At 30.9% G+C, this 141,511-nt stretch overlaps 18 protein-coding genes across 22 annotated transcripts; 11 read left to right on the plus strand and 7 right to left on the minus strand.

Moving 5' to 3' along the window:
* Positions 1-3,305: 3,305 nt before the first annotated feature.
* Positions 3,306-10,555, plus strand: LOC137830542 (ACT domain-containing protein ACR12). The gene is made up of 10 exons (XM_068637959.2): positions 3,306-3,687; positions 5,057-5,111; positions 6,219-6,341; positions 6,873-6,967; positions 8,203-8,287; positions 8,480-8,539; positions 9,650-9,705; positions 9,809-9,914; positions 9,992-10,060; positions 10,194-10,555. The coding sequence occupies exons 1-10, from the start codon at positions 3,497-3,499 to the stop codon at positions 10,254-10,256; spliced, it is 903 nt and encodes a 300-aa protein (XP_068494060.2). The 5' UTR covers positions 3,306-3,496; the 3' UTR covers positions 10,257-10,555.
* A 541-nt stretch (positions 10,556-11,096) lies between these two features.
* LOC137830540 (uncharacterized) lies at positions 11,097-12,687 on the minus strand. The gene has a single exon (XM_068637958.2). It carries the CDS (start codon positions 12,161-12,163, stop codon positions 11,246-11,248), a length of 918 nt encoding a protein of 305 aa, XP_068494059.2. The 5' UTR covers positions 12,164-12,687; the 3' UTR covers positions 11,097-11,245.
* A 4,113-nt stretch (positions 12,688-16,800) lies between these two features.
* Positions 16,801-34,341, minus strand: TTN1 (ARM repeat superfamily protein). Of its 2 annotated transcripts, none has more exons than XM_068634247.2 (17): positions 33,987-34,341; positions 33,353-33,900; positions 32,896-32,998; positions 31,042-31,218; positions 30,220-30,405; positions 29,027-29,143; positions 28,745-28,849; positions 27,791-27,961; positions 27,483-27,698; positions 26,708-26,906; positions 25,837-26,042; positions 25,495-25,719; positions 24,843-25,415; positions 24,493-24,762; positions 23,125-23,169; positions 17,591-17,776; positions 16,801-17,267 (listed from the first exon to the last, which is right to left on the minus strand). In XM_068634247.2, the coding sequence occupies exons 1-17, from the start codon at positions 34,167-34,169 to the stop codon at positions 16,977-16,979; spliced, it is 3,801 nt and encodes a 1,266-aa protein (XP_068490348.2). In that variant the 5' UTR covers positions 34,170-34,341; the 3' UTR covers positions 16,801-16,976. The 2 variants fall into 2 exon arrangements, with proteins under 2 accessions (XP_068490348.2, XP_090160989.1); XM_090304863.1 differs by having other exon boundaries at positions 30,207-30,405; positions 33,987-34,306.
* Positions 34,342-37,614: 3,273 nt separating this feature from the next.
* Positions 37,615-40,886, plus strand: LOC137828356 (uncharacterized). Its single transcript, XM_068634887.2, has 2 exons — positions 37,615-38,321; positions 40,353-40,886. The coding sequence occupies exons 1-2, from the start codon at positions 37,775-37,777 to the stop codon at positions 40,529-40,531; spliced, it is 726 nt and encodes a 241-aa protein (XP_068490988.1). The 5' UTR covers positions 37,615-37,774; the 3' UTR covers positions 40,532-40,886.
* A 2,085-nt stretch (positions 40,887-42,971) lies between these two features.
* On the plus strand, positions 42,972-43,325 carry LOC137827951 (uncharacterized). The gene has a single exon (XM_068634332.2). It carries the CDS (start codon positions 42,972-42,974, stop codon positions 43,323-43,325), a length of 354 nt encoding a protein of 117 aa, XP_068490433.2.
* A 2,436-nt stretch (positions 43,326-45,761) lies between these two features.
* Positions 45,762-47,820, plus strand: LOC137830543 (ferredoxin, root R-B1). Its single transcript, XM_068637961.2, has 2 exons — positions 45,762-45,804; positions 47,191-47,820. The coding sequence occupies exon 2, from the start codon at positions 47,199-47,201 to the stop codon at positions 47,661-47,663; it is 465 nt and encodes a 154-aa protein (XP_068494062.1). The 5' UTR covers positions 45,762-45,804; positions 47,191-47,198; the 3' UTR covers positions 47,664-47,820.
* A 2,125-nt stretch (positions 47,821-49,945) lies between these two features.
* Positions 49,946-51,334, plus strand: LOC137828972 (replication protein A 14 kDa subunit B). Its single transcript, XM_068635759.2, has 3 exons — positions 49,946-50,077; positions 50,406-50,664; positions 50,945-51,334. The coding sequence occupies exons 2-3, from the start codon at positions 50,409-50,411 to the stop codon at positions 51,007-51,009; spliced, it is 321 nt and encodes a 106-aa protein (XP_068491860.2). The 5' UTR covers positions 49,946-50,077; positions 50,406-50,408; the 3' UTR covers positions 51,010-51,334.
* A 3,201-nt stretch (positions 51,335-54,535) lies between these two features.
* On the plus strand, positions 54,536-56,240 carry LOC137830544 (uncharacterized). The gene is made up of 2 exons (XM_068637962.2): positions 54,536-54,770; positions 55,799-56,240. The coding sequence occupies exons 1-2, from the start codon at positions 54,677-54,679 to the stop codon at positions 56,068-56,070; spliced, it is 366 nt and encodes a 121-aa protein (XP_068494063.1). The 5' UTR covers positions 54,536-54,676; the 3' UTR covers positions 56,071-56,240.
* A 932-nt stretch (positions 56,241-57,172) lies between these two features.
* LOC137830545 (Polynucleotidyl transferase, ribonuclease H-like superfamily protein) lies at positions 57,173-60,519 on the minus strand. The gene is made up of 8 exons (XM_068637964.2): positions 60,291-60,519; positions 60,141-60,212; positions 59,872-59,995; positions 59,697-59,784; positions 59,183-59,320; positions 59,021-59,108; positions 58,805-58,925; positions 57,173-57,573 (listed from the first exon to the last, which is right to left on the minus strand). The coding sequence occupies exons 1-8, from the start codon at positions 60,370-60,372 to the stop codon at positions 57,387-57,389; spliced, it is 900 nt and encodes a 299-aa protein (XP_068494065.2). The 5' UTR covers positions 60,373-60,519; the 3' UTR covers positions 57,173-57,386.
* A 2,919-nt stretch (positions 60,520-63,438) lies between these two features.
* On the plus strand, positions 63,439-64,829 carry LOC137827952 (B3 domain-containing transcription factor VRN1). Its single transcript, XM_090305432.1, has 4 exons — positions 63,439-63,522; positions 63,728-64,233; positions 64,329-64,470; positions 64,558-64,829. Exons 1-4 carry the CDS (start codon positions 63,439-63,441, stop codon positions 64,798-64,800), a joined length of 975 nt encoding a protein of 324 aa, XP_090161558.1. The 3' UTR covers positions 64,801-64,829.
* A 2,905-nt stretch (positions 64,830-67,734) lies between these two features.
* LOC137828686 (hemerythrin HHE cation-binding domain protein) lies at positions 67,735-70,206 on the minus strand. The gene is made up of 3 exons (XM_068635363.2): positions 69,167-70,206; positions 68,800-68,954; positions 67,735-68,349 (listed from the first exon to the last, which is right to left on the minus strand). The coding sequence occupies exons 1-3, from the start codon at positions 69,738-69,740 to the stop codon at positions 68,095-68,097; spliced, it is 984 nt and encodes a 327-aa protein (XP_068491464.2). The 5' UTR covers positions 69,741-70,206; the 3' UTR covers positions 67,735-68,094.
* Positions 70,207-73,684: 3,478 nt separating this feature from the next.
* On the plus strand, positions 73,685-77,249 carry LOC137830546 (uncharacterized). Of its 2 annotated transcripts, XR_016523120.1 has the most exons (6): positions 73,689-73,804; positions 73,936-73,990; positions 74,547-74,586; positions 75,476-75,610; positions 76,015-76,951; positions 77,044-77,249. XR_016523120.1 is itself a non-coding variant. In XM_068637965.2 (5 exons), the coding sequence occupies exons 2-5, from the start codon at positions 73,988-73,990 to the stop codon at positions 76,890-76,892; spliced, it is 1,056 nt and encodes a 351-aa protein (XP_068494066.2). In that variant the 5' UTR covers positions 73,685-73,804; positions 73,936-73,987; the 3' UTR covers positions 76,893-77,249. The 2 variants fall into 2 exon arrangements, 1 of the variants encoding a protein (XP_068494066.2); XM_068637965.2 differs by having other exon boundaries at positions 73,685-73,804; positions 76,015-77,249.
* A 2,433-nt stretch (positions 77,250-79,682) lies between these two features.
* LOC137830253 (coatomer subunit delta) lies at positions 79,683-85,780 on the plus strand. The gene is made up of 12 exons (XM_068637454.2): positions 79,683-79,890; positions 80,022-80,076; positions 80,643-80,682; positions 81,573-81,796; positions 82,215-82,457; positions 82,546-82,720; positions 82,901-83,205; positions 84,224-84,422; positions 84,507-84,660; positions 84,966-85,028; positions 85,129-85,225; positions 85,364-85,780. Exons 2-12 carry the CDS (start codon positions 80,074-80,076, stop codon positions 85,451-85,453), a joined length of 1,593 nt encoding a protein of 530 aa, XP_068493555.2. The 5' UTR covers positions 79,683-79,890; positions 80,022-80,073; the 3' UTR covers positions 85,454-85,780.
* Positions 85,781-88,371: 2,591 nt separating this feature from the next.
* On the minus strand, positions 88,372-92,401 carry VAMP727 (vesicle-associated membrane protein 727). 2 transcript variants are annotated; one of them, XM_068634068.2, is made up of 6 exons: positions 92,227-92,401; positions 91,535-91,778; positions 91,250-91,448; positions 91,051-91,171; positions 88,888-88,950; positions 88,372-88,741 (listed from the first exon to the last, which is right to left on the minus strand). In XM_068634068.2, the coding sequence occupies exons 2-6, from the start codon at positions 91,722-91,724 to the stop codon at positions 88,598-88,600; spliced, it is 717 nt and encodes a 238-aa protein (XP_068490169.1). In that variant the 5' UTR covers positions 91,725-91,778; positions 92,227-92,401; the 3' UTR covers positions 88,372-88,597. The 2 variants fall into 2 exon arrangements, with proteins under 2 accessions (XP_068490169.1, XP_068490168.1); XM_068634067.2 differs by having other exon boundaries at positions 91,051-91,448; positions 92,227-92,397.
* A 1,679-nt stretch (positions 92,402-94,080) lies between these two features.
* Positions 94,081-95,504, minus strand: LOC137827760 (omega-6 fatty acid desaturase, endoplasmic reticulum isozyme 1). Its single transcript, XM_068634066.2, has one exon. The coding sequence runs from the start codon at positions 95,348-95,350 to the stop codon at positions 94,217-94,219; it is 1,134 nt and encodes a 377-aa protein (XP_068490167.2). The 5' UTR covers positions 95,351-95,504; the 3' UTR covers positions 94,081-94,216.
* Positions 95,505-97,750: 2,246 nt separating this feature from the next.
* LOC137827762 (F1F0-ATPase inhibitor protein) lies at positions 97,751-99,668 on the plus strand. The gene is made up of 3 exons (XM_068634069.2): positions 97,751-97,986; positions 98,059-98,160; positions 99,419-99,668. Exons 1-3 carry the CDS (start codon positions 97,843-97,845, stop codon positions 99,434-99,436), a joined length of 264 nt encoding a protein of 87 aa, XP_068490170.2. The 5' UTR covers positions 97,751-97,842; the 3' UTR covers positions 99,437-99,668.
* Positions 99,669-101,534: 1,866 nt separating this feature from the next.
* Positions 101,535-103,513, minus strand: LOC137827764 (Duplicated homeodomain-like superfamily protein). The gene is made up of 2 exons (XM_068634070.2): positions 102,887-103,513; positions 101,535-102,142 (listed from the first exon to the last, which is right to left on the minus strand). Exons 1-2 carry the CDS (start codon positions 103,273-103,275, stop codon positions 101,809-101,811), a joined length of 723 nt encoding a protein of 240 aa, XP_068490171.2. The 5' UTR covers positions 103,276-103,513; the 3' UTR covers positions 101,535-101,808.
* Positions 103,514-132,754: 29,241 nt separating this feature from the next.
* LOC137828292 (cationic amino acid transporter 7, chloroplastic) lies at positions 132,755-137,912 on the plus strand. 2 transcript variants are annotated; one of them, XM_068634790.2, is made up of 5 exons: positions 132,755-133,271; positions 133,449-133,668; positions 133,791-134,139; positions 134,525-134,759; positions 137,054-137,912. In XM_068634790.2, the coding sequence occupies exons 1-5, from the start codon at positions 132,896-132,898 to the stop codon at positions 137,623-137,625; spliced, it is 1,752 nt and encodes a 583-aa protein (XP_068490891.2). In that variant the 5' UTR covers positions 132,755-132,895; the 3' UTR covers positions 137,626-137,912. The 2 variants fall into 2 exon arrangements, with proteins under 2 accessions (XP_068490891.2, XP_090161353.1); XM_090305227.1 differs by having other exon boundaries at positions 132,771-133,271; positions 136,617-137,912.
* Positions 137,913-141,511: the final 3,599 nt, after the last annotated feature.

Consider the following 141,511-nt stretch of genomic DNA (forward strand, 5'->3'; position numbering starts at 1 on the left):
TTTAGCAGTCAAATTAAAAATATTACATCGTAATCCGTCTAACGCAATGATTGACTACTTAACGTCAGCGAGATGATAGTATAAAAGTGGTGAAATGACCATAAATTGTCTCCCAACGAATCCAATAGCGAGTTCAATGAAGAGAATTCAAAATCCACACGCAAACAATAATAACAATAAAAGGAAGGGAGTTGTGATTGTTAAGCACGAAAATATAAAAGAGATTAAAACAACAACAAAAAGGGGTTGATTCTCAAGTTCTTCCATCGTTGAATTCTTCACAGGTTATCTAAATATTAGTCATTTCTCAATCCTCAAACAGAGTTAGACTAGATTGAATATGCGTCATTTTGATTCAATTGAAGCATCTCTTCTCTCTTAAATCATGTGCGTAATAAATTAATTAGAATAACAGGAACTAACAAATAAACCAAATTTTAAGATATGGTTGACTTTCAATCATGCATTCCAGTACAACCTCTCACAAAAAAACAGTTTTTCAAGATATTAAAATATTAAAACAACTGTTATAGATAATTGAAAAAATGAAACTTTTATTGATTAAAACCTCGTAACTCAAAAAGAAATCACAAGAGGAATCAACCAAAAAATTTAGCATTCCTTGCGAAGACAAAAATACAAAGATAAAAAATGCAGAAAAATAAATAAAGGAAACAACTTTGCACTCAGAGAAATTGGTGTCTTTTGTGTATTTCATTGACTCTCCTTGACCAGGACATAAACAAGCCATCATATTCACATTCCATGGTCGAAGCACCACTTTTGGTGGAAAATATCCAACTCCTACTTAGGTGGAAAAAATGTCTCATGCTTTGTGTAAAATTTTCTCAAATATTTCTTTTTGTTTTAATTTAAAAAATCAAATTGGACTTTTGCATATTTGACTCATTTTCTTCGTATTGTTTACTTTTGTAACGCAAAATTAACAAAAATAATAGTTAATATGGTCTAAATAAACTCAACTATATGAATCTTAATTAAATTAATGAATTTATTCATTATTACATTTCAATAATCTATGAGTAAAAATATTAAGTACGAATAAAATTATATTTATCAGTAAACAAATAAGTAGGTAAGATGTAAGATGTGACTACAACTTTGTGCATAGATAAAAATCGATCAAAACATTCACATTCCAATGACTAACATAGTTGATTTGTTAAACTAACATGAGACATTTTTAATGATTGTTGATAGATGTGATATTGTAACAATTTGTTCTACTAACACTATAAATTGTTTAGTGGTTGACTAACAATTAAGGAATACAAAGGTAGTTAAGGATAAAAACTTGGAAAACCACTTATGTTATAATTCAAATTACTTCACCAATGATTTGCAATTTTTTTTAAATATTTCAATTGCACAATTTTAGGCATATCTAACTTTTCTATTATACCGATAAAAACAATTATAAAAATAACAAAATATAATATTCATTATATTTTATTTATTTTTATCTTACTTCCTTAAATCTTATTACTTAATTTATTTTGATTTATTTTTTTCCAGTTTTTTCTATCTTTTAATTTTTTAATTATTGTTTCTGCCATTTTTTTTTTATTTCTGTTTCTGTTTTTGTTTTTTTTTTTTTACTTTTGTTAGTTTTTATTTTTTATTTTTCTGTTTCTATTGTTTTTCCATTGCTATTTTTAATTTCTATATTTTTCTCTGCTTAATTTGTTTTCACTACCTATTTTTTTAAACATTAAATGTAACATTTGTATTATTTAATTATTTAATTATTTAATGCTTAAAAAGTAGATAGAGAAAAAAATGCATAGAAATTAAAAACAGAACTAAAAAAATAGAAACAGAAAAATAAAAAGTAAAAACAACAAAAATAAAAATAAAAAACAAAAACAAAAACAAAAACAAAAATAGATAAAATGACAAAAACGATAAATAAAAACAGAAAAAATAGAAACGAAAAAAAACTGAAATTAAATATAAGACAAATTAAAATAAAATTAAGATATAAGAAAAAAAATAATATTAAATACAATGGACATTAGATTTTTTTTTTATCACTATAATAAAAAAATAGATATGCAGGAAATTACGCAAATGAAATATAAAAAAAATATCAGATTAGAAACAAGTACATTTGTAAGTAAAAAAAAGAAGAAACTTTGTTAGTAAAAAATAAGAAAAAAAAAATCTTTATTAGTAAAAGATAAAAAAAATAGAAAATTATTAAGTTAAATCTCAGATAGGAAAGAGCCTAAACACTACATTCAATAGATTTTTCCGACAACAACGTAAAATTTTGATATGCATATTGTTTGACATTCAAATCAAAGTTTGTTTTTTATGTAGTCAGAGTATAAAAAAAATCTTATAATAACGATGAAAGATAGTATAAAAGGTCTATTACCCAAAGTCATCTCAACAAACTCAAGTGTGAATCTAATGAAAATTAGCTCTCAAACTATTTCCAACACAATTGGATTAGTAATAAGAGTAAAAGTAAAAAAATGATTTATGTTTGTTTAGCAAAATAATATAAAAGAGATTAAAAGCATTAAAGAATGCGAGGTGACCCCGAATTTTCTTCACCAATGAATTCCTCATATTTTGTGTAAAATTGTCTCAAATATTTGCTTCTGTTTTAATTAAAAAAAAGTTGATTGAACTTTTGGGTATTGAGCCCATTTGCAAAGATAAAATTTTTTTACTCTAAAAACACAAAATAATAATTAAGACCCAAATAAACCAAATTATATGAATCTTAATTAAAATAATGAATTTATTTATCACTACATTCCAATAATCTATAATTACAAATATTAATTATGAATAAAATTATGTTCATTAGTAACCATATAAATGAGATATATAAATGAGATATAAGATGTGACTACCATTTTAAAAATATATAAATAACGACCACAACATTTACATTTTAATAACTAACCTAGTTAATTTCTTGCATAAGATAAGACATTGATTAATGATAATTGATGGATTTGATTTTGTAACAGATTATTGTACTCACACTATACATTGTTTAGTGGTGGTTGACTAACAAATTAAGGAATATAAAGATAATTAACAAATAAGAATAAAAACTTGGACAATCACATATGATATAATTCAAATTGCTCCAACAATGACCTGCAATTTTTTTTTATATTTCATTTGCATAATTTTATGCATATCTAATTTTTATTATTATTACAAAAAAATTAAAAAATAATAAAATCTAATATTCATCATATAATTTTTTTTATCTTACTCTATTTTATTTTTTTATATACTCATATTTTAATAATTTTCTTATTACAGAGTTTAGGATTAGGAAAGAAGAAGTAGAGTTGGATCCGACGTGGCTATCTAATTCGTCGCTCTCAAAGAGATCGTCAGCAGCTACCAACTACACGCATCAATCAGACAAATCGAAGCAACCGAATGGCCAAAGCACAGAGTTTACTATTTTGATCGCATTAGTATATAATAACGTAACTGTCCTATGCACGCACCTCTCACCAACTCAACTTCCACTCTCTTCAATCGTCACATCGCAATGGCTTTCACCAATCTTTTCCTCGCTCCTTCATTCGCCCTACACGGTGGTAGGGTTTCTGATCCGCGCTCCATTCCGCTCCTCTCTCCTCCCTCCGACGTCGTCTTCCTCTCCTCAACCTCCTTCTCCAGGGACAGGTGAGAATTCCTCTTCGCCGCACTTACTTTTCCTGTTTTTTTCTATGGTAGTTTTTGGAATCGGAGTGTTTGTTGATGTCAATTATTACGGTGTTATACTCCTCTGCGATTCGAGTTTTGTGTGGATAGATAGAGACGGAAGTTATTGAATGAGAGAATGAGAATGAGAATGTGATGTTCCGTAGGGATGGGGTGAAATCGGAAGTGTGATACTGATTTTCTTGAAGGAATTGAGTAGGAACTAGAGATCGGATATTGATAGTTGACTTTTGCTTTTCAAATTTTGGTTGTATTTCTCTATTCATAAAATTTAGTCAATGCTCGGAGGAATAAAATTTGAGGAGAAAGTGGATTCTAGTGGGACCATTATTTAGTTGTGAGCTTATATTGTTTTTGGGTTCAGTGCCTGTGTCTAGATATTTTGGTTAGACCTACTCTTGTTGTGTGTAGATTCAGTGGGAGTGATTCAGGGAGCAAATGTACGGGTTTATCTAAAGTGTTTGACCAAGAGTCAAAGTTGGATGACTTTGTCAGTTCTTTATCTTTCCCTTTGATCATTGATCTAATATTTTTTTGTCCCGATGTTTTGGAAGAATTTGTACGTCAACTTCTTTCACTCAATTTGTCAATGCCCCTTTTCAAAATCAAATTCCGCTTTCAGTTCATGGTAAATGCTAAATAGTAAGAGTTTGGTAGTTCCAAATCAGTTAACTCAATGCATTGTTGTGGTTGATGCTATATCCCTTATTCATTTCACTTGTTTACACTGAAAAATTGGTGGTATTATTTGAGTAAGTCAAAACTATAAATTCTTTTCTTATATGGAGGGGGAGGCAGTGGCCTTGGTACCTCAAGCATTTACAGCTGGGCATGTATGAAACATATATAATTGTGACAATGCCTATGTTAATTCAGTGGTATGATACTTCTAAACCTTAAATCCATGTATTAATCAATCCATACAGGGATCTTTCTCATATTTAAGGACTTCTCTTTTAGTACCAATGTTTAGTTAGGAATGACCCATTTCACTCCTGTTTTGGAAACCCTTATTCTTGAATCTTCCGTTCCTCATTATAGTAAACTTTGCTTATTCAAATTTTGTTATTGTTTTTTACTTATTATGCATCCCTTGGTACCTTGGAATCCTGGTCCTTTAATCTGTAGCTTCTTGATCCCATATATGGTTTTAAGACCACGATATGTTTGATGGTGCTATTTTGTTAAGTTAATGTAGGTTGGTTTGGTCACTTTTATTGATAGGGTTTGCATTCTAGTCTGTGACCCTAATGGAAATTTAATATTCTTAGTAGTCACCAGGATGTATCTATATCACTTGTCTCTAACTACTGGTTGGCATGTTTTGCAGGAACTTTATATTTACTTCTGCATATAATGTGAATGCTGTTGGTTCCGCTTCACTGGTCAGTGTTGTGTTTCTTGCCCCCATGTCATTCACATTTACCATTTTTTTTTCAGTTGAAAAATATGATTAGTAAACATTAATTTATTATGTGTGATTTAGAATCTTTGTTATTATTCATAAATTGTATAATTTTGATGGACAAGGAACTGAATTGCAACAAATAAATAAAAGCAAGGGACTTAATTAGGAGAGAAAAAATAGTTTCGGACTAAATAGGGATTTTGTGTCATAACATTTTAGTGCATAGTGTTTTCTATTTCCTTCCTGATCTTAGAAAGATACTTTTCTTGGTATCATTTTTGCCTCTTTTTTCCATTTTATACGAAATATTTTTCTTTACTAGCAGTCAAATAGAGCTGTCAAATATATGCTGAGGAACCATGGCTAAAGTCCTATCATTTCCTTTCCTTCCCACTTGCACCTTCTGATATTTTCCTTTGTAGCGAAAACTTTTTAACTTTTTGAAATTTGAATATGATACTTTCAAACAAAAAAATAAAATAAAAAAATCATAGGTTTTTTTAGATGGTTTTGAGCAGTGAACTATATCTGATGAGGATCTTTACTTGAATCCCCGAGGATCTGCATCTAGATGATGCAGATAACCTATCTTAATGTCCAGGAGGTATAAATATAAAATTTAGCATGGTTTGAAGGGCTGCTGTAGTCTTCCCATTATCAATCCTTCAATCAGTTGACCTGTTTTGGATGTAATCTTGTGATGATCATGTTTATCTCAAACTTTTTATGTTATTGAGAATGTTATATGCAGGTCTCAAGCAGTTTTTTTTTTCTTTGTGGGAAATTTCTCTCAAATGTGAATTTCTACTGGACTAGATGTCTGTTGCACTACAGTTCAGCTTATACTTTACATTCAAAACTCCTGTGTATTTCACAAGTTAATCTTGTATTATATTCACCTAGTCTTGGGCGTGTTTGTGCTGGTCTAATATAGTCACTGCTATCATTGATAGATATATTTGCCAAGAGTCTAAGCTTTTGTTAACAATTCATTACATATGCCACGAGCCCTCTGGTTTTGTATGCTATGCTTATTCGGACATATATTTGTGATATATTTTATTGGTTAATTCATACTGTGCAGAAATCCAGTGACAATCCCGACCGTGTTCCTATGCCAATAGTTCTAATAGATCAAGACTCGGATTCTGAAGCAACAATTGTGCAGCTTAGCTTTGGGGATCGCCTTGGTGCTCTTCTTGACACGGTGATTTGGCTACTGGAAATTAAATTATGCAATTTAAATTTTTTCAATCAAGTTGAATCTCTACGATGGGCTATCCTTAAATTGTGATTTTGTTGTTTAAGTGATGCTGTCACTATTTGATGGTTAGATAAGTTTTATTATGCATAGGCAGGTCGCACGTTTTGCTTTGTTTTTATTTATATTTCTTTATTACATATGTTCATGTCATTACTCCCTTAGTAAACAAGCCTCATTGGTTCATTTCAAGCTGGTTTTATAAAATTTGCCTGAAAACTAGCGAGCAGTATAGTTTAGTTTTTGAAGAAAGAAAAGGATCTGGAACCATCACGAATTTTAGAAGGCTTACAATCAATAATTTGTTTGAGATTATGTTGGAAAGCAGAACATTTTAGGGTTTCAGATCACTTTTTTTTGTCACAAAAGGGCATCGTTTATATAGAACTTTATTAGAAGTTTTAGCTCATTTTCTCTCTAAACATCATTTTATATTTGTTGTCATTAATTGATCTTTATTTGTTCACATCAAGGCAGATGAAAGCATTAAAAGATCTGGGACTGGATGTTTCAAAAGGAACCGTCTCCACAGAGGGATTAGTGAAGCAAACAAAATTTTTCATTACACAATCGTAGGTCTTCCTTGTCTTTTTCTTCCAGTTTCTTTACAGTGTTTTCTTTTTGTTGAGTAACAAATTCAGCGGTAAATGAACAACATGAGTGAATTTGCTCATAAACTGATAATTATTCCTTTTCTTTGATAAATTAAGACATCATTCTGTCTTTTTCATCTTTAACTGAAATTTCTGTTATCTGTTAGTCATTGTCGTATTCTCTCTAAGGAGGCGAGTCTGGACTGAGGAGAATCATACTTTAACTCAATGGATCGCCCCATGCTCTTGGATGTTAGATAGGTTGAAAGGTGATTTATTTTCTTTAGGTGGTATTGGAAACCTTCCTTAGTTTTAGGCTCACCTTTTTAGTCTTCCTTAGTTGTGTTGTGGCCTCTTTTAGGGCTTCCTAATTGCAGTCTTAGTTATGGCTCAGAATTGAGAAGCTTATATGGGGTTTTCTTTTGTATAGGGTTGTTACTTAGGAAATTTGTTGTAGATCTTAACAGGAAATGAAGTTTATCTCTTCGAAATTTGGTTTCCATAATGGGTTTTTGGCTTTTCCCTCCATGGCCTTTTCTTTACTGCATCAAGTTATCCAAATTAAGTGTGGTTTGCATTCTGATGGGAGGGTGTCAATTCTATGGTTAATGTTTTGTGTGCTAGCCCATTGAAATTTATATCTCAAGGTTATGCTTCTTCGGGATGTCTTCATTATTTGGGTTTCGGTGATGGTTTAAAGTTTGGGAGAGTCCTCCTTGAAGCATTTCCCAGACTTTTTTTAACTGTCTAGCTTGAGCTATGCTCGTGTAATTTGGTTTCGTTCTGCTACGTTCTGTAATTTTCGCTTATTTAGAAATGAGCATGTTAGGGAATTTCTGAATTACAGTCTTCAGTGTTGCTAAATTCAATCAATCTTTCTCGAGACTCCTGATGAGAAAATTTGTTCTCTTGAATACTTGAGGTGTAAGTTGCTCTTATTCTCCCACCATCAATGACTTATAAAAAGTGTGTTTTTTATTAACCTGACTGTCAAATTATAACCATATGTTACTGAGATTATTCATATCAGATCTTGCAAACATTGAACAACAATAGAAAGGTAATCAAATTATTCTTATTTCTAAAGTATGTTGCATTAATCAATGTATGAAAATAAATATAAATCCACTGATTATTGATTGTCTATTTTGTTATTAATGCTTTCATTGAAGCTTTTTATTATTTACAGACTTATTTGATGTTCATATTCTCAGAAATACTGGGCGCAAAGTTGAAGATCCCGATATGTTAGAGAGAATTCGACTTACCATCATTAACAATCTGTTAAAATTTCATCCTGTAAGTTTGTCTGATAGATTCTTGCCTGTAGATTTTTTTTTATATGATTACTTTTACATACAAAAAGCTTCGTTGTAATCAACAATTTCTTACAAACACAACTTTTCCTAGTTACTTTTTCCCAATATACATTTTAGTTTGTTCTTAATTTTTAGTTTTTCTTTACTCACAAATATTATATAATTTTTGTAGGAGTCAAGTGAACTACTAGCGATGGGTGAAGTATTTGGCATAAAGTCTCCGAAGAAGAAGGTGAATAGTACTCTTCAAGTTTTTGTTTCTTGAATAAAATAAACATTGCTTATTTAATCAAGACCTCTGCTTTGTTGTTGTTATTATTATATTTTTTTTACTTTTTTTGAGGAAGGATGCAAATATTTATTAACCATTTCCTAATTTATTTGATAGTCCAAAGTTTTGTGTGCCTGGGCGAATGTCAAGGCCTAAAAAAAAACTGACATCATATATGATTGATTCATGCATCCATGTTGGCATTTAATTTCCCAGTAGATGGCTTTGCCAATCTTATGCTAATACTTCTATAAATAAATAGAATGTTGTTGTCGCTTTATTTTCAGGTGGTGGATACTTCTTTTTTCACTCTTTCTTTTTTTATTATTCAATGGTTTTAATTAAAACTTTTGGGAGCTACCTCCTGATTTTGACATGCTAGAGATCAAACATCATTATTCTGAATGCAGACCAATTATACTCATTCCTGTATTTTGTGTATCTCTTTCTATTTGAAAATTTGAGAGTGCCTGCACTGGAAAACCATTTAGGTTTCTCTTCTGAAATCTTGTCAAAGAGATTACGTGATGACCTTTTTTTAGACTTCTTGAGATTATTAATATTAAATGATAAAGATTCATTCTTCACTTTTCAGATTCCATTTTCACTATGGCTTTCTTTATATAATTTTCCATGTCTAATTATTGCCTGCATTATTGCTGGCCGCGACTAAGTGGGGCTGCTTAATTGATGTACTGGAAAGTTCAAGTTATACATGCCACACTTCTGGTGCATATTATCATGCTGTATGTAGATTGGATTACCAAAAGACGCTTGGTTCTTTTTATATAGAATAAGGGTTTTGTTTGCATTTGATGGGATTATAATAGCTTTTATTACTCAGGTCTTCATTAATAACTTGAAGGAAAATATTAAATGTTTGTAATTTTTTATTAGTTTCTATTCTCATTGCCTAACAAGTGTCCTTGCTACATATTCACAAAACCCTAAGAAAGGTCGGTTATACCAGATTCTGATGGTGGCAAGTAAACAATTCAGTGAAATGATTTATGGGTCCGATGCATGGTCTCAGTCTTGCTAATTTCAACTTTCTTTTTCTGTTTTATGCAGTCTAATGAGGATATCAAAACTCATATACAAGTTAAGGAAGATGGGCCCAAGAGGAGGTTTGCATCTTACAACGTGTGAAATAATATTAGCATAATAAACAACCAAATATGAAATAGGTGCCTGGGGTCATCTAATTCTTTTTAATTAAATATTTATCAGCTTGCTGTGTATAGAGACGGCAGATAAGCCTGGATTGCTTGTTGAAATCATCAGAGTCATCGCAGATGTGAACATTGATGTTGAATCGGCTGAGATTGATACAGAAGTATCTTCCTCTTTGTCTCTGTCGCCTTCTGTTTGCCCCATTTACCCTTAAGTAACTTTACCCCCCTTTTCTCTCAGGGTTTGGTTGCTAAGGATAAATTTCATGTCAGTTACGGTGGGGCTGCATTGAACAGTTCGATGTCTCAGGTAACCCTTTGTGTTAAAAGTAGTGAAAACACAATTTAAAATCTTGATGCCTTTTCTTTTATCCAACACCATGTCATTCCCCAGAATTTAATTGCATAAGAACAAACTCATTTTTGTGATTTTGAATGAGCAGGTTTTGGTGAACTGTCTTCGTTACTACCTGCGGACGCCAGACACAGATATTGATAGTTACTGAAGGAACCACCTTTACCTGTAAAACAAGCCACTGTAACTGTTCTTATACTAAATTAGCCGTGAGCTCGTGATCACGTGAGAGAGTCATGTGGCAGTTTTACTGCTACCACATCATGGAACGGGTACGTGTTGCTGTTGTTGCCTATGGAACCAATGAATGAATACCTGTAACTATAATTATGGAACGAATACATGTTCTGTTGCCTATGGTTTGGGATCTATGGATACCTGGAACTTACTCATCATCCGTTAAATCAGACATGAAAGCTAAAAAAAAAACGGAACATGAATTTTGCCTCATTTGTTTGTTGCTTTCTACGATTCTTATAATTTTATTTTTGTAGTAAAACACAAACATAGCATTAGCAGAATTGGAGAATTTAGGGTCTCTTTGAATACTATTTTCAAAAAGAGTAAATAGCACTTGCAAAAAGGAAATACATAAAAAATCATCGTTAAACACCATCTTGTAACCATCCCTCGCTCAACATTTTGTCATTTAAAGAACACGTCATTGCAAATGATAAAAGAGACTAACTTCACAAAATCCTACGAACCTAGAACGAGACCAGGTTCTGTTATCGTATGTTTTGTTTAGCCAAGACTTGTGTGCTTTCACTGATCACTGTCTTATAGTTGAGATATTGTCTTCTTTCGTTTTTATAGGCTGACATGTTGTGCTAATCGTGCTTTTGTGTATAGAGTTTTCCTAATTAACTTTTAAGTATACTCGGAATAACCGTAATGTCGCGAATAATTTGTCGCATAGTAGAGTTTAATTTAAGTAATATATTTGTACTAGAGTTTAATTTCTTATCCTATCCGACAAAGCATTGGAAACTATTAAGTACGAAAACAATGATGTTTAAGTTGACTAAAATCCTAAACACAAATAATAAATTATAACAGTAAAATTAATTTTTTAAAATAATTATGTTGAAAATGGACCACTTACACCAACACTGTCTTTGGTTTCACAAAGTGCTCAATTTAAACCTGCTCTTGCTTGCTTTTCTTTGGAGATTGGGATTCAACGTCGTCGATAGCGCCCTTAGGTTTCACAAATCCATCTTCTTCACGGTAGTGTTCCTCCTTTATCAGTGAAACATACTCCACCTTTTCACCATATATTCTAACAATGACCCAGTAGAAAGACATTGCGAAAACGGTGATTCCAATCAACAAGAAGCTGAATTGAAGGTTCACCAAGGAGATAGCACGATGAAGAGACTCATCGTCACTGCATCTCACCAAATATTCACCAGATTCTTCAAGGTGCATGAAGCAACCTTTGGCTTGAAATCCTGGTGTCCAGAGCAAGAACCCCATGATCATAAGCCACACGCCTTGGAAGAAAATGCTCACAGAGCGTACAAAGCAGACCAAGAAGCTTCTGGGCCTGCCAATTCCCATGAGGGTTGTAGCCAAAGAAATAAGGATCAAAAGTTGCAACAAGAGGTGGTATTGGCCTTCTGGTCCCATGTGATCTCTGGAGTGAAGGTGGATAAGAAGAAATTGTTGTGTAAAGGCTATGGCTGCCAGCAAATGAGTAAGCTCATTTTGAGCTTTGCTGCATTTTCTATCAAGAACTATGGCAAAGATGGCATAGACCAAGAAAGACATGGCCATGGAGGAGTGTTCAAAGTTGTGGAGATGGGTGGAGGGAATGGTTCCATCAGGGTCAAATGGTTGGTGATGAATGGGAGCAATGAAGAGCTCCATGGCAATGAAGATGGTGCAGCTTGCCATGACGAAGTGGAGCTCCAAGTATCTGGATATTGTGGTGGGAAACCATAGGGTTGATGTGTAGGACTTGGAACTGAGGGCATGGAGCTTGACGTGGTTGAAGAAGTGCCATAAACCAATTACAGAGAAGCCAAACCCCAAAAGTTGATGCCCCTCTAACATAGTGCCTCTCAGGCCAACACAAGAAAGAAAGGTAATAATTTACTAGTTAAACTCAACACCAAAAAAAGACAACAAAATTCCAACACAGTAAAGAAACACTAACACAACTGTTTTATGTTCCAAAGGGCTCACCAAATGAGAGGATCTTTTATAGAGCTGTTATTTTGGAGTGGATGATGAAGTTAGCTATGATGAGTATGTGAAGGCCAGGAAGTTCCTTTCACAAGGGAAAAAAGTTGGTGCACTTGCTGCGTCTGTCATAAGGCAAAGCTTTTGGAATTTTACGCCAAGAAAGAAGAGGCTGAAACAACCCAAGTTGGTTTGTTAAGCTGCTTTTCCATTAAGGAAATTTCACACTAACAGCCACATGCTGTTACAATTAATAGAATTGTACCACTCTCCAACTATAGACAAAACGTAACTCCAATCTATTGCCTGTTAGAGATGCCAATATCGATTTATGATTCAAACGGTAAAATACAGGTTCAATTTTTATTTTAATAAATTATTGAAAAATAATGCTTTGATAACCTTGAGAGTTGTATATGAGGTCCAGACACTGGCGTATCCGTGTCGGACACACGTATCGATGTCGATACTCGTATGACACTAGTAGGATACTTATTGGTAAAGTGTTCAATTCAAAAAATATTTGTTGGATTTTTGAAAATTCTAACACGGTTCTAACACAATTTTAAAATGTATAAATACAATAATTTTTATTATGATTATAAAAATAAGGAACAAATTCTTTTGAATCAGTCATGAAATATATATTTCTACTCCCAAAAGAATCTGAAACATACTTTTGCACATAAATATTTATTTTCAATTTATATAATTCAAAATTATATAATATATAGATCCGTGTCCCCGTATCCTACATTTTAGAGTTATATGTATCTCTGTGTATGTACCTGTGTCGTGTCAGTGTCCGTATTCGTATGTGTTACATATCTAGAGGTGATGAATTTATATATAAATATATATAATAAAATGCAAATTTATAATTAAATATTATAAAAAATATTAAAATAATAGTATTGGGTTGTAACGTGATTGTATAAAAAATTGGATTGTCAATGTATCATTATCCTAAATTATTATCTTTTACATTGAAATTTAATTAATATAATTTTTATAATAGTTACTGCATTAAAGATTTCTAGTTGATTTTGGAGGGAAGATATATTTACAAAAACTCAACAAAATATATCTTGTTAAATAACTTCTTTCGGAGTTTATATTGTTTTATTGAAACTTTCCAACAAATCCATCAATTCATTAAATAACATTTAACGACTTCTTTACGACACTGTTACATAGATTTATTATGACACTATTTGCGTAAATGTTTAGTTTATCTTATATCTTATATATGTGGTTATTATGATAAATATCACATGATTTTGTAGTTAAATCACTACAAATTTACATTTTTTAACAAGAAGATATTCTCTTTTCGAAAAATTAAGCTCGTTTATATGTGACGATGATTATATTTTCACAAATTTGGAGTTTAACACAGAAAATGAGTTCATGTCAGCATGAACAACTTGTCTTAACCAGGTAGAAAATTGGTGAGGAAATGCTTAAAAATTAATTTTAATTAGATTGAAAAAGATTTATTACTTGAATAAGGCTAAACGTTTCACATTGAATTATTATATATTTGTACAATCTTACGTGTAAGAATCTTTAGAAACGAAGTGGCAACATTCATATTTGTATCATTGAGCTTTATTACAATACAACTTAATACTTTTTTTTTCTTCTTTCACCTTAATATATGTGCAGTAGAAGATTCTCTGCATTTTCTTTTAAGATAGAAATTGAAACGTTTTGTAAGAGTGAAGCACTTTGAGAAATTTCTTAGAAGTTTCGCAAGTTTGTAGTAGAGTATGCCCATTTGACTCTTATCTTCACAATTTTCTTAAATGTGGGCAAGAATATAATATCAAATTAGGCAAAAACTCTTTTTATATAACTTATTTTAGAGATTTACTGCTGTACATTTTATCTATAAAAAGTGGTGAAAAAAATAACACAAGTTGTATAATGATGTAAAAAATACCATATATCACATCAATGTTATAAATGTCTCTTGTTGACCATAAAATATACATGATCATATTGATTTATGTCACAACCTATAAAAATATCATTTCATCAACTCAAGATAAACAAGAATAAAATATAAATTTGAGTCTCACGCTCAATAAAAAAAAATGAACATTACATAAAAAAAAAATCTACAAAATCATTGTTTTAAAGTTTTATATTAAAAATAGGATTATAATTCTTTATATGAATTAACACATGACTCACTAGTTTCTATTAGATAAAATATTACCAACATTATACATTAATTTCTATTAGATAAAATATTAGGCAATAAAAGATATATATTCGTATTAGCAAAAGTAATTAATGAGTTAAGGGTTGGACGTGAATATAGAATTCATTCATCATGGTTTTGCCAAATTTTCTCAATGCTTGGAAAATGAACAAAATAGATGAGAAGGTAAGGTACTTCATTCTTGTTGCTGTAGATTTTTTTTTATCAGAAAAAAAAAAAAATCAACAACTTCTCACATTTTTCCTTACAGCTGGTTAACAAGCCTACAAGACTAAAAGAAATACAACAAACTAACACCACAAACCCAATCTATTTAAACAGAACAACCTGAAAGTTCCTAATTACTAATTACTTAATAAAAAAACATATCAACCATAGGATTAAGACACCAATCAGAATAAAAAAATCAAACTGAAACAATTTAGAAGTAACCAAGAACACAAATTTAATTACACCAAAGAGAAAAGTTCAGAAAGATCAATCACTCTGCATTTAAAAATGTAGTTGTTATGTTTTCAAATTTCACCAACAATTGCAACCATTATTGATGAATGAAATTTTCTTCCTTAGATAGGAAAAGAAACAAACGTGACATTAACTCTTATTTTTATGGTGTTAGAACTCAATTGTGTGAAATATTACCACAGTAATTCCTAATATATTTTAAAAACAATTAATTAAGGTCACATGGTGGTGCGCGTGAGTTTTTGTTTCCAAGTTTCCATCTCTATAATTGGGACGCAGGAAAAATGAACATGTTTTGGGTCCTAAATTTCGAGTCCTGAACAGTACATAGACTTCCCTACGAAATCGAAAGTGGGGAAGAGAATGGACAATAGTCTAACAACGTCTTTGAAAGGAGTGAAGAGGGGGAATCTTCGTCTGGCTCTGCCAAACTCATAAAAGTTTGAAGAAAAAGGATTATTTCGATTGTGCATTTATGCTACTTTGCGTATTGGATGCGTGCAGTGCTATGTCCTTTACACAGAATCCACATGTAACTATAATTGCGTATTATAGTTGCACCAATGCTTCTTGCTCGCTTGCTTATACACATGATTTCACTCGAACAAATGCACATCACAAGGGACAAGCTACATTCTATGGTTCAAATCAATAGAAAACAAAGGAAACACAACTCTAGAATACAGACATATAATTATATAATTATAAAACACAAGCTCAGTTTATACCATACCAAGCCTCTTCCAATTCCTTACGTACCAAATGTAATCAATTCCTGACATTCACTAATTGCATCATTACTACCTTAACCATCACAAATCACATCCAAACTACACAACCACTGAAAACGAGACTAAACACCACAACATCACCGGAAAAATAGTAGGACTTCCACCTAAACCCTAAACCTGTTTTACCTCTCATTTGCATAAGAAATCATGCAAGCCACATTTTATTTGAGGAATGTTAACAAAACACTTAACAATACATACTATTGGTCACAATTATTCAAAACTCTGGTTTAATTGATTTCAGTTAATGTTAAAGAATATATGTAAAAAATGTATTGCTTTTCTCGATTTTTTAAGATGAATTTTTCAATTTTTGTACTAGTTTGGGATTCGCATTCGCCCCAGCATTCGCAACCCTATAACTATTTTCAACTTTCCTCTACATAGCTTTTGCTAGTGGAAAACGTGAAAGACTTTCAAACCCTCATTCAACGAGGGATGAAACCGCCAGTGCCTGGAATGTGAGTGAATTCGGGACTCAGTGAAACACACCAGGACTCTCCTTTATATATGCTGTTTAATTAGCATTGTTACAAAGTGCTTTTCCAACGTTAATGTCAAGGGATGGACAAGTCAGCATCTAAGTCTAACTTGAATGACGCAAGCAAATTTCAGTACGGAGAGAATTGATTACAATACCTGCAAAATAAATTAGGACCAAAATTGCACAATTGAAGTGTAAGAACATACATTTTTTTTATAAATTTTTTCATGATAGACATCATTATAGGCTAAGCTAGGCTAACACCTTAAGTAACCACAATCATTCGACATCACATGAAAAAATATGAGGGGAAAGACAACGTTGCGCATGATTAAAGGAGATTAAGAGTACAAGTTAGAAATTTCCAGAACAGCTCAGAGCCATGATTACTAATTAGTCATTATCACAATACGGACGGAATGATCAACTACACGTTAGTAATGGTCAATTAGGCACGATAACTCTGAAAGTATGAATCGTGTGGGATCTACAATTAGTAGACAAAAGACAGACATAAAAACAACTCAGAAACCCAATCTTAACCTTTAATTTCTTTCCTCTTCAGCTCCATTGCTTAATAGTTAATTTACTAAATGCATAACGCCATTGAGGACACGAGTGTGACTGAAAATTAACCAATGCACATGAAAATTTCATATCACCTATTCCAAGTTACATTATACAACAGCAAACCTGGTATGGGATCAACAAGAATTAAAACCCGGATGACTCAACTAATGAGGAATATGATGCATTTTCGTCCAAGTTTGTAGGCTTCTTACTGCCGGTTTTCTTTGATGTTCCATCACTATTACTGCCAAGAGGTCCCACCTCCAGACCAAAAATCTCGTACAATTTTAATCTTTGGTGTTTAGCTAAATCCACATCGCCATCCCAGCAAGTCTCAGAAATAATTTCAAGAGCTATATCAATCTCATCTTCAGCCACAAGATTCCCATTTTCCAAGAGGACAAGGTACAGCTGTTCAGCTGAAGCTTTTCGAATCTGATTAACATCCACAAAGAAATAAAGTAAAATATGAGAAGCCACAAAGCAAGCAACATAAGTAACGTGACCCGCTTATTCAAAGCTTAAAAAGAAGTAATTACTCTTTCATCTTTCATGAAAAACACAAACACTTTATTTTAAAAAAAGAAACCCATCATAACTTTTAAATATATGTAGTTAATTTTTTTTATATAAAACAAGCACAAACAAACAATCTCTTAATTGTGAAAAAAAAACTATCTGCTTTGCATGGGATTGCAGTTAGGCGAAAACAATATGCCAAGTCGTGAATCTCATACTAGTGAATATCAGGGAATCACCTTAGGGTAACGATGACCAAGAAAATCAAGAAGTTGAGAAAAGGCCTTCATATTGATCGGTTCCTGAACTGAAGCTATATAACCAAGTATGGCAATACCAGCATACAACTTAGAGAAGTCCTTTGATCCCTTCAATTCAATTGACAGACAATCCAAAACAGCAGCACAAAAAGTTGCAGAGTGAGCCTGAAAATGCAAATTATTTATCAACATGTTCTCAGCAAGCATATGAAAAATAAGTACCAATAAATGGAAATTATAAAAACAAAAAACATCCCATATCTCATTTTCATAAATTAAAAATATGCACTATGATCAGTTTTCACTCTATTGTAATCGGATTATTTTCTTATCTTATTCTGTGCAATTCTTAATCCCATTTTAGCTCACATGATTCTGTGTTATTAAATTATTTTGCCACGTAATTCTCTCAGTTGTTTAAGCACTGCTACCTATAATATATCATACTTGTTTGTTAGAAATATAAGAAATATCTAATTATATTTTCTTAGAATATTTTAGAGTATCTTAGATTATCTCTTTAAGATTTCTTCTTTTATATTTGATTTATTTCCTTATTCAATTAGAATCTTTATAAATAGGAATATCTGATTAGAATCAGACTTATTAGAATATAGTTTACAAGCATATCATATTATGTATTTATTGTCATCAGCTTATATGAAATGGACTTTGTTGTGCAGTCCATATACACAGTTTTCAGCATCTCTTTTTCTCCCTTTCAACAATGCCATAACTCTCTACATAAAAAAATTACAATTATCCAATCAATGTCCAAGTTACTAAAATTTTAGATATTTTCCTGTCATGATAAAGAAAAGAGCATCAACTTTTGTAAAGCTTGCCACCACTATATACGAAAGTATAACCATCATATTATTTCACAAACAACAATGGAGGATGCACAGATAACCTTAATATGTGGTGGCTGAGTTATGTATTTTTTTTTAGAGGCATTGTTTCCCGACATTTCAACATTATGCCAACTGTTAGATATAATTAGATATTATTTGATATTATGAGATATTATAGATATTGTTAGATATCTCATATTTATGTAATGGGCTTAGCCCATATGTTTCTTTTTCCTATATAAACATAACCCTATGTGTTCAATATACACAAGGGATTTACCCTATTCTTTCTTTTCCTTTAATATGGTATCAGAGCATAAGGTTAGAGTTTAGGGTTTAGGGTTCAATTTTTATTGGTGAATCCACTATTCACTAGAATTTTTCAGCCACCACCCCCACTGTCTCGCCGTACCCGCCTCCGGACCTTCGCCGGACCTTCACCGGAACTTCGTCGGAGCCGCCGCCGGAATCGCTGTCGGAGCCTTCATCTTTGTTGCTCCCGCCAATTAACCGGTGACTGGATTTGTCCTTATCTTTTATGGCTTCTTCCGCTTCCGCTGCCACTATGGCTTCTTCTTCAGTCATTATGCCAGATTCATCTATTTATACTAATTACGTCAATGTTCATCTTTCCATTGACAAATTGGATGGAACCAATTATGACACTTGGGCATCAGATATTAAATTATGGCTTAAGAGTCAAGGTTATGTTGATCATCTTACTCATCCTACTCTTGCTGAAAATGAGGTTGTTCGTTGGTCGAAAATTGATGCTCAATTATGCATTGTTATCAAATCGACCATTCACTCATCTTTAAAACAAATTTTTCGTACCTATGAAACATGTTCAGAAGTTTGGGAACAAGCAAAATTATTATACACCAATGATACTCAACGTCTTTATGGTGTGTGTCAAAATCTTCTCACAATTGTTGCTCCCAAACGTCTTGATGGTACAATGGCAGAATATCTAGGTAAACTTCATGCTCTTCTTCATGATTTTAATGAGTTATTACCTCCTGCCTCTACTCCTTCTCAAGAACTAGAACAAAGATCCAAGTTCTTCATGTTATTGGGTTTACATGGTCTTCCTGATGATTATTCTCACGTTCGTGATCAAATTTTGGGATCTCCTATTGTGCCCAATTTTACTTCCACTTGTTCTACCCTTTTGCGCGTGCCAGGTAAACACACCGCTGATATAACGTCTCATGTTGATGACTCTTCTGCTTTAGTATCTCAGCATAATGATCGTACTCGCCCTCACAAGCCGGGCAAAGGGTGTCACAAGTGTGACCATTGTGGCAAACTTGGCCACAAAATTGACAGATGTTATGCCTTACATGGTCGTCCTCCTAGATCTGTTGCGGTTGCTCAAATTGCCCCTGTGCAACCTTCTACCATGGACCATACTTCAATTGATACCCCAAGCCAGCCTGCTATTTTCAATGAATTTCTTAAATGGTATGAGGATCGTCAGAACCCTAGTTCCACGGCTTCTGTTGCACATTCAGGTACATCTTTTGTTGGCCTCACTCACTCCACTTCCCATGGCCCTTGGGTTCTAGATTCAGGTGCCACTGATCACATTACCGGTAATAAATCTTTTTTCTCTTCCCTATCTACTACGGGTTATTTACCTTCAGTTACCATGGCCAATGGATATAGGGTACCATCACATGGTGTTGGTACTATTAATCTTTTTTCATCTTTATCTATTGATAATGTTCTTTATGTCCCTGGGTCTCCATTTAACTTATTATCCATTAGTCGTCTCACTCGTTCCCTTGACTGTGTTATTTCTTTTACCAAAGATTCTGTTACTTTACAGGACCGGAGTTCGGGACGGATGATTGGCATCGGATGTGAGTCTCATGGACTTTATCAACTACAGATCTCTGCACATGTTGGCACAATTATGGATTCTCCATCTCTCATTCATGCTCGGTTGGGTCATCCTAGTCTTGCCAAGATGCAACAGCTTGTTCCAAGTTTGTCTAATGTGTCTACTTTATCGTGTGAGTCGTGTCAGTTAGGGAAACACATTCGTAGTTCTTTTCCTCGTAGTGTCTCACAACGTGCTTCATCTCCTTTTGCCTTAGTTCACTCTGACATTTGGGGACCAAGTCGTATTAAGTCTAATTTAGGATTTCAGTATTTTGTTACTTTTATTGATGATTATTCAAGATGTACTTGGGTATTTTTAATGAAAAACCGTTCTGAGTTGTTTTCTATATTTCAAATATTTTACAATGAAATTAAAAATCAATTTGGAATTTCCATCCGAATTTTGCGCAGAATATTCCTCTTGTGCCTAGTGCACCTAACAATTCACCACCGCCGCCAACTCTTCAGGTGTATAGTCGTCGTCAATCGTCTCATCGTCCATCAGCAGACTCTATTCTGGTGCCAACACCTCATCCCCCTCCGGCTCCTATAGTTGAACCTCCGACTGTTGAACCTGATCTTCCTATTGCTATCCGTAAAGGTATACGTTCTACTCGTAATCCCTCTCCACATTATACTGCTTTGAGGTATATCTCAACCCTTTTATACCTGCCTTTCGTCTATTTCTTCTGTATCCATTCCAAAATCTGTAGGTGATGCCTTAGCCCATCCTGGTTGGCGCCAGGCCATGCTTGATGAAATTAATGCGCTTCAGAATAATGGAACTTGGGAACTTGTTCCTTTACCATCTAGGAAATTTGTTGTTGGTTGCAGGTGGATTTTTGCTATCAAAGTTGGTCCTGATGGTACTATTGATCGTCTCAAAGCTCGTCTTGTGGCTAAGGGTTATACCCAAATTTTTGGTTTAGACTATGGTGATACTTTTTCTCCAGTAGCAAAGATGGCCTCTGTTCGCTTATTCATAGCTATGGCTGCTCTTCAACAATGGCCTCTTTATCAACTGGATGTTAAAAATGCTTTTCTTAATGGGGATTTGCAGGAAGAAATTTATATGGAGCAACCTCCCGGTTTTGTTGCTCAGGGGGAGTCTTCTGGATTGGTATGTCGTCTTCGCAAATCCTTATATGGCCTCAAGCAGTCTCCTAGGGCTTGGTTTGGAAAATTTAGCAATGTTGTTCAACAATTTGGTATGACTCGCAGTGAAGGCGATCATTCAGCTTTTTATCGTCACTCGAGTGCTGGGTGTATCTATCTTGTAGTATATGTTGATGACATTGTTCTTACAGGCAGTGATCACCATGGCATCTCACAAGTCAAACAACACCTTTGTCAACACTTTCAGACCAAAGATCTTGGCAAACTCAGATATTTCTTGGGGATTGAGGTAGCACAATCCAATACTGGTATTGTTATCTCTCAAAGAAAATACGCATTAGATATTTTGGAGGAAATTGGGTTGATGAATTCGAAATCTGTTGATACTCCCATGGATCCCAACGTCAAGCTTCTACCCAATCAGGGGGAGCCTCTTTCAGATCCTGAGAAGTACAGGAGATTACTTGGAAGATTGAACTATCCCACTGTTACTCGTCCTGATATTTCCTTTGCAGTCAGTGTGGTGAGTCAATTTCTTAATTCTCCATGTGAAGATCATTGGAATGCAGTCATTCGTATAGTGAAGTACATTAAAGGCTCTCCTGGAAAAGGTTTGTTATATGGTCATAATAACCATACTAAAGTCGTTTGTTATTCAGATGCTGATTGGGCAGGATCTCCATCTGATAGAAGGTCAACTTCTGGTTATTGTGTCTCCATTGGTGATAACTTGATCTCTTGGAAGAGCAAGAAACAAAGTGTTGTGGCAAGATCTAGTGCAGAAGCAGAATATAGAGCTATGGCCTCGGCTACTTGTGAGCTTATTTGGCTTAAACAGTTACTTAAAGAATTGCAATTTGGAGAGGTTACTCAAATGACACTGATATGTGATAATCAGGCTGCTCTTCATATTAGCTCAAATCCAGTTTTTCATGAAAGGACAAAACATATTGAGATTGATTGTCATTTCATTCGAGAAAAGATTATATCAGGAGATATCAAGACTGAGTTTGTTAATTCAAATAATCAATTAGCAGATATTTTTACTAAACCCTTACGAGGACCTAGGATTGATTACATTTGTAACAAGCTGGGTACATATGATCTATATGCACCAGCTTGAGAGGGAGTGTTAGATATTATTAGATATAATTAGATATTATTTGATATTATGAGATATTATAGATATTGTTAGATATCTCATATTTATGTAATGGGCTTAGCCCATATGTTTCTTTTTCCTATATAAACATAACCCTATGTGTTCAATATACACAAGGGATTTACCCTATTCTTTCTTTTCCTTTAATACCAACCAAATTGGTTTTAGTGCACAAACAACCAACAAGTTTTACACATGTTAAATAAGAAAGTGATTGAGAGGTTAAATGAACAAATGAAGTAGCTATTTTGGGTGCATGATGAAGATTTAATGCATCTTAGAGATTTTGCAGAAAGTTACCTTCTCATATTAGCCATTATTCTTTTTTTTTTATAATTTTTTTCATTGTTTCAAACAAATATAAAGGATGACCACATAACCCACATATAAATATAAAGGAATACTTTATCAACAAACCAATCCAGAAATATATATAAAAGGAGTATTAGAGAACCTACTCACAAGAAATATGAAGAACAGAAAGGCAGACTAACCTCCATATTAAAGAATATTTTTTTGCTGAACAGGATCTCAATGGTCTGGAGTGCAGAATAAGTTCATCAGTATATTAGAGATCCATGGATAAACAGTGCAAATTGATTTTGTATAAATAAATTTGCATTTGATAACAGAGGAGGTAAACATGAGTATTATATATGAAACAAAAAGAAAATATCTGAACTTTTTTATGAAATAATTTTAGAATTCCGTTTAGGTAGGGTGCTAACTAGGATTCTCTATGCTGAAACATATAAATGGCTAGGAATTCTAATTGCTAAGAACAAAGATCCTTACAACCCATGGATCAGCCTTACCGAAGTGAATATAGTGAATTGTTGGGCCATTACGGGTAATCTTTATGCTATATCCTAGGGTACACCAAACCGTTCTTTTTCAGGAAGTCATTTGTGAAGTCTGAAATCTCTTGGTTTTGAGTGCAGTCAACAGTGTGCTTCACTAGTGTGTGAACATTGTACTGAGTTAGTTTTCTGTTTCCTCTGTTAGGTTATTTTTTTTCAGAATTAGTGATAAACAGTTTCTACTAGCAAAAACTAATACCCAGATAAGGAAAAGAAATACTGAATATGCTTCTTTATTGCCGAAAGAAAGTCAAGAATCATCCTAGAACCAAAGCATATGAATTTACTCCTAAAGAAACTTTCTCCCTTTTAAACTGGAATATGACCAGTAAACTGAAAATTAAAAAAAAAAAAACTCTCCATTTACACAGAAAAGGGTCTATTTATAGGAATTGCAATAAACCAGGTTACAGAAAAAATAAAAGAACTGACTAACAACCTGTTACAACTTTGACCCTTTCCTTTTCCTAAAATAAACCTACAGACCCTTTCCACCTATATATTTTTGCTTGCAGTCAGTCCTAACAACTTCTGTCCAGCCAGCTGACATGTGCCAACTGGCTGTAACTGTTTATTTTTCTCGTCGGGCAAACAGTTAGTTCAGTTCAGCCAGTTGGCTATGACTGTTTCTGTTCATTGTAGAGGAAGCTAATTAAAATGAAGATACAGAAACATTCCTTCCCTTCCAGGTTTTCTCTCTCCCACACCCTCTTCTATATATTTCTATGTGGAATTGATACTTAACTATCAGACTCCTTCTGTAAGAATAAAAGAAGCCATGTTCAACATAGAATTGACTGCTAGTCTTGCAATGCTATTATGCCTGTGGTTTCAACTTAGTCACATAATGGGCTGTTGATATTGGCTAGGAGACAGCACTTTGTTCACATTCAGAAATTTTGTTTTCTCCAAGAGAAAAAGTTATATAAATAGAATAAAATTGCTTGAAAATTCAATTTCACAAAGCAAGAATAATTAAGTATTGTTTAAGAAATTTAGTACCTTTAAAGTGGGTACAATAACTCTGTCACTTTTCTTGTATTGTTGGAGAACCCACAGGATGTCAACAGATAGCATGTAAACCCTAGATGTTCTTGTATTTGGATCTTCAGATCCAACCCCTTCTAGATACTCTAACAGGGCCAAGAGTGATGCCCTCTTCAAAGAATCTTGCAACCCACCAATAGATATAATCAAACCTGATAGCACATCTCTGCTATAACAACCAAATTGAAGTAACTGTATGAAGCGCGGGTAAGAATAGGAAGGAACCTGCAACAAAACAGCAGTCTTTCAACACAAAAATACTATGTAACCAACCTTGAACTGATGAAAGATCTACTTAAACTTACAGGCCACTGTGCATCTGCCTCCTTGGGAATGATTTCTTCTAACTTTTCTCGGAAAGGTATATAGGGAATATATATCATCTGGTTGTACAAAATTCTGTAGAGAACATTTGCTGCTGCTTCTCTCAGCTTATCCATCTTCTCCACAGCTTGCTTACAAATAGCTCCAACTAAATTGGTAGCAAGATTTTCATCAAATAAAGAAAGTTCTTGCTTGCTCTTAAGCATGCCAGCAGTCAAAGGTGCAGTAGCTTCAATTTCATTTGCAACTGATCTTTCAGACAAACAAATCGACTTGTCTATCTTGCAGAGCATGTATGTACATTTTTCCAAGCCATCTAATGCAGCCTCACGAACCCAAGAGCCTACATCACCTCTATTATCAACAGAATAATCATCAAGAGCTTTAAATAAACTGGTCATCACCTCATTCTTTATCAGTCTAAATAGGGAAAAATCATCCTCGACAAAAGAGGTAGCAGTATCTTCTCTTCCATCAATTAATGTTTTACACACTAATGTGAGCCCTTTGACAGCATTTACTCGTGCTTCAGCATCTCTGTCTTCAGGGTTTTGCTGCACATGGTAAAACATTGTTTAACACAATCATTGAACCTAAGATAGTATAATATATAGCATTTGCAAAATGAAGCACCTCAATTTTACAGGAGCCACAAAGCTTCAAAAGCACATTTCTCCATTGACTGGCTAATAATTTATATGGCAAAACCCCTAATGCCAAAGCAGATCCTCTCCTTACAGCTACATTTGGATCAGTTAACATACTGAGGTACTTTGCTGTCACATCATTTGTACCTTTATTATCTGAAGCATGCACGTATGAACAGATGTAGTGTTTCAGACCTTTAACAGCTGCATTCTGAACATCAAATGCTGATATTACTCGCCAAAATATAATGCCCAACTAGCATAAGCTGACAATATTAAACAAAAGTTAAAATGGTAGCACAAATTGCTTGTATCCAAGGGATAGAACCTGTATCTGAGAATTAGGATGTCTCAAATTCTCGTTGAGAGTATCAAGTAGGCTTCTCTTTGTCTTCTCTGATAACACTACTTTAGATATGGAGATGCACTCAATAAATCGAGAAACAGCAGCACGCATTATCTCTCCTCCCTTTCCACGATAAAGACGTGCTTTCTCAATAGCAGGAACAACACCAGAAAGACTTTTCTGTTTATCTGACAATGACAATTCAAAAAATGTGACAGTTGGCATCATAAATATTTTGAAACTAATCACCTTCATTAAAAGAAAGGTTTAACCATATGACCAATAGTTGGCAATAAAAACTTATCCAAATCTTACTATATATCTATCCTCACCCACAACCCACATATCTAATCCCTCAGTCAAAGACTTTTATACTCAAATAGTTCTGGCTATTTTGTTTGAAATAATTGATCCTTCAATCTCATACAAGAAAAAAGAGAAAATAAAATTACTCAAGTCGTTTGAGTAATAAATTGTGTGATTTGGTAGTCATATAATAACTTAAAAGTCAGATGGAAAATCGGCACATTTACAAATGAGAATATAAAGAGAGAAAAGAGGAAGAGTGTCTGATATTTTAGTCGTTATCTGAATAGTTAAGTCTCTAAAGACTAAGGCTTCAAGTGTTTATCTAATTTGAAAATCATCCCTTCAATTTCTAAAAGCAAGTTTAAATTGTGGACCAAACATATGAATGTGTATAGCCAAAAATATATTAACATAAGGAAGATAACAATTCAATAACAACAGCCCCCATTACTATTTTGGTTCTCTGGCTTTGATAGAAGAAAACTCTTTTACTTCCATTACTAACAGGCAGTAACAAAATCAAAAGTCACAAGAAAGTATCAACCTGAGGGAAGAGCAAAATTGTTTTGGTGTAAAGCTAAAACAAGTTCTCCTGTTGCCAACGTAGCACCATGGCGCATGCATAAATCTGATGAAAGAGTACAAGGAATTAACTTTTCCAAGACAGTGCTTGCAAAATACTGAGGATCATATTTTACAAGAAATGAAAGGGCCTCTGCAGCAAGTTCTCGCAAGCTTTTATCCTGAAGGTGTAATTTCCAAATAACTTCTCTCAAAATAAATTAAGTAACAGGAAGCAACAAATAAATTGTTGGTAAATGCCAAAATATGACAAATTTATGCCAATAAATATACAGAGACAAGGAATAAGAAATAAGAAATTAAATATAATTGAAATTTAAGGCTAGACCGTCCTCTTAACTCTTAGTCATACCAATGGAATAGCAAATATGTGCATAAGGCATGACTCCTTTTCATCCTTTGAATTTTTTTTAAAATAAGTTTAAGGAAAAATAAAACTACAAGAAAAATCCTAATGTATACTGCTGAATAGAAAAAAATTCGTCAAACATCATAATATTGACCAAAAAACATACATACAATGAAAATACCTATGTCATATCTCTTCTATTAGCGATTTCCCTAACAAAATTTTATTCGATTCAGCATCCAGAAATCAAGCTAGAGTGATATATGGCCTTCAATTAGAAAGTAAACCAAAAATCCATATTGCAATTGCAATTGCAATTAGGGTCAACACAGGAGCAGAAGAATTAGCAGCTAAGGGAGTGAGAGAGAAACATGTGATCAGAACATACCCAGTGACAAATTTTTCTGTCCAGCAGGTCATCCACAAATGGAAAAAGATATCCTTCATACTGAGCAATGGAAACAGCAACATGAAGATAAGAATTTACTCGTGAAGAAAGTGAAAAATAGTCAGCAGTATTCACTATGTCAATTCCGTGTGGATAATTCCCTTGTCTTCCAACATTCTCTTGAAAAGCAGCTGCCGCCGCTCTTCTGCAGTTAACCTAAGTATCACAGGTTAGTTAGCCATTCTTTTCACATGATATGAATATTCTAAAACAAATGTCAAGAGAAGGGCGTAAAAGGATATAAGGACCTCACGGTCGTAGCATGCCACTGTTAGGAGGTGTGGGGCAAACTCTTCTAAGATGTGCCTCATATCTGTATGATAATATGCACGTCCAAACGCCCAACATACATATGCAGCAGCATCACGTACATGAGAACCAACACTGTGTGGACCTCTACGAACATCATAATGTAGTGCCTAATAAACAAGACTTATACTTAATACCACTGCTATATAGTAATGTATCTCTCAAATAAGGGCTCAAACTTGAGTTTTTATTCAGAAATAAAACTAAAATGAAAAGTTTGGAACAGAGGCAAGAAAATTGTATTGCTAAGGAAGGATGCCTTAAGCTTCATAGGCATTATATAATATAAAATAAGACTAATGAACATTTAAGTAAGGGAACAATTGCCTTTTTTTATTTCCAAGGTCAAGTCCTTTTTTATCTTCTCCCTTTCCTCTACAGCCTATCCCTCATTTTTCTCAATCATAAACATCTGTTGAACACGTGCCTATAAAAGTTGGTTCAATTATACAGTTTATTTCCTATTTAGGGATTTCTTTAAGCTGTTTATGTTCTAAATGTTACATTGTTATGGCTCTGTTTTTTAATTTCAAGTAATGTTGTTATGCTCATAAAATAAGGGATTGTAATCTGATGTGGATTATGTTCTTTGTTTAGAGCCTTTTAATAAAATATTTGTTACTACCCCACTCTATGTTACTCATTTTTTTCTCTGCTTTTATAAATAAAATACTACAACATCAGAAACCCACTCTTTAAGCTGCAGATATGATAAAATATCCTCTAATGTACTACAGGATGACAAGGTTATCTGTAAGGTTCTCTGTTCTAGTTTCATGTTTAGGTAGCACATGAATAAAGTACTTCAAAGTTCATACAGCTAAACAGTTGTAAACAGCCAAGATAGTTTGTAGTCACAAATCTATGCATACAATCTATCCATTATTAACCACCTTCACAATAACAGGAACAACTTTTGGAAGACTAGCAGGTAAGAGCAAGCCTCTACGAGCAAGTTCAGCTAAAGCTAAGCAACCTCCATGCCATGAACCATCACCCTGAAACAAGTGTTACATGTGAGCTATAAGTTATAACACTGGTACCAGACAACTAAATAGTTAACACAGTAAACCTCTCATACAGTAACTACATATATGTAAACCTAGGTCAATGAAAATTTAACTAGTAAATTCCAGTTCTAAAGAAGATAAACAAACATAAGCTTAGTATCACACCTCGCCGGGTGAAAACAGCTCCAAAACAGACAATAAAACCTCTTGAGAAAGAGATGATGTCAGATGTGAACTTATGCGCCCAATACCTTTTGCTGAAGACCAGCGGACAACAGTATCCTACAATCCAATGCCAACATAATGTGTTCAGTGAATGATGAAAGCACTTGGAGAGAGAATAGGATGAAGAAAACATGATCAGCATAATTAGTTAGCACTTTGTGAATTCTTGTGATGCTTAAACAAGAGTATATATTGCTAATGGCATTTCCTTTTTATCACTAAAATTGACAATTCACTTATTTTCACTTTACTTGCTGATATTTTCAACATGAAGGGAAAAAAGGCATGACACGTACACCAGTTAAGTATAGTCCACATCAATTTTCAGACAGAAGTCCTTAAATGAAATAAGCTAAAAGCTTAAGCTGTTATGCAATATATCAATTGTGGTTGCTACAGTCTCCAATTCTAGTACTATGTCATGTGAAAGCTATGGACGAAGTACATGCTCAGAACTATTTGTAATTGTAAAGTGTTATTGATAGAGCTCTAGTACTATATAAAAGAACCAGTCATCCTAAGAGATTATACAGTTGAGCAACGGCCCTAGAATTATTTTGATAGAGCAATGCTGTTTACTCTACAACTAATATTATAGTATACAACGCCAATCACACTACATGTTTCAGGATCTATGGAAACCAGTATAAATACAGTAGCCAGCAGTGATACAAAGCACTACAATTCAGCAAAAATCCAGGAGCAGTGTTTTAAGTCATTTGAATAGACTCTCTATTTTCATAACTCAAACACAGACAACTGACTAATATCAAATAATGTTAGAGCTCTTTCATATTCAACAGCATTCATCCAATCTATTTGTAAGATCAGTGACATCATAAAATATGTATAATATTACAATAATTACACATCTCATACAAATTCATATAAGACATCAACAATCTTGGTTTTAGCAATTTTTGAAATAAAAATTTCATGATTAATGAATAATGACAGATACACAACATCAACCGAGTTATTACAACTTTCAGTACCTTCAATGGTTTTTTAACACAGACCACTTACAAAGATGTTAATTCAACCATTTCATTTCAGATGCAGCAGCAGCATACATTTAGACAAAATTTCATATTTTTCATTCACTATAAGAAAATCTCACCCTTTTGACATACCATATCCCTCAAACCAGATAACAACATCTCAATAATCTCTTCAACATTCTCTGGAACATCCATATCCTCATCTTCCCCCCTGTCTGACATTTCATTTGAGTTGGAATCATTTTCGTTCACACCCAAATTAGACTGATCAATTTTATTTGATGTATTCAAAGAAACATTTAGTTTGGCAACTCTTCCCTGCATGATAGGCATATAGTCATTAGGTACAAAAAAAATGGTGACAAACATTTGCTTATGATGTCCAGCTAAAAGTAGCCATAACACCCAGATATTTGTAACCCAATACTGATGGAAAAAGTACGAATGTATGTCACTGATACAGTCAGCATAAATGAAAGGGCCAAACAACTTAATTAATGCTAAGTTTCAATTTAACTCTTAGCAATTAGCACAACAACTCAGTTGACTTGGGTCTGTAACATAATAAAAATTATTTCATGCAAAGCAGCCAAATTTTCTGGCGGACAAATTATCTAGTGTGATACCGTAGCCAAAGTGCCTAAGGGACCATTGACTTCAACTCTTCATATTTCCATTATCAATAAGGGCTCTAATTTCATCCTCCAGTTCTGTTTTGAGTTCTACATTCTTGACTGGCATGGTGAGCATTTGTTGTTTTGTCAGCATAGCATGCATGTCTGAATGATGCATATAGCCATAATTTATTAATTACCGTGGCTTTGTATTCCACCAGTTAAAAGCAAAAATAAACAAATATGGAGAACATACTCACAACAAGTGAACAAAAACAAAGGTGTCATCAAACATTTAAGAAACGAGATCCTAAAAAACTTGGATCAGAGAAAAGCTAACCATATATCGCCATGAGGGCAAACGATGAGGAAGAGCAATAAGCCCAATTCGTTGGGTTAACTTCATCAGATACTTGCGGAGCAAAGGACTTCGAGCTGCATCTGAAGACTTGTACAACATTGAAGTGTCATTCCAAACAACAGGACTCACATCAAGCAAGAGATTCCGACTACCTGCCTACTCACAGATTTATATAATAAAAGTTAGAAACATTAAAGGTAACATAGGCACATGACAGCTTTGATTAAAAGTTATACACAAAGCTAGACATGCTACCTAGTCGTCAAGCAAACTGGTCCACCTAATCAAATTTAAATTATGGTAGTTGCCTTTGTTCTTGGTTTTTGTTAAACTCTAGGAAAAAAGAGAAACATTAAACTGTGTGCTTCTATAACAGCACAGGTGCTTTGTTTATATTAAGAAAAAGAATCTATACAATACAATAAATAGAGAAGATTTGATATCCTCTATTAACAAAATTAAGATATGGGAATAAATAAAAATATTCATAATAATACATATATAATCTAGATATTCCTGATTACATATAATCAGTTCATTATTTCTATGATTATAACAATTTTGAAGGAAACATCCCATTTGCATGAAGAGCTATAATAAATCATTAATATTTTGCTGGAATTGTCAGGTTTATCTGTTTTAGGTGATGAAGGAGAAAATAAAGACACGGAATAATAGAATATTAAGTTGATATTGTATTATAACCAACCCAGTAGCCTAAGTTTTAAGCTTGTTCCACCGGAGTTGGCTGGAAAACAACTTAGAGAAGTGCTAGAGAAGATGAAGAGACTACAATTGTTAGAGATACATCAACTTGACAGCTGGAATGACCACAAACAAGACAGAATTTTCTTGGTAATCAAGCATACCACAGTAAGATCCAAACTCCTCCAATTGAACTGATCTGGACAGACAAGAACTTTTATCTTACCAGGATTGTAGCTGAGTGACAGGACAGCTAATGTTTTTCTCAAACCCAAAAAACAAGAGTTTCAATTCAATACCAACTTGAAAACTTACCTGTGAATTTTTTTCATTTATACTTACACCATCACATTATTACATCCCAATATTTTAGGGAATCGAAAAACTACTTATGGAAAACATCCAGTATTTCCTCACCTACTTTTGATATGTACAGGCAATCAAATTAGAATTTCTAGTGAAATACAGACATCTCGACACTCCCTCTCAAGTTGGTACATATATATTATATGCATCAGGCTTGCTACATATGTATATTATCCCACAGAAGAATACCATAGTTGGTCATTAGAATTCACAAACATACTGATTTCTTTGGCAAGAAATTTTTAACAGATGAACTATCAATCTCTATAACATAATACACCCCTGGAAAGACCAGGATAGAGGCAATGTTGTGCATGGCCACTTGATTATGACAAACCGGATTCATAACATAGACCCTATTTTGTAAACTCACAATCAGTATGGTTTCGATGCTTTGCTGAAACTATGCAATCTAAGCAAAAAACAAAAAAATATAATAGATACTCAAAATCAAAGAATATTGAATTGATCCAACTGAAGATGAGATACAAATACTAACTAACTCAACAGTCCTGGTTATACTAATACTCAACAGTCCTATTAAATAAGTGAACATATCATGTGTAAGAATAAGATAAGCTTCCAAAAAGATAAGATCTCTAAATATAAAGCAACACAATTAACCACAACATAACATAAACTATCCTAGCGTATTATGCACCATTCTCCCCCTCAAATAATTTGTAGAAATCCTTACACAAATTATAGATGAAAACATTTTCATTTGAGGGTCTAAACAAAAGAAGACATAAAAAAACAAACCTTGAAAATAGCAGCCAGTGCTTCAACGACACCAAGTAACTGAAAATGATGGAGTAGATCTTCAGTTACAGAGGACATGACCGTGTGTGTCCACTCAACAAAGCTGAAGCAATTAAAAAAGTCAGTTTACACAGATGATGATTAGTAAAACAAAAGGTTATATACAACACAAATGTGAGCATGCACACAAGCCCAAAGATATCTGAAGTGATAACAGGTAATGCCGTGAGCTAACCAAACTCAAATCTAGACACTTTCAAGAGATCAAACAAAACCATTCATTATATTTGTAAACACAATCCACAAAACAAGGAGTCAAGTGATGACTTGAGATCAACTTTTGACTGACACGAAAATCATCTTCACACAAACAACACGAGACAACACAAATATATTAGGCAACCGCAGAGAAAGCTTAACTAACACTAAACAATCTACAAAACATACTGAAATAAACCTCGTAAAGGCTTTCGGCATATCAGGACGAGTAAGCAGCCTCGAGAGGACTAGCCCAGCCATAGTTCGCATAGGGCCAGCAGTTGAAAGGTAATCCTTACAAAACCCTAAAATTCTCAACACAAGAGGACTGAGCTCAAACTCAGCTAAACTCTCATCACTGGCAATACTGGTGTCAACAGTGGAAATGTCAAAAGGAACCAACACGAGTATATAAAGCCACAACAGCGTCACGCATTTCGCTTCCATTTCCCCCGTGCTTTCCTGCCTCAACGACGTCACCGAATTCGTGTGGTGACACTTCTCCAGCAGAGACACGGCGAGTTCGAGATCGGAAACTTGATGCGGAAAGAATTTAATCACAGATTTGTAGCCGCAAACCGTGACTAACGAATACACAATTATGCATGTAGGTTTGATTATTTCGAGAATTTCATCGGAAGCTGTTCCGAGTTCAATTGTTCTCGAACGAATAATGTTCATCAGAGGTGAAACTATCGTTTCGAGGTAGGGTTCCAGAAGTTGACCTTGCTCCTGGTACTTGTCCAACTGCATATAAGAAGAGATCATTATTCTTCAACAACAAAAAATAGATAAACGGATGAAGATAATCGGTAGTGAAGAAATGAGAGTACAATGGATCTGATTCTGTGGACGGAGGAAGTGTCGGAGACGCGAGCATTGGAAACGATGTCGTTGAGGAGCGATTTGACGATGCTCCATTCTTGGAGGAAGTACTTTTGGAGCACACTCTCCTTGGAATCCAACTCGTCCTCTTCTTGATTCATCGTCACCGCCGTCTCTTGAATCGCTTCCATCACCTTTGAGGTGGCTGAAGTTTTGGCGGGATCTTCAGTGCAAACAGAAGCAGCACTATTCGTCGGAGTGTTGAGTTCGAGTTCGATTTGAATCGAAGAAGGTGATCATGGGCCGGGTCTGGACTCTTCACCGCCGTATCGTTTCCTTCCAAATTTTTATATTTTTAAATATGTTTCTAATTTTTTTATTATTTGTATTTATATTTTTAAAGATGAGAGAATTGGAACAAAATCATAAAAAAAAATTGATAGTAAAGAAATAGTTTTTCATAAACTAATAGAAAAAAGTGTGTAAAAAAAACTATTATTAGTATAATCGTTATTAGTGAGGACAGGCGTGAAAGTGTAAGTGTATATGTGTTTTTTTATTTTTATAATTATCATATTTACTTTTATTTTATTTTTAAATAAAAAACCAAATAATAAGAAAGAATAATAATTAAATTAAATAATCAGAAAATATAAAATTATAATTCTTAAAAGAGGTAAACATATAAAATGTTATATGTATAATACACCAAAATTAGTTATAAGGATACTCATAAACATATAGAGTTATAAATGTAAGAGAAAGTTTACCTCTACCTTAATAATGTAGAAGTTTACAAATATTTTACATTTTGTAATAAACTTGAATTTAATTAACAAATGGTTTTTGGTATATTTTACCGAAGATTTATCGAATTAAGTTCTTAAAATGTTCCTTTTAACTTCATTTGTGAAAATTAAAACACTTTTTTCGTTAATATAGAATAAGTACATTTTTTGTTAAAAAAGTATTGTGCTTGATAATATTGTTTTCAATAATATATTTGGTTGACATTAATAATTTTAGAAAATAAAAAATTATTATCTAAAAATAAAAAGTTGAGGAGGTGATGTAAAAATATATTCATGAGGACTATAAAAGGTACCTTTACTTTTACACAAATAAAGGATTTTGAGTTTTTTTATTATAAAAATAAGAATGGGATGGGATACATGAGATTCGGACACGTCTTTTAAATTGTATATCTGTATTTGACACATGTATTTATAGGATACTTACCGGTAAAGTATCAAATTTAAAAAATATTTGTTAAAATTATGAGAATTTTAGCATGTTCTGATAGAAAAATACATTAATATTTTAAAAACTAAGATTTATTGTATAAAGTTTTATTATGATTATAAAAACAATGAATAAATCATTTTAAAAACATATTTCTGTTAAAAAAAACTAAAACATACTTGTGCACATAAATCTTTATTGTCAATTTACATAATTCACAATTATATAATATATATAGATTTGTGTATCAGTGTCTTACATTTTAAAGATTGTACGTATCTTCATATCCGTATCTATATCGTATCAGTATTTATACTACATATGTCAATATTTCATATTCCTAAAAGATTAATATAATTATATTTTTGTAACATGTTTTCACATTAATATTTTTTAATATAATTATTCTTGTCCAAACTTTTATTGTCTTGATCAAAGATATATCTTATTGTTGTAAAGATGTAGTTATTGTTTAGACTAAATGTTCAAAAGTGTAAACAAATAACTATCTTAATAAAAAAATTATGAAATTGTATTTATAATTTTTCATTTGTTTGAATCTTAATCCCTTCGTTAATAACAAGATAATAAAAGTAAAATGATTGGAGGGATACCAATGTCACATATCCTCTTTTTAATATTGTTAATTTAGTGCATTGCTTTTTATGTTATGGCACATGAAATATATATTTCAAAATTATTTAAAAAATTGGAAGTTCTCTCTTTCGTGGATAGAAAATAAAATTTTGTTTGGTTATAGGTTAAAAAGTGAATTTTAAGTCTAACTAAATATCATACAAACTGGATTATAAGGTGAAAAATATGAAGTTTACACCTACTTGTAAAGAATAAAATATTCTTTAAAATTTATGGGATCTTCAACCCTCATTCACGTCAAGGCTACCAACTCATGCATGAAAATATATAGTATTCTGATAACCATCTAAGATATGGATTTCTCACGGCAAAATATTGCAAATAAAAACATAGCAAAAAATTGCAAATAAAAAAATAAAGGAATTTGAATGAAATTAACACATTCCCAACAAATATGACACAAGCCTTAATGGCTTCCTCCAATTTATTTACCATGTATGAAAAAGGATTTTTAAAAGACATCGAGCAACAAATTATTAGACATGGATAAATAAATAGGTTTTTTTAAGAAAGTGGATTAAGTTTTTTTGGTCAAAATAAGACTGTTTTTTAAAAAAATGTGGATATTAAAAAATCATGTTAATATGTTATAACTTTATCTTAAAGAAGTTGTGCGTAAAATTTCTAACACATGAAAATAAAATCCTGTCAAATAATACGATTTTAATTTTTTTTTATATTTATAATTTTTCAAAAAAAAATCCTTACCAGAAAAAGCAAAAATTTGTAAATTTTCTATCTCGCATCATTTACACTTTTATTTTCCTATTTACCACATTTTTTTTATTTTCCTATCTAACACCAATTAAAAAATAAATAAATAAATAATAAATTATTATTTTTTTGATGATTTTAATTTTAAATACATTAAAAAATAAATATTTTTAATGTTTAAAATAGTTAGAAATATAATTAATGATTAAAGAAATGAGTTTTTTTTTAAAAAAATATATATTAAATGAATGATGTTTTCTATTTATTCATTAGTTATTTTTCTAAATATTTTAAATATTAAAAATATTTATTTTTTAATTCATTCAAAATTAAAATTATCATTTTTTAATTTATTATTTATTTATTTATTTTTGAAATTGTGCTAGATAGGGAAATAAAAAATAAAAGAGTGTTGGATAAGGAAATAAAAACAAAAGAGTGTTAAATAGAAAAATAAAAACAAAAAGATACTAGATTAGATGGGAAAATAAAAGTGTAAATGATGCTAGATGGGAATTTATCCGTAAAAATAACCTATTTCTTAAAAATTTCAAACAAATATTGTGAGAGGAAGTCCTTTAATTTTTAGTTGGTATTTTTTTTTTCATCCCAACAAATTATTTTCTGAAAAAAACTATTTTATTTCTTTTAAAAATGACTTCAAAGATATTTTATTAATTTTAGATTTACTATTTCAGAATTAAAAAATGTATAAATTTTTTTTCATCCTATTATTTTTGAAAAAAGACTATTTTTTTTAAAAATGACTTCTAATATATTATATTAATTTTAGATTTATTATTTTGGAATTCAAAAAAGTATTTTGAAACTATTTTTTTATCTTCTAAAAAAACACTTTTTACTTACAAAATACTTCATATTCAAAATTCATGCATAAATAAACACATAAAATGTGAAGATAACTGAGAGATATGAATTCATTTTGTTTCGTAATTCCCTCTTCATGCCACTGATCCGAAGCAGCGTCAATTTTGAAGCAACCACCCATGCGAGCGTGTAAAGACACCACATTCTCAAAAGGACTTTCACCAAACACCTTGTGAGCACAGTTCTAGGGTTCACTCTTTCTTCCTCTCCACCAACAATACCTCAAACCACTCTATCATTTCAATTCACCGATTCTCGTTCCTCGTTAATCCGAATCCAAAATCGCAAGAAGAACATGGGTGTGGGAATATCATTCCTCGTTGCGCTGAAAGCAACAACGTTCTTCCTAATATTCCTGTTCCTGAAGAACCTCGCTTTCACTCTCTTCGCTCTCCCTTTCCTCTACGCTTCGCTCATCTCGTTCCTGGTCTCGATCGCCTCTCACCCTTCAATCGACCTTCCCATGCTTCTTGGAAAAACCACCGACGGAACCTTCCCTCTTTTTTCACTCATAATTTTCAGCCCTTACATCTACTTCGTTCGCGTTTTCTCTGTGCTCCGGAGGCTTCGAAGCGGAGAACCTCCCTACACGCAGGTTCACGACTCTCTCTACGTCGGAGGCTGGCCATCCTCGCCTCGCATGCTGCCACCTGGCGACCCTGCTATTGTTGATTGCACGTGCGAGTTCCCGCGTGTCAAGGACTTCACTGCGGGGTTGCCCTACCGCTGCATTCCCACGTGGGACACGAGGTCGCCTCAACCTGCTGATATTGAATCCGCTGTTAAGTGGGCCTCTCGGCAGAGAGACCTCAACAGACCCATTTTCATTCACTGTGCCTATGGTTAGTGAGCTTTATCAGCTTCTTCAAGTTATATTCATGGTGGATATGAATGCTCTTTAGTATTGCTTTTCTGTTTCTTCTATGTAATCTGCAATGAGAAATGTGCTGTTTTTGTGTAGATAAATTTATTGATAAGTGGTCTTAAGGTAATTGTATTCATTTAGTGTTGTAGTGTAAATCAATTTTTACAGTAAGCAGAAGAGCACTTGTCAAAGTTGTGGGGGGAAAAATTGTGGGAGGGGAGAAAACAATGAGGAGATGTTCTAATAATAGATTTTTAGCTCACCATGTTGTTGGACTTGTCCATTTCAACACAATATAAAAAATACTGTGAGAAAATAATCATACATTACAAGTTTATGGATTCATAAAAACAACTCATTTTTCCGGGATTTTTTTTTTACAAATATACAACTGAAATTGCTAACAAATTTGTTATCCCGAAACGGCTGAAATCTCTATAAGTAATCTTTGTCAAACATGTTCTTTTATGTTAAAATTTAAAACATGTGAGCCACTTTTTCATGTGGTCGACCTTGACTCTTTGTAATGTAACCATTTTAAGTAATCGATTGGTGTTTCCCTTGTATTAGTGTTGCTTCCTTGTCTTTCTTGTGATATATGTCCTGTAAACAGTTTATGCAAATTGCAACACTAAGACCCTGTTTGGATAACAAACTTTTCATTAAGAACTTATGTTCTTACCGGAAATTGAATGCCTTTGGACTGAGTTCTTTGTGGAAAATGTTCTCCAATCTTTAAGTCTGAGTCAAGGTGTTGATCGTAATGAAGATTGAACATAACACCAAATGGAGATCTACTTGTGAAAGATGCTTTGATGTTCAGGTCAGAAAGTGAATATAAGAGAATAAGTAAAAATAAGTATAAGATTGAGATTAAGTTGAAGTTGAAGTCTCCTTGTTGTTGACGTACAAATACGAGATTTGAGAAGTTTATCCAAACAAGATTTGACAGACATTCATAAATCAATTTTGTATTTGTAACTCAATGGTCAATTATATGATAAATGATAATTTATTCTGTTATCTGTTTGTTTTAATTGCTGTTGTCCAAACAAGGGACTTGACTTCAGTAGACTTTTGAAAAAACCCAACGATGAAGGTCATTTGCAATATTCTCTGTCCTCTGAATGGCTTATTGGAATTTAGAAAAGGAAAAGATAGAAGAAGCGTTGGACAAACAGTTAAAAAATGGGACTAATGTAACCAATCAAAGGAAAAACAACTTTCCAATTATGTAAGGTTATAGATATTTGAACCACAGCATCCCGAAAGGAAACATTATAGAACCAGGAGAGGAAAGAATCTGATTACAATAATAATGCATGTTTCCGGTGTTGTATTCTATTTTCATCAATTCTAACTACAAAAGGTTTGACATCGCCAATGGAGTGGCATTCTGCCTCCTTCATGAAGAATAATTTTGGCTTCGTATTGTTCTGGTAGTTTATCTGTCTATGATTGCCAGTGAAGATTGATAAATGCAATTCTTTGGCTCAACAAGAAGAGAGCTGTTAGTTTTGATGTTGAACAAAGTTTTCCAATCACTACGCATAATTATGCGATTGTAGTGTTCTGCATTGGAGTATTAAACTAGGAATAGAATTGACCCAAAGGGGATGTACATTGTTTTAACTAGTGGATTTGGTTCACCTATTTTGAATAGGGGAAATGAAAACTAGGAATAGAATGAAATGTGTCATTCGAAGGCTGAAAAACAAATTCTCACTAAGCTATGAAAAAATATTAAAAGATAAACTGGTTGCTTTGCCGCTCATTATTAGTAGCATTAACATATTCTTTGATGTGTCGCACCCGTCCTTTTAACTGCGTGTTTGTCACTTTGTGGTTGTTCTTCATTATTCCTATCACTACATGAGCTGCAAATATGAAGATATTATTTTTAATTAGGAATATTATTACAGCTGCTATTTTGTCAACGAGGTAGATTACATGAAATTATCAATGTTACCTTTATACTCATTTTAGTTTTTTGTTTTTTGGTGTAAAGGCCATGGAAGAAGTGTAGCAGTTATGTGTGCACTGTTAGTAGCACTAGGCATCACAGAGGATTGGAAGAATGCCGAGAAGCTGATCAAGCAAAAACGACCTTACATCCGGATGAATGCTCTCCATCGCAAGGCCCTTGAAGAATGGTCCAGACACAGATTGTCTGCGCCGAAGAAGTAGATTTTAGACATACATGAGCGTGGGTTCCTCGAGTTAATCTAATTCTTTTGGTCATTTCATGGTGTGATTGTTTTCCATACAGTTTGCAAACGGAGGACTACAGAAACATAGATTATCCTCGTGTCTTTACTTTCTTAGCTTTCTTGTTTTCATGTGAGCCCAAAATCTAATATTTGGTTGCCAATTGTTCTGTAGTCAGCTTCTTCTGCTTTGATCATGTTGAAGCTGATGGGAATAGTGGGATTACATACCATGAGAAGCTGTAACATCAATAGACATCATTTCATTGTGTAATGTCCAAGAACGATGATTCCTAGTGTAGTTTGTTGGTAAATACAAGTCATATTTTATGTCAGTTGTTTTTAGTCTGGAACTATATCAAAATGAAACATTAGTTTGGAAGTGATGCTAGAGTTGGAACAAGAAAGAACAAAATAGAACAAGACGAACCATTTTGTTACCCAACGCATAGAAGTTCAACTTGCTCGTTGCATAAGGAATAGTATTGTTTTCCATGAGTTTTCTATGACACAACATGCAGGAATTTATTATACAACACTTCCAGTCCAATTTTTAATTTTAAATGAAAAACATTGTAGGGTTTCTGATTAAACATGTTCCAAGCAATATTTGATAAGGGTATTTTTTTCCTACATCCCAACAAATTTCTCCCTGCACCCTATCATTTAAAAAAAAACTGTTTTACTTACCAATTACTCTTTTCAAGATTTTCATGAAACATATTTTTCAGAACACATTTTATGAATACTAGAATTATTATTTTGGAAGTAAAAAAAATGTGTTTTGGAATAAAAGTCAAAAAATGTAATATTCTGTAATGATTTTTGTCTTCTGAATTTCTTATTCTAGAAATACCTTTTATGGAATATTCTTTATTTCAGAATCATCTAAAAATATCAAGGATAATTTAGATATTTCAAATAATGTAAGGTGTAGGAAGAAAAATATAGGATGCAGAAGAAATACCATATTGATAAAAGAGGTCTAGTTAATGATCTAGATGATTCTAAAGATGCTTCAAATTTTGTCAACAAAAGATATTTTTAACTTAGGTTGAAAATATATATTGATTCAGACCAACTAAAAGATGTTTTTGATTGAGATTAAGCCGATGATGTTTTAATTAAGATCTGTGTTTTAATTGAGCTCAAGTTTGAAAATACTTCAGTTGAAGCTGATTTGAAGAACACTTAGTTATAGTTGAGCTAAACATACTTTGACCAAAGTTAAGGTGGAATTTTCTTACTAGGTCTAATACATATTGACATTAAACACACAAAACTTTCAAAAAGTAAATATTTAGATTTTTTGTTTGTTTTTATTTTCCCTAATTTTTTTTCCAATATTTTGTAGTTTTTTCTTTCAAACCTAACAAGCACAACAATGTAAAACAAATATACTATTTTCTAATAAAATGATTTTTTTTTAAACATAAGAAAAAATATTTTAAATTTATTATTGCATAAACTTATAATTGTAACCATTTTAGTTTACGTTTTACTTCTAAGAAAACTAAATTTGAGCTAATTTTTATATTAAATGATATACTCCCATATCCCTTTTATATGAATCTTTAGAAAAGTTTGTTCTGGTTATTTTTACAAAAATTATCCACAATTTTAATAGTGTTATTTTTCAAAAATATTCTTCATTAGTGAATATTTTTGTCAATGAACACAGGGATGCAGTAAAGTGATTTTTTTGACTCTTTTGTCAAATAGGGATAAATTTATATTACTTAAAACGCATTAATTAATTAGATTAATAGAGTTAAGAAAATAACTTTGAGAAGTTTAAAAACAATAATTGATTTAGCAAAATTCATTGAATTCCATTAAGTGATTAAACAGATCTACATTAATTAGTAGTAAACTCATTGATTTTCATTAAATGATTAAGGAGATCACGTAGCAGGTGAGATTAACTGATACTTTAGTTTTTAAAATATTGTTATTAGATAAAAAAAAAGAAAATGATATAACACTATCTCTAGCGTTGTATACAATTTTTGATGCGATTGATTTAAAAATAAACGTATATAATAAATGGTAAGTTTGGAATTAAATGATATAAAAAAATAGTAAAATAATAGTATTGAAAGTTGTAATTTAGTTGTATAAAAAATTGTGAGTTGTCAACGTATCATTAACCATAAAAAAAATGATAGTTTGACAACTCTTCGAGTTGTATACAACCCTTTATGTGATGAGTTTACAAATAAATATATATAATAAATGATAAGTAAGTTTGAAATTAAATGATATGAAAAAGTAGTAAAACAATAGTATTACAAATTGTAACGTAGTTGTATAAAAAATATCAGTTGTAAACCCTAAACCTATCATTACCCATAAAAAGAATTGGTTTGGACAAATTCATGAAAGTGAAAACAAGGTAACAACAACATAATCAAGAGAAGATGGGAGAGAAGAAAGTGTTTGGTGTTGTGGTGCTTGTCATGGCTTATGGTTTGGCACTAACAACATTCATCACAGCACAAGTTCCAAGCACATGCAATGGCTATGAACCTTTACTTGTTCAATGTGTGCCTTATCTGGTTATTGATTCATCAAATCCTCCAACTGCACATTGCTGTGAAGGAGCAAGAGTGGCTTTTCAGAGAGCCAACAATTATGAAGCTATAACAAATCTTTGTAGCTGTCTTGTGAATGTTGCACCATATTTATACTTTGGTCTTGATAATTTGGCTAATGTTGCAGCAGCCTGCAACATTCAACTTTCCTTTTCAATGCAACACTGTATATATGGCTAGACTCAAAGTATAAATTCACAATTTTAATATGGTTTTGTGTATTGAGTTCTTAATTTTGAAGGTGGTTGTATCTATAAATGGGTATTCTTCTTTAAGACTTTAAAAAAAATAGGTTTTATAAATAGATAAATATATTCTAAGTTAGGTTATTGGAAAAGAATTTATCATTTATTTCAATAAATATGAATTATGATGAATTATCCTTTATTTGTATTAGAAAGTGAATGTGTGAGAATTTAAATGGACTTAAGAAGAAAATGTGTGTATAAAGTGAGGTTGTTTGGATGAATATATGTAAAGTGAATTTATGGTGAAAGTTTATTGAAATTGGTAAGTTATGTGATGATTGTAAGAAGATATTTTATTTTTTATATGTTTAAGATATAAGTTTAAGAATTTACTCCTATTTTTAAAAATATTTGAAAAATAAAATATAAGGTATTTTTGTGTAAATTTCAGTTATATTATTTTTGGATTGAATAATTATTTTTTTTAAAATACAAGTTTTTTAACATGAAAGAGGTGATATAAATATTTTTTATTACAATATAAACTTTAATATTAGAAATTGTAAGAATATTTTAAAAATAATTTGGAAGACAGTAAAAATAAATATTAAAGAGAGTTAAGTTCTTTAAAGACATAATTTTCATTTTAACAAAATCAAGCTAAAAATGTAATATATATATATATATATAAATTTAAGACAAAAATATAAAAATACAAAATTCTTATTTTTTAAGATAATATTTAAAATTATATAATTTTAAATAATTAAATTACTTTTATAAATTTATAAGATATTATTTTTTTTAAATTATTTCTCCAAAAAATATATTTTATGATAATAAATAAATATTAACATGTTTTACTTTTAGTACAACAATATTATAAAAAAATTAATTCAAAGTCACACTCAATTATGTGAATCAATAATATAGTTTAAACAAAACTAATAGAAATTAAAAAAATTATAATGAGACTATAGAAGGTTAATCCATTATACATAACAAAGCCACACTCAATTATGTGAATCAATAATATAGTTTAAACAAAACTAATAGAAATTAAAAAAATTATAATGAGACTATAGAAGGTTAATCCATTATACACAACGTAATAAAGTCATCATAATCAATCTCAATATATTAAAAAATTTCATCTAATTATAAATTTCACAACAAATAGTTCATAATAGTTCATAATTGATTATGTTCAGCATTCTAAAAACTCTTTAGTTAATTATGATCGTCACACCAAACATATTTTAGTCAAACATATTTTAGTCAAGTGTCTTTCTTACAATAAAAAATATCAATAAAATAAGAGTAACATAATAATATCTTAATATTGTATGTGGATATTATCTCTTTTTTGTTGTTGTTTACAAGAGCGCATCCAGACACGTTAGATGCGTTAATGTTTCTCGATTTAGAGATTCACTATTTTTGTTGTTGTTTACAAGAGCGAATTCAGATACGTCAGACGCGTTAAGGTTTATCGATTTAGGGATTCATTTTTTTTTTTCGTTATTTACAGGAGCGGATCCAGACACGTCAGACGCGTTAATGTTTCTCGATTTAGGGGATTCACTTTTTTTTTCCATGTTGTTTACAGGAGCGGATCCAGACACGTTAATGTTTCTCGTTGTTTACAGGAACAGATCTAGACACGTCAGATACGTTAATGTTTATCGATTTAGAGATGATTATCTCTTTTTTCGTTGTTTACCAAAGCGATTCAAACACTCCAGAGACGCTAATCCTGAGAAATAAATAAACCACTTACACAATTTTACACTCTTTTTTTTTTTTTCTGGGACTATGTCCCAGAAGTCACACCCATCTAAGTGTGACATGCATAGCTAATTGTTCAATTCAACATAGCATTCAGGTTGGAGCCAGGCATTTCCTTAACCTAAACCCATAGAGAGAGTTCTCCTTTTCTGGTATGCATCCTAAACCTTTAACATATAATACTGTTTCAAAACTTTGAAATTCAATAGAGTTTACTTGGTTTATTTATTTACAAGATTTTTTTAGTGCTATTAAAAGGTGTAGTCTTTTTCTTTGCGGCTTCACATTTGTATCTATTCTGACCCCAATTTCAAAGTTATGTGCATGATTGTGACCTAAAAATTATTGGGGCTTCGTTTGATTAATTTTAAGCTGTTAACCATTGTAATTAGGAGACTAATCTTCCATTAAAAGCTTAATCTGACCTAAAAAACATGACCCCACAGGACAATTCAATGAACTTAGGTATTTTGCAAAGGTCACATGAAACATAGGCACAAGTGGTCTTAACTTCCTGCGCCGACTTCATCTCTGACCCACTGAGCGTTCAAAGGGTCACTTTCCCATATCAACCCCAAGCTACCTTTTTTATTTTCATTCCATTGTCCTTATATAAACTCTCTTTCGTACCCTTATTTTCGTTCTCACTTCTACAAAGTCACCCTCGTTGTCATCTCTTGGCCGTAAGTTTCTCTCCCCACTTTTTTGGCTTCTTTTTGCAGTCTCTTTCTTGATTTTGGATTTGGGTTTAACTTGTTGTGTATATAGATTGCATGTTCTTGCTTTTCTATGTTGTGTTTGTGTGTGATGAGGTTTTTGTTTTACTGGGTGGTCTTTTCTTTTCTGTTTGATACACGGATCTTTAGATGTTTTCAATTTTTTTGATCTGCACCCTCTTTCTTATATCCGTGGATATTTTTAATTCTTTGTCAAATTTTCAATATCTGTTGCTGGGAGGAAGAGGGGTTGAGATGGGGATCAGTATGATGATAGAAAGAGAAAACCTTTGCTATGGAAACAAAAAAAGGTGAGTTTTTTGGATGATGTTCACTCTGAGTTTATGATTATTTCATCGTTTTTCTATTTCACCAACAATCCCTAGTATTTTGGGATGCATGCAGCTGATTTGTTTTTCATAATTTAGGCTAACTATGTTTACATGTTTTCAACTTGTCTGCTATAATCCTTGATCTGGGTTCGTTATTGAGAAGCAATTTCCGGCAATATGAGTTACCCTGTATCCTAGAGTGGAGCAAAAGCAAATACAGTTTATTGAACGTTTGAAAAATCTAATACCTACCAATTTTTAGTGCATGATATCCAATCTTGTCATCTTTTCCTGGAAAAAAATCCCAGCTACAAAAGGATATCAGTTATATTTTATATGTGAACTTGAGTAATCAAGGTTGGTACTTGAGTGTGTTGAGTCGTTTTAATGGCAAGTTCTTGAGTTTTTCACTATTTTATAAGCATTCTGATGGCGTTTGGATGTGCTGTGTTTCATTTCTGGGTAAATTGTTTGCTGCTCGTGCTTATACAGATTACTTTAATTTGAAAATAGTTGTTCTATTTAACTTCTAAAACAGTTTTTGTTTACTTTACACATTGCCTTTAGTGGTTTAACACCTTCTCAACTTATCCTCTGAAGTCATCTTTTTAATCACCGAACAGGCCATTAAAAGCAAAAACTGAAGTTGAATTGAAAGAGTGAAAATGCCTTCATAGTTAACAAATAAATTAACTTTTTTAAATTAAAGTTGAGGAGGGTAGGTATTGCAAAGAAGATTTGAGTAGTTAATTGAAAAGGGCCAAAGTATGGAGGGGTTTTTTGTACTTTATCCTTGATTCATTTGCCATTGTTGTTCTAATGTTCAATATATGTTTGAAACGTGTTTCATATATGACTGTTGTGTTGTGCTGCTTAATGAATAATTTTTCAGAATGAGTGACCTTGTTTCACACTGTTGTGTTCTTGTTCTTGTTCCTGTTCAGTTCTATTCTATTCCCACTTATAGTGATTTTCTATGTGGTTAATCATACAAAAACAATTTACCTGTGTTTGGATTCAGGTATAAACATGGCAACTGTGAACATCTCCACCATGAGACTTCCCAGAGCTTCCTTGTCTGGATCTGTGCCAGCAAGGAGATCTTGTGCTCTTTTCAAGAGTCCATCATCTTTCAGTTCTGTGAAGAATGTGTCTAAAGTGTTTGGACTGAAATCATCACCCTTTAGAGTGTCAGCAATGGCAGTGTATAAAGTGAAACTGATTGGACCAGATGGTGAAGAGAATGAATTTGAAGCCCCTGATGACAGTTACATTCTGGATTCAGCTGAAAATGCTGGAGTGGAGCTACCATACTCATGCAGAGCTGGAGCATGCTCCACTTGTGCAGGACAACTGGTTACAGGTGCTGTGGATCAGTCAGATCAATCTTTTCTTGAAGAACAGCAAATGGAGAAGGGTTACCTTCTCACATGTGTCTCATACCCAACATCAGATTGTGTGATTCACACCCACAAGGAGGAAGATCTCTGCTAAGTGATGATGATGTGGTGTCTTTTGTTTATCTCTTAATAAGGCTTATGATCGGTAGATATATATTGTGAAACTCATTTGGTGTTTGTTCAACATTTTTAATGCTTCTAAATTTATGTGGAACTTGTTTAGCCAATAATAAGAACTTGTTTTTAAAGAACTACCTTAACTTAAGTGAATGTTGGGTCCTTTTTAAAATGTCTTAGTTTTTTGTGTTCTGATATGAATGATTATATAACATATAAAAATAGGGTACATATAAAAATACATTTTGAATCTCTTGGAATATAAAAATACATTTTGGATCTCTTGGAATATAAAAATACATTTTGGATCTCTTAAAATATGTTTTCTCAAACGAATCTTTTATGAAACGAATTTTTTATATTGTGGATTTTTTTTTATCTAGAATTGAGATTTTGATTTTTTTTTCTGAATTTTTATTTTTAAAACACAATTTTTTTAATTTATAGGAATGTATTGTTTTCAATTTTAGATTTTCATTTCCAGAATAATTTTGGAAATTTAAAACTACATAGGATAGGATGTGAGTTTAAGGTTTATGGTTTATATGAATTATTTCATTTGTATATTTTTGTGGTTTTTAAGCTATTTAAACCTTTTCCTTTTTCAAAAATGTCTCTTTTTTTTCAATTTCACTGTGAAGTCAGAAGCACGAATTTTGATTATTTTTTTAATAAACACGAGTTCCAATTTTTTTTACATAGAAATCATGCGTGGAAGCACAACTTCCAATTTTTATTTTTTTTCCTTTTTTAGCACTTATTTATTAGTTATTGGCATTCATTAAATACTTATATTTTGTTAATTTTATCTACGGATTTTGCTCATATATATCCTCGATCGTAAACTTACTTTTGGGTGAGTGATATTTTTATCTTTTATAATTATATAATTTGATTTTCTAGATTTGTTAGTGTTTGTTACTAATTCAAATGCTATTTTTTTTTCTTTTGAAAATGTCCCAAATTAAGCATATATTCTACCAAAGTATGTATAATTTTATGTGGATTATTTTTTTTATTTTTACAAGAATTAAAACATAAACCCAAAAATCAGACTACCCACATTTTAAATGCACACAAGTGAATAAAAAAATCATAATTTGTGTTTGATAAAATATTCTTAAACCAGTTTTGCTAGAAACTAGACGAAAAAGTACTCAAAATAAACTCTGAAATTAAACAAAAATGTTTTGAGATGAATATCAAACTCAGAAGTCTACTCGAACTTCGAAAATTCGGAAGTAATTCAAATGAAGCAACGTAATTTCAAAAATTTAATTGTGTCAATTAAAAAAGAATTTTCAAAATGTAATTAATGATTATGAAGCAAGATTCAACATACTTTCCAACTATATATAATTTATAATTTTAAAATTTTATTTTGGACGTCTTTTTTATGTTTAGAAGTTGAGTGAACATGGAGTTTTTCACAAATTCTTAGAGTACTCTCATATATTTTTCTTATATTTATATATATTTTTTTAAGTATGGTAGGGTGTGATGTATTTTTTTTTTTCATTTTTAAGTAATAAACATTGGTGGTTAAAGTAAGTTTTGTGGTATTTTGATGGGTGGGGGTTATTGTGTTTTTGTTTGATTTTTTTTACAACGAATATTCTCATCAATCCTCTCACGTAGTTTAGATAATGGAATTGTTATCTCAAACATGCTGCGATTGGAAGAGAAGCAAGAGATACAAATGTAACTAGAATTATTTAAAAATGTGAGATTATGTTTCACGTAAGATTATTAATTTTTTTTAAAAAGATTAAAACTCATTTTTCATTAAAGTAGAGAAAGAATTTAACAAAGTTTATTTATAAGATGTTAATTTTTATGTTGTACTCGTCTAAACGACATTGAGGTGGATTTTTTTTTATATATTTAAAGATTTTAAAATTAAGTATTTTGTTAATTAATATTTTAAAGAAATTTTCTCAAATTAGTACTCCTAGACAACATTAAGGTGGATTTTTTTATTTATTTTAAAGATATTTAAATTAAGTTTTTCGTTAATTAATATTTTAAAGAATTTTTCCCAAACAAAATTTGTCTCGAAGAATAATAAGTTCTCAATTAATAATTCTTACTCTATTAAAGCATCTTAAAAGAGGCACTAACAATTTATTTATTACTCAAGAAAAATGAAAAAAAAAGGAAGATTGGAGCAACAAGAAAAATAAGAAAGAAAGAAATATAAACATAAATAAATAAATAAATAAAAAAGAAAGTGCATTGAGGTATTAGTTTCCCGCCAAACGAAAAAGCAATCGTTTAAGGTTCCCGCTCTATTCCTTATTACGCGCACTCTTCCTTTCAAATTGCATTTCTCACTCTCTCTCTCTCAAACCACGAACACAGAAGCAAAGGGTTTCTTCCAATTATTCAAAGGTTCACTCTTCCGTCAATTTTGTTCTTTTGAGTTTTTTTATATTTAGAAGTTTATTCACTAATTTGCCTTAACTTTAGGGTTTGGGTGATCCATTCTATGCAACACCCATGTTCATTTTTTGTGCACTCAACATGTTTGTGAAAATTCCTTTTCAACAGTTAACACTTTCAACGCTTGCTGTGATGTGATTATTTGTGCTGGGTCGAAAATTGAGAGTAGTTTATTTTTTTCAGATTATTTAATCATTATTACCCTGCAAGAGAATAAAACATTTGTTTAAGCTTCACCTCACCTGCAAAGCTTGATTTCCCCCCCTTTTTGTTTCAGGCCATGGACACGTCAAATCCTGCTGTATTTGTAAATGCTCAGTTGATTCCCAACTTTATAGGGAAGAGAATAAGAACAGTGGTTCAGGTGAATCAATGTGGTGGTGGGATTGCCACAGCAAAATCCACTGATGATTCTCAATTAACAATAAAAGGGTTGCCACAAGTCCCCATTATGAATTTTATTGAGGTCATTGGTATTGCGGAAAGTAGCAACTCTATTGATGCCGAAATATGGACTGACTTTGGCAACACATTTGGTACGAAACATTACAATTTAGAACTTTTCTCACTTATTGTCAATTGATATATTCGTTTTTATCTTCTCAAAATAGGAAACGAGAGTCACTTGAAGTAAATGTTTCTCCAAACATGTTTTTTGTGCAAATTTAAAACCCAAATTAGATTTATTTGGCGATTGCTCTCTTCCTCTACCATTGGCTCTATACATACTAAAATCAGAAACTGTTTAGCATTTCTATTTTTCTAATGTTCTGTCCCTACTCATTTGTGTTGGTTTTGATATGGCACTCTCTGTAGATACCAACTCTTTTAATCAGTTGTGCCAACTAGCAAATGGTGAATTCAAAGGCCTCTTTCTCTAGGGAGATCAGAGAATGCTGACTCAGCAACTGGATGACGGTTGAAGATTTTGTTTTTCATGCTAAAGCATCCGTTTACATGTATATCTAGGAATTATGTTTGAGTTTATGGAATCCCCAGAATGGCCGAGTACACATACTCTCTTCAAACTGTTACATGTTTTTAAATCTTCTTTAACTTATGTCTCGTGTTATATGTCTAGTTTTGCTTACGTCTGCAACTGTCTCCAGTGTCTTCAATTACACTCCAATGAAAAAGGTATTTGTTTCATTTAGACTATTTTACTCTTCACCTAACTAAAATATATTGGATATCTTACCTTGTTCACACATGTCCATTGTTATATTTTTTGAATACTGTGTAGATTTACTCTATTCTATAGATTATTTACTTTGTTTGTTGAGCACCTCTATAGCTTATTAGCAATAGTTTTGGTCTCTACTTTAATAATTCAAGATCACTCTCTTTGAATTTTCAAAGCTCAAAATTTTAGACCTCAACTCACAGCACTTCAAAATTTATGATAAAATAGAATTAGAGTATTGTTCATAGTTGGTGCTTTTATTGGATGCATTCTTCTAAGTGCATCATAAACTTCCTTTTCTGAATAAAAAGGCTTTCCAATCACTTGGTGTGTTTTAGAGTTAGTCTTTCATGAGCAAATGTAGCTACTTGAATGCTAGAAGGATATGAAAATGTCGAAATATCCTAATAGTTAGTAACTTGTTATCACATGGTCAATGTCTTCTGCAGTTTTATCCCCAATATTTGGTATTTTTATCTCCATGATTCAGCTAAGTGGTTCGAGATCTTTGTCTTCAGCATATCTCTTCTTTTACCAGCCAAGCATCTAGCTTTCTTGACACCTCACATGAGTTTTACATCTATCAAGGAATAAGAAGTGATTCAAACCATTTCATAGTTTCTTTGTATTGAGAATACTGAAAGTATCATCTTCCCCTTTCATCAAGATAAGTTCCCACACACTTTTCTGATAAGAATAAAAGTATCAGGAAGGATAAAAGTAAAAGAAATTATGAGACTTCGTATATAAAAAGGTATATTATATACTTATGCCATTACCTCATTATATAAAGAGATACTCTATTTGTTTTTTTTTCATCTTTTAATTAGATAATTTTATTCTTTAATAAATAAAAATAATTTATTTATTTAATAAAATAAATAGTTGAATATTTTAATTTCAAAATAATTAAATAATTTTTAAAAAGTAACAACTACATAATTCTTTTGATACTATTTTTACAAAATTATATGTACATATAATTATTAATTTGTATTATTATTATTTATTTCTTAATTAATTGGTCATAAAAAATAATAAATTATAAAAATTGTGAATTTTCCGCTTTAGAACTTGCATTTCTTACATTTTTTTATTAGATTCGTAGTTTTCTGATTTGTCATGGTTGGCGTATATTCATCACCCAAGTGTTTTTTAAAATGATTTCTTTAACTTTAGCAAGATTTGAAAAATTAAAAAGGCAAAGACTTTGATTCATTTAGTCTTCGAATAATAGAGTTTGAAAAATTGTGTTTATAAAATTATTTATACTTGTTTCTATAATTTTGTCATGATTGTAGATAATGTAATATTTTTTACCTTTTTTTCAAATATTTAATTGATTAGAAAAAGAATAATTTGACACATCTAAAAATTACTCCCATATATAATAACCAACTTCAATAATATATATTAACATTTTAAATTAAACATAAATAAATATTTTTATCTTTTAATAGTATGAAATGAATGTATTTTATGTTTGGATGCTGACACAATGACCCAGTGACTTTCTTTTCACCTGTTTGGCCTTAATGCTATTCTCACAAAAGGACTTTCAAGGAATCTTCCTTTCCAAACATTCCTCAGCTTTCTCTCTAACCTTTTTTTTGTCACTTCACGTAATTCAAATGGAATACAAAATTATTTAACTGTAATTAAATTAATATTAGTTAACTAATCATTCTTTTGGCTTAAAAAAGGAGAGTACTATTGATTTATCACTGGTTATTTAAATTTTGTGCAAATTTACTATTGGATCCAAACAATCCTTATATAAAACCGTTCCTTATATGGTACTTTTTAAAGATTGCATAACTCATTTTAAATTTTTATGAATGTATCACTGAGAAAAAAATTCTTAAAATTCTTAAATCCCATGTAATAGGATTAAAGAGGGTTATAATCAACAGTGATGTTATTGAAAGAAACTAAAAAAGGTATTGAAAATAAGTGGTAGTGAAATAGTGAAGTTTGTAGATCTACCAAATCAGTGTTTTTGTCTTATTCTTCTTAATTCAAAAACTATGTCCAACATGAATGCGACATTGCTGGAGATTTCATACCATTACAGCTAAAAGCAACTCAGATTAACACACATTTCACGTGAAAACATGTAACAAATTATTATTAATTGGATTTAGAGTGTTATATACATGTGTGTGTGTTTGTGACTTTCATCATAGCAATTTTTTTTATTCAACTTTATAAAATTTAGATTATCTCTTCTCTAATAATTCAACCTCTCATTGTTTATCATTTCATCAAATGATCTGAGCCTTAGTCATACACATGGTTTTTAAAACCCCATTGACAAAAAAAAAACACTTCCTCTCTCTTATTATATTTACTTCCTTTTAAATCTCATCTATTTTTTAAAATTGATCACACTTTTTTACTACATACTTGAAGATAAGTTTTTTGTGTGTAAAATATCATTTTAATTTTATAATAATATCTAGGTTAGAGATGATGTGATTACAATTGCTAAATTCTTATGTTATTGAATTGTGTTAGTAAATAGTGGGGTATAGACTATGAAGTTCAGACCCTCCTCTTAAATGTTGTGTCGGTGACACCGACACTCGTATGACACCGGTAAGATACGTATCTGTGAAGATTCTAATTCAAAAAGTATTTGTTAGATTTTTGACAATTCTAGTACGGTTCTAACACAATTTTAAAAAGGAAAAACACAAAATTGTTATTATGATTATAAAAATAAGAAACAAATCTTTGTGAACCAGTCATGAAAAACATCTTTCTACTCCAAAAAATAATCTGAAACATATTTGTGCACATAAATCTTTATTGTCAATTTATATAATTCATAATTATATAATATATAGATCCGTGTTCTCGTGATCTATATTTTAGAGATTTTACGTGTCCGTGTCATATCAGTATTAGTGTCTATGTATAAAGATAAAATACTAATTAATGGACTTTTTGTTTTTATAAAGCAAAAAATAGTAATTTTAATTTGATAAGAGCAAGTATGAAGAAGAAAAAAAATGTGTTATGAGCTTGGGTGTGACACGTAACGATGGTGGTTGAAATTTGTAATCAGTGTTGAGATGAGAGAGTGATTTGATGAGAGATTCGTGATTTAACATTTGGATTTTGGACCACAAACTCTACTTTACTTTCTTATATAAATTAAAAGGTTCACAGTGAAGCCACTTTCTTCAAAAGATAAGGCCAAACTTTGCTTTGTAATATATTCTTAATTCTTAATTCTCAAAATCATTCATTTTAACCTGCAACCACCTCCTCATCCTGCACAATCACTCTCACCCACAAACCATTTTTCATTTTCATATAAAAAAGAATCATCTTTGGTAGGTTTCTTGCTAAACCTACAAATGGGTTTCAGAGGATTAGGATTTTCTCTTCTCATCTTCTTCTGCCTCATTGCTCTTACTCCAGCATATTCCCTTCACAACACCTTCTCTTCAGGTACTGTCATCTCTTTTAAGCAACTGTGCATACACTCAAATTTATATACAGCATTTTATGTTTTCACTCATGTCCAATCAAAACTGAAGTTTTAGTTCCATAAAATTCACATTGATTATCAGAGTGAAAACTTTGATTTCATTGAAAAATAGTAAAAATAACACTTATTGTTGTGTCTAAGTGCTTTTTTTGTATATTTTTTCTTCACTTCAGAAACAGATATGAATTCATATATTAGTGTATTTCAGTTAGTAGCTATGCCATGGTGTTCATCTTACAAAGAGTAGGATATTAATTATATCAAGATTGTGGAAAAGGAGCTTAATAATAATATGATGAGGTTCACATTCATTTAATAGAATTATTAGTATTACTATTATTACAGGGTAATCATGCTGAGTTTTCTAATTGTCGAACTTCTGATGATTTAGTATAGTGATAGTTTGATTCTATTACAGTCCTTCTTCCCTAAACCGTACCATCTTCTTTTCTTTCTGTGAATAGACTATTACCTTTTCAGTGGTCCTTGTCTCCCACTATCAGAAATCTCAGATGCTATAATAACCTTTTGCTGAAAGTCCATTGCAGGACAAAGAATATGAATTTCAGTACAGGTCGGTTAGAAAAGAAAAATATACTTTTGAAAGATGTCTCCGTCTTTCATTGTTAGTGGACTTTTGGAGGTATCCAATACCAAATTAAGAACTCACTTTGGATTACTTGTCTGCTTACAAATCTTTAACTAGTATGAGGAAGTGAATGGATTTATTACCCTTATTTTCTTACAGCAGCCTGAGTGAGATTTCTATGTGAAGGGGTCCCAAGGTTACAATTTAAGAGGAGTCTCCAAACCTATATAGGGCTCCACTTTGCAGTCAATAATTTAACAAAAATGTGAATATCAGTCATTATATAGCACTAACATTTACCAGTGGAATGTGTGTGCATGTCTTTGTAATAATAGACCACGTCATTTTCTTCTGCAATTCTCATTTGGGAAGGGTTTATAATCCTTTTTTCTTACATAGAAATTATGCAGAAGAGTAAGTTGGAACGTAAGGTACTATATGGACGTAAGATAGAAGGAGGTGCTGGTCACTCACACGGAAATGGAAATTCAGGATCACCTGAAACACGAGGAGGAGGTGCAGCAGTTATACCTGTTTATACAGCAGGTGCTGCAAACAGAAATAACCAACATCATGGTGCTGCAAGCTGCAACCTTAACAAAATCGGATTTTCCAATATGCTTATGATAGTCCTGATCTATCCTCTCATACTGTCATTTTTGTTGATATAGAAAGCTCAAAAATGGTTCATTGTATATTTTGTAACAACTGTTACAGGTTCTTTCAAGGAATAGTGTTTGATGATCTAGTGATGTATTTTCTTTAGTTTGAATCTGTGACGCAATGTATGCTAAAGTGTATCTGTTTCTTATGAACAAAACTTTATTCTGATTGCAAGAAATATATTCAGTGCGCAAAATATCTAACAAAGCACTTACAAAGACCATAGACTTTTGAGAATCTGTACCAAAAAGAAAGGTTTACAGATTCAGTGTGGGTGGACAGGACCAGGTTGACTCAATTATATGCCTATATGAAATTGCAGGTCTAAACTTTATTAATAGTATAGGTAAAGGAAAATGTACAGAATATTAACTTCCCTTAAATGTCCCTCCACTTGAAAAGAATGGTACATGGCTAAATACAAATTCTCTTTCAAATGTAAGAGTTTCTATCCTAACTATATATTTTTGCCATTTACTATATTCTTTTATCAGAGTGAAACAAAAGACAAACCAATAGAACAAGTGGGTTGATTTTAAAGAAAAGGCTGCAACTGAAAGCAAAGTCTTACTTTGCTCCTAGCACATTAAAAATATATTACCATTTTCTGGAATCTAAGAGTATATAAAAGTTGTTTACAAGAGCTTCTTATCATAGAAGCTAATGTCAATTTCAGAAATTTGAATGTATTTTTTAAAATTGAACAAAGTTCCTTGTATAAAAAACAATTTTCTTCCATTTGAAAAACTGATGTTTGTAAAACTCACATTAAAATATTACTTATATTATTAAGAACTCATGCAAAGAGTTTTCATTGAAAATGTTCAAAACAAATAGTGTTTGCATGTTGAGTGTAAGCATTTTAAACTAAACACAATCTATTGTTTGCTATCTTGCTTTGCACAAAGGGGAACACAGGCGATTTTAGTAATGATCATCCAAATAAAAGGTGTATTCAATCAAAATCACTACTGCCAATTCCTTGAAGAAACTCTAGATTTTAAAGTAGAGGGCCAGATACCCATGTAGGCCTGTTGGGGAGAAATGGTATCCCCACAGGAATTTTGCCAGGGGAGCTTAATAGAGGACATTTTGAGTCATATCAATAGAAATAAATGTTTAATACGACGGTTGCAATTTCAAATCAATAGATAAGTATACTAATTTAAATTTATATACTACCCAAGACAGATCTTGTTAGAGTGAAGTATCATCCAAGAAAGTCTATATACAGACAATGTTAACCAAAGATGAAATTGGAATGTTCACATGGCTAGAAATGACTGGAATAACGCAAAGAGGGGACAGTGTTTAAGCATCAGTTTTAGAAATTAGTGAGGTGCTCAAGTTTACGAGCCTGAAAAAACCTACAGCGTCCTTTACCACTTGATTCTACTTCTTCACTTCTCCTCTTGGATGTGGAGAAAAAACCCACATTGCTTAATTTCAATTGTCGCTTGCCATTACTATTACTTCCACCACCGCCATCTTCATCCAAATTGTCAGACTCCCTGTAAACAATTACAAGTGTTAATGAAGACTGATAAGCATAAATAATTTGGAACATAAAAACAGAAAAGGGAAAGATGTTTTCGCCCATATCCAGGGTGGGTGGCCGTGCAATTGAATCAAATTTCATCCAAATCATAGGTATGAATTATGATGCGAGGCAATAAATCATTCTTTTCAAAGGATTAAGCTATCAAATTTCAAAAGGGGAAGCCAAAGGGGTTGTGTTTCGACAGAGTTTACCAAAGGCCAGGAGTTATGAGTCTTCCTATCCACTTCGTAATTAAATTAAAGCAAAAGGTATAAAGGACTTGTGCACTCTTTATGCTTCAAGCTCAAAATTCACGTGAAACATTAAACAACAGCTAACACCTTAGGCTTTTAGGAGATTGCTAATACTGGTAGCAAGTAAACCTTGAAGCCTTTAAAACAAAAAATAGTACTCTATTGGAAGATAAGATACGAAAGAAATTTAAAGTAAATGATAGTCAGAACAGGTTTTAGTTTGTAAGTTGAACCCAACATCTGAGTTAGGTAAGTATGGTTGATACAAATAGCACCTAGCAGTATGTTAGCATTATTCCTGAATGATCCAGTGTAGTCAGGTAGGCTAAGTTCAAGAACGCAAATGGAAGGTGTCACAGTATATGAAAAATTCTTATCATATCATACTTCACTCATTCCGAATCATCTCTTAAAATTGGTTACCATATTTCCTTATCTAATGATTTGTTTCCTGTATAGTAAGGATTAGTGCTCTAAGGCATAAACTAATAATTCGTCTCGATTAGCAGCACTCATTATGAATCAACCTCTGTATGAAAAAATCTTAGTCACTGAAGGGCGTATAATGACTAAATTTAAGTTTTTATGGGACTAAAACAAAAGAAACACAGTAAAAATAGGGGTCAAAGATATTACAGAGACTATAACTTCTTTTTTTCATGCAGGAACTAATTGTTGAGTGTCACTTATAGTGACCAAATGACTAATTTGACCATAGTCTTAAGTGTCACATTGCAATTCATATACATCACACCATACCAAGGTAGTACCAATTTAAAAAGTATTTAGTCTCTTTTATCACCTCTTCCTTCCTCTAAACCTAGAACCCCATAATTCATGTCAAAAATTGATATGGTGAATGCATTAACATATATTAATCAGAAGAGGCTAGGGAATCGTGTGCTCTAAAGTTAAAGATTTCCCCAAGGCTTAAGAAAGGAAGTTTACCATAACACTTGTGCTACATCTTTAAAATAAGAGTTGCAGGTTCCCCAACTAAATCTAACCAATGTTGGAAATCCAAAGATATGATGTTTGTGATCCTCTAGCCAATCCTTGGTTTTGGGGTCTATACAAATGAAAACACAAGAGATTTATTGTAAGTACAATGTTAATCGGAATGATAGATACTGCAACATGTGATAGAATACACAGCTTTCTCACCTCCAGGATATCCAGAGCCAAAGTTCCTCTGCATGTTTTCAGCAGTCTCATCAAGTACCCATTCTCTTAAAGCACGGTCCCTTGTGACCTGAAAGATTGGATTAAGGTTATAAGTAGGCTATGGAACTTCAACCCTGGAAATTTTATAAAGGAAACCGATACCTTTGCAACTATGCTTGCACCACTAACAACGGGGTAAAGGCTATCAGCCTTCTTTGCAACCACAAATTTGATGGATGGAAAATTTTTAGACAGCTTCATTTCATACTTCCCTGGATCTCCAACTGTATCTATATACACCTGTAATAAAACAAATTGTGTGTTTCTCGCATCAGTAATTAAATTACCATATTCTTAATATCAACCCTATACACTTAAAAATAACATGTTTTAACAGACTCTCTTTCGGTAATTCCATCACATAAGAAAAGAAACTAACATCCGGTGCCAATTGAAAGTGAAAGTCATGAATAAGAGCGTGTTTGAAAGAACATTCAGTCGAAGATAACCAACATCTTTCTCAATATATCAACATACTAGCTCGTCAGCATTTTGCACTGAAAAACAGCAATCCGAAAAACACAGAAAAGAGGTGGCATGGGCACCAGCCTTATTGAACCTCAAATCATTTGAGCAATAGATGAATCAGCTAAAATAAAATGGGGAAGGTTTTAACCTCAGTTAGAAGCACTCCCATTTTTAGTACCCTATCAACGAGACCCATGGCAGAGTCATGTGAAATCTCATTCAAGTTTATCTTATTCCTGTCAAAATCACAACAACAAAGACTAGTCAGTAAATAGAAGAAAAAAAAAACATGAAATAGGAATGAATAAGCTCAATCGATTTACTTCTTAAGCATTTTAGCGGATAGTTCCCGTGGGTCAATGACATCTACAGCCCATCCAATAGACTCATTGGTCTTTAAAGTTTCAAACAACTCTTCCCTCTTCTCTTCCTTCAGTGTCTTAGAATCTGCACCAACAGAATTGCAATGGTGAAACCTCCAATTTCAATGGATTGAACTACTAAGTGGAAGTACTAACAAATCTTAAAAAAATCCTTCCAATAATATATGATATATAGAACAAAATAATAACAATTTGGCATGGTGTGGTACCTGCAAAACTCAATGTGGCTAGGGTTTTCATATAGGAGTGAGCACAGTATAAGCAACCATAAACCATGGGTCCTGAAACGAATTCCAAAATATGTTAAAAGAAAGAGAAAAACATTTGGAGAATGGAAAAATGAAAAAGGGAATGCGAACCTAAAACAGGGCCTCTTCCAGCCTCGTCGATTCCCATGGCGCAAGGCTTGGATGCCCATTGCGGAAGAATTTTGGATCCCATTTTTTCCTTTGTCTACAGTGAAGTGAAAATTGAAAGAAAGCAGAAAAAAAAAAGCTTTTGAGAAAGGGTGAATTGTGAAGAAACCTTTGATTTTTTGTTTCCCGCCACAACAAGCAATTAGGGTTTCCCTTTTTGGTTTTACCACCCTTTTCATCCATATACTCATTAGTTAATAACTATTTTCTTATTATCTAATTATTTTTTTTTTTAAATAAAGTAAGAATATTTTGCTTGAATTCCATTTTCATAGCTAAAAAAATTGACATTTCAAGTATCAATTTAATAACTTTTAGTGCATTATTGAATACTAAACTTGTTAAATTTATATTAAACGACTCTGTTAAGATTTTTTATTTTGTGTTTAAATAGTGAAGTATTAAATTTTTTTTTATGAGCTTACTTTGTGTGACATATACAAGTCTTAATCATTTTATGGTACATGTCAAACTCATAAATGCTCACTTTTATAATTATCGAGAATTTACATTGATTCATAAGGAGATCTAGCAATATTCTGTCAACATCAATATTTTTAAAAATGTGTTGAAAGTTGTTTCACACTGACAATTTTTTTAAGAAGGCGAGATGTCAGTATTGTAGAGTCAATCAGATGTATTAGGCTATGTGCTTTGCACAAAAGGTGAAAGAAAGTTGTCTGTCTGAATCTGTGAATCTCGTGTTCCAAAAGTGTTGTCATAAAAGTCACACACATTTAATGCTCAATCAATAATATTTTATGTGTTTTTTGGCAACTTCAAAGCATACTCACATGAAACATATAAGAAGCAATAACACAACAAAACCATTAGTTTGACACATAATAGCTGTAAATGTTTTTGCAACCATTCTTTACTTTCCATCCATGTATAAAGAACATTTTTATGAACAAAAAAAAGACTGATGAAACTCTTGCAATAAGAAAAACAAAGCTCTTATTCATAAACAATCTTTAGTCTTGTAGTTATAAGAAAGAACATTGTTAGTGTTTGTAGTTATCTACGTAAGAGTACACACTTTTTGTATGGGTGTAGTAAGACATAATCTTTATTTCTAGATGATCTCTAATAATAATCATCATCATCATAAAATGATTACTAAGTTGATTTGGTCTAGTGGCTATAGTTTCTTCCATGTATTCATTGGTTGGTTCATTTTCTTCATGTATCAAAATGATAATATTAAATTTAATAAATATAATAATACTAAATAATAATATTATTAATTACTGATGAATTTAACAGATTTATGTATGTCGATAAATACCAAATCTTGGCATTACCAACGAATTTTAACTGTCAATAAAATCAATTTTTGTCTGTAGTGAAATTTTTAGATTACTCTCCCCTTCAAATTTAGTTAATAGTGGTTAGTTTATAAAGAATACTCAATTTTAGTCAAGAGTGAATATCGCTCAATTAATACTTTGTCTTAGCCAAAAGTGATATATAGTTGTTCAAGAGTACTTGATCTTAGTCAATAATGGTTACATTTCAAACAATACACATCATTTTAGCCATAAGTAGTTGCTTCCAAATAATACACATCATTTTAATTGATTAATGTCTAAATAATACTTACTTGTATTTTTCACAACATTACCATATTTAATAAAATTTGATCGTATTATTTAAGGACTAGACTTAATCTGGATTATCAATAAACTAATATAAAATTTATTATTAGTCTCAAGTAGATAATTTTGAGAAAACAATATTTGACAAAATATTTTGATATTGTATCTATCATGTAAACCCTAAACTTCATATATTATAACTATTATCAGAAGTTTTGTAAAAAATATTGAAAAAATGTTAAAAGTTGAAGATTGTCCAATTCTTTTTAAATTAGAATTTGGTTTATTTTGAAATAATAGTTACATTTAAACCTTATAAATCGATCAAATCTACTTTATTTACCCTCATCAACATAAAAAAAATAAAAAATAAGTACTTACCAGCTACAAACAATGATTTAAAATTTAAAATAAGGGTTACAGGCTTAAATATTATGAGATCTAAGTATTTGAATGAACAAAAAGTATTGTGTTGAGTGTGCAAGATAGTTCAATTGGCAATTGTGACCTATAACACTTTTTGTCAATAGAATTTTAATGTTTTCTTCATAGAATTTCAATTTCCACTCATAATAATTGAATTACTTTCTAAGTTATTTATCTAAACACCTTATACTTCAATCTAACCACTCTTTTGAATTATCCATCTAAACATACCAATGTAAGTATTCTCAACATTTTGCTACTAAATAAACTATAATAATAAAATAACCAATTAAGCAAAATTTTAAAAAATATGTATAATTTAAAGCTACAAAAAAACTTAATATGACAGTAATATACATACATATTCCTTCTCACCTGAGAAACCCTGTTGATTTTAAAATTTAGAATGATAAAAAATGATATTAAATTTAAAATATCATATTTTTTGTAATCAGACAACTAAAAACTATTATTTTAAAATTTTAACCTGACAAAAATAAGAAATGAAATTATTTTTTCATATTTATTCATGACCTTCCTACTACACTTTCTGTCATGAGATTCCTTCAAAGGATTTTAATTTCAGAAGTTGATATAGTTACAGTGATGGATAGTAAACTGTCACCAAAAAATCAAGTTTTTAACTCTCATTTGAAAGTCTTCCAAAATCATTTTTTTTACATATTAATAGTAGTATTTGAGTAAGAGAATTCTTAATTTGAATGTTCTGTAAATGTCTGTACCATCATTAAAACTTTATAGATGAACTTTATAGGTAAAACAGACTACTACTTTGACTAGAGTATTCCATAAGCTAATAATAAATGATAATTGCGGGTTTCAAAGTGCACCAATGAACATGAGTGGATGAGTTAAAGCTATGATAGTGTTGAAGGCCTAAACATCAAACTACAAACTACAACTTGTTCCCTTCCAAGAATCCTTGTCTTGAGAATTGTACACACTTCACCTCATTTGATTGGATCACAGCATGCAAGGATTTTACTTGCAATATATATTGGAGTTATGTATTGTAAAATTTGCATATAGATTTTCATCTTCAGATCATGGCTTCTCATATTGGTCAAGGAAGTGCAACCATACCAATCCACTTTTTCAAGATTATTCTTGAAACTAATGTTGAAAGGATAGTAAGTATTGTTACTAGTATCTGATGTATCTGCATGAGATGTTTCATATTGTTTTCTTTTTCTTGTTTAATTTGGAATAGATCACACTTTCATAACATGCAATGTAGGATTGATTAGAACAGAAAAAAAGGTTAGATTATTTGTTTGCATGTTTATGATAGACACATGAACATTGTATAGGATACTGATAATTGTTTGTTTGCAGAAACTACCCAACAAGTTCACAAATAGATATGGGGGTTCTTTGCCAAATCCAGTGTCTCTTAGGGCTTCAGACTTCAAGGAATGGGTGGTGTATTGGACAGAAAATAATGGTGAGGTTTGGTTTGAAAAGGGTTGGAAAGAGTTTGCTGAAAACTATTCCTTAAGTTATGGATATTTTGTGGTGTTCAAGTACAGTGGAACCTCCCAAATTGATGTACTCATACTTGATAAAAGTGCCCTAGAGTTAGATTGTTTGTCTTCTGCTAATGCATCAGTTAACCCCGTGAATGCAACCGAGAAGGAGCAAAATGCAAGACCAGTGGCATCATCAATGGTTTCTTCTCATCAAGTGTTTGAAGAAACTCTGATGTGTAATATGGAAAGGGACTCCACTGTACAACCAGTGCATGCTGATAAGGGTGTTCCTTCTGATAAAGGGATGCATGTTCAACCATTAATCAAGTCACAAAGTATGTTATTCACCAAAATATCTCTAGTGCACCTAAAATATTTGACAAAATGAATATACTTTAACATGGTCAAATTCAAGAGGGGTCTAAAATTTCAAAAGGGTTGTGACTTATTCTATTTCTGCATTTCACAGGTGTGAATCCAACTCAGAGTGGAAAATGTTTGAATCTGCCGAGAACACTAAAAGCTCGAAAAATAAGCGAAAGATTTAAATCAAAACATCCCTATTTCACTCTTGTGATAGAGCCTTCTAACTTAGAAGAAAATGCTTCGGTAAATCTTAATATGAAGTCATTGTTTGACCAGTTTATTATAGGTATTATGAGTTTCTTTCTCACTGTTGTTTGTTGCTTTACACAGAAATATGTGCCCAAGTTTTTGGATAACATGAACTGCGAGAAGAATGTGGTGTTGCAGATGGCTAATAGGTCCTCGTATGCTTGGTATGTGAAGTTACTCAGTGGTGGTGACAGATATGATAGGTTCTGTTCTGGTTGGTCTATCTTTGCAAAAGAGAGTAAATTGGAAGTTGGTGACATTTGTATCTTTGAGTTGGTTGAACCTGCAGGTCCACTGCTTCGAGTTCATGTTTTCAGAAGCTAGTTATGTTCATGTTTTCAAAAGCTATAGCTATGTCCATTTGCTTACTTTATGTTCTTGTAGCTGTGGTTTTCCTTTCATTTCTGAATATCTATCATTTCAATAATCATGTAATGTTTTTTAGAATCATTAATGAAAATTTATGTCAGTTCTCTTACTTGATTAATATCTGAATTTGTTAAAGTACTCCAAATGCATACACCACTGCAAGTATTCAGTGATGCAGAAGATAAAGTTCTTCCTCTTTAGTGGATGAATGAAGATGTGTTTTTCCAATATTTGCTGTGATGTTACATGCATATGTTTCACTATCAGTTTGTTTATATTGATGAACACACTGTCTTCTGAATAGATCAATTATATTAATTATGTGTATTCTGCAAATAGTATTAAAATCAATCAATTATATTAATTATGTGTATTCTGCAAATAGTATTAAAATCAATCAATTATATTAATAGATAAATATATTTATGTTCTGAGTTTTGCATTCATTTTTTTGTCTGACAAAACGCCATCCAATTTTTTTTATTTTATTCTTAATTCCAGAAAATAGTTATAGTTATTAAAGTTATTACAATAAATATATATATTCGATTAAACTAATAAACTAATCAATAGATTTTATATAAACTTTAATTTATTTAATCTTTGTAATAATTTGTTAAATATTTTATAATTACAACAGTCTATAATGAAAACTATCGATACAGTAAGTCATAAACATGAGCATGTTCTTTTGTTAATGCTTTTATTGTTTGTACGCATGTAAGATATTTTTTTGTATTATTTGTACAAATTTATTTTTAGTCTATTTTATTATCTCTTAAATTGGTTGTTTTTTAATGAATTTTTTTTAGTGTATGTTGTTAAATTTGTATCACCTCTTTGTTTATTTTGTTTTTACACATGTACTTTTAAAGTATTGTTAGCAATTTTCTCCTGTAAGAATCATGGGACATGCCAAGTATACTGTAATTTATACCAATAGATGCATAGTTTTGTTTAATATAATGAATAAATAATCTAGAGTTTTTGACTATGATGGGTTATTTTTTTTTGTTTTTTACTAAAATAGTGTCCGTTTAAAAAAAATTACAAATTTAGGCAAGTCGTGTCAATTCGGCACGACTTCATATGTACAAATCGTTCCAGTTTGACATGACTTTGCCACGTTGGCACGACTTCTGCCACGTCATATTTTTTTTATTTTTTTTTATAAAAATTTTATTGTTTATATATTGGGTAGTAAGTTATGTAATGTTAAAAATTAATTTCATACATAACTTTTCAAGAGTGTTAGTTTTAAGGAACAAAAAATTGGATAATCGTGTATAGATCATGTCCGATGTCATTAAATATCAAAATATAACAAAAATTGCCTACATGAGACATTAAATATCAAAATATACTTTTTGGCTAGTGGGAAACCATGTCCGGCGGTAATGTCCTCAGGAGTTAATGGCTCAAAGTTTGAATAAGCTGATTATCCAATTTTTTGTTCGTTAAAACTAACACTTTTAAAAAATTATGTATCAAATTAATTTTTAACATTACATAACTTACTACCCAATATATAAATAATAAAATTTTAAAATATATATATATATGACGTGACAAAAGTTGTGTCAACTTGACACGACTTCAGTATGACATGACAGAAATTGTGCCAAGTTGACACGACTTCAGTATGACAGGACAGAAGTCGTGTCAAGTTGACACGACTTCAGTATGACAGGACAGAAGTCGTGTCAAGTTGACACGACTTCCGTATGACATGACAGAGTCCTGTCTAATTGGGACAATTTGTGCATATGAAGTTGTGTCGAATTAGCACGACTTGCCTAAATTTGTATTTTTTTTAAACGAATTCCATTTTGATAAAAAGTAAAAAAAATAACCCCATCATGTCAAAATCCCAATAATCTAAATCCCAATAATCTAAGCTGTTATATAAAATAGATATTAATTATAATGTGATAGGTGCATCCTACCCATGATCATTTTCTAATAAAAATGCGCATCTGTCTTATTTTTGTCAAAAAATCCTCCTAGTTTTTCTTCTGTCTCCATTCTTGTCCTTTTCCTTTTATATATATCATGACACAAAGATTAAGATGACATACAATTTCATTTATGCACCATTTTCCCACTTTCTGGTTTTAACCCAAAAATGGATGATGAAACCTTGAAACAGAAGTAAGAAAATCAAATGAGACAGGTTACACTGAGAGAGCATTTTAAAATTACACAATTACTTTATGATAAGTCCATTATTAGGGCAAAGGTAACAATCAAATTTAAAGTTGAAGCGGTGGTTAGTGGTTGAATGGTTCTGGTGATAGTGAAACTTCTCCCCTGGTGATGGTGTGTGACTGTAATGAAGATGAGTGCAGTGAAGGTAACAATAATGAGATGTATGGCATATTATTAATGATATAATGGCAGTGAGGTGGTTAAGATAGGAAGAGTAGATTGTAGACAATGATAACAATAACAGAAAATTTTTGATGATGGTGTGGTGGTGATGGAATTTGGCTATGTTACTGGTTTAAATAGGTAGCCAAATGACCATGGTTAGTTATGATGTTATGGCTGACTAAATTATGTAAAACATTTATAGATAATAATGAATTTATTCTTCTAGCTACAGATTTGATAGATCTATTTTCAAATGATTAGTATCTCTGTCCCTGTTCAACTAACAAGGCATTCAAGTTTTTACCTTAGTTATTTGAATTTGTAAGGTTTTGAACAATGGATCCAGAAAAAAGAGAAAATTTTATGTAGTAATAAGGAAGCTAGCTTTGAATCTGATGCTTTAGCCAGAGGGAAGGGATATTTGGAAGAGATACCATGTGAGCTATCAGCTAATGGACAAACATGAACTTGGCTAAATAATTTGAACAAAATGTGAAGTTACCAATCAAAACAATCTGGCAAACTTAACTTACTTTTGAATATATTTGGATGTACATTATTTAGGAACGTGTTCATGACAACCTTATCCAAACTATCATGAGGAAAAGGAAAAGAAAAAAGCAAAAGAAAACACCCTGCTTTTCCAAATGCTGTCCTTCTTTCTGTTTCCTTAACCGAAAGGGCAGGCTGACATGTTCAAGCAGAATGTCACAGGTCACAAAAGCCGAACCATGAAACCCCACACATATGCTGGGTACTTGTTTCCTTTAGAAGAAGAATTGGCTAAAAAAAAGCAATTTTACATCTATGGACAAAGCAAGCCTGACAGTTCATCCATGTGTGCACAAAGATTGAACCCATTAACAAGATCTATCATCACTTAACTATCATCTTGAGCATAGATTCCATTTTTTCTTTGTCCCTACACTTGCTGATCAAGTCCAGATACTTCATAGCATCACAAGAAGGGAGACCTTCAAGAAGAAGCTTCAATAACCGACCGTGTGTTCCCTGCATCACATCAAAACACTGCTCTAGTGCACTCACTTCCTGTTCTTTACTCAACTCCAAAGCCTCCATAAGTGGAAGTAATTCCACCTCCTCTTCCGCAAAATGTTGTTTGCATTGCCCCTAAAATATTATCAACAATATCACACCCCCAATAAACACACACACAGATATCAAATTGACATTGGTAAAAAGAACTAGAGAAAATGCAAATCAAATACAATTGCCAAAGTCTTTTCTTGCTAAGTATGGATCAAGCCACAGATAGTGTGTTTGGTTCCATAATCCAGATTTGGTTGTTCAGATCTACTAAGAAGCTAATAGCGTGCTTTTGTAAAGACATTTTGCCCCTAAAAAACACATTCACAGTGTGTAAAGCACAGATTCTAAAACCAATGGTGTTCACTTGTAACCTAAAAAAATCACATCTGAGATCCGTTTCCAAACACACACTAATAGTTACAGTTTCCACATCCCAGATCAGATTTCTTATTTCTCAACAGATTTTCAACCATGCCAGAAGTCAAATAGAATTTATAAAATCCAAATATAGAACATAGGAACAGAACATACCAGCAATGACTTCAACCGAGTAAAAAGGCTGTACAAAGCCTCTTGGTGATCAGGGCTTCCGGAGTCCAAAACCCCAACAGATTTTATGACTTCTTTTATGCCATTCATGAGAGGTAGGTCCCTGGCATGTTCCTCTTTTGCAGCTTTAGCAAGCCCTGCATTTTTTTTTTGAGAAACAATTACCAAATAACACAGATATTCGTTCCTTCATCCATTCACAACATTGCTTCAAAGGCAAGTAAAATTTCACATGGGCTTTATGACCAAACCATATACAGCAAAGTATGTGACAAGAATCTCATAAAACCATAACAACAACAACAACAAAAATATTTTAAAAAAACATGAAAATTTTGTTGGTAGCTACCTCGATCGGCGTGATCAAAAATAGGGAACAAGACGGTTTCTTCCATCTGCGCGTGCTCCATCATGATCTCAAGCAGCTCCGAGTAGCTCCTGGCGAATTTCCTAATCTCCATCCTGGGAGTCCCCATGGAAGGATCAACGGTCTTCCTTCCGCCACGTGTCGTCAAATCCTCCGCCCACCTCACCATCCGCTCCACGTGCCACAGCATACTCGTGTGCTGCACCCGCGTCAAGCTCGCCAGCAACGGCGCCGTTTCGACCTCCCTCCCGTTCCCGCCCCTCACCGAGGGCCCCGGGAACCGCGCGTCGATGAAACGCAGCAGCGTCTCGCGCGACCCCGACACCACCTCCGATCCCACCTGCAGCGTCACCGCCCCCTCCGGTTCGCCCCCTCCCACGCGCTCCGTCTCCACGAAGTCCAACGAAACCGCCCTGTGCAGCAGCGCGAACCGAATGTACGCCGCGAGAATGCTCTTCGGCGAGCCGTGCAGCCGGACGGTGGGATACACTCGCGCCCCGTCGCGTGGCACTATCTCGGCCGTTAATTTCTCCGACTTCACGCAACAGTTCCCCATAAAAAAATAGTTGGGTTTGGGATTGGAATGGATTAAGATAACAATGGCAGTGAAAGTGTTTGTTCTTACTTATTATGAACAAAATTGAATTGAGATGTGTGACGCTCAAACGAACTGAAAACGACAGCGTATTTGAGATTCCATTGCTAAGCTATTGTTGCTGTGAAGTGGTGAAGCCATGAATGGATTTTATGCTTGGTTTTGAAGAAACAGAGAAAGCAAAATCCTTTCACTTTCTCTGCACTCAAATTTATATGAACACAAAAACATGTATGAAAAAAGTGTGGGAGAGTGGAAGCATCATGTTCAGCACGTGCCAAGGTTTTTGGGCTTAGTTGATCCTTCACATTTACGTGATCTTCTGACCTACTGCGTCTCTCTGTTATAATAAACATTACATGAAAACACAAACACAAAATTCAATGCAAACACTGTTGGTCAACACCAAATTTACCATTCATTCATTACGAATGAGACTCGTCACATTCTTATCTGATATACGTATTTGACACTGACATTCTTAAAATATTTGTAAAATATAAGAATAACGTATCTGATTCGTGTATTGGATACTGACATCCTTAAAATATTTATAGAATATAATAATAACGTGCCAAATTTAAAAAATATGTATTGAATTTCTTGATAATTCTAAGACAGTTCTAAATAATTTAAAAAATATATATTTTAATTTTTAAAAAAGTTAAATTTATTACACAAAGTTTTGTTATGATTATAAACAAAATAAACAAATTCTTTTAAATCAGTGTCATAAAAAATAATTTTTTATTTAAAAAATTAAAACATATTTATTTGTATAAATTTTTATATATAATTTATATTATATAATATATAGATTTATGTCTGCATGTTCTACATTTTAGAAATTATATGTATATATGTGTTTTACACTTTATAAATTATATGTATTTCTGTATCGGTGTTCGTATTGTATTATTGTTCGTGTTTATGCTGGTTCAATATTTTTTTTTATTTTTTTTTTCTCTTTATTATATAAAAAAAATACTTTTAATTTTTATCATATAATTTATTTATAACTCCATAATTTTATAATAATTAAAATAGAAAATTTAATTTTAAAAATATGCAGAACAAGACGTGCGTTTTTTTTTTAAAAAAAGAGATAAAAGAAAAAGTTATTTAATATTTTGTTTCCTCGATTTGATCGGCAACACTGTCTTTTGCAATGCTCGCCGTCGTGACTACATTTAATGAGTCAAGTTCAACCGCCATTTTTTTTTCTTTGCTTATTAAAGAACAATTTTTTTTATAATTTTTTATATAAAGTACAGAAAAATATTCTATAATTAGCTAAAAGAATGTACTTGGATTGACTTAATGGTTAAGAGATTTGGATTAAAAGATAAATATTTTTATTTTTTTCATTCTTTTATTAACCGCCACATAAATGCAAACGAAAACTATAGATATTCTGAAAGTAGTAGATCAGAAGCAGAGTTGATAATTGAATGGCTGAATACTTTATGTTATTAATTATACATTAAAAATTATAATAAAGTATTTTTTAATGTGATTATTACACTCGTTGAATTTTTTTTTAAATATAGTTAGAGATAAGATATGAACATAAAGTTGATTTATGAGAGATAGAATGGGTCAACTAGCCGTTGCTGAATGTGAAACAGAACATGTGGAAGTAGCCATGTGAATATGTAAGTTTCGTAGGTGAGGGGTGGATAATAATGTTCTTGTGGTGGACCATGTTTTGGTTAGAAATGTACCAACAACATCATTCTTCACTCTCTAATTCAATCAAAACTTTAGCCTTTACTCCTAATAGTTATTACAAATGTTGTTTCCTTAGTCCTGCAATATTTGGAACAAGTTGTGATCAAGTTGTGGTGGGAAATTCAATCAACTATTTCTAACTTGTTTGTTGCACTAAATTTCATGGAAAAAGTTGTGTGAAAAAGTAAATTGTTGGCTCCTTGTCCTAAAAGGATCCATATAAAGAAAATAGTATTGGTAGTAAATGAGACTTTAAAACATGAACATAGTTGATTTTTCGATCATTGTGAATAAGGTTTATCCATGATGTATTGTATAAGACTTACAGAATAGAATAAAAAAATTTTGAAAAAATTTTAGGGTCATAATTAGTAAACTACTTTTAAAAGAGTAACTAGTAAGTTACTTTTAAAGGAGTAAGAACCCAACAAACCAAAAAATGTTATAATTTAAAAGAGAAGAACAAAGAAGAAGAAAGAAAAAGAGGAAGATGAAGAAAAAAATAAGAGAGGAAGTGTGAGTGTGAGATGTGATGTTGGAGCATTCTCGTGTCTCTTATTTATAAGCAATGAGAGAAGCTCAAAAACTCACTAAAAACGAGAGGGAGAATGTTGTTCTGGTGGTTCCGGCGGTTCGTAACTGATGCCAAAGATGTGCCGAAAAGGTGGGAGACCATGTGAAGAGAGGAAGACATGCGAAGATTGTGAAAGACCCAATCTTGAGAAAGATGTGAACTCTGTACAATTTTGTGGATTTTTCGAAAAGCTGTTGCATTTTCGCAACCTCTTCCAGAGTCTCTCGTCCGAGAATCTCTGGTAACATCTTTCACAACCTCCAATTATTTTTATTTTTTTTTGCAATGGAAACATCTTAAGTTTCAACTTTTGCGATATAGGTATACTCGTTTGATTTACAACCGTATTCTTATTGAAGTTTTCTAGTCTTTGCAACAAAATCATCAAATTACATTAACCATTGCAAATCTTCCTACACCCAATTTTTTTTAACCTGCATCGTACATAGTTTTAAATTTTTAGAAATGAAAATCTAAAATTGGAAATAATATATTATGGAAAAGTAGATCGGAAGGGAATTATTGTGTTTCAGAAATAAAAATCCAGAAAAAAATCAAAATTCCATTTTAGATAAAAAAATCCACAATACAATAAATTTGTTTTTGGAAAAAAACTCCAGAAACATATTTTGGAAAAGGGAGTCATGTATTATGAAATGTATCCCATTTTATTTAAGGGCATTTTCATCTTTTTATACTGAAATTGGGTGCAGTTATGGTGCAGAAAGTAATTGCCTTAACCTATTGATGAAGATCTACTTGTGAGGAAAATTGACAATACTGATTCTGTTTTTTCTAATAATGAAACAACCCATTGTTCTTGGGCTTTTTCTTCCTGAACCAACATGATTACTAGTGCACCCCTATACTAAAAGCAAAAGAATTAAAGTATCCTCTTCCATACACCACTTCCATTCTTCATTGTCATTGCACTCTTTTTGAAAGGAAAAAAAGAAAGATAAAATGGTTGGTTTTATCTATTTTATAAAAAAAAATGTTATGAAAAACTTGTTATGCAAATCCTATTCAAAACACATCTCATATATTCCACAAAGTTTGGTTTAAAATGTTTGTTCTTAAATTATACACAAACTATATAATTTCAAAGTTTAAACTCTCTCAGTATTAATATATTATAATTTTAAGTTTTCATTATAAATACCAGTGAAAACAGTTGTATTAGGCTTATGTAAGTCCACATTTCTATTTTAAAAAAATATAAAAAATAAAAAATTCTGGAAATTCTTATTATATTTAAAAGTTTCAATTTTTTATTTAAAAAAATAAAATAAAATTTGGGTATAGAAGTTTTACAGTTATATTTAAATTGAGTTAGATAGTTACTTTAAAAAAATATTGCTTTATGTAAGTAAAAATAAATTTTTATCTAGCTATAGATAAAATATAATTTGTATTACACAATGTCATAAATAAAATTACATAATAGAAGAATTGGAGAATTTATCTAGCTATAGATAAAATATAATTTATATATTTAAATAAATGATTTAATTATAGTATATATTTATATAATTTTAGTCAAATAAAATAAGTATGTATTTTTTTTTAGTTTATTTGGGTTTGAAAAAAATAAAATACAAGATAAACCCTAAACCCTAAATTTTTATGATCAGTGAAACCATTTCTCCATGGTTGATCAGTGAAACCTCTCTCTTTCTGATATCAAATCTGCGACTCTCCAATCTCAAATTGTATTTTGGTAAATTCTCTCTCAGTCCCCATTTTCACTATTCTCTTCCCTCTTCAGATTCCCCTTTCAATTATACCTCATTGAATACCTCACCTCTGGATCTGATGCCTTCTAACACTCTGTTTAATTTTTGTTGGTAGATTCAATTCGACAGAAGAAACACTTTCCCGCTTAAAAAATTAAGCGGAAAAGATGGTAACACTCTTTACACTCCTCTGGATTATACTCGGGGACTTACTTGTTTCTGTTAAACTATTTCACACTGATTATTTTGTTTTTGTTTTCCTTTAGTTTCTTCATTCTACTTGTTTTTTTTTTACCTTTTAGCTATGTACATTGGTGGTATGATTCTCCCGCTAGAAATGTTATTTTCGTAATGTGTTTGTAGTTTTATCCCGTGATCTCTATACAGGCCGAATGGACTTAGTAATACAGGAACTTAGTGATTATTTTTTATCTGCGTTAGAATGAAAATCTTATGAAATGTTTTAACCTCCATGGTATAATTTCTGGTAATCGTGGATCTTCTGGTGTGGCTTATGCTGCATGTTTTGTTTTTGTCTATGTTGAATGTAGCTAGTAACTATGAATGTTTAATGTAATATTCTTGATTGTAAGATCAATTTACTCTCCAAATGCCAGTTGGGATGGGTTTGGACAGGGTTTACTTGGGAATGGGTTGTGCATATTCTTTCAATTTTTTTACTTCCCCTCTGCACCATTAATTTCTTTCGTTTTATCTGTCTAACAGGTTGTCCGTGCTGCATTCATTGTGAGCAAATCTGGCAACGGTTAGTTCTCTGCTCTCCTCTTCACCTGATTTGTTAATCCCTGGTTGATGGTATTGTTTTCGTTGATGTAGTCTGGCTTGGTTCCAATGTTTAGTAGTTGTACTTTTTGTACCCCACTAAATGAAAATTTCACCAAAGTGAAGAAAAACACATTAGATATACTGCCAATTCAAGGTGCATCTTTTTAAAAAATAGGTCATAGTTTGAGTATGGTCGGAATTTGAATTTTTAACACCCATAAGCTGTAACTAGGTTACTTATTCTGTGCCATTAGAAAAAAAAAAAAGGTCTGGGTGTGTCTTGGTGAGCATATGTAAAATTGATTTTAAAGTGCACTGAGTGGGTTTGGATTAGCGCATTTGTAAAATTGATTTTGAATGAAAATGAATTTTTAAAATTGATTTCGGCTCAATTATATTTTCAAATAAATTTGTGCCAAAATTATAAATTTTTCAACCTAAAGTAAAAGGTACTTTTTATCACTTTTAGCCAAATTAAGATTTTGAGGCAAAAACAATCTTACCATACAATAGCAAGCATACACATTTTTTTCCAAAATCACATTTCGGGTTGGAGGCAAAACCAATTCTGACACAGTATTCTGTATGATTAAATTGGGAAGCATGGCCTAAATCTTTCTTTTTATGTTTTTATCTGTATACTGTATAGTCTATTGTCTCATCATACTTGAAGCGGCATACTTATGAAATCCTTTAGTTCAATCTGTTAGTTGTATACGATTCGCTGTAATACTTAATAAATAGGATTATTTCTTTAGTTTGAAAAGAAAAACTTAATCTAGAATTGATGTTGAACTTGGTGGTGCCTAAATAATTATGTATTAGACATCATTGTTCTCATGCAGTCAGGACTTTTGCTTTGTATGCAGTGCTAATTTCTAGACAGTTTGTGGACATGGCTCGCATAAGAATTGAGGGTCTTCTAGCAGCATTTCCCAAGTTGGTTGGGACTGGAAAACAACACACATGTGTTGAGACTGAGAATCTATCTTTTTCACAGCATGGTGATTTTCTGATGCCTATATTTAAAGGGGTTTATCTTTAGTTAATTTTAGTTCTGATTTTCTTTTACTTGGTTAGAAATGTTGGTGCAGTAGTGACTGGTTACTTTGTTTATTTAGATCTTCTTGACATGTAGCGTTTGGATGCCTATAGATAAAGGGGTTTATCTTTAGTTAATTTTATAACTGATTTTCTTTTATTTGGTTAGAAATATTGGTGGAGTAGTGACTGGTTACTTTGTTTATTTAGATCTTCTTGACATGTAGCCTTTGGGGCTTATAATCGAATACTTATTTTAAATGGTTGAAAATAACTATTTTCATTTAATTTTGCATGTAGAGGTTTAATTTTTTTTCCAGTTCATCCCCCAACAGTATTTATAAGGAATTTTCTCTTGTAACCGCAGGACATGTTAGAGGATTTTCAAGTTCAAATTTTGATTGGAAGAGGATTCAAACTAGCCAGAATGTGAATGCAGAGGAGAATGCTCGTCCAGACTCTATGCAGCAGAATTTAGAAAACAGACAATCCAGAATCTGGAATAATGTGAACCATAATGTGAATGCAGATGCCAATGCTGATCCAAATTTTATGCAGAATAGAGGGAACATAAATCCCAGAATGTGGAATAATCTGGGCCAGAATGTGAATGCAGATGCCAACGCTCATCCAAATTTTATGCAGAATAGAGAGAACATAGATCCCAGAATGTGGACTAATGTGGGCCAGAACGTGAAAGCAAATGGTAAACCTCCTGGGTATTTTGTGCAAGATATAGAGATGGTAAACCTCAAAAGCAAGGATGAAGTTGTGACTGACTTGAATTCTAGGCCTATGGACTTTGTAAGAGGAACTATAGGTGAAGATAATTTTATTAAAGGTGCTCGTTCAGATGTTCAGTATGAACAGGATGCCGATCATGTTCATATAAAGATGTTACGGAATAATACCTTTGTGACTGTAACAGATTCTAAAGGAAATGTAAAACTCAGTGGCTCTGCTGGTTCATTGAAAGACCTGAAATCAGGGCAAAAGCTTTCTAGGTATGCCGCCGAAGCAACTGCGGAAGTTGTGGGCCGGAGGTCTAGGGGTTTGGGATTGAAATCTGTTGTCATGAAAGTGAATGGATTTACTCATTTCAGGAGAAAAAGGCAAGCGATACTGAGCTGGAAGGAGGGCTTTACTGCTGATTCTCGACGGGGTAGAAATCCAATTGTATTCATTGAAGATACCACAAGAAAACCCCATAATGGCTGCAGACTACCAAAGAAACGACGTATTTAGGTGTTTGTTATTGAGGTGGTTGGAGAAAGCATTATTTTACTTCGATTTAGACAATCTAGGTGGTGTTTCGGGCACATGATGATACTTTTCTTTAGCACATTTCATAATGATTCTTGTCGTTACTTCTAACTTTGCTTCCTCTTGTTTACAGCTTGTACAATTTTGAAGATTCAATAACCAGAACTTTCTGTAATAGGATTTACTAAATAGTCAGCCATTATTAGTATTCTGGCATTTTAAAAATGTTTCTCTCTCTCTAAGGGATCATGGATCTGTAGCATGGTTGGAGATTTGTATTTCATACTATTGATTTGACAGTTGAAGAGCTATAAATTGGGGAACATGATTCTTCTTGGATCTGCAGTCTTGTAGAAGGCAAGATTTGCAGAGTGGCACGCATTCCCCTTAAACCTTCAAACTTTAATTGTTGTCTGTTGATAAATGAATTGGCTGATTTATCAACGGTACTTTACATGATGTTAACTAAAAATTAGTTAGATTCTCAATTAGTTGAAAGTGAATTAATTAGTCTCATTGTTAGATCCTCTTATAAGCTCATTGATAAAAGTTTTCTAGGTATGATACTCTATAAATAAATGCTGTCCTTAGATCTCATGGAGTATATGTTTTGGATAAATACAATATCTTTTAAGCCTATATTATAGGTGTATGACCATCTCAGAAATTACTTTCTCATGTTGTACACTGTCACTCGCAGATGAAGATAAAAAAGACACCGACACTCGCAGCCAACTTCAAGAAAACTATTACAAAGGAACCACATTCACAGCATAAACCACGAAGTCTGATCCATAAAAGTACTTCCTTCAAAAGTTTAATGTAATTCTCCAATGAAAACAATCCATGATCATCATAATTTTACTTTTTCAAAAGAAGAGGCCCAACATTATCACCAGTGGTGTTGTGCTTCTCATGGCTTCCATCACAGAGGAAAAGTCCCTCATCTCCAACATCTGCACCAAAACAATCAGTAAGATGAAGATTTTTGGGATGTAAACACGATACATGTAACTTTCAAAGTTCAAACCACATGAAGCCCGAACTTAACACAAAACCTTTCATCAAACAAGTCTTTTTACCTTGTAAATGTGACTTGAAATTCTTTCTCCTAAATGTAAGAATGGTTGGTAATAGGAGTTTGATATTTTATAATTTGATAGATCAAATTTCACAAAATGAAATCACGAGTTTAGCAAACAACCCTTTCTTAAGCTGCGTTCTCAAATGCTGTCATATTTTCTTCCATTAGATTTGACAAGATTGACGTTTATGAAGTTCGTCTCGTGAGGAACTATTAAATTAAATGCAATAGTAGTGAACATTGACCAATCTATCTAAACAATATTATAGATATTGAAAACATTTAATTGGTTGTGATTACTATGTTAGCAAACCACACCTTTTCTTACCATCCAAAAAGATAATAGACCAATTTCCAGAAAAATAAAAATGCATTTATTCGGCAAATACAAATACCCTTGGATATGGTTTATTCAGCAGTTGGAGAATCCATATCCTGCTTTGTGTCATTCATAGTCGAACTCAGTGTTGTGAAGCTCTACACTTGTTGCTTAAAAGAAGCTACATGAATATCAAGTGAATGATTTTGTTTTTCTTTTCATGGTTACGAAGTTCGGATACGGCTAAAAAGGCGTCATCAGTGTTTCCGATACACCACGGACACGTGGCGAAAGCATGTCCGACGCGATGTCAGACGCTTTTTATTGGACCAGAAACGACTATCTTTCTGGATACGTCAGAGGAGACACGCTTCCCTCCTTGGACACGTCAAAAAAGCCAGAAAAAAAGACACGGTTTTGTGTTTTAAAGATTTCTTATCTTCCACACTAAATCTCTCATAAAGTCTCAAACAAAATATTAAAATTACTAAAAAGTAAAAGTTAAAAATTATGTTTTTCTTAGATTATTTTTTCTATAACAAAATATATTACTACATTTTAATTTATATATAGTCGTGTTCCGTATTTTATAATTTTTAGTTTAATCGTATCTTCGTGTCAGTGTCGTATCCGTATCTGGCTTCTTAGGGTTCAATGCAAGTAGCATACATTTCATATCATATCAGGGTATGATCAATATCTCTTCTGGTACCAAATCACAAGATAATGTTCAACAGAACATCATTTTAATAATGTTATTACCATTCGCATGTTACATTTTGAGTTTTTGTCGAAACGAATGAAAGTGGAAACATCCCATTTTACATTTTTCATGCTAGAGCAAAGTTTTAAACAACAAATCATAGAATTTATAAAAGAACTACAGTCATACTGCATCACACACTACTTTCATCATCATCATAATAATAATGACATATGAATAGATGTTTTCTACTGATTCGATTTTTTTTCAAATAAAAAAAAAGTTACCAAATATAATTTTTAAATTCTTATTATATTTAAAAGTTTCAATTTTTTAATTTAAAATAAAATAAAATTAGGGTGTAGAAGTTTTACAGTTATATTTAATTTGAGGAGTTAGACAGTTTCTTTTAAAAAAATTATTACTTTAAGTAAGTAAAAAATAAAGTTTTATCATTGGAGACAGTACAAACAAAGAATGTGTACATAAATCCGAGAAATTTGTATTATACATTGTCATAAATAATTAAGTAAAAAATAAAATTATACAATTAAGGACATAATAGAAGAATCTGGAGAATTTATGCAGTTATAGATGAAATATAATATATTTAAATAAATGATTTAATTATAGTATATATTTGTATATTTTTTATTCCAATAAAATAAGTATGCATTTTTCTAGTGTGGTTGGGCTTGAAAAAAAAAAATACAAGATGAAACGCACCGTTTAGCGTTTTCATTAGATTGAAACTGGTTTTGTCTTCCATTGCAATCTTTCTTCTCATCAGTGAAGCTATTTCTCCTTGGTTCTTCGTCTTCGCTCTCTCCTTCTGAGATCAGATCTGCGCTCTCCGATCTCAGATCGCGTTTTGGTAAATTCTCTCTCAGTCTCCATTTTCACTATTCTCTTTCCTCTTCAGATTCCGCATTCAATTATACCTCATTGAATACTTCACCTCTGGATCTGATGCCTTCTAACACTCTGTTTAATTTTTGTTGGTAGATTCAATTCGACAGAAGAAAAACTTACCCGCTTCAAAAATTAAGCGGAAAAGATGGTAACACTCCTTACACTCCTCTGGATTGATAATCGAGGACTTACTTGTTTCTGTTCAACTATTTCACACTGATTATTTTGTTTCTGTTACTTCATTCTGCTTGTCGTTTTTTTACCTGTTAGCTATGTTGATGTTGGTGTGGTATGGTTCTCCCCTTATTTTCATAATGTGTTTGTAGTTTTATCCCGTGATCTTGAATTACAGGCCGAATGGACTTAGTAATACAGGAACTTAGTGATACGTTTTGATCTGCGTTAGAATGAAAATCTTATGAAATGTTTTAACCTCCATGGTACAATTTCTGGTAATCTTGGATCTTCTGGCGTGGCTTATGCTGCATGTTTTGTTTTTGTCTATGTTGAATATAGCTAGTAACGGTGAATGTTTAATGTAATATTCTTGATTGTAAGATCAATTTACTCTCCAAATGCCAGTTGGGATGGGTTTGGACAGGGTTTACTTGGGGATGGGTTTGGACAGGGTTTACTTGGGAATGGGTTGTGCTTATTCTTTCAATTTTTTGACTTCCCCTCTGCACCATTAAATTTTTTTTACCTGTCTAACAGGTTGTCCTTGCTGCATCCATTGTTAGCAAATCTGGCAAAGGTTAGTTCTCTGCTGCCCTCTTCACCTGATTTGTTCCGTCGTGGTTGATGGTATTGTTTTGGTTGATATAGTCTGGCTTGATTTTCATGTTTAGTCGCTGTATTTTTTGTACCCCACTAAATGAAATTTCACCGAAGTTATGAAAAACACATTAGACATACTGTCAATTCAAGGTGCATCTTTTTAAAAAATAGCTCATAGTTAGAGTATGAACGGAATTTGAATTTTAAACACCCAGAAGCTGTAACTATGTTATTTATTCTGCACCATTAAAAAAATAAATAAGAAGGTCTGTGTTTGTGGTGGTGAGCATATGTAAAATTGATTGTGAAGTACACTGAGTGGGTTTGGATGAGCGCATCTGTAAAACTGATTTCGGCTCAATTATATTTTCATATAAATTTGTGCCAAAATTGTAAATTTTTCAATCTAAAGTAAAAGGTACTTTTTATCACTTCTAGCCAAATTAAGATTTTGAGGCAAAAACAATCTTACCTTACAATAGCAAGCATACTCATTTTTTTTTCCAAAATCACATTTCTGGTAGGAGGCAAAACCAATTCTGACACAGTATTTTGTATGATTAAATTGGGAAACATGGCCCGAATCTTTTTTCTATGTTTTTATCTGTATAGTGTATAGTCTAGTGTCTCATCACACTTGAAGCGGCATATTTATGAAATCCTTTAATTCAATATGTTAGTTGTGTACGATTCTATGTAATACTTAATAAATTGTCATTACTTGATTTTTTTAAAATTCAGTATTATTTTTTTTATTTTGAAAAGAAAAACTTAATCTAGAATTGATGTTGAACTTGGTGGTGCCTAAATAATTATGTATCAGACATCATTGTTCTCATACATTCAGGACTTTTGCTCTGTTTGCAGTGCTAGTTTCTAGACAATTTGTGGACATGACTCGCATAAGAATTGAGGGTCTTCTAGCAGCATTTCCCAAGTTGGTTGGGACTGGAAAACAACACACATATGTTGAGACTGAGAATGTGCGCTATGTTTACCAGCCAATAGAAGCACTGTACCTGCTTCTTGTAACAAACAAAAACAGCAACATACTGGAAGATTTGGAAACTCTGAGACTTCTCTCAAAACTTGTATCCTCTTTCTGATGCTTGAAGTTTGACATCTTATGTTATTATGTAAATTTGATTTCAATTGCTTGTCTTTTGTTATCTGGGTTGTGGCATTATTGCTTTTCTCTCTAGTATGACTTCTGGGCCTGAATATAGAAATTGTTCTGTCATCTGTGCCTTGTTTACTAATTTTCCTGTCATATTGGTTTTCTCACGAAGTATTAATGGTGCAGTCTTTCAGTTTAAACGCTTCTCTTACGTTAAACATAGCATTTAGTATTTTGATTTCTATAGGAAGACTAGGAAGGGTTTAAGATTGATCTAATGGTTGGTAGTGTAGTGGGAGGTTATTTTGGATTTATTGGTCTATTTACAGTCATTGGGCAAATCTTTTGTCAAGTATCAATGTTACAGTGAGTTCATTCCTAAATACTTTTAGGTACCTGAATATTCTTACTCCCTTGATGAAGAGGGTATTTGCAAACATGCCTTTGAGTTGATTTTTGCATTTGATGAAGTCATCTCCCTTGGGCACAAGGAAAATGTGACTGTTGCACAAGTTAAGCAATACTGTGAGATGGAGAGTCATGAAGAGAAGCTACACAAGTTGGTTTTGCAGAGCAAGATTAATGAAACTAAGGATGTTATGAAGCGAAAAGCTAGTGAGATTGATAAAAGCAAGGTATGATTGAAGGATGTATGTTTTATGATGATGTTTATATTTAAAGCCTGGGATTGCATATCATTTATTCAAGTCATGTGTTCTGCAGATTGAAAAGAACAGAGGTGATAAAGGAGGATTTGGTCCATTGCAGTCTATGGGCTCTGGAAGAATTGAAAATAGCTTTAGTGATTTGAGTATATCTAGCAGTGGAACTGGTTTTGGAAGCGGCTCTGGTTTTGGATTGGCTTCTGATGTTGATTCCTTTTCAACCAAGCCTAAAGGTTGGATTTCATAGGTTTTCTTGAATCCTTTTAGAATGCTTTTTATGTAATGACTTAAAAGGGTGTTGAAGCATGCTGTATCCTGGTTGTGGTTTACTCTAATATATATATATCCAGAATTAACATTTGTTAAATGTGAGTAGCCTTTTCATTTATCTACTCCATTGACCTCTTGCTTAGGTCGTCCAACTTCAGCAGCCACTGCTCCACCAAAAGGTCTTGGAATGAAGCTTGGTAAATCTCAGAGGACAAATCAGTTTTTGGAATCATTGAAAGCAGAAGGTGAGGTCATTCTTGAAGATGTTCAACCAAAACTCTCCCAGTCTCGTGCTGCTGCCCCACCACCTACTGATCCCATCACTTTGAGTGTTGAGGAGAAACTAAATGTGACATTGAAACGAGATGGTGGTGTCAGTAATTTTGATGTTCAAGGCACATTGTCTCTCCAAATTCTTAACCAAGAGGATGGACATATTCAAGTACAGGTATCACTTTCTCATTGTCTCTAACTTAATGTGTGTCCACTAGGCTTCTGGTTTTTAAAATCCAAATATTTTTTTTAATTGATTATTTATTGTCATGAAATATATGACAAATGTTTTGCTAAATCTATCAGTATTACGGTAAAGAAGTTCACATGAAATATTTTTTTCCTACAAGGAAAAGAATAAAAGCCTTTCCTGGTAGGTGAGATCAGTTATATGGATCAAATAACTCTATTGTGTCATGTCAAAAACCATTTCCTTAGATTTATGAAACAGATTTTTTTCCTCTGACTAATATATTTTGTTTTTTATTGTTTTCTTTACTTTGTCTACATACACTCTTCACAGTTTGCATCCTTTATAAGAGTAGTATAGTAGTAGACAATTACTTAATTTTCAAAAGAATAATGTTTCAAAAAAGCCCGTGTTTAAGCCTCGTTCAATCCTCAAATAAGTTAACCAGAAGTTTAGCATGACATTTTATTTGAGACATAGATATAAGTAGCTTTAAGTGTACCTTGTCATTCAAATAATATAGCAGTGGCAATTCAGTTAGGCAGAAAGATGAAATTGAAAGGAAGATAGTGATGGTTACAATGCCTTTAGTGTGATGATAGTGTTGTTTCCTTGGTTTGTTCATGAAGTATTCTGGTGCTTTTGGTATGTAGTGTATATGAAAGGGTTTCCTGAAAAAATCAATTTGTTTAGCATGAATTTATAGTTTCGGTCATCAATGAATAAGAAAAAACTAAAGAGGTATTTGTATGTTTGAAATACAATTGTCAGCCTATATTCGAATGATTAATGATTTATTTTATGTTCAGTTTTATTTGTTTCTTTGCAACCTACTGTTTTCGAAATTTCTGCACAGTAATTAATGTTGATCCTGACCCGAGCATCCTTCATCTGTAGTGCTCCTAGATATTTTTCTTGCTTAAGACTGGTTTTGAATGCTGAAATAGGCCCAGGAGGTCGATTAAAATTATTAATACTTGTATATTGTGCCTTACTTTTGCAGGTCCAAACTGGTGACAATCAAGCTGTCTCTTTCAAGACACACCCTAACATGAATAAAGAATTATTTGCCAATGATTCTATACTAGGCCTAAAGGATCCCAACAGACCTTTCCCCACCGGTCAAGCTAGTGATGCTGGAGGTGTTGGTCTTTTAAAGTGGAGAATGCAAAGTACTGATGAGTCAATGGTGCCACTGACAAGTGAGTTTATAACTATAATTGATATGCTCTACTACTTTGTATTGATGTAGTAATAACTTAGTCTGCTATTTGTGTCTATTGCAGTCAACTGTTGGCCTTCCTCTTCTGGAAATGAAACTTATGTCAGCATTGAATATGAGGCTTCATCAATGTTTGATCTACGGAATGTTGTGATCTCTGTACCTCTTCCAGCTCTTCGTGAAGCCCCATCTGTTAGGCAGATTGACGGGGAATGGAGGTACGGATTTATTTTTCCTTCCTCTCAAATAAGCGTTAGGGACTGCCATATTTAGTGGTTTGGGTTGAATTTTGAAGTAAATAAGCTTATGGTTTTAATTAGAATCTATTGCACATGCTAATGGTGGTTTGCAGTCTAGAAACTTGTAAGTACTGAATCTAATGACCAGATTTGCGTCGATTAGTAAGCTCTATGATTTTTCTAGATCATGAATTTTTTATTATAATACTTAGTATTTTATTTTTGGTTCTAAATAATTTAATTTCAGGTTATGATCTTGATTTGTTATAAAACTGGTTTTGTAGGTATGATTCCAGGAATTCCATTTTGGAGTGGTCTGTCCTTCTAATTGATAATTCCAACCGCAGGTGTGCTATATCTTGAGTATTTTTTTATAGCTAATTTATTATTTTTCTCTCTCTTTTTAATTTCTGGTTACTTTTGTTGTCTGACTAATTTATTTGGCAGTGGGTCCATGGAGTTTGTTGTTCCACTAGCAGATTCATCAGCTTTCTTTCCTATTTCAGTCCGATTTTTGGCAACTGATACCTTCAGTGACCTCAAGGTTTGTTTATATTTTTACGTCAGCTGTGGCTGTACAGTGGTGCTATTTGAAAAGAAGTTTCAAAATGATCTAGTTGAAACTGACATTTATTGACCCGAATAGTGCTTAAACTTACCCTTTTTTTACTGCTCGTTGCAGGTTACCAACATCATACCATTAAAGGGTGGTAATCCCCCCAAGTTTGCTCAGAGAACACAATTGATAACCGATAACTACCAAGTTGTGTGATTGACTTTCCTCTTGAATTTGAGCTCCTACAACAGTTTTGCTTTTACAGCGAAGTTATTTTATGAATAGGCTTTTCTTCCCCAAGATGTACTCGCCTCCCAATTCATGAATTTGTACTTACTAGTTTTACTTCGCAAAGTATGATATATCATAATTAAATACTTGAGTGTGTGTATCTGTAGCATGTATTTTTTATGTGGAAGGATGCATTTCCAATCTTTTTTCTGTGTGATAGACGAGTCTTGTATTTCTCTGAGACATGCGTATGGAATGCACTATTCTATTAGATGGGAGTAAACCAATTAGATAGGGAGATTTAACTTCTAATTTGAATCTGTTCTGTTTTTAATTAGGAACTTATGCTGCTACAATCATCTCGTTACCATCTGTCCTCCCCTCTGTTCTGTAATGTTGGGATTTCTCGTCTTTGGTTATGTAATGTTGCAGTCTTTTATGAGTTTCTTGCTCATATGACAAAAACATTCCCCAAACCTACTCACTACCATATTTTGTCTTTGTCTAATTGTTATGTTTTTATAGACGTACAACCTTTGAAGGACATCCTAATATTTTACGAAACCAAACCCAAGCAATTTCATGAAGCCACCATGGCCGAGAAGAAAGTCCTGTCATAGAGAGTTACAATTTTAACTATAGCTAGGGGATATTATAACTCACGATGACAGGTCTCAAACATGTTGGAAGACAAATCAAATTTCAAATTTCATTTTTTTGATGTTCCTTACGTTTAAATATAGCTTTTTATTTTGGTAAAATGTTTTATTTTTTAATATTAGGATGCAAAGGAATATGAGAGTGTTTTCTTTGAGGGGTTAGCCAACTCCAATATAAGTTATTGATATTTAAGACTGACTGCAAATGACTAGTGAATAAGGTGTATAATGGATCATCAAATCAATATTTACCAATCCTCATTATAATATTCAATATCTTAGCAGATCAGAAAATAAGCAACTCATGTTTTTGTCTAGAGAGTATCTAGAGTTTTTTTCCATTGTATTCCTTATTGCATTACAAATATTATTGAAATGGAAAAGTACTTATGCTCTTTTATCAAAGAAAACAAATTGTGTAAAGGACCCAAATGAGAAGGATGTTCATAAATGGATCCAATCCAAGAAAAGAAAATCAACCAAAAAAACAATAAAAATGAAATAAATCGAAACTTGAACAGACAAACATTTAGAAAAAAACATTTTTTATTGAACGTTTCTTAAATTTATTTTCTATTTAGGCCATTTGGGTATTGATATTTATCAATTTTTTAATGTTAAGAATAGTTTTTATATGAAATTTATATTTATTAAATTTTAATATTTAAGAGTTTTTATATTAAATTTCATTAAATAGTTTCACTTTATAGAGTAGGTTTAATATTAAAATTTACATTTATTAATTTATTTTAATGTTGATAAAAAATTAATATTAAATATTAAATTTAATTGATACTGAGAGTAATTTTAATTCCATTAAATTCCTGTGGTATTCACGAAAGTTTTAACATTATTGTGATATTTATTTAATATTTATAATAGTTTTAGTAGCAAATAGCATATTATTAAATTCATTTAATATTTAGAATGTTTTAAATTCATTTAATATTTATGATAGTTTTGATATTAAATTTGGTATTTCTTAATGTATTGCAACACTCAGGATAGTTATAATATTATATTTTTTATTAATTATGTTCATCTAATAGTTATAGTAGAGTTAATATTACTTTTTATTTTTCAAATTCATTTAATATTTAGAGTACTTTTATTTTATCTCTAAACTATTAAAATTTTATATAAAAAATTTAGAGTACGTTGGCCCATCAAATAGCAAACTGATAGAATTACAGTTAATCAATTTACTAATATCAATTAAATTTTGAGTATAGTTAATAGTATTATTAACTACATCGCTAGTATTTTTCTTAACAGTCTCAATTTTCAAAGCCATTCTAAATTTACTTTCTGCGCATGCCATATCCTAATATCTTATAATATATAGTTCTTTATGATCAACTTTCAATCCTTCAAAACATAAAAGATGAACTTAAAAAAAATAATTCGACAGGAACATTGTCCCTCTCGCTTCTTCATTCTGCACCCCAATCATTTGATGTGCACTCTCATGGGTCAGTGAAATGGCCAAAATATTCCCAGGTGAATTTATATATAACCCTACTTTTCATTTCTCTTCCATTTTTCTTCTTCCATAGTGGCTTGTGCACCCCCTTCGCTGTTGTGCTTGTGTGTGAGAGTCCTTGTTGGACCACCATTGTCCTTCTAAGAATATGTTCTTTTTGTTCTTTTTTAGTGTCTCTAACTCTAAGTTCCATCATCAGCTCCAATTGGCTGGTGTACTTGTTCTGATCTTCTTCTTGAACATGCATGCCATTGCTCATCATTTTGTACATGGTTACCACTCTTTCGTAAGGCCTTCAACCCACAATGAATGTAAAAAATGTTCTTATAAGACTGAATAAACCTAGTAAATATTGTCACTCTTCACGATCTTTGAGTCTTTGCTCTTCGATCTCGAAAAAAATAATTGCAATTATATTTTGGTGCTCAAATCAGCAAAGGGAAGTAATAATGTTTTAGTTCTCAATAAGTTATTACCTTTTATCTTAGGACACACATCTTCTTACGAACGATTTAACTTAGACCCAAGTAAGACTGAAATGTCCTTAATCATAGCTTTGGAGTTGCTTTATACATGATTAACGTTAATGTAATAATAAATTGATAATCCTAAATTTTTACTGATTAGCTACACGTGAATCTAGGATATAATTGCAGCCATTGCTAATGCGAGAAAGGTCTGTGGCGAATGGTAATGGAAGTTGTGGAAGCATGCAATGGCATAACCCAATTTGAATTTAAAGAAATAAATAGAGAGGGAAGAGAGGGAAAGTGGGAATAGTCTTATATTGTTGCAATGATATACACAACCAATCCATAGATGACATCTAAAGTATGAGCCTGATTCAAGATAACTAGCAGTTCTCCTCACAAGCTTAATTACAGTCTATGACAGTAACCATAAGTTCCAGTGCCAAATTTCATGTACACGTAGTAAATCATTTTGTGCATCCTTGCCTTATACAGACTTCAACTTCTTGTGGCTCCATCAACATTTAAATCCCCCACAAGCAATAACCCACAGAATTATGATTAAGGTAAGGATTCCTCCTCCCACCATCAGCTTAAATTGGAGATTCTGCAGCCACATCTTCCTTCTCAGCTGCCTGCCCTGCCTCTGGAAGCTGTCAGCCTAAATTTGAATGGAAAATAGAATAGCATCAGTATGATTGTTTCAGAATTCAGGCTAGTTGATTCAAACATTGTTTCTTTTAGATAAACAAAGTATTTATTGAAAAAGGAGATATGCAAATCCTTGATTTGGACAATAATACATACCTGGAACTGCAAGTTTTCTGTTTTGTCCACCAGCAGCTCAATCTTCTCTCCACGATCCAAAACCTTCAAGACGGAAAATACAAATGTTTTAGAAGTGCTTAATATTTTGAGAGAAAAGTGGCTTTTGAAAAGAGTTGAAATGTTTAAGCAGGCTCTTGTTCTAGTTTTGGTTTACCAGTTCCATGACAGTTTTAATGTGATGAAAATCTTCTTTCCTCCCTAAATTCCGTGTGGGTCAAATTCTATAGTAGCATACTTTTTTAAATATTAATCCACCAAAGCTACTAAGGGCGTCAACATCCTTTTTGTTGGTCTAACTGTTACAATGCTGAACTTGTGCTTTTATGCACATACATCTTATGAGTAACCAAAAGGGTATTATTGAGTTAAAGCCTTTGAAGAACCTAATAATATGCTATAGATCAAATCAAGCAACCTCATGAAGCTACCATCGCATAAAATGGACATTTTCACTTAATATTGAATCCAGAACCTCTTCTTGTTAAATAACTATAGAAGGTTCAGTCAGAGAGACAAAGGTGCAGTTCTAAATACAGCTAGAGGACCTTATAACCCACAATTGCAGGTATATACACAGTGAAATGTCTCTCTCCCCTCAATATAATGGTTCTATGTGATAGGAGAGTATCTTTTAGTATTCCTAAAAACATAAAATCGAAATAAATGAAAACATTTCTTGTATGAGCCATGTCATTTTACTAGCCAGATGAGTACAATCTCTTATGAAACTAATATTTTTTATTATCATGACTAAAAACCTTCCAAAATTCTTGGCTCAATAAACAGAAGCTGCCAGTCTTCTATGCATGCAAGTGCAAAAGACTCAACAGACAGTCTTCATATACTCACCCTCAGGTGGCTCAATCCCCTCAGTGGCCTAAAGCCAAAATTCAAAAGTATGCATCTTTTCGTTATTGAACAGCAATGCTATTTTTTACTCCTTTTTAACTCTCTTTTAAGGCTATTGCAGAAAGATTAAGAAACATAACTAATATCCTTATCCTAACATGCCTTTCATCTATTCTATTAACAAGAAAAATAAATAGCTAATATTTGGATGATAAGAAAATAAAAGAGTTTGTAAAGTTAAAAAGTATTTTATTTCAACTTGTAGAGAACATCATCCACTGAGTAATTCTTCAATAGACACAAACCTAACATTTGATCTTTTGAACACAACCAAACAACATATTACACATAAAAAAAGATGACAATAGGAAAAATTAACAAAAACAATAAAAAAGCAGCACAATCCCATGCAGTGGGTACATTATCTGCCCTTCTCTGTTTTTAAATTGTCCTTTCCCTTCTTGAGCAGAGTAAAAATTCAATTGGTGTTCCACAAAGAAAAAATGGAAAAAAAGAGTCCAGTTTAATGAATTATGAGAACAACAGACATTTAACTTCAATTCGAGCTCTCATGGATCCCATATTGTGGGCAATTTTGCTAAGAAAAAAAGGACCTTGAATGCCATGGTTACTACAAGAGCACAAAAATCTTCAATCGACTTGTCCATAGAATATAATTTCACTTTTCAGAAATGGGAACGGGAGATAACAAGCTCACTACCCAGCCTTTTTATTTTTCTACATTTTTGTATTGTAACTTCTATTGTTTGTGTCCAAAGACTCATAGGAAAAATCGCATACACTAAGATAGTCATTTTTTTTATCGGCACTAAGATAGTCATGTGTTTCTCGAGCAATGGTAAATGTCTCTTTATTAACATTTTGTGCATTTTATGTAAAGTGTTTATCCACCCCTAAATTCATGTTAGTGTATGTAGGCAGTATCATATCTTACATTTGAAAGAGTTATCCGTATGTCCATATCTGTGTCATATCTGTGTCATGTCTATGTCATGTCGTAGCAATACATATACGTACTATACGGGCTCCAAATTTTTATGAGTCCCACGAGGAAATCATATTGATAAATTCACTAGTTTGAAACAGCATTGCAATACTAATGTAATGTTATCATCCCTTATTTACAAGTCCTTCCACCCTTCCCCAAAATTAAGGAAAATCGCACAAACAATAACATCATATCCAGAGATAAACTAGTTAGCATTTGTGCAAGGATTCAGAGCTAAGAAACATTTGATAGTAGCCACTTTAGGCTTGGTTCAATACACGTACCTTCTCAATATTGTCCATCATTATCCCCTTAACCTCAGTTATTTGAGCCTTCAACTTTGATAGTTTACTTATTTCTTCTGGATGATTCAAGCAATACTGCATATGCTCCTTGAGTGCTGGTCTACACAACCAGATCGCAAATTTAAAACCACAACAAACAGAAGAAAACAAAAATTTAAAAGGATCAGTTACAACGAACCCAAATTCTCTATCAAGATTATACGCTATGCTAAATCTGTCCTCAAACAAATCGTCGTCCTCGTCATCGTCAGCAAGTGGATGGGTACTACCATTGTTAATGCTTGCTCCATAGCGCTTCATAAAGTCATCCTTCACCCGTTCAAGAAATACGAAAGGAACACTCCTTCCAACCGACTCATCAGCAACAACAAGGAAAACTGCAAAGGGAAACAAAATTCTGACATTGGCATATGTATTAAAAGTCAAATCAGTAGAGCAGGCAATAATACATAAAAACAAATACCAAATCCATTGTCTATGAGGAAGTTAAAGGTGTGCCCATCACAGGAATACGTGTATTTGCTGCTATTTGAAGGTAGCTTCTGCAGGCACTGAACGGCAATGGTACTGAAATTCCCCGTATACTGTGTGTGTTCCGCTAAAACAACAGTTCCTTTGGCAACAAAGCTATATATTAAACCCCTCTGACTCATCTCCAATCTCCAACAAGTTCCACTCCCAGAAGGTACAAACAATTACACCAACACCTGAATCCCACAACAACCAATCCAAGATGTAAACAACAAAAAACCAATCACAAAAACCCACATACTGCAATTGCAACTTGCAAATATTGACCTAACACGCCCTAAATAGCTAATCAAATCGAAGTCAGAACCTAAGCCTAATTTGATTCAATTCAAGATACAATGATCGCAATAGAAATCTCAATTCACGATAAGGAGCCGGTTTCAATCAGTTCATTCACAGTTTGAATTTGTCAAAATCTAAAGTCAAACCGAAACTCAACAATCCCGTTCGTTTGAGATCCTTAATTTCATGGGACAAACGGGAAAATGGGGAAAAATAGGGGTTTCGAAACGTTAGAGTTGGTGAGTGATCTAATCGAGAGATTTACGAATCTGAGTGAGAATTGTTTGTTAGATGAAAATTGAGAGAGAGAGAGAGAGAGAGAGAGAGAGAAAACCTAACAACCTGAGTGAAGTAGCGAAGGAGAAGATCAACGTGGTGTTTCAGCTGCTGCTGTGCAACACAAATTCCTCAATTTTCCCGTTTTATCCTTTTTTGTTTTCTCCTTTGCGTGTGTATTAAGATAAGAAGAAACGAGACCCACGCTCCATTTACAATCAAACAAGAACAAGTTTCAATTAAGACAAATATGTAAAGAACATATATAGTTTTTAAAATTTGTTCGTATATTTCTAAATTATTAATTAAATATTAGAAAAAATATCGAACGTTAATGAGTAACACCCATCCTAAAAATATGAAAATTAAATTATGTTTACATTAAAATAAAAAAATAAATTTGCCATTTAATTATGATATTTTATTTATTATTAAAATTTATACTATAACCAAATCATTTAATATAATAGAATATGTTGTTTAATAGAAAGAGACTGAGAAAACTATTACCTCTTATTCAATAGGTTATCTTTCTCTTTTTTTTACTTCACTAAACAATTGTCTCTCCTTGAATCACTCTCATTACTTCTCTTTTATTGATTTCCACTCTTTTGTAAGCTTTCCGTCGGTTGGGATAGTACCCGTAAAAAGTACTACTACATGTTCAAGTAAATTCTCGATATTCGGTATTTAGTATAATTAATGTACAATATATAATTATTATGAAATCATTATTATTGAATCAAATTAACGTTTGAATCATAATTAAAACTACATTACCTAATGTTTAATTATTGTTTTAGACTTATCACTTTTGTTTTAGACTTATCACTTTTATGCTGTATGCTGAATTTAATGAATTTAGTCATGTGGACCGGTACAAACCGAATACCGAAACCTCCAACATTTGTCAGAGTTATAAAATATAATAATTCTTGTAATTCTTTATTTAGTATATGAATAAAATATTATTGGTTTATCTTATTTCATATTCTATTTCTGTCAGTAGAATTTATCTTTCTCAATTATTTTATTTTAATATAAATTACAAATTTCCAATATAATTTATTGCATACTCAAAACTATCTTTAAGATTCCAACTACCTGATTAAAAGATAAAACTTATTAATAATTTTAATATTAATATACACTTTAATTTTTTAATAAAATGTACTTATGCTCAAAGCCATGTACAAGTTATATTTTATTTTAATCGTAGATTTTAGTCTATCACAATTTTTTTTAGATTTTGTGTAAATGTAAGAGTCTTATTTTTAATTAATGCTTTAATATCTTACAAAAAAATATATATTAAATTATAAATCTGTATGACCCTGATAATGTATGCTCTAAGTCCAAATGTACCATGTTTTTATTCATTATCTTATCTTTAATAAATTCTTTTTTTTCACAATATTAATTTTGCGCATATTATCAAAATAAATAAAATTTTAAAAAATTATTCAAATAAGAATAAGATTATACGAAGTAGTGTCACCTTAAAATCATTCAACTTAACACTACTTTAGTGTAACTTCACTATTTATTAAAATCAGTTTATATTTGAAATGGTGTCAACATATCACAACTTAATAATTTTTAAATTTTACCTGTTTTTATAGTTAACCTAAAAAACACCCTAATTTCGTAAAGAAAAAAAAAGTTAAACAGAAACAATATCAATAGAATAATGATATATTCACAAATTACATTTTTTTTATATAGTTAGATTATAATTCCTAATATTATTATTCTAATATTTTTTATATTATTTAATTCTAAACTTACTTTTTATTATATATATTTATTTTTAAACCTATCATATAAAAAAATATATACAACTTTAAATCATTTCAAACTATCATTTTTCTTACCAAATAACAGTGTTATGAGCATTTGTTTAAAAGCATATTCCACATATAATTAAGAATACATTATTTTTTCATTTGGAACATAATGGAAACAAACTGTTCACAAACCACTTATTTATAACTTTCTAATTAATTGATACATGACAGAACTTTGTAACTCTTCCTCTGTCCCATTGTTTGCTTCATCAAAACTTGTTCCTGTACCAAAACACACCCTTCTGAGAAGTTTCTTCATCTGGCTCCACATAAAGGCACTCTTTTGCTTCTCTCCACAATGCCTTGTAAAATGGGGTGTCATCAAATTGATAGTACTCACCCAATATAGGCTTCACTGCATTGGTTGCCTCCATTGCATGGTAATGTGGCATTGTAGAGAAGAGATGGTGAGTGACATGAGTATCAGTTATATGGTGAAACACCTTGTTCAGAATCCCATAATCTCTGTCCATAGTTGCCAAAGCACCCTTCAACCACTCCCATTCTGATGAATCATAGTGAGGCAAGGAAGAGTGTGTGTGCTGCAAATATGTGATGGTCACAAGAAAGCCATTTACAACGAGCCACGGCACCCCATAAACACACACCAGCCAAACCAGCCCTCTCACAGTTGCAACGAGGTAGAGAAAGTATGTGGCACAGAACAAAGTAACATCAGAAACATAGATCAGAAGCCTTTCACGGTCTGAATATATGGGAGCATAAGGGTGGTAGTGGCTTGCAAAACGATTATAGGGTCTACCAGAAACATTGAAGGCTAAATACAAAGGCCATCCCAGTGTGAGCGTGATGAGAAGAGAAACAGCCCTTCCTAGTGGGTTGTTGAAGCACTTGTGGAACCATGCAACATTGGATTTGGATTTTGGGACAAACACTTCATCACGGTCAAGGGAACCCGTGTTGGAGTGGTGGCGGCGATGACTTATTTTCCATGAAAAATAAGGGACTAGAAGTGCTGAGTGAAGGGTCAGACCAACTAGGTCATCGACCCATTGGTACTTGCTAAAGGCATGGTGACCACACTCATGAGCAATCACCCACACCCCAGTGAGAATGCAACCTTGGAGAACCCAATAGATTGGCCAAGCAACGAGGGAAAGAGGGTGAGGAAGAAGATGGAAGTAGGTGGTGGTAATATAGAGAATGAAAGCCAGTGAAAGGTCACAAACAACATAGTAGAATGAAGAGAGAAGGGAGCGATGAAAGCAATGTGGGGGAATGGCTTTCTTGAGTTGGCCAAGAGTGAACGGAGGCTTTGTATTTGGAACCCTTGAGAGAGTGTTTTGCTGAACTTCAGATTTGGTGACACCTTCACCAGCCATTGTTTTCTTTGCTAGAACCTGTGTGTAGCAACGATTCAGTTTTTGTGTACCATAAATATGTAATGATACACACCATATACAAATAACTTCGTGTATCTGTGGAAACAAACAAAACAAGGGCGACAATGCAGAAGGTAATCGGCACAGAAGCACATTGAAATTTTGAAGAGGGAATTCTGTCCATGCAGAAAACTGGTGTATGTCAGTGTGATGCTGACATGCAATACCAAACACAATGGCAAAAACCGACCGAAAGCACAGAGGGTTTGTAGTGTAATTTGCAAATCCGCCATTTAAAACCAATGTGCTATTTTGGATACATGCTAGCTCTTCAATCATGTTTCGCCACACATCACATACAATACAACTATTTACTGTATATATATATATATATATATATACATACAGTAACTAATACTGAAGAATTGAAAGAAAGTAGAAAGGTTTTCTTATTTAATTCTATTAAGTAATATAATTTGATAAATATGTTTGTGTCTACAAATCTAAATTTGTTAGTGTAAAGTGGGGAAGAAGCGAATAAGTTATATTCCTACTGCTCCATGACAACGTGCCAAAATACGGCACTGGAACAAAATAAGAAATATATGACAAAAATGGAGTATAGTGACAGAGGAATCTTCAGAGATTCTGCAGAATAATTGAAAAGAAAAAGGAAAAACAATCAGCTGCATTTCTACCGGGGGCGATTCCAGAATCCGTGTGCCAGCATTTCTATTACTCATGAACATGTAGTTCTTGAATTTGGTGAAAAAATATCAGTCTCTGATTTTAATCATCGTCATTTATAGACCTCATTTTCAGAATCCTATAGATGAAGTATACTTATGGGAACATTTTGGAAACTATCCTTTAGATGAAAGTTAAAAACTCCAATTAACAAATCATCACAGAGAAAACAATAATCTCTCAACAAGATCATCACCCAATTCATTTGAAGCAAGTCACTGGTTAGTTCATCTATCCAACAATTCCAACTGAATTAATCACTTCAAGTTCCTACTGAATTGTATGTGCAAGAAGAAAAATTCCAAAGGATTTGAAGAATTAGCAGATGATTATAATGAATTGTACTGGTACTCGGTCTCTATGACCGATCTGACCGAGTCTATGTGAGCCAACCGTCACATTCAGCCATTAACATTCAAATTAAGGTCAATAAAGTTAAATCACCACTAAAAACTAGATAATATGCTCCTAAACACAATCCACTCTACTAATCCGGTCCAGTAAGGTAAGTCCATTAAAATAATATAAATAACACAAATTAATAAGATACCTCATTACTAAATATACTCTAACAATCGACTGCCGAGTACCCTTTGCTGACTTGAGCGTTGGAGTGCCTTTTGGAGGTACGTCATTTGACATTTACCTGTGTTAGAGCGACTGAGACCTAAAGGAGTAACACTAAGACGAGGAGGAGCAAGTTGAAGTTCTAGCAAACTGCTCAACAAGAAGGAGGGAAAAGAAGTCAATCAACACTTCTTTAGGTCCCATTTTCCTAGTAGTAACATGAAGAATTAATGGAAGAATGGTCGACAAGAAAATGTTTTTATAAATATCTATTGCAACTTTTTCATTTCCAGCGAAGTATGCAACGTGACAGGTAAATAAAATTAAAACTTTATTTGAATAATATATATAATTTTTTAATATAAATCTTCGTTTCACTTAACATTAACATAAAATTTAATTTTAATTGAAAATAAAAATAAAAATTATAGAACTGTTTAAGATTTGTTCCTCATTTTATCTCATATTTATGGATAAGTTTAGTCAATAAACAAATTTAAACACTTAAAAAAAAGAAATTAGTTTCTTCTAAAACTAAAATTTATTTATTTATTAGTTAATTCGGTAGTTGTTAAACTGAATGTAGTGAAATATAGAGTGTGAAAATAATATTTTCCAATTATTAATGACGGAGAGAACAATAATACTAAAATTTCAACTTTTAACATTGAACTTTTCAAATACTCACTCCACACGAGAGAGAAACTTAGACCCTTCGTAATATTTGTCTTTTTATGAATTAAAACCATTATTATATTTTAATCAAAGAAAATCTTTCATAGGAAGCACATTACCAATGCTCAATTTCAATTAAATACTTAAAAATATATTTCACCAGGAACATTAATTAAAAGTAGTAATTTTACAAATATAAAGTTAAGTTAAAAATAAACCACAATATATTATTCTAATTAATTAACCAACAAAGAAATTATTAAACAATTGTATATCATTATTACCAATATATTTTTAAACGAAGGTAAAAAATAGCGAAGAGGTTTAACGGGTCGGGTAAAACGGGTCGGGTAAAGCGGGTCGGGTGGAGATTGAGACGGTGATGGGTCGGTGTATATAAAAGGAAGGAAAGAAAATTCTAGGGCGTTTGACTTCTTGTTTCCTTGTTTGTAGTGGAAGAACCACCGCCACCACCGCCACCACCGTGTAATATTACTCCTTCAATGGCTTTGAGATCGTGGGTGAGTCGAGGATCCGTGACTCGTACGATGGACTCAACGAATCGAGGGGCTTTCAGTCGCTTCTTCAGCGACAAAGGTCGCGTTCTGAGCGAGGAAGAACAGGCCAAAGAGAATGTCTACATTCAGGTACTCTCATTTTCGCCCTATTTGGATTCAATCTCTGTAACCCTATGTTACATGTTTTTCTTCTGTGTGCAGAAATGGGAGAGGGAGAGATTGGAGAAACAGAAGCTGCAGGGGAAGGCTAAGGCTGAGAACGACAAAAACAGTGCTGAGGGGGACAAAGGCACTGCTGATAAGGTGCACGCTTTTCTTTTCGATCTACTCATACTTTTGTTTTCAAATATGATTTATTCTGTGCATGTCAAGAAACTACGTTTTTTGTTACTTTTCATATTTCATCTTGTAAAGATCACGATGGAGTTCAGCTTTCAGGAGTTTGTAATTTTACATGATGGATGGTGTTTCTCTTTTGTCATTTTTGTTCGATTTGTGCGCTTCTTTTCTAACAATCTGTTGTTTGTGACCGTGATTTGAACGATTCGTTTATTCGCACCAAAACCGACAGGAGTTTTACAGAACACTGAACTTACTCTTTGTGAATCATATTCTACCGTTTGATTATTTCATTTTTTGGTTTTAGATTTCGTTGTTATCAGTTTTGTGGGGACGGTGACTGGTTAGGTCTATCTACTTCTTTTATGCAATAATTGACAATTGAGATCATTTGAAAATTCTCTTTACTACTCGTCATTTTGTGGAATTTGTTCATCCCGTTTTTTCTGGCTCTCTCTTTTCTGTAAATAAACAAACCACCAATTTGGTCTCTCCAAATTATCTTATTACCGTCTAAGTTGTCCCCAAAATAATAAAAATGTTTAAGAAATTTTTTGAACCTCTGAATATCAATTACCTTTATCCCTTAGTTGATGTATTTCAATAAAGTTTTTGGATCAATTTCAGGTGTTTTTTAATATTTCGTGACTCAGCATGATTTGTAATACTTTTTAAGACTACTCGAGTATTTCTTTCCACTTTGAGGACTACATTGGAGAAAATAATAGTTCAAGGATGAAATTGATGGTTTATTTATTATCCAATGCAATGTTTAAAGTGAAATTGTATAGCCTTGAAGGACTGCATTGAAGTTCTTCTAAAATGTAGACTGCTGTTACTGTTAGTTCTTGAATAATTTGTTTGCTTTTGCTCAGTTTGTTGTTAAATTCAATTTGGTGTAAACCAAGGGCGCCATTTCCCAAAGTGTAGTGCAGCGTGTGCTACATGTATGGATAGCGGTAGAGTTTTGGTGGGGTGGTCACCTGTTACCACGATTTGCACTTAATCAAAACTAGCCAGGGGTGATTGGAATGTTCCATCAAGTTATGCCTTGTCCATGTATTTAATGTTTTTTATAATCTATCTTTGAAATGGAAGATCTAGATTTGTAAGTTGCATCTGCTTTTTAGCAACTTGGTGGCATTGGAATTTTATTGTGGATCTTATCTTACTCTCCTTTCTACCTTTACCATAATTTAACACTTATTTTTTTCTTTTGTAGAAACCTCAAAAGGAGTGATATCCTTCGCACAAGCCGTCATGTCTTTGTGGAAAATAAGCCTGGGGAATAAAACACAACCCTGAGTTAACTTTGGCCTTTGTATATAGATTGTGTTTCTTGTTATCTGTAATTTCTTTAATGGTGATGTATGAAACCATGTCATTGCATCCACAAAACTTGGTATGTTTGTTATGATGATGTGATCCTTTCCGGTTAATTTTCACTTTTGTCTAAGGAAAATATTGGGTAAGTTAATGAGTTTCACCGTTTATGCATTCAGTTTAGGAATGATTTGGTAATAGATAAAAGCTTCTCACTTTTTCTCAAGTGACTAAGCGTTTATCAATCTGAACTCACATAACTGTTCAACTTGGCTTGTGAACAGACAATGACTATGTTTGGATTTTATGGTATGTTGGAGTGGCTTACAGGGCTGCTTATTCTTTGATTATAAAGACTTAGTTTGTCTCTTTGAAGTACTAAAACCAAGTTATATGTAAAGAAATGTTTGCCCGTTTTTATAAAGTATATTTGCTATAATTGTCTCTAGTAGAAAATTGACATCATAATTTGGTTTTTATCTTATGCATATCATGGTAAAATGAGATTGGTTTCTTTGATTTTTATTCTTAAAAATTGAGTCAAGTTTTAATTTTTAAAAATTTTTGTGGACAAATATAAAGAGGAGGAACACGTTTAAGGTTTAGTTTAAATAAATTTCTTTACAGGTATATATGCTAAAATTATGTTGTATGTCATTTTTAATAAGGGCAGGATCAAATAACAAAGTGAATGTGGATTTAATCTTTGAATTATAATTTTAATGTAAAAAGTTGTTTAATTTGTAACTGTATTTTTCATAAAAGCTCACGACAAAAGATTTGAAATCACGTGTTCTTAATGTGACAATGATACAATTACCGAAAGTGGGGACAATCACGAGATCTCAGATGAAAGCCAAATGGAATCTATGGTTGGGAGAATGGTGGTGCATTAAAAGGTCACCCAGTTTATGAAGGAATTTCCGTAATACTCTATATCATTATAATTACACTTTCAATCCATCAAATTTTTTAATCTCTCTCAATTATGCTAACTTAATTTAATCTTCTTTGTCTGTTAACAATGAAGAACAAAATGAAAGTTATTAAATTGAGTATTTTTGGACAAAAATGAAGAACAATACAAGAATAAATTATTAATAATTCATGGACAAGAATGAGATCTATATAATCTTAAGGTCTAACTTAAATATTTATTAATTTTTACGGGGTGCAACTGGAGTTTGGATCGAAGACTATCAAATCTAATTACTATTTTTTTTAACAAAAATATACATTTATAACTTTGTTATAGTATATAATTCTTTTTCTTTATCTATAATTTTAATTTTTGTATGAAATAATAAAAATGCATTTTTAGTTGAAGTTGTATAGTATTAGAGGTTGTATAGTGTTTTTCTTTTTTTTATATCTATAGTTGTAAGAATTTTACTCTTTTTAGTTGCTCCATGAGTTGTACTTTTAAACATCCCATTTTTATTTGTGGTTGGAATATTTCTATTGTTTTCATTTTCGCTGTGAAGTGTAAGATAACATCGTTAATGACCCACCGAAGATGATAACAGTTTTTGACAAGAACCAAAAATCTGTTGTAACTACAATGACCTGAATAAAATATTTTTAATTAGAGCTACTAAAAAAAGCTTGCAATGGTAGATTGGAGCATGTTGTAGGAACTCACATACTCGTAAGTGTACCCATGAACCTCAAAATTTCCATTTAGAATTGTTGTCTTGTGGTTTGCAGAAAACATTAGTTTCTCCTCCTTAATTCGCTGGTTTATTACTTGGTAACAGCTCTTCACTTGGTTTTGTTACAAAAAGTGATGCTTAGTTAAGGTGGTCTTTAAGGTAGAACTGATTAGGTGAAGTTTTCTCTTGTGCTGAGAAATTACAATGATGTGTCTGAAACACAGCGCATTATTCTTGATAAAAGTTCTGCACCACTTTTCATTACCTTTAATAAGATTACAGGCTTTTACCATAAAGGAGAAAGAACCACCAAAACAGGCTTTGATTCACTCAACATGCTTAATCCTAATTGAAAAGCAGTTATTGAAGTTGCCAAATAAAAAAGAATTTCCATTACTATTGGATTCATTCTAAAAAGGCTCACTATTTGTATTCACTGCCCTTTCATCCTCACTGCTTCATTCATAGGATTCACCAAGGTACTCAAAACACAACCTACACTAAAATATTCAATTTTTAATTAGCAACAACACTCCTAATCACCCTTGTCAGCTAGCGAAACCATGAAAACTTTACAAACATACGACCCAAAGCTACAACACTATATACACAACAAGCTTCTATCTACTACCATTCTTTACATTTCAAAGCCATAGCTTGAATACCCAAATGGACCCATTTGATCATGCATGTTGCTGGAAGGGTACTGCAGCATGTCTTGTGACTGCTGCATTGAAGCACCAGGAGGAGGAACCCAGTTCTGGTCAATGGGCACAGGCACAGAGTTACTGTCCACTGTGGTTATGTCATGGATGCTTGATCTTTTCCTCTCCTTCTTCCCTGAATTCTGCCGAAGGAAGTATTTTTGAGCATGACTAGCTACTTGAGTTGGTGTTCTTGTCACAACAACGTTTCTTGAAATGCTTCTCCAATCTCCCTTTCCAAATTTACTCAGCCCGATCAGAAACAGCCTGTGACACAAAGAGTGTGTTTCGTTAGCACTGCCCTTCTGATTCATGCACTTGCAATAAGGACTCACAACTACAGATAGTGGAATATGATTCTGTGTGTGAGAGTTTAACGTGTAAGAAGAGGCAAATTGAGTGTTTAAACCATCTTCAAATGCATGCATGACGAGCAAAAAATATTGCAATGCAGACGTTTGATATTTGCCTGTTTGAAATTCTAATTCAGTTTTCCAAAAAACCAGTAACAAAAGATGCACGATCGTAAGCGAACGCTGTGTCACTATAATTCATAGAGACAAAAAAAAAAACAGAGGACTCAAAGTTCATCATCTTTCACAGTACACTCGGTGAGAGCATTATTGAATCAAAGAGAGTAAAACCAAGTTTTGAGGAAATTAAGGGTTTTCATGAATAGGTGCAGCTGAAAATTAAAACCTTCCAACTTAAGGGGATTCGTTTTAGGAACAAAAAAACACAATTGAGAACTCGTATCGTAAGACCAAATGATCATGAAGAAGTAAAATTCAGAAAAAAAATAAAACGAAAAGTTTTTTTGCCGGTCAAAAGAACATCAAACCAGAGAAAAACACAAAATTGGTTTGAACTTTTTCTTTTTCCCCTTCTTTTTTAAGATAGTCCCACCCAATTACGAAACAGCTCCCTAATGAAAAAAAGAAAATAAATCCAAAATGAAAACCCCAAACGCAAAGAAGAAGGAATCGAATTGAAGCGAAATCGTTGACAAACCTATGTTCCTCTTCAGTCCAAGGCGTGCCTTTCTTCCTTTCGCTGTCGCCCTGCTTGGGTTTGGATCCGAATGAGATCTGATTCGCGCTGTCCCACGCAGAATTTCCGGCACCGCCACTGAGTTGCGGCGCCGAGTCATCGACGTAACTCGGGACCTCGACTCGGCCAGAGTCGATCTCGAAGACGTCGTGGACGAGGGCGTCGTAGTGCTCCCTGACCTCCGCCGGCGACATACCGGGAACGTGGCCGGCAATCTGGTTCCAGCGGTCGGGGAGGTCCTCCGGCACGAGGAGCAGAGCGCGCTCGAAGAGCTTGTCGTGGTGGCGAGTCCACTCAGTGGGCTGAACCGGCTGAGTCTGCCACCGAGTCACGCTGCTCTCGTGAAACATCGTAGCTGTCGTGTTTTCAGTTGAATTCAAAACAATGAACAAGGTGAGGCTCTGCTTCTATGGTCGTGTTTTCGTGTTCCAATACCTTGTTGGTTTCTCTGTTTTCGCTGACTCTGCCAAATAAACAAAAAAGTAGAGAGAGAAAAACAGAGAGAGAGAAAGAGAAACAGAGAGAGAGAGTCTCGCTTTCTAGGAGATTTCGCTTCTGCGTTTGGTGAGAAACTTAGGAAAAAAACGCGATTTATTTATAGGGGTGGCGAAATTAATTAAAACGGGGTTTGAAGAACATTAATATTTAAACTATTGTTGATGAAAAAGCTATTTTAGTTTTAGGTGGGGTTTGGGAAAATCTGTTCTGGTGGGTCCAACTCATTAGGTCTTCAATACCAACACGTTTTTGCTTTTATTGTTTTTTCTTTTGTTTCTTCTCAAACTCTACAGTGCATGCTACCAAAACCAACACTCTCATTTCTTCTCTTTTTTCCATAAATAATCACTACAATTAATCACTCTACCCAAATATACAAATTTCTTTTTTATTTCTTTTTTTACACGTGTTCTACTGCTGTGCTTCATGGTACTGTGTTTATTTAGACTTCTCAATCTCACTTTTAGTTTCATCAACTTCTTTTAGCCCTTTTCAAAAAATGAACACAAGTGAATTTTATTTAAATATTGGTTAAAAAAAATAAACATAATCAAACACGTTAGTTTATAGCTGAATATTCTTTATCGAGTTGTTTCTGTTTTTTCTTCAACTCCAACCGTTTTTCCTTAGGTGTTTGAGAGGGTATAGTACCTATATAAATACTCCAATGTTTAAATTAGATGAGGTCAATTTAAGTAGTTCAGTTTAGAGTTTAAATAGCATTTACTTTTCACCATAAAAATCTCTTCTTATTTATACATTTCCATTGAACTTTATTTAAGAATGGTTAATACAGACTTAATAGTCGTTTAATCATGTTTTACATCTCCTAATCAGCTGATATTGGTGAAAGACCATTAAACTGTCTAGGTAACTGATCTACTCAATTATCGAGTTTCTGGTTCTTTGCTATAACAAGTTGTAAAAGAAAAATTCATTATCGAGTTGTTAACATACCATAACTTACTATTACAAAGATAGAAGCTCGTGCGTGGAATAACATATTATGAATGGTGGTCTGATAAACTCAACAAATACTTGCCAGGATAGGATCGAAATGGCTCTGATACCATATTAAGAAGTGGATTTTAAGCCTAACTCAACCCCATAAAACCGGTTGAGGATTGTACTCACTTATATACAATGAATTGTCATCATCTCTAGTCGATGTGTGATCTCCGTCACTTACAACATACGCATGAAATAAAGTAAAGAAAAATAGTGTGTGGAATGTATATGCATGTGGTTTAGCTTAGTTGAATATGATTTTGATTTTGGTGAGTGTATAGTGAAGTGAACACGATTCCATTGTTGAGAAAAGCTTGTTTTTGTTTTGAATGTGGGTAAGAGTGAAGATAGAAGTAACGTGTTGGGTTTAAGCACTTCCAAAATTGGTTCAGAAAGAAAGGTGTGTGTGATAAGCAAATAGAAGAAATTTCCATTTTCTGATTCCAACTCCCGAAACCTCGCGTGGCTACAGAGGGAAGAATGTGTTGTACTGAAACTTTATCATCTTTTTCTGTATAAATAAAAACTCTCTTTGGTCAAACCGACACCAATAAATCAACACCAACCGTTTTACTCTGTTCTTCTTAAATCCATTTAACTGTAGAATCTTCTCTGTGTTTATCCATGGAATCTTCAATTTTACTATTTTATTAACAGCACTCACTTTATAGCAAAACTGAAAAACTTTTATAAAATGCTGCTTTTTTTCTTGAAATGGTCTTGGTTTCTGAGATAGTGTTGACTGTGTAAAATCATAACTGATAAAATTTGTTTGTGCATGGAAGCACCGAGTGAGATTCAAATTCAATTCAGTATCGGTGCATACATTGTGACGTATTATTCACATGTTCAATTGAAGTTCCTTTCACAAAGTAATTGTTTTTATTATTTCAAAATGTCAATATTTTTTTGGGACACTTGAGAAAAAAAATTAAAATATTTGTACTGCAGACAAATATTGCATTAAAATTGTAGTGCAGGTATGATGCTTGGATAAAAAAAAATACTCTATCTATTACACTAAAAGTATCACATTTTTTTCAAAAAAATAAAGTTTAACTTTAAAAAAATAAAAAATTACTTAATTTTTTTTATCAGCAATAACAAATATATAAATGTGAACCACTTCAGGGATAGATCAATCCTTATACAATAAATACATAATTCAACGTGTAACAGAACCATCAAACCAAACAGACAAAAACACAGTTTATACTAAGAATTTAAAAAACATCAAATAATAAAACGCATACAATCCAAAAGTTCTAAACACCAACTGAAAAAAGAAATTGAAACTGTACGAGATTTTGCATAAATAAATAATATTTTAAATAATGGTATCTATTGTTTCTCAATTAATTTTTCACTTAGTATATATATATATATATATATATATATATATATATATATATATATATATATATATATATATATATATATATATTAGAGTTGATTATTTATTATATTTTATTTTCAATTTTTCTCAAAACAGAAAAATATTATTATATTTTTTATAATTTCTTAATAGATTGTTTAAGAAAGTATATTAATTAAGAGTATGACTTTAATAAAAAAAATACTTGTAAAGTGGCACTAATGAAAGTTTATGACAAATAATAATTTAGATTAACTTCCATTAGTGTCTAATTAATTCTATTTTCCTAAAAGATTTCAACTTGTACTAATCTTTCAGTTATATTGAAATATTAACTTGTACGTCACATTCCAATAATTATTTTTAAAAAGAAAAATGTTTTGTTACCAACCGTGTGAGCCTGACAAATAAGTGTAAAGTGTAAACTTGCCGTAAGTTTTATCCGTACAAGTATCCGAATTAATGTTATTAAAAAGTTCATATAAATGGAACCAACATTGTCAGAACTTTGGCCGGTTAAAAACTTAGAACCATTCAGAAATTATGAAGTTCTTGATTCGGTGAAAACGGATAAAACAACATCAAAGATTGAGAAAACAGAGACACAATGTCTCCATAGAAAAAATCGAATCATACACAGTAAAAAAAATTGATACGTGTACATAACTGAACAGTGACTTACTTTCTCAAAATTTGTTGTATAATACTTCATTTGCTGTTGGAACTTTCTAATAGTTTTTAATACTTCATTCTAAACTTTTGTATTATGTCATTGTCAAATTATGAGTTTCTAAGTGTCATGTTGTTAGAGATCAATTACCAAAATGTAATTTTTTTTTACCATATTTAATTGTTTTTTTTCATTTTTTATTTATTAAAATTGTGTAACTTTTGGTTTTTTTATGAAAATGGAAAAAAATTATTTATAATTTTAGATAAGTTGTGTTATTTGAAAGAAGTTGAATTCTTGTCACACCACTTTAATTTATATTTAAATATATATTAAACTTGTGTTATATTAGGACAATTTTTGTTTAAAAATATTAGAAGAAAATCATACATGTATGATTTTCACAACTTTAATTAAAAGTTGAAAGGTGATTAAGTTTCACACTGAAGTTCTGTTACATAGTTAGACTTCAATTTAATGTTACATAGTTCTCCTAATAAATTATTCTAATTTAATAGTTATGTTTTGAATTGTTAATAAGCGAGATGCCAAACATCACACATCTAGTATATATATTGGTAGCTCTGATGTTGTTGGATTTCATGTCATAAATTATAGTTTCATTAATCATTGATATAACTATAGTGGTGACTCAATGTTTATATTCTTTTTACCCCTTCATAACAACTAAGGGCCAATGTTACAAACTTCAAACTTTACAAATTCGAAATAATCTTTTACTATATATTGTGAAAATCAGTGTAATTTATTTGATAGAAAGATTAAAATGAACTTTCAAAACACATTAAATTATTATAAAGTTGAAAATTATGCAATAATTACATGATTCAGTTAATAGTAATAAAAAAATTTAATTAAAGTCATGTTAGTTGTACATGACTTCTATTTTAAAAAATTTAACAAAGTTTGTCTTATTAAGATATGATTTTGGTGTAGATTTAGATATAAAATAAAGTCCGTGTGATATAGATTTATTTATATTTAGATATAAAATAAAGTCGTGTGATATAGATTTATTTTTTTAAATGAAGTCGTGTTACGAGTTATCTAAACTTGTAAATAATTTTTTTATCTATTCTCATTTTAAATTGAAAAAAAATACACCATTTTTGTGAAACTGCTTTTTCTTTATTCTTAATATATGTTTATTTGGTCAAGCTAACCAAATCATGATTCTAATTAGGATTGAAAAACCTTTTATAAATTAAGGTATTGGTAAAAATTGTAGTACAATTTACAATTAAGAGTAAGATAGAGAAGACAATTGTAATTTATTTTTCTTAATGTTAGTTGTTTGACATTGTTAATTGAAAAATACGATAGTTTTTGTAGATTGCATAATTAAACTCATTGTAGAGAATTACACGAGAAGAATACTAAAACCAATATTTAACAACTCTTATATAATGTCATTCTTAGATATTTATATTCAATTATGTCTTTCTACTTGAATTATTTAAATAGTTTTATTCAGAGCTTTCTTATTTTTCTCTTTCTTCTTCTAAATTTGCTTATGATCTTCTGTTTAATACATAATTGTTTATTATTTGAATGCTTTTGATTGAACTCCATTGAAAATAAAATATTTCTCATTAAAAAAATATTAAATAAAAATCAATTTTAAAGATAAAAAATAATTAAAATTAAATTAGATATTATTATATAAACTAAAAAATATTAATATTTAAATTAATTTATATTTATTATTAAAACCGTGTAAACCAACTCTATTGCTAAATTATCTATAAAAACAATATTTTACTGTGTTGGAGTTGATTTAATACAATGATAGTGTCATAACTTTACCCGCTCAATATTTTTCTTTATTCCTAATAAATAAGAAAAAAGATAAACTATCTTCCTATTTCAATCTGCTTAAATATCACACAACTCAAAAACAACACAAAACATAAATGCTTTTATTTTAATATTAAGAAAATTAGAACTAAAAAATAGGGATCAGAATTACATCTAGTTTAATTTTTAAGCATTACTTTTTAGACGATTCATAATAAATTATTACAATAGTGCTTCAAAATTAGGCTTACATAAATTAAAAATAACTAAATCACTAAAAGAAAATAATGAAATAAAAACCAATTTGTAGAAACCAAAATAATTAGTTGCAATAGTAACTAAATTAGAGACCATTTTAGAAATTAAAAAGAAATTTAGTTTTTAAATTAGTTTTTATTATTTTTAAATAGTTTCTAAATTGGTATCTAATTAGCAACCAAAATTTTTACTACCAAATTTAGAAACTAAATAATTGATCTCTAAAACCTTAGTTGCTAATTAGATACAAATTTAAAAACTATTTAACAATAAAAAAATAATATAAACTAATTTAGAAACCAATTTTTTTTTTTTTCTAAAATGGTCTTTATCTTAATTTCTATTGTAACTAATTACTTAAATATCTAAAAATTGGTTTCTATTTTATAATTTTCTTGTAGTAAATATTTCGAAGCTATTATTTATTATTGGGGATCGAGTGTAACATTTTTATACTGATAATGCAAACATATTCATAATGTAATCCATGAAAAGCTACTTATTATTGGATCATAGTTTTATTACAGAAAATGATTTGTTAATTAATCTGAAGAAAAATGTTAATTTCTCGTTAATGAATATGGATAATGCACTGTGAGGGAGAGTGTGGAAGAGAATCTAGATTGAAAAGATAGAAAAAGTGAGCATAAAAAGAAAAGAAAAGAAGGAATTGAAGAGGGGTTGGTGAAGCAGTGTGGTGTTGTCGGCGATGGGTGGTGGTGGTGGTGATGATGGTGGTGGGAATGACAGTGACGTCTTAGAACAGGTGATGGGTCCCACTTCTGATACGCTCTAGAAACTACCAACCTCACAAACGTCACCAAAATAAATATCCAAAATCCAACCGAACCGAATCGGAACAAAAATATAGAACTACTCAAACTAGGTTCCACGGTTCCATGCCACGTGGCTCCCACTTGGAATTTTACTCGTGGGCGTCTAGGTTCCCTCAGTTTTGGATAAGATCGAATTGCCACGTCACTTCGCTTCCTCGTTTTTCTTCTTCACTCTCATTCACACACTATTAATGCCCTTATCTCCTCACTTTAAAGATTTACGCCATCGATGCAAATTCATTATTTAACCTCTGCAATTCCACGTGATTTCACTGTTCATCACCTCATCAAAAATGGACCCAACCACCTTTTCTTCATCTTCCCAACACAACTTTTAACTCACTGCATCATATTTCAAACACATCTCAGTTAGAATCACAAAAAATGTAAATGGAGAGAAGAACTTCAGCGACGATAATTGATAACAAAAAGTTTCTTCACCATGAATAGTTATTGGTGAATTTGTTCACTCTCGTTAATTTCAAAAACCTTTTGTTCTTGGAAGATCATTCATGCTATCTACATTCTAAGAAGGATTCTTTATTTAAATTTTGACAATTTCTTAGTGCCATCGTATGAAATTTTAGATAGTTTTTTCTCTAACTTGAAACAAATCTTTTTCAAATCATTGTTCTTATAACGTTGGATTTCTCTTTTTTTTTCTTTTGATTTTCAGCTATTTGATTCTTTGATTTGTTAGTTGTAATAGGTGGTGGATACCCACAAAAAGATGCTTCAATATTCAAATTAGTAGTCTGTTTGTAAGTATTAATTTAAATTTGTAAATATTAATTTTGTCTTTTAAATATCTTCTTATTTATATTTTTTGTTTAAACATTTATTTGTATGAATTTACATGCTGAGTCCAAAATATTAATTGGGTCTTATTCATCTTTTGTAAACAATATAACATATTATTAATTAATGACATTTTAAAGTTTTTGTAAATTTTGTAAGATCAAGATATTGAAAAAGAAAACTTTTCTTTGACACCACAAATAATAAAACATATACACTTCATAACTTTTTATAATAATATAATAATAATTTAAATTAAAAAAAATATTAATATTTTATTAGTCATATCAGTATATCACCTTCCATTATAAAGTATATGAAAAAATAACAAGTAGCAGTCTGGTAATACCCATATAATTTAATATCAATAAATTGTTAAAGAGTAAAACTGCATTTGGAGCAGTTTTGGTCGTGAATTTGATACTTTTGTTAAAGTGTAAAATTGATAGTTTTTGATGGTGTGAATTGTGATAAACTGGTATGTGTTTGATAAAAAAGAGAAACAATATATAATGATGAAATAAGGTGCAATGATATCAGAAAAGAGTGCAGTGAATGAGAGCATGCAGAAACACTAACAACAGTAATTTGATGAGTTGAATGAGAAAGTTCAGCGTAGTAGCCGTTATTTTGGAAACAGAAATCTCCATAAAAAATAAAACTGTGGAGCTTTTTCAATGCGACAAAATCATGAAAACAATTGTTGAATCGCTGAAATAGGTACAGAATCCACTTAATAATTGTTTAAAGCTTGTGCCGTAAAACCCTTTTCTCAATTATTCATTTTTTTCTTCTTCTGCAGAATCGTATCAGTACTGTTCTGAACACAACCCAGTACTACTGATTTATACAGTAAAACTTTTGGAATTTGGAATGAGAGTTTTCCGGAGGAAACAAATGTCCTTTTCTCTTATTTGGACTGCTATTATCAACAAATTATATATTCATAGTTCAAACAATTTACACAAACTATTCCATCACTGTTATTATTATTTCAAATAAGCTTTTCCTTTAGAGGAGGAAATAAGTTATATAGAAGAAGTTTGATTACTTATTAGAGTTTTAAAAGCTATATTCACGATAATCTTTTTATTGATACAGAAGTATATAACTATTATATCAAAATAACATATCTTGGTGTTTTAAATTTTAAAAGAATGTGTTAGCTTTTCATTCACTACTATAAAATTATTAAAAACAAAAACAAATTCAAAAGTAAAAAATAATTAATGGTTATTTTAATTAAATTATATATAATTTTAGAGATTAAACAAATTATTAGTGTCTGATTTCTATAGATAAATGGTTTTTAAATTAATATTTAATTATCGTTTTAATTATTAGTTATTTACATTATAAAATTGTTAGTAATTAATTTTAAAAATTAAAATTATTTATTAATAATATAAATTAATTTAGATATTATTAATCTTTTTAGTTTTTATAATTATATTTAATTTAGTTAATATATAATTAATTATTATTATTCTTTTAAATGATTTTTTATTTAATAAATTTAATGTAATGATTCAAGATTAAAGTTAATGAATATGAAATGTAAATATATATATATATATATATATATATATATATATATATATATATATATAACGAGAGCTGACTATTATTCATTTTTAACCCTTTTAAATCTAAATTTTCTCAATCTTTTGAATAATTTTATTAATAATTTATTAATTTTCCCCAAAGTTACACGTCAAGAGATAATAGAGAGTAATCGGTTATTTATATAATATAAGTTTGCAGTGATATGTTTATTTGGTAGGTTAATTATAAACTAAAAGATCTATAAACGTTTAAAGCTCAATTTTTTATTAGAAAATTACTTTTTTAAATAATTAAGTAATTAATAGAGAAGACAAATGAATTTGATATATATTTCTGGATTTGATAATAATAAAAAAAACTATGTTGAAACCCGAATTCAACATTAAATTAGACAGTATGTCAGTATATGATAATAGTTGGGTTGTTTAGTTAGATTGTATTATTTTTTTTTATTATAATTTTATTTATTGTTGTAAAAATTAAATATGCTGAATTTTAATATTAAATATTGTTGTTTATACAAGTTATAGAATTAAAATTTATCTAAATTAAAAGGGTATAAATTTTAATTAAGTTTAAAATAGAAATTAAATATTTAATCAATTAAATTGTTGTAGAATTTATTTTATTTGGATTGGATATAAAATTTTCAAAAGTCAATAAATGTCGACCCTGATATTTTGATATTTTTCTTAAATATTTAGATTTTTTTATTGAAATAACATTGACGAATAATATAACATGACATGTCGTCTAAAACATATACAGTGTATTATTAACATATTGACATGACATTAATATATATGTTATAATAGAAATATACAAATTATGTAACTCAATATGCACATTTCAATAGAAATATATTTTTGTTCACAAATTTATTACAATTAATTCTCAGTACCCAATAACTAAATAAATCTCAAGGATTAAACAAGTTACCTAGCGCTATTAATTTTCTGCAAATTTTTTATGAAGTTTTCAAAATTACCTAAATTAATGAAAATGCCATAGAGAATTATTTAAACATTAGTCAATAAATTAATATTAGTACTTATAAAGTAGGTTATAATAATATAAATGGTCAATTAGTGACTTACGATGTGAACAAAAATTCATAACAATCTTCCATGCCTTCCAGTCAATTAATGAATGAATTCATAGTAAAGAAAATGCTGCAACTGCTTATGCCAAAAATGTTGTGCATGAATTATTATTATTGGTTAATCAATCATTTAATTTGCAATTTAAACTTTTTAAAGATTTTGATTTTATGTAAAAATTAATTCAATTAATTACACTACATAATTACTCGCATTATTTTTTTTATTAAGTAACATAAACACTAATACGAGATGGACACGAACACGGATACAAATATACGTTTAATCTCTAAAATGTAGAGTACGGAACACAAATTTATATATTATATAATTATAAAATATATAAATTAACAATAAAATATTTTTATTCACAGGTATGTTTTAGTTTTTTTTAGCAGAAATATGTTTCTCATTACTGGTTCAAAAAGATTTGTTTATTATTTTTATAGTTATAATATAAATTTATACAATAAATTTGAGTTTTTAAAAAATTAATGCATTTTTTTAAACTGTATAAAAATCATGCTAAAATTATTAAAAATCAAAAAATATTTTTTTAATTAGACACTTCACTTTGTCGTCGTTCGATACATGTATTCAACATAAACACACTATTTAAGAGGTATCCGAATTTCAAAAGCGCATAATCAATTATATATTTAAACATGTATATTAATTCCTACAGGCATAATCTTAACACATTATTAAATAACATAATAGAGTTAATGCAATAGTGAAAAGAAAACTAAATAGAAAAAGGTAGTAAATCTCAAGTTTCAGAATCATTACCTTCATATAGAAAGTATTATTAAATCACTTTGTTTGAAGTTTATTTGATTATCTCCTTTTCAGAGTTGAAAAATAAGAATATTTGGATAGATGTAGTAGTATAAAAAGGGAGATGAAAAGAGTGTTAGGGTTTAGGGTTGTGCATGTGAGGGGTGAGAATACGTGGGTGTGTGTTGACTATATACAGGTGAGAGAAAAGTTGGCACATCACTTTAGAAACTAATAATCAGAGTTTTTTTTTGTCTTTTTCTCACTGCTTTTCTTTTCATTCACTGTCATACACAAATTGTCATGGGTTTGTGTGTGAATCTGACCATACACAATATCTTCTTCTCATCACATTTAACTCTTAAGAACTTTCAACCAATTATACCATATTTAATATTTTTAATAAGTAAATGTTATATTTAATGTTATTAACAAGTTTTTTTTTTATGCAAAACTATTAATTCATACATATATTATGGGTGATCCGATAACGATTCGAGAACGGATGATATGATAAGTTAAACTAACAATGGTTATGATAGACTCGATGATTATGTAAAAATGAGAATTGTAAAGATCACTAAAAAAAAAACATGATATAGAAACCATTCTTAGAAACAAAAAATAATTAGTTGTTATAGTAATTAAATTAGATACTATTTTAGAAACTAAAAATATTTTTGGTTTCTAAATTAGTATCTATTATTGTTAAATAGTTTATAAATTGATATCTAATTAGTAACCAAAGTTTTTACTACCAAATTTAAAATTTAAATAATTGGTAGTTAAAACTTTGGTAGCTAATTAGATACCAATTTAGAAACTATTTATCAATAATAAAAACTAATTTAGAAACCATTTTTTTTTTAGTTTATAAAATAGTCTATAATTCAGTCACTATAGCAACTAATTATTTTTTGTCTCTAAAATTGGTTTCTATTTCATGATTTGCCTGTAGTGGATGTATATTGTAACAAATTAAGTTATTTTTTTAATTTTAATCTAATTTTATAAAATTATTTTTTTCATAAAATAAAATTAATAAGATAAATTTAAATTAGAATAGACTCTAAAAAAATTTAATATCATATTAAAACATTTATTCTAAATTTATTTATAAGATGAAAGTTACCTTCACCTACATATTATGAAATAACTTTGTAATTTACCAAATTATACATTTTAAATTTAACTAAATATATTATAATATTAATTGATTGAAATTAAAAATAAATACCCATAATTTAAAAGAAAAAAAAGTTTTGACGAGACTTGTCCTAATGAAATTCATTGAACCTATGTACTCATAATATGGGTGTGATTGAGTGTATAGAAAAATAGCAAATTTGAAAACAAACCAAATATATTTCTTTCCCATATTTGGTTGTGATTCATCTTATAACTTCCTTTTTGCTTATTTTTGGTCAGGCCTACGCTTCAACTAGGTCTTCCAACAAGACTAAATACAATGCATTACGCCAAATGCTAATAAATATATATTATCTATTTTTTATCATAAATAAAGAAAATTAAAAGTTAACAATTTTTTACTTTCAATGAATTTTAATGTGTATATAAAATATTATCTATTTACTCTTTTTTTCTGAATACGAGGAAAAAAAACACCAAATTCCGTTATATACTTCTTTTCTACACAACCCCGTTTATTTTTCGTAAATAAAAGATGTGACGGCGTGCACTGTCTTGGATCATATGTTTAATTGAAAAATCATTTTTAAGTAATCATTGCTTGATGAGCAACAAAATATCATTAATTTCAATGCATTTTTTAATACGCAACAGTGTTGTTAAAGTTGTTTTTAAGGATCACGTCTTGGAGTTAAACACTTGAGATATTCTTCAATTAATTTTTTTATAGGTTTCTATTTTAAAACAAATTAAATCGTTAATGATAGTGTACCATCTTCACATCCTATAGGAGATAACTACTTCACCTTGAATCATGATTTCTAGTAATTTATTTCAAAGAAATGGATTTCTCTGAAAATCTTTATTGTTTGAAGAAAAAATTATTTATCAGTTTTGAAGACATTGCTATTTGAAGTTCTTCTCATCGGGATAGTTCATTGGTAGAGCAGAGGACTGAAAATCCTCGTGTCACCAGTTCAAATCTGGTTCTTAACACAAGATTCATTTGTCTGAGTATCTATCCCCCATATTCATGGAGATAAATACTCAGACAAATTTGTGCTCTTCTTTCTATATTCTCATACATAACATATTTATGATGATCTTTTATTATTAATTTTGAAGAGATCAACTTCTTGAGTTTTTTATAACTCAAAGAGTCATATTTAATCATCGATTTTGAAGATATCGGTTTCTCAAATTTTCTAAACTCATTTTGCGGGTATGACATAGATTTTCTATGAGAATCTTATGAATTGATCAACTAATAAGAAATGTTTAAAAATCGTTTTTCAATACTGTGATAAATAATTTTTAGGGTTTAGGATTTAGAGTTTATAAGAAAATTAATAAAAATTATTATCATTCTGTAAATGGTATAAAAAAATAATAAGAATTATGATCATGGTTCAAGTAGAGAAAAAAAAATCTTCATCCATTAAATACCATAACTAGAAAAAGCTTTGAACAAGGACAAATTCTCACATCATACTAAAGTTTTAGGTTAAGAATAAATTATAGCTTTTTCTTGAGAAATATAAAAAAAAAAAAAAAAAATATAGTTTGACAATATCTTAAACGTGTATTTCTTTTTAATATAAAGTAATGACAAGCTACCAACATTAATATAGACAATACTATTCTTTATGTGACGATCCTAAATTATTATTTTTTATGTTTTTTTAATCAACTAATATCTGTAAACAGCTTAACGAAATGCGTAGCCTCGATAATCACGATTATTATTTTGAAAATTTTGAAATAATAATTATTTGTATACAGCGGAACGAAATACGTAGGCACAATAAGGAGTGGGTAGAGAGATACGTAGATCGAAAGAATAAGATGAATTGGTATAAAAGCATGAAGAAAAACATGATTAGAAATTGATTAGGGTTTCGTGTTGTGACAACAAAATCAGCAGCCTTTGACCTTTGAGAATCCCATAATGTCGCAGTTTTTTTCATCAATTCAATTAACCAAACCTAACTTCATAATCATACGTCTTCGTCTTCATCTCGCTGCTATCTTTCACTTCAAGGGATACACCACACTCATCGGCTATTTCTTTTCACACCTCATGAATTTACACTACACTCCTTTCAGAATCAACCCCACAAAATAGTGGACTGGAAAGCCCGTAGATTCATTGATTCAGAGCCCAAATAGTTGAGGGCTTATTCTTTATACACCTCCCTATTATATTAATATACTTATTTTAAATTATTTTGGACCTTGTTTGTCTTGGCTATGGTTGGTCTTGCGTTGAGAAAAATAAAAATGTCTCTTGTTATAGTATGATTAAAGTATCGTATCTTTTCAAATTTAAGGTTAAAAATTATTTATATATATTTTTCTTTCTTAAGACAATAAGATACCTTTTAAGAATTGTGTTCTAGCGGAGATGGATACCTCTCAATCTAGAGTATATAATCTAATCAGAAACAGTGGTTTCTGCTCGAATAGTCTGTCTTTTCCAATTGGTTTCTCTTCTCTCTTATAATAGGTCATTTCCTGTATCTAGTATTCTTTCCGGCTCTTATTCCCTTATTATTCTTTATCTCACATATCCAACCAATTATCTTCATTAACGCCCTCCCTTCTTTAAAAGAAGTAAATGAGATCCCTTCCATTAACTCTATAGACTAGTATTTGAGTCGTTTCGCCCTATTAGTGGGATCGGTCCATGATCTCATAGTCCTTCAACCTCATGTATAAGCTAGTGAGAGTAAAAGGCTTTGAAACCAGCTATCTCGCAAACATGATCGTCCGTAACCTCACAAATTGAAATGTAACAAAATTTATAGATTTTAAAGTAAATAATAGCTCAAATGTAATTATTGACTTTAATCATATGATGTTAAAAATATTGAGGTGAAACAAGAAAATATGTACATATGAGAACCATTGTGCACAGCAAAAAGACCTTCTAAGTGTTTGTGGAAATTAAAATTAAAAAGCGACTGTAGTAGTAGAATGGGGTGTGCAAATAGTAACTTTTTTTGTTGAGTTGAGTACCATGGAATTTCTAGTGCGTGGTAATCCAAAAAAACTGATTCTGTTTCAAACAGTGCTTAATCCAAAAGCAAACCCATTTCATTCATTACAATGTAACTCATGTAGGAGAGTCTATACTTTTTAAAATTATTTATTTATTTATAAAGGCATGTCGACAAATTTTAAAATAGATTAATCTTATTTTAAAAAATAAAACCCATGAAAACCATTTTCTAGTGTTTTTTTATAAATCATAAATACATCTTTTAAGAGTATTAGAAGAAGTTTTTAAAGTGGGTAAGAAGATAAAAATAAAAATGAGTTAATTTCGCAATACTACTTAAAACTAATATTCAGAGAATATACTTTTTCAGTCCTATTTAAAATCAGTAAATTGACTCTCAAACTTAAAAAAGTGTGAATTTCTTTTTCTATTTTACGACTATAAAAAAAATTCCTAAACTGAATATTAAATTTAAACATAAAAAACAATTTTAAGTTGCAAGCAACTGCATAAATAGCTGTCGCCAATCTATTTCCACGTGGTTTGTAAAAGAAACGTGTTAAGAATAATTTATATTTCCTTATTATAAAATATATGTTTTGCATTATACTATAATTTTCTTAAGTGCAAATCTTGTTTCGATTGAGTGGAATATATATAATATAAGTTGACTAGTTTTAATTTAACCCAAAATTTCTATCTGTTACCATCATCAATTAAAAACTTTGTTGATTTTATGTATTCTTTTTATACACTAAATTGATTTTTGAAGAGTGAGTTTCGTATAAAATAGTAAATATTAAAACTAAAAATCATTGTTAAATTAATTATAATCACATTTGCATGTGTCTATATAATTTGATTCATTAGAAAAGTTTATATGAAGTTTTTATATATTATAAATTAATTTCTTAATTTTAAATTACAACAACTTATTCTTGACTTATCCATATATTATTAACACATCTATCTATATATAAATAAATAAATAAATAAATAAAAACGATGGAAATTATATTAATATAAAAAGATATTAAAATTATATAACAAAAATAAATTGGAGAAACAAATGAGAATGTGTGCATTAAGATAAGTCCATGTGATACGAAAAATAATTAAAAGAATATTAAACAATTTTACTGAACTGATAAACTATTATTTTTGTTTTTATTACATCTTTTATACAGTGTTTTGCTTGGACTAAATTGTATTTTAGAAAAAGCATGAAGAAATCATAATCCAAAATTGTCCCCTTTTCAATCTAAAGGACAAATTTGCCCATAATTCATATTGTTTTTTAATTAAAATTGAAGTTTCTCTTTGTGAATCTTCATGATAAAAGTCTGTGCTAAAAGTTATCAAGACAAATTTATAATTCCAATTACAAATTACACTAAACTAATAAAAAAATACTCTAAAATTCTTTTTTTTTCTTTAAAAGTGGTTTTACTTTACCATTAAATAGTAAAAATTATTATTTTAAAAATAAATTTTACTAGTAATTTAAATTGTTGGATTTTTTCGAAGGAAAATCCTTTTCTTTGGATTCTATTGGCTAATAGTAACCTTATATTAATAGGCTTCTACAGTTGTATTTATATATAATTAACACTTCTTTTGGATTTGTTGGGCTAAAGCCCAATAAGGCCAGCCTAGTTTGTCTAGGTCCGTGATTAATTTTTGTCGTTGATTGCAAAAAACATAATAATGTCAATTTTTTTTGTCTTCGTCAATTAATGTATGTTCAAAACTTTTACATCAGACACCGACACATATATAAATGTTTTTTTAGTAAATTATATTTTTTTTAATGTCCTAATTTTGTTTGTATATTTCTTCATAGGCATTTATTATTTGATTAGGCTTGATTTAATTTGCATTATAAAACATTTATGCTCTAATCTTCTTCCGTATTGCGATGATTAAAGGAAATGGTCAAATTTAATGAAATATGTCGGTGGGAGTTTTTTTTATTAACCAGAACTAATGTAACACAAGAAAGTTATGATTACATTACATAACTTTTTTATTATATTTCTTATACATTTATTTTCTATTTCACTTTGTTAAGACATTTTCTTCTATTTTTTATATATTTATTTTTTTTCACAAGGGATTGAGACATTTTCTTCTATTTCACTTTGTTATTGTAAAAGGGATTGAGCCAATATTTTTTTTATTCGGTAGTTCTTTTTGTTTGTGATGATTATTTATTTTTTAATCCTCAATCTCTCATACCCAGATCTTGGTTATCGATCAGAAAGCGTGTCTGTATAAAGTTTTTCGACACTCAAGTACGTATTCGATATACAGATATAATAAATATTGTAATAATGATCTACCTTTGTTTGGAATGTTGTAATTATTTATACGGTCTTATTGGACCAAGATTAACATAGTAGAAAGATTAATGTATGTATTGTCTAATTTTTCGTACGATTTAACCTCTGTTAATATACTTTAATTAACACTGGATACTGGTGTGTTCTATAACGATTTAACTCCTATTAGTACACACTTGTTTATATATATAAAAAGAAAAACATTAATATTTATGAAAGATAAGATGATAATTTCTGTACCATAAGGCCAAAACAAAATCTTTTCATGTGAATATATAATCACAATTGGAATTTATTTTACCTATACTAAACTCGCGACTAATTGTAGTTAGAAAGATAATTAGGCCAATTGATCAATTTTCTTATATATGCTTCAATTTTTATATTCTTATCATGATGATGAATGATTCATATTTTGTCTTTTAATGAAGTTAATTCACAAGTTTTTTTCTATCCGTGAAATAATATAATATTTTAAAAGGACATTAACAAGTTTTCCTTTAGACAAGCACAGCTACAAGTTTTAGAAAGAAAACATAATTGTCATTATAAGAAAAATTGCAGTCATATTATTCATACGAATTAATTAATCGGTGAAAATTGGTTTTGGTCCAATTTTATTTTTTTAATTTTCTTTATTTATTAAACTTGAAGCCGATATTTTATTTAAATTGTTATTTAAACTCAAATTCATTGATATTAAATATTAATTTAATATCATTAATTAAAAAGGTCAATTATAACTAGACAGTTGGAAAATGGAGATGAAATTAGAGGCAATTTGGGTTTTGTTAATTACTAATCAACAAGTAGAAAGTTAGATAACTTTTTATTTTTCTTTTTATTTCACAAATCTTAAACTTCAATATGTTTTATTTAAAATATTTTATTTTTTTCACTTTGTTCCATATAAGGGTCTTAAGATCTTAAATTAGAAGATTAAATATGATCTATAATAAGTGTATTCTTAATCACTATATAATTTATTTCTCAAATATTTTTCACATATTCTCGTATGGGTCTTAATACTAACTTAATTTAATAATAAAGATTAATTATTCGAGATTTCTTTATTTATGTTGATACGTAATGTAATGTGAGGTTAAGTTTATTACACTACAACTATTTTTATCTTTTATATTTCTTATGTGATACATATAATTAGCATGTAAATCCAAAGTATTAATGAATGAATGAATGATTTTTTTTTGAGAAATTTGCTACTAGAGGCAGAGAAACCCAAAGGAACGCAAGAGAAGAGGTGTTTGTAATTATACAAATCTCAATTAATGCTGAAATCGCAAAAAGATCTGAAAAGAATAACAATAAATGTGGAAATAAAATACTTGCTATAAAAATGAACCCTCAATAAATATAGAATGGTTGAGAGAAAAAATAAGCCTCTATTTATGGGTAATAAAGTGTCCCACTGAATTAATTTGTAGCAATTAACAACTATTTATTCGTATGAAACATGAAAAATCATAGAATATTTATTGCCACTTCCAAAATGAATGACAGTGACGGATTCTGTTTGGATGATTAATTTATTTGGTGGGATATTCAGAAATAGAGTGATAAGAAAGTCATGAGAAAATATTACCTCTTTAATATCATTAGATTATTATAGAGGAAATGTACCAATTTAATAAGAGAGCTATTAGAAAACAGTGTCTCTTTACTATACTTAAGATTGTTACTGAGAAAAGTGTATAAATTAAATGTAATGGAAAAATATTGCTTCCTAAATATAATTCAACTATTACTTCCAGAACGTGTTATCTGGTTAATAAAGTCCTATACGGACATTTTTTAGAAGAATTTTTTTATCAATGGATAGTTATTTTTTCTAAAAGCATAAATTCTTTTTTCAAAAGATTTGAGTTATAAAATTAGTAATCGAAGTAAACAAAAATCCACAAATAACCCACTATATATATCACTACAAGAAAATCATAAAATATAAATTAATTTTAAAAATAAAAAATAATTATTTATTATAATAATTAAATTAGAGATCGAGAATAATTTTTTTTATTTTTAAATTAGTTTGTATTATTATTGTTAGATGATTTCTAAATTTGTATCTAATTAGCCACTAAGATTAATTAGATATCAATTTAAAAATAATTTAATAATAATAGAAACTAATTTAGAAATCAAAATTTTTTGTAGTCTCTAAAATGGTCTCTAATTTGGTCACTATAACAACTAATTATTTTTTCAAAATTGATTTCTATTTCATGATTATGTTGTAGTATATATATTTGTTCCTATAAAAAAATGGACTCGGAAGGTACTCAGATGGAGATAACGTACAAAAGATTTTTGGATGTTTATGTTAGTAAAAACACAAAATGAGTCATCACTTATTTATAGATATGATTGGACTCAGACTATTAAAAAAAACATTGAATGATTATCATAAAATATAAATGAATTTTATAATAGTGATGCCTAACACAAAAACTTTATAAAAAAAAATGAATTTTATAATAGTAACTATATTTACTAGTAACCTAATTGATTTATTTACTTTAAATATTATATTAAATGAGCGGTTATTAAGCTAAATATATCCTGTCGTAATTGGAGTATATATATATTAGTTAAATTTTAATTTTAATTTTAATATATAATAGTTAAATAAGTTATTTTTTATAATTTGTTATAGTTTTTATACTTTAAAATTTAACTTTAATTTTATATATTTTTATTTAAATTTTAATTAATGTGATATTCTTAAAAAAACAATTAGTTGAGAAAATATAAGGAAAATAAGTGTGATATATCGAGAATATAGTGTTTATAGAAAATTAGAGAGAATTTAAATATTATATAAAAATATAATAAAAGTGAATATTTAATTTGAAATTAGAGGATGTAACTGTGATTGGGTTAAATAAATTAAGATGTGAATATAACTATTTAAGATAAGAAGATTAAAAAAAAGATGAATATGCATGATAATCCACTCCAACTTGTCAAAAGCAAGACCTAATAAACCTAAAAAAAAATCTCATAAGCTTTTTGTCTTTAAAAAACCGTCCTTATCTTCATTATCACTCATCAACCAAGGACATGCCCCAATAAAAAAAGGTTCTTTTCTCACTTCTTTTCACAATTAAATGACCCCACTTTCTCATTAAATTTTAATTAATCACCTTTCAAACTTTTATCTGTCTCTTTCTCCATTGTTTAAGCCTTTAAGCCCTGTTTACCCAGATCTCAATTCCATTTTTTAATTAATAACTGCTATCTTTTAGTTTTCCCAACACATTTTTTAATGTTATTACTTCAAAATATTGGACTTTTCTTTTGGATAAATTTTAAAATTATTAAACATAATAATGTTTTATTAGTGAATTTGAAATTAGAATATTTTATAAATTAAAAAAATATTAATATTTAAAGTAGTTTTTGTTTCCGTATGTCAATACAGTCCCACATCGTTCAGGAATCGAGGTCAAAGGTAGTTTATATACTCCTTCCTCCTTTCACCTTTTGAAGTGCTTTTTAAGGACAAAATAGTAATGAAACACCAACCGTCAAAGCAGAAAATATCTCAGATGCAGTGATTGACCCTATCAATGCTATTTAATAATTTGAGGTCGGAACAATGATGGTGGTTTTTATTATTAATAAAAAATTATAAAACAGTTTTTATATTGATATATAAGAAGAATGATGATACTTTTATGCCTGTAATATCCGTAAAAAAAAGTTGGATATGAAAATCGTCGTAAGAAGCTCGTACTTTTGTGTCATTCTAAAATATTTTATGAAAACGGAGAATAATATGATATTTACATAAAGATTATAAACAGATACAATCTTTTTATATAATAATCTGACCGACCGAGAAAAAATGTCAAAGAATCTTTCATCATCATAAACTTTAAAAATGCTCATGCATTGTTATAATATAAGCAATAAAAGAACACGAGTTTTTAGTTTTTTTTTCTTTTAAATTAGAGTGAGTGTGATTTTTATATTTTTGTAATATCTTAGGTATAATAAAGATAAATGTTAACAGATAAAAGAATGAATTTTTTTAAATAGGCTATAAGCTTTTATTATAATCTTGTTTATTTACAATTTTTAGCTTTTTTAATTGTCTAAGTTTAAAAAATAACCAAAATTTTGTGGTGTTGTTAGATTATACTTGAGAAGGAATAAGATGAGAATGAAATCTAACTAATCAGATTCTTTATCTTAATATATATATATATATATATATATATATTTGATTTTTTATAAGGGTTCGGTACCTTGAATTACCTAATTTTATTTCATTTTTTTTGTTGATATATATATATAAAATCAAGATAAACTATCACTACAAGAAAATCAATAAATAAAAATCAATTTTAAAAACAAAAAATAATTATTTGCTATAGTGACTAAATTAGATATTATTCAAAAACAAAACAAAAAAATTGGTTTCTAAATTAGTTTTTATGATTGTTAAATGGTTTCTAAATCTAATTAGCTACCAAGGTTTTTGCTACCAAATTTATAATCAAAATAATTGGTAGTTAAAACCTTGTTAGCTAATTATATATCAACTTGAAAATTATGAAATACTAATAGAAGCTAATTTATAAACTATTTTTGTTTTGTTTTTAGGATGGTTTCTAATTTAGTAACTATAACAACTAATTATTAGTTTATATTTTATGATTTCTGGTAGTATATATATTATGCGAATTATAAAATGAATATAATGATGACAAAACGTATGTTATTGAATTTAGTCACCAGTTTTGAGAGAGTGTATAGATGGTATATACTTTTTAATAATGAATTTCTGTAATCGTATTATGGAATTTGAGTTTGTATGAAATTGTATGTTTTTTTTATGTAAATTCTATTATTTGGTATGTTATTGTTTAAGTGGTGATATGCAAATTAAGTAATACTTGAGGGATGAGTTATGGTTAGATATACTATTTATTACAATATATGTAATTTAAGTAACATTTAAGTGATAAGTTATGGTTAAAACACTATTTATGACGATATATTAGTTTTTAAATGATAATATGGTCATTCAAACATTAATGAATTGATTTATATTTTTAGAATTTATTGTGAATGACACAACAAGTGCATTACTCTCAAGCATTGTGATGATACTCAATCGTGAAGTTGGTGTGTGACCATTTATGTGTATTACATCTTTAAGAGTGTATTGTCATTTTATAGGTATGTTTGGCGAGAATAACTAAAATTGTATTAAATTCTAAATGTTGTAGTATTAATGACAAAACTCATTAATGAAGAAGATATCTCACTTTTTATTGATAATATAATCACATATATAATATTTCACGTGGTGAGAGGTGAAGAAAGTGATTACCTATTATTATAAGAGATCAAGTTTGATATAAGAGTTCAAATTTGTTTTTTACCAATAATATTTTTAATATGTCAAATACAAATATTTGATGTAAGATAATTAATATAAATTTAATTTTAAAAGTGTCAAATATAATAAATTACATTATTTTATTGAAATTTGGTTAAGGATTCCTTATCATAATTGAAAATGATTCAATTATTTGTGATATATGAAATAAGTTATGTAATAATATATATATATATATATATATTTGTGTCTTTTGTAATTTTTTTTTAAAATTTAGTTCATTTATATGAATTGTTATAATTGTATTTAATACAAGACTAAATGAAATCACAAGCTAATACTCAATACGGGTCCTGAGAGAACATCGAAAATATTTTATTTTTCCTGTATTTGATATTATAAATATTATTTTCATATATATATAAAGAGATATAGAAAGAATAGCGCATGTATCTTCTCTTATATTATTATAGTTACATATTAGTAAATTGTATTGAATGAGACATTAAAGTTTTCAATTTAAAAATACAACTCAAATTTTCAAAATTATTGTTTAAGAAATAAAAATATTGTAATATATATATATATATATATATATATTAATACACTAAATTTGATAGTTAAGAATTAAAAATGTTTTTTAACATTGAACATGTGAATACACTTTCTAAAGTTAATATTTTAAAAATTAATAACCTTTTGTTTTTATCAAATAAAAATAAATAACTATTATAATTTTAAACAGACGGGTCCAATAATCCTCATACTGGGTTCCTTATTAAGAAGAGAATATATTATTTGAGTTTAATAATTATATAATAGCTTTATACCGAGATATAACGACAAATCGCTATTAATATAATTTAAAAATAATTATTATAAAAATAAATAAATAAAACAAAAAAGGTTTGTCGTATCTGATGATTTATGAAGAAAAGTTTTGATTAATTTTGGAAGGATATTTGAAAAAATAGATGCTTTTTTATGAGTGAGAATAGCCTGGGTCCATTGAGAGTTGTTCTGAGGTGAATGTCTGTGGCAGGTTGAGTGAAAAGTTTAGAGTGTAAGAAAGAAAAACAAAAACAAAACAACTTTAAAATTTCAGAGAGAAAGACATAACCCAAGTGGTCTTCTCCACACCCTTCATCATTCAATTCCTATGTCCTCTTCTCCTCACCATCCCTTTTCCTACTGTTGCAAATAATGCTCCATTCTCTTGTTCCTACTCTTTTTCTCATTCTGTACTTCTAAATCTTCTTTGCATCTACTCATGATTTCATTTCATCTCCCATTTTTCTTTTCTGCTCAATCAAATCCAAAGAAAATACACACACATAAATGGAATTCAACTAATTTCTTATGCCCAACTTTTCCATAAATATCTATAAACACATGCATCCTCACTTTACTCTACTAGGTTTGGTTATGTGTTGAAGATCCACGTCGACATCGATTAGAAATTATGACATTTCATATTATATAAGTGAGTGCAAATCTCATCTTATAAGTCTCTTTTATAAGGTCGAGTTAGCTTAAAGTTCATTTTCTAATATGATGTCAGAATTATTTAGTTTATCCTAATGAGTGTTGGATTTATCCGACCAATAATTATCGGACAATATATACGGTATAGTCTCCTTTTTTATAAAAAAATGATTTCATGTTAGGTGTTAATATGCAACTTAACATCTCAACTAGGCTGACATCTTAAGTAACAACAATCATGTCATCACATGAAAAAAGTTTTATTAAAAAAAATAGAGAAAATATAAAAATATAGGAAAACTAGGCCAAAACTCATATGTTAACAAAAACGATACATAGGTAGACTATACCTATTCATAAAGAATTATAAGAACTGACTAGATAGAAGTTTATTATACCAATAAAATGATTCTCTATGAATAAATCGTAAATTAGTCAACTTATTAGCCACACATTTTTTTCACACAAAATATAAGTAATCATAAATTTTATTTTCTCACAATAATTAAGACAACTATTTCATCAATTCCGAAATATTGAATCTCTATAGTCTCCTTAAGAGAAAGGGGAAATTTTATCATGAACTCTTAATAGGAAAGCATAACTTTAAAAATTCTTTTTGCACGTTAACAATTGCCCCGCACAAAGTGGATTCAAAGAGTGAATCTTTAAGTTTTGTTAGCAAATGGAATATTTGATAGACGTTGGACGTGATCTTTAAAAACATTTCACGTGGTATTTTGTTATTATACTATTTTTATGTTTACGAAATAAGACATTTAACAAAATGGTAAATAAAAATAAACAATATTATAATCATTTTAAATATTTCTTTTGCTAATAACTTTTACGTTCTGGACCCAGACTCGAAATGACTCTGATACCATATTACAAAGTTTAACCCAACCCCATAAAACCGGTTCATAAGGTGAGGTTTGCATCCACTTATATACAATGAATTGTCCTAATTTTTAGTCGATGTAGAATCTCCAACAAAAATTGAAAACTATCCTCTTAGTTTTTGATATGGGTAATATAGTCTCATACCACTTAACTTAAAAGTCAAGACAAAAAATATACTTTAATTATGATATTTTTTTCTTTTACAACCTAAAATGTGTGGAGTTTGTCATTTAAATATAATATATGTAACCTAAAATAAGAGATTAACTATAAAAAAATCCAGAATATCCAAATGAAACAACATATAAATGAAAAGAACAATGAAATAACTAAATACATTTTATGGGGACTCCCTTTGATAAAAGAAGGATTAAAAACAATGTAAAAGTTGATGGGAACCATTTATATTTGACCAGTAATAGAAGATTTGGATTGTAAGAGGTATTGGATTCTAATATCTTTCCCTGATACAATGTCACGGAGAAATAAAAATACTAATATCAATTTTAATGTTCACTTCACCTATTTAGAAATAAATAAATAGGTAATCCTTGATATATAATATATAAAATTAACTTTATGCTATTATTTAGTAGTAAGTTTATTGAATTTATAATACTTATTTTTAAAAATTACATCAATCGTAACTTTTAATTGACTTACGATATAATATTTTTAAATTTAAATATGTTTTTAGATTTTATTTACATGACGAATGAGTTTTCATACTAGTTCTTCGTTTTTTTCTTGTAAAATTCAAATAAGAGTTTTTTAGTTTTTATAAAAAATAATAAAATAGGATTTTAATTATTAAATAATATAAAATTTATTTTGTTTTCTGAATTGTTTTAATATTTTATTTTATTATAAATTTAATGATTTATTGTTTTCGAATAAAAAATAAATATTTTGTTATATTTTATATAACTGTAATTGATTAATTTTATATGCTTATCAATTATAGGTTATAAAAATCAAACTTTCTTTACACTTGAAAATGGAAAATAACATATTATATATTTCACTAATAAGTATATAAAGAGTGATAAAACTTATTAATACTGTTTTAAACACTTTAATAGACCCTTCTCTTAAAAGGGTAAAAGGGAAAGCCGAAAGTCGCAACCTCGAAAAAAGAATTAGAATTTAGTAATTACTTTGAAAGATGCGAAGAACATAACGATCCTCTTAAAACCTTATTTTACATGAGTTTTTTTTATTCGTCTTATATATCATTAAATAATTTAATAAAATTAAAATGTTTATTTAATTAAAAATCTTAAAAAACCAAGTCATTTTATGATACAGTCTCAGTTGTTGAGTGACTTTAATCTACGTAAATAAATATAATTTGTTTCTTCGTCACAGCAATGGATTAGGGAGTGGAGTTCTCTAAATCAAACCCAAAAATATTATATATATTGACATATGAAATTAGTAATAAAGTTTTTTGAGAGAAACAAAATTTGAGTTGGAGCTTAATTTTGAGTTGTTTTGATATCTAAAATTTGATTTTTCAAGGTGATTAAGAAGTTAATTTAATATTTTTTTTCAGATTTTTTTTCTTAAGATATAAGAGAAGTTTAAGATAAAGCAAATTAACTTTATTTTAAATTTTAATTTAGAGTATCTAAAAGCAGAAATAGACCCACGCACGGAATTTTTCTTTCTTTCTCTTTTCATCTCTCTCTTCTATCTTCTCTCTTAAATTCTAACTCCATACCTCATCTATTTTAGAATCTGATCGGACCACGTTGTAGTTGGCAAGTTAAGGAACATTTCTACCGATCAGATTTTCAAACAGAGTAAGTTCATTTTTGTTCTAAAGTTCATTTGTTTTTTTATTTTTCCTTAGGATTTAGTCTTCAATCTTGGTGGGGTCAGTTGAGAAGTTTAATCTTCTCAACTTATTCTACTATATACTGAATTTTTGTTCTGTTTGGATAACTTACATTAGATCCGTAAATCTTGAAACTTATCCAGACGGGGGAAATAAAATTCTAGAAGTTACTTGGAAAGCAAGCAATTGAGGTAAGAGAAGTTAAATTTAATTTTTAATAGAACCCTAGGCTAGAAGATTTGGATGTGGAAGGACCGTGGTTCCAATATTCAATTTCTCTTGCAGGAATGTTGTGTGTTTATATATACTGAGTTGTTTGTTTATATATTATTTAAATTTGTGAAAATATTAGGTTTTGATGATTTAGTATTAAAGTGTTATTTTTTTTATGTCAAATAGACTTTTGAATATTGTGGATTACTTTTTGAATGATATTGTATGACATAATGGTATGGAATTGAATTCATACATTTGGGATAATTTATGGACTGATGTTATTTTGTATTAAGTATTGATGCTTATGTGGTAACAGAGATCTCTGAGTTTCACTGATGATCCATGTGAGATCTATGTGATTGTTTTATTGTTGAGATTTGAAGAAAATTGAATAATTTGAGAATTTGATAATGTAATTTGGTTTTCTCCTTAGATTTAAGTGTGTATACTATAAAATTCTATTTTCACTAGCTTACCCTTGTTTTTCTTGTTGTGTTTGAATTGCGGTGACTGTATTATGTACACTAGCAGATGATCATACAGGTGTAAGAGAACCTTAGAAGTTTCAGAGTTTTATTTTGAGCTATGAATATATAAATATTTGTATTTGTATAAATCCTAATCATATATTAAGAATGTTGTGAAAAACTCCAAATTTGTATAGAAACTGGTAGAACTTTTATTGTAATAGTTATATGTAAATTATGGAGTGTTAGACAGTAAAAAAAAGTTTTCACCTTAATATTATTTCATGGTTGATGATTTTGTCAGATATAATACAGGTAAATAAATGTTGATTTTGTTGTTATAGGTTTACATTCCAGATTTAAGCATAAGTTAGGTTTTTTTTTTCTTTTAAACTATTTTTGGTAGTTTAATTTTACTTTCAAGCTTAGTTATCAATATAACATTTTAATATATTGAGAACATGGTTCAAAAGTTCTTTACCCATAAAATTAAAAGTCACCCTACCCTTAAAATTAAAAGAAAAATCTGGACGAAAGTAAAATTTCGTTATTTCCTTTTTTCTCCTTTTTCTATATACACGGTTGTTAATGATAGTACAATGCTAATATAATGTTTTTTAATATTTAATTTTTTATCACAATATATTTTCCAGATAGAAAGGTGTATAGAAATAATTTTAAACATAAATCATTTAAATTCATTAATTTAAATTTATTATATTATTTTAGAAAACGTTGCGGTATATTGATTAAATTTTATTATATACTATCAAATGTAAGGTTTTAAGAATTTCGAGCAAGTAAGTCTTTACTTTTATTTATTGTATAAATCTTAACAATCGAAAACTAGTATCATAATGATTAAAAGCTTCTGAAATATTTTTTCAAAATCAAATATAGATATAAATTATAGAGATTTTATTCACATGTATGTAAAATTCAATTATATATATATATCCAACAAAGTATTTATATATAGCTAAAATATTTCATAAATAACATATAAATTTGGGGTTTAAGATATGTTAATTGTAAACATAATACTATTACATATCAATGACAACAAAAGAAATGTCTCTCAGGTTTGTTGGATTTTTTCGAGATTTTTTTCCAGGAGATAATTGAAAGATTTGAGATACCATATAAAAAATCATGATACTATTTTTAATAAAAAATCTAAGACAATAAGTTTGTTACTTTTTTCTTCTTACGTTGCTTTTCTGGCTCTTTATGTTTAATGTTAAAATTTCAACTCATACTTCACTTTAATGTAATACTTTACTATTTATGATCCACTACATGAACTCAATAGAGGACTAAATAAATTATTTATGGTATTTTAAATGTTATGTATTTATACTACTCGTGTACATACTATAGCTATTGCACTTCATAATACAAACATATACGTGCAAGGGTAGGGTTATTCAAATAAATTTTTAACATAAAAAAAATAAAAATATATAATTATATTAATAAATTAATAAATTAATAAACAATTTAGTTTATTTTTTAATTAAACATAAACATACAAAGTTCATGCACCAACCATAATAATTCAATTTCATTTTAGCATTAATACACAATAATCATGTAAACTACAAATGAATCTGTACTTAAAAGATATTCAATAGCCAAAACAAAATCCAAGATTAATAACAAAATCATAAGGAAAACGAAAGAAAAAGAATTCTTAAAAGTAAATAGAAACTTATTTTATTTAAAAATTTGGTTAGATAGAAATGATCCTTGATTTCTAAGTCAGTGTGAGGTGCAATCAGATTCTGAAATAGAAAATGTTCGGAGAAAGAAAAGTTAGAAAGAAGATAAAGAGAATACGAAAAAGAGAGAGAAAATATTGTTACAATTTTTTTCTCACGTGTTAATCTGCTTAATAGAAAACATTATGTTAATCTTCTTACTAATCTATGTTTATATGGGATTTTCAACTTACATTTATCTTAAAGATTATTAGTATGTGTACATGTTTTATAAGGAATTTATGTACTTCATATTACAAACTAGATGCTAACTCAACATACTTTCCTAAGCATCTATCAAATCATCACATTCACCCCTCATAGCATGGTTGGTTTAATAATTTAATTTATGTCATATAAATTAAATATATATGCATACACATTACATAGACTATATATATGGACTGAAATATACATTTGCAAATCAGTCACATATTATTTTAAATTAAATATAATGAAAATATTATTTTATTGATTTATAAAGTGTATGTTTTGTATTGTTTGAGGCATGATGAGAAGGAATTTAAAATTGTGGTGTAAAGAGTCGTTTTCAAAAGAGGGTATAGTAATAATATTTATTGAGAAGATGGTAGCAGCACCATGATTTAGTGATTCTACCATACTTGGAGTAGACCGGAACTATAGTTGAGTGAAGTGTTGTGTCTGAAGCATGTAGCCTATAAAAGCACACCCATTCATATCACACTCACAACACCTCTTTTCCTTTCCGCAATGGACTCCTCTTCGTTTTCGAGCTTCCGCAACTACCTCCGCGCCCTCTCTCACACCCCCACGCGCCTTGCACAACGCGCTCTCTCGGTCTCCACCTCCTACGACGAGATCACGCAGGTTCGTGCCCGCTCCGGCACCACCATGCGCAAGACCCTCCGCTGGTACGACCTCGTCTCCCTCGGCATCGGCGGAATGGTCGGCGCTGGCGTCTTCGTCACCACCGGCCACGCCACCCGCCTCTACGCTGGCCCCGCCGTACTCCTCTCCTACGCCATTGCCGGCTTCTGCGCCCTCCTCTCCGCCTTCTGCTACACCGAGTTCGCCGTTGACATGCCCGTCGCCGGCGGCGCCTTCAGCTATCTCCGCGTCACCTTCGGTTCGCCTTCTCCCAAATGCGAGACGCATTATTATTAATATTAATATTCGCTCACTAATTAAAAATATATATAAAATTATGTGGAGAGACCAACGGTTATGAACCTTTAATACTTTTTTTTGTTTCTATCTCTTCGCATTTTCTTTCTCACCTAACACGACGACGTCGTTTTCGCAGGTGAATTCGCTGCTTTTATGACCGGCGCGAATCTCGTGGTGGACTACGTGCTTTCCAATGCCGCCGTCGCCCGAGGCTTCACGGCCTACCTCGGCACCGCAATCGGAATCTCCTCCTCGAAATGGCGGCTCACTGTGCCGTCTCTTCCCGACGGCTTCAACGAAATAGACGTCGTCGCTGTCGCCGTCGTTTTGCTCCTCACTCTCGTCATCTGCTACAGGTTCAAAGCTCCCGCAACATTGAACCTCTGTTTTCATCAGTTTCAAATCTATATTATTATTATTATTACTATCATTACTATTATTATTATTATCATTAACCATTGATTTTGTTGTGTTTTAGCACGAGAGAGAGTTCGGTGGTGAACATGATCCTCACGGCGCTGCACATATTGTTCATAGCGTTCGTGATAATGATAGGATTCTGGAGAGGGAGTTGGAAGAATTTCACCGAACCCGCTAACCCGGAAAACCCCGGCGGATTCTTCCCGCATGGCGCTGCCGGTGTGTTCAAAGGTGCCGCCGCCGTTTACTTGAGTTACATCGGCTACGACGCCGTTTCGACCATGGCAGAGGAAGTGAAGGATCCCGTGAGGGATATTCCGGTTGGAGTCTCCGGTTCCGTGGTTATCGTCACGGTTCTCTACTGTCTCATGGCCGCATCCATGACCAAACTACTCCCTTACGATATGGTTGGTTAGATTCCTCCATTTTTGTTATTTTCTAGCTTCAAAAACATAAATAAACACCGGCATTCATTTACAAGAATACAAGAATTTTCCACAAAATCTAATGTCTAATCAGCAATTGTTATGGCAGACAAAAATTGTAGGTCAATATGAAGTGTCTCTTTGCTTTTTGTTAAAAATAATTTTAATTTTGTTAAATGAAATAGATATTTGAGCTAGTTTAACTTTTTGGGAGATGAAAAGTTTGTGTAGCTATTGGTTACAAAAGAGGCACGTAATGTAATAAACGTGAATGATGGAGGTGTTTTTGAGATTAAAAGTGTTTGTTGTGAGGGATGGAAGTGATGATATATGATATGATCTGATCTGGTGAGTTGGGTGTACGCAGATCGATGCAGAAGCGCCGTTTTCAGCGGCGTTCAGTGGGAAATCGGACGGTTGGGGATGGCCCTCACGAGTGATAGGGGTGGGGGCCAGTTTCGGTATACTGACGTCGCTGTTGGTGGCGATGCTGGGTCAGGCTCGTTACATGTGCGTCATCGGTCGCTCAAACGTGGTGCCCTCATGGTTCGCCAGGGTCCACCCCAGGACCTCCACCCCTGTCAACGCCTCTGCTTTTCTTGGTACTTCACTAATCCTTGCATATCTTCTTCCTGTTTAATTCTTAGGTGCTTTTTCTAGTATATATCTGCTGTGGGTGTTCTTCATGCTTATCAATGTTTGTTATGGGTTTTGATTGTGTGATTTCTGAAAGGAAGGGACCCATTTTCAACAACATTTTCTTTGGTCGGGGTGTGTTCGAGGAAGTTTTGTTATGATAGAGGTGTTTTTTTTTCCTCATTAATGTATTGTGAATGGGTATAGTGATTCTTGACGCATTGTCGCGTTGACAATGGGATTGAGTTGAGCTTAATCTATATCTCTTACTATCGTGCTCTACCATTGAATAGGGTGGGTTTTTTTATGATCAATTAATTATTGGGTGTCATGAGTGTGTTTGAACTTTGTTCTTAAGAAGTTCACTGCAAAGTGAAAGAAAAAAATTGGTGGATTGGCCTTCATTTGATGTCTGAAGAAAATCCAAACAGGTTCTTTTAACAAAAGTAGTGTAATTTTTCAAGTGTTTATCAAATTGGGAATTTTTTGAAAATTTATATAGTAAGTTGAGTTAACATATGAAAAATTTGTGTAAAGATGACATGATTTAAATTTGTTGAAGTGAAATTGTGATTATCTCACACGATTTTAATGTAAAAGGTGAAGTTATATTTATATAGATATTATTTTATTGTTTATGTTAATATTAATGTATAATTTTATATAAAATATGATTAATATGTTGTTATTAATTATTTATATAAAAATATTATTTGTGAAATGTATAAATTATTATTGTACAATTATGAAAAAAAAGATAAGTAGGTAAGTGAACTATTGACTATTTGGTCTATCAATTTTAGTTAGTTGATCTTGTCGTCAACAGTCTCTTGATTGATCAAATACCACCGAAAAAATGGACATAAATTTATGATGAGACAAAATGTATCAATATATGACAACAAATCTAGTTGAAAGTATGATTTCTATTTTGAAGGAAGTATAATCCTTACTAATAATTTGTGCTCTTGTTAAGACTACATTTAAAAAAATTATAGTCTTGGTTTATTGAACGAGATACCAATATCAAGTGTAAGTTATGATCAAGACACCTATATCTTATAGATATTATTGCTTTGATAAGAAAAAAGGAACAAAATTAAAATATTATTTATCTTTATTTTGCACTATTGATTTATAACTTCATTTACTCCCACTAAAATAATTAAACAAATATTAATATATAATTGAATAAAAATAACAATCTAATTTCCACACTATCCTTAATCACAATCATTAAATAATTTCTATATTTTTAACATATTTTACTTTTCTTATAATTTGTTATAAAATTATCTATTGGTTTTATTTCTTTTAGTAATTGCACAATAATAATTAAATCTCTTAAAATGAAAGTCTTGACATGCTTGCATGACTTACTTACCTATGCCAATAAATTTTTTAAAAAATCCATTTTGGTAAATACCTGTAAAAATTGCATCATTTTGGTTAAAAAATCCCAATCCGTTTGAATGTCTCTTGGAACCTACTTACCTGACAGGAGTTGGTGTGATTCTTTGTTTGCATTGTGAGTCTGAGTAAAAGTGAATGGTGTGTGGCCAACAGTTGTGTGTGCGAATTACACAATAACAGTTATGAAAGAAAACTGGGACAGGAGACGTGTCAGATGCATCACTTGAAATAGATAATTGTGAAAAGAAGGGGCATAGTATGATTATTATTTATATTTGAAAGTGAAAGTGTGGAAGGTACTCCAAAACAGTAGATGTTAGAAAATATTTTGCCATATGGGTGTCACATGTTCTCAAGTGCTGTGAGCCTATAATATATTTTATTTTGTATACTAATATATGGTCCCCCAGCATGGTATGCGTGCCTATCCCCTCCTTTACGCCTTCCATCAACACTATCTTCAATGGATATGGATGCAAGGACTGTGACAACTGTGTTCTCAATGGAAACATGTGAATCACTCACTCTGCTAAAATAATAGCCTTCCAAGCATTTCACATGGAAGATAATTGGTGGCTTCTATTGATTCCACCCCCACAATTTGATGACTAATATATTCCCTCTTCATTGGAATCATTGACTGATCATGACCCTCAATCATGGACTATTTGATTTCCATGATTTTATGCTTTGTGGTGCGTTTTGACTTCTCCACATCCCTTATCTAAAATTCCCTTCCCTCACTCTGTACCCTTGTTTGAGTGGTGCCATGTGACTCAAAATATTAACTGTGCATTTCTAGTGTCACATTTTTTTTTCTCATGTCCGAACATTATTTCCTTTTCAGGGATCTTCACAGCAGCAATCGCCCTTTTCACTGATCTTAATGTCCTCCTCAATCTGGTGTCAATTGGCACCCTCTTTGTCTTTTACATGGTGGCAAATGCCGTGATCTATAGACGTTATGTGGCTCTGGGGACAAGCAATCCATGGCCTACACTGTCCTTTCTCTGTTCCTTTTCCTTTACAGCAATCATGTTCACCCTTATTTGGAAATTTGTACCCACAGGAGGGGCGAAAGCAGGGATGCTGAGTGTCTCTGGTGTTATTGCCATTGCAATATTACAACTTTTCCATTGCATGGTCCCTCAAGTTCGAAAGCCAGAATTCTGGGGTGTCCCATTCATGCCCTGGATCCCCTCCATCTCAATCTTTCTTAATGTGTTTCTGTTGGGATCCCTCGATGGGCCATCCTATGTTCGATTCGGATTCTTTTCGGCTGTTGCAGTGCTTTTCTATGTCTTTTACAGTGTCCATGCTAGCTTCGACGCTCAAGGAGATCATTCTTTGACAGTAAAAAATGGAGCAGAAATCCATGTGGAATCAAAGCAAATTGAGGACCAAAGTTTCAGAGTGTAGGTATATAATAATAGATAGTAGATAGCACTTTATTTATCATGTGTTTTTGTAATTTGAAGTGAGGATCATTTCAACCTTTTTGGATGGTTGAAGGGGAGAAAGATGTATTAGAATATTAGAGTAGGTTGCAGCTTATGCAGAAGTGGCGAATTGTATAGTTACACTGGCCTAGCTTGTGATGATCCCTTTTGTAAATTCTCTACTTTCTATCCCAAAAACACAAATGGATTAAAAAAATGTTATTTTCACCAATTTAAATTAAAGACTATCAATTTATAATTTTTAAATTGTTATATTTAAGTGAAAAGTTGTTTATCTTTCTGTAATCTATAAACATTATAAATGAAAAAGAGAAAAAAAAGAAAAAAGAGAATAGTGTGAAATTGTTTAAATTGGAATTGGAAAGTAAAAACGAAAAATATAAATATTTTTATTTTTATTTTGATAATATTATTGTGATTATTTAGTTTATTATAATAAAAATATGTTAATATTGATTACACAATTCATTATGGTTTTATATACTTTATTAATATTAATGACATAATAATATAAGGAAAAGACAATTTGTTTGTGTACCCTAATCCTATCAATCATCAGGTTTGTAACAGCTAAGAACAGGTTGCGATGCAGTATTGTCTTTCTTGATATTTGTGAGGATAACTGCGAATACTTTTGTGTGAGAGAAAAAAAAATAGATAAAAAAGATCAATTTTTTTCTTCTAAAGTAATTCAATTATATTAATAGTCTTTAAAAATATTAGAATTTATGAATTTATTTTTCGCCTTGTTATATTTTATTAAAATTTAAAGATGGACTTTAAAGATTTTTTAATACTTGAGAAACTATTTATATAACCTATTTATTTTAAATAAAAAATAATTCTTTAAGAATTAAATATAAATCTCATACAGATAAAAAAGAGAAAAATAAAATAATATGTGACATGTAATTTAATAGAGTATATAAAGGAAGATAAAAAAGTAAATAAAGGTAAAGAATGTGATTTGTAAGCTAAGAAGTGTATGCAACGACAATGGGTCTCTTTCAGAGAGAAAGGAGCAATTAATATGAGAGAAAGTAGACATGATGTCACTCTGAAAAGAAGAAGATGAAGAATAATTGGTGTTGATTCATTCATCATTAACATAAAACTTTGGAATTAATTAAGAAACATTAATTAAGAAACATGAAGAATCCGAGGTTTAATTTGGTGTAATTGTAATAATTTGATAAAGAAGAGTCTGATTATGCAAACTGTGTTCATCTTGTGCTGTCACATCAACCATTAGTAAATCCAAATTTCTTGTTAGATACATGCTACATTTTGCATCTTTGCTTCAACTTTTTTTTATTCCATTTCTTTATATTATAATAAACAAGGATTAACTGCTCATTCTTTAGTTTTCTTACTTTTGATTCATATATTTCATCTTCTTCAATAATGTTTCATTTTTTAGAATTTATTAAATTATACTAAATAATATAATATATAATGTTCTATTTTATTGCCTCATGAATGTAGTATCTGGATTGAGTATGATGTTCTGCACAATAATTATTTTGAGAGTATTATATAAAAACATTAAATAAAAATTAATGTTAAAAAAAATAATAATTAGTTGTTATATTGATTAAATTAGACACTACAAGAAAATCATTGAAACAAAAAATAATTAGTTACTATAATGACTAAATTAGAGATCATTTTAGAAACTAAACAAATTTGTGATTTCTAAATTAGTTTCTAAACTGGTATCTAATTTGACAGACTAAAAATAATTAGTTGTTGTATCGACTAAATTAGATACTATTTTAGAGATTAAAAAAATTATTGATATCTAAATTAGTTTTTATTATTGATAAATAATTTTTAAATTGATATCTAATTAACTACTAATCATTTAACTATCAACAATAATATAAACTAATTTAGATATCGATAATTTTGTCTTTAAAATAATCAATATAATAACTAATTATTTTTTGTCTTTAAAACTGATTTTCTTGTAGTAGTATAAATCAAGAAAATTTTATTTTCAGAAAAAGGAAAAAAAAACATATTAAACCTATTTATAAATCAAAACTTCAAAGGAATTTGTTCATGTTCAAAAACATTTCATTAACCGAATATAAAAAAAATTATATTTCCACATTAATTTTGTAAGAATAAGATGTGATGAAGAAGGAGCGTCTGAAAATGAATGCCACCAAGGTAGGCACTAGTACTAGACGCTGAAAGCATAAAATAATGCAACTCAAAACACAAAACAAAACAAAAGCATAAACCAAATCATGTTTTGGACCATTTCTTCTATATTTTTGAACTTTCTGCTTTCCTAATCACATGTGACTTATTCTTCAACTAAACTAAAACTAAACCTATAAATCACAATCTTTTAGAATTCACAGAATAAAGAATGAAGTTGAATGAGAGATGCATATCATTAACAAGATCATTCATTGGTTCCTCTTAAGATCCACTACAATTCCTCATATGCACCATCACTTTAATTAATTACCGTCCAGAGAATAATAACTTTATAAGTATGAGTGTTTCTTCTTAAACATTAGGTTTCACAGAAGCAATGAACCAGTAAACTTGAGGTATAACAGTTGAATTAAAAATGGCAATAAAGAAAAAGTGTATGAGAAATCTTCCTAAATCATCACACCCACGCCTTATCTAACTTTGCTACTTAGTGGTCTCTCATTGACAAAATAAGCATATGGACAAAATATTATGGGCCAATATGTTGCCACCATGTTTTCCTTTTGTATCCTAATTCAACCATCTTTGTCTCATGCAACCTTTATTTTGCTCTATGTTGCTATCTCACTTTTTATTCTTTCTTGGTTCTAGTTACTTTTCCCTTCTCCCCATCTTTTATTTCACTTTCCATGGTCCCATTTATCTCTCTTGCCACTAAAAAAAATTAATGTTTAGACAAAAAATAATTAGTTATTATATTAACTAAATTATATATTATTTTAGAGATTAAAAAAATTATTGATTTTTAAATTAATTTTTATTATTGATAAATAATTTTTATATTGGTATCTAATTTAGCTATCAAGATTTTTACTATCAAATTTAGAATTTAAATAATTGGTAGCTAAAATTTTAGTAACTAGTTAGGTACTAATTTATAAACTATTTATCAATAATAAAAATTAATTTAAAAATCAATAATTTTTCTAGTCATAACATAGTTAATTTGGTAAGGCGCGGAGTGGCGGTAGAAAATTCCTTGTGCTATTTGTGTGGGAGGAGGATGAGTCAGCTTGTCACTTGTTCTCTACTTGCGGGTTTGCTTGGCGGGTATGGTGTTTGTGCTTTGAGTGGTTTGGAGTGGTGTTCGTAATTCGCAAGGACCCTATGTCAAATTTTTTACAATTCAGGATGAGTCATGCTTCTAATTCAGTTAATGATGTTTGGAGAACAATTTGGGTTGATATAGTGAGTGAAATTTGGAAACATAGGATCTCGGTCATCTTCAATAAAGGTGTGGCAGATGTGTCTGAAGTGTTCCCATCGGCGCAAGTAAAAGTTTAGTCTTAGATTTTTGCAAAGTCTCGTTTTACTTATATCTCTTATCGTTAGATTTTAGATCATTTGGCTTATATGAGGTTGATTCATTAAGGGTTATTAGTGTTGGTTTGGTTGTTCCTTTACCAAGTTGGTAGGCGCTCTTATAGGAAATTGTTATTATGTGTTTCTGTATAAGGGTTGGACCACCCCTGAAATTGTTCTTATTTATTTATTTTTTATTGCTAATAAAAAAACATATAATTTAATTAATATAATAACTAATTATTTTTATTTTTAAAATTGATTTCTATGTGCATCTTCTTTTTATTTTATTTTATTTTGAAGCTTCATTC

This window comes from Phaseolus vulgaris, chromosome 7 (genome assembly GCF_051622355.1).
Source record: "Phaseolus vulgaris cultivar YP4 chromosome 7, ASM5162235v1, whole genome shotgun sequence".
Classification (NCBI taxonomy): Eukaryota; Viridiplantae; Streptophyta; class Magnoliopsida; order Fabales; family Fabaceae; genus Phaseolus; species Phaseolus vulgaris.

What these genes read in the sequence shown, in the direction of transcription:
- LOC137827764 (XM_068634070.2), bottom strand. Translation starts at nt 103,275, where the DNA reads ATGTTTCACGAGAGCAGCGTGACTCGGTGGCAGACTCAGCCGGTTCAG. An exon ending in TGGACTGAAGAGGAACATAG is followed by an intron (nt 102,143 to 102,886) that starts GTTTGTCAACGA and finishes TTTGTGTCACAG; the next exon opens with GCTGTTTCTGATCGGGCTGA.
- LOC137830540 (XM_068637958.2), bottom strand. Translation starts at nt 12,163, where the DNA reads ATGTTAGAGGGGCATCAACTTTTGGGGTTTGGCTTCTCTGTAATTGGT.
- LOC137828356 (XM_068634887.2), top strand. Translation starts at nt 37,775, where the DNA reads ATGGGTGTGGGAATATCATTCCTCGTTGCGCTGAAAGCAACAACGTTC. An exon ending in TTTCATTCACTGTGCCTATG is followed by an intron (nt 38,322 to 40,352) that starts GTTAGTGAGCTT and finishes TTTGGTGTAAAG; the next exon opens with GCCATGGAAGAAGTGTAGCA.
- LOC137828292 (XM_068634790.2), top strand. Translation starts at nt 132,896, where the DNA reads ATGGACTCCTCTTCGTTTTCGAGCTTCCGCAACTACCTCCGCGCCCTC. An exon ending in ACTCTCGTCATCTGCTACAG is followed by an intron (nt 133,669 to 133,790) that starts GTTCAAAGCTCC and finishes GTTGTGTTTTAG; the next exon opens with CACGAGAGAGAGTTCGGTGG. An exon ending in CAACGCCTCTGCTTTTCTTG is followed by an intron (nt 134,760 to 137,053) that starts GTACTTCACTAA and finishes TTTCCTTTTCAG; the next exon opens with GGATCTTCACAGCAGCAATC.
- LOC137830542 (XM_068637959.2), top strand. Translation starts at nt 3,497, where the DNA reads ATGCACGCACCTCTCACCAACTCAACTTCCACTCTCTTCAATCGTCAC. An exon ending in TTGGTGCTCTTCTTGACACG is followed by an intron (nt 6,342 to 6,872) that starts GTGATTTGGCTA and finishes ACATCAAGGCAG; the next exon opens with ATGAAAGCATTAAAAGATCT. An exon ending in TGAACAGTTCGATGTCTCAG is followed by an intron (nt 10,061 to 10,193) that starts GTAACCCTTTGT and finishes TTGAATGAGCAG; the next exon opens with GTTTTGGTGAACTGTCTTCG.
- VAMP727 (XM_068634067.2), bottom strand. Translation starts at nt 91,724, where the DNA reads ATGAGTCAGAGGGGTTTAATATATAGCTTTGTTGCCAAAGGAACTGTT. An exon ending in TGATGGACAATATTGAGAAG is followed by an intron (nt 88,951 to 91,050) that starts GTACGTGTATTG and finishes TCCGTCTTGAAG; the next exon opens with GTTTTGGATCGTGGAGAGAA. An exon ending in CAGAAAACTTGCAGTTCCAG is followed by an intron (nt 88,742 to 88,887) that starts GTATGTATTATT and finishes ATTCAAATTTAG; the next exon opens with GCTGACAGCTTCCAGAGGCA.
- LOC137830253 (XM_068637454.2), top strand. An exon ending in CTTTTCAACCAAGCCTAAAG is followed by an intron (nt 82,721 to 82,900) that starts GTTGGATTTCAT and finishes CCTCTTGCTTAG; the next exon opens with GTCGTCCAACTTCAGCAGCC. An exon ending in ATGGACATATTCAAGTACAG is followed by an intron (nt 83,206 to 84,223) that starts GTATCACTTTCT and finishes TTACTTTTGCAG; the next exon opens with GTCCAAACTGGTGACAATCA.
- LOC137828686 (XM_068635363.2), bottom strand. Translation starts at nt 69,740, where the DNA reads ATGGGGAACTGTTGCGTGAAGTCGGAGAAATTAACGGCCGAGATAGTG. An exon ending in TTTTGATCACGCCGATCGAG is followed by an intron (nt 68,955 to 69,166) that starts GTAGCTACCAAC and finishes AAAAAAATGCAG; the next exon opens with GGCTTGCTAAAGCTGCAAAA. An exon ending in CTCGGTTGAAGTCATTGCTG is followed by an intron (nt 68,350 to 68,799) that starts GTATGTTCTGTT and finishes ATAATATTTTAG; the next exon opens with GGGCAATGCAAACAACATTT.
- LOC137830545 (XM_068637964.2), bottom strand. Translation starts at nt 60,372, where the DNA reads ATGGGATCCAAAATTCTTCCGCAATGGGCATCCAAGCCTTGCGCCATG. An exon ending in TGGGAGTGCTTCTAACTGAG is followed by an intron (nt 59,321 to 59,696) that starts GTTAAAACCTTC and finishes GTTTTATTACAG; the next exon opens with GTGTATATAGATACAGTTGG. An exon ending in GATGTAGCACAAGTGTTATG is followed by an intron (nt 57,574 to 58,804) that starts GTAAACTTCCTT and finishes AATTGTTTACAG; the next exon opens with GGAGTCTGACAATTTGGATG.
- LOC137827760 (XM_068634066.2), bottom strand. Translation starts at nt 95,350, where the DNA reads ATGGCTGGTGAAGGTGTCACCAAATCTGAAGTTCAGCAAAACACTCTC.
- LOC137830543 (XM_068637961.2), top strand. Translation starts at nt 47,199, where the DNA reads ATGGCAACTGTGAACATCTCCACCATGAGACTTCCCAGAGCTTCCTTG.
- LOC137828972 (XM_068635759.2), top strand. Translation starts at nt 50,409, where the DNA reads ATGGACACGTCAAATCCTGCTGTATTTGTAAATGCTCAGTTGATTCCC. An exon ending in TGACTTTGGCAACACATTTG is followed by an intron (nt 50,665 to 50,944) that starts GTACGAAACATT and finishes CACTCTCTGTAG; the next exon opens with ATACCAACTCTTTTAATCAG.
- LOC137830544 (XM_068637962.2), top strand. Translation starts at nt 54,677, where the DNA reads ATGGGTTTCAGAGGATTAGGATTTTCTCTTCTCATCTTCTTCTGCCTC. An exon ending in TCACAACACCTTCTCTTCAG is followed by an intron (nt 54,771 to 55,798) that starts GTACTGTCATCT and finishes TTTCTTACATAG; the next exon opens with AAATTATGCAGAAGAGTAAG.
- LOC137830546 (XM_068637965.2), top strand. An exon ending in TGTGAGCAAATCTGGCAACG is followed by an intron (nt 74,587 to 75,475) that starts GTTAGTTCTCTG and finishes CTTTGTATGCAG; the next exon opens with TGCTAATTTCTAGACAGTTT. An exon ending in TCTATCTTTTTCACAGCATG is followed by an intron (nt 75,611 to 76,014) that starts GTGATTTTCTGA and finishes TTGTAACCGCAG; the next exon opens with GACATGTTAGAGGATTTTCA.
- LOC137827762 (XM_068634069.2), top strand. Translation starts at nt 97,843, where the DNA reads ATGGCTTTGAGATCGTGGGTGAGTCGAGGATCCGTGACTCGTACGATG. An exon ending in AAGAGAATGTCTACATTCAG is followed by an intron (nt 97,987 to 98,058) that starts GTACTCTCATTT and finishes TTCTGTGTGCAG; the next exon opens with AAATGGGAGAGGGAGAGATT.
- LOC137827952 (XM_090305432.1), top strand. Translation starts at nt 63,439, where the DNA reads ATGGCTTCTCATATTGGTCAAGGAAGTGCAACCATACCAATCCACTTT. An exon ending in ATATCTCTAGTGCACCTAAA is followed by an intron (nt 64,234 to 64,328) that starts ATATTTGACAAA and finishes TCTGCATTTCAC; the next exon opens with AGGTGTGAATCCAACTCAGA. An exon ending in ACTTAGAAGAAAATGCTTCG is followed by an intron (nt 64,471 to 64,557) that starts GTAAATCTTAAT and finishes TGCTTTACACAG; the next exon opens with AAATATGTGCCCAAGTTTTT.
- LOC137827951 (XM_068634332.2), top strand. Translation starts at nt 42,972, where the DNA reads ATGGGAGAGAAGAAAGTGTTTGGTGTTGTGGTGCTTGTCATGGCTTAT.
- TTN1 (XM_068634247.2), bottom strand. Translation starts at nt 34,169, where the DNA reads ATGGAAGCGATTCAAGAGACGGCGGTGACGATGAATCAAGAAGAGGAC. An exon ending in TCCACAGAATCAGATCCATT is followed by an intron (nt 33,901 to 33,986) that starts GTACTCTCATTT and finishes TCTTATATGCAG; the next exon opens with TTGGACAAGTACCAGGAGCA. An exon ending in TGCCCTCATGGCGATATATG is followed by an intron (nt 30,406 to 31,041) that starts GTTAGCTTTTCT and finishes CCTATCATGCAG; the next exon opens with GGAAGAGTTGCCAAACTAAA.